We start from the raw sequence: 141,048 nt of genomic DNA, 5'->3' as shown, positions 1-141,048 counted from the left end.
ATAGATTTCAACAATTTGCCCCCACGCCCACACACAACATATAGAGTACAGTTTGGGGCGAGAATTTGTAGTCGATTCTCATACTGCAATTCAATAGGGGGGGCTGGCGCTGTGGCGCAGCAGGTTAAAGACCTGGCCTGAAGTGCCAGCATCCCATATGGGTGCCGGTTCTAGTCCTGTCTGCTCCTCTTCCAATCCAGCTCTCTGCTGTAGCCTGGGAAAGCAGTAGAAGATGGCCCAAGTCCTTGGGCCCCTGCACCCACGTGGGAGACCCGGAAGAAGCTCCTGGTTCCTGGCTTAGGATCGGCGAAGCTCTGGCCTTGTGGCCATCTGGGGAGTGACCCATCGAGCAGAAGACCTCTCTCTCTGTCTGCCTCTCCTCTCTCTGTGTAATTCTGACTTTCAAATAAATAAATAAATCTTAAAAAAAAAAAAAAAACAATTCAATAGGGACAGAGGTCCTACCTGGGGAGAGCAGGTGCACAGTGACTACTGTTGTTCCTTTAACAATTAACACTCTTTTTTATGATGTCAGTGATCATCCGAGGCTCTTGCCTTGGGGTGCCAAGTCTATGGAAGCCTTTTGTGACCATAGACTCTGTTGGTATTTGGACATGGCCATAAGCAAAGTGGTTGTTCTCTCCTCCCTTCAGAGAAGAGTGTCTCCTTCTTTGATGACCCTTTCTTTCCTCTGAGGTTTCACAGAGATCCTCCGAGCAGGATTTTTTTTTTTTTTCTCATGGAGTCTTGTCTTCTGGAAGTCTTTGTCCCTGCGCTTGGGAGGACGCACCTTGCTGATCTGAAGCCAGGAGCCAGGTGCTTCTCCTGGTCTCCCATGGGGTGCAGGGCCCAAGCACTTGGGCCATCCCCCACTGCACTCCCTGGCCACAGCAGAGAGCTGGCCTGGAAGAGGGGCAACCGGGACAGAATCCGGCGCCCTGACCGGAACTAGAACCCAGTGTGCCGGCGCCGCAGGCGGAGGATTAGCCTAGTGAGCCATGGCGCCGACCTTCTAACTCTGTCTTTCAAATAAATAAACAAAATTTTTTTAAAGATATACAACTCAGTGAACTAGACCTGAGCTCCACCTCCACATACGTGCATTTACCAAGGACAGAAACAATTCCTTTGTCACTTTTCTTAAACATTTTAAAAAATCTTTGGACTTTTTTTTAAAGATTTTATTTATTTGAGAGGCAGAGTTACAGACACAGAGAGGGAGAGCTAGAAAGAGAGGTCATCCATTCACTAGTTCACTCCCCAAATGGCCACAACAGAGCTGGGCTGATCTGAAGCCAGGAGTAAGGAGCTTTTTTCTTTTTCTTTTCTTTTTCTTTCTTTTTTTTTTTTTTTTTTTTTTTTTTTTGACAGGCAGAGTTAGTGAGAGAGAGAGACAGAGAGGAGAAAGGTCTTCCTTCTGTTGGTTCACCCCCCAGATGGCTGCTAGGGCTGGCACGCTGCACCGATCCGAAGCCAGGAGCCAGGTGCTTCCTCCTGGTCTCCCATGGGGTGCAGGGCCCAAGCACTTGGGCCATCCTCCACTGCCTTCCTGGGCCACAGCAGACAGCTGGACTGGAAGAAGAGCAACTGGGACAGAATCTGGCGCCCCAACCGGGACTAGAACCCGGTGTACTGGCGCTGCAGGCGGAGGATTAGCCTAGTAAGCCGTGGCGCTGGCCAGGAGCTTCTTCTGGGTCTCCCATGTGTGTGCAGGGGCCCAAGACCTGGGCCATGCTCTGCTGCTTTCCCAGGCCATTGGCAGAGAGATGGATCAGAAGTGGAGCAGCTGGGACTTGAACAGGTGCCCATATGGGATGCCAGGGCTTAACATACTACACCACAGTGCAGGCCCCTCACTGGACTTTTTAATTTTTCACTGATGGGAAATACCCAGGGACCAGATGCTACTTGGTTTTGCAATCCATTTCCCTGTAAGTTGTGGCATAGATGGCTGTGTGGGATTACAACAGTACTGAGATCTTTACAATAAAGCTTCAAAAGATGGCCATGGTGGATGCCACTGTATGGCAAGTGGGCTGCCTTGTTTTTGTAAAGTCCTTTAACGTATTTCTTAATACGATAGCAAACCACAATCCTCTGCCCTTCCCTACCCAAGCAGTAAGAGAACTGATGCATCTGTATGCTCCTCTGACTTTAAGTCTCATGCAAGGTGACCTAAGAATGGGTGCTGAGCACTGTCCATTTGTCTCTCCTGTTAGACTCGCCAGCCGTCTGCCCTGGTCGGGTTCCTGGGAGGTTCATCTTCATGGACTACAGCAGTGGGCTGCCTTGACCACTGCCTCCTCCTTGGGTTTGGCCAGTAGAAGGCACTGGCTGAGACCAGGAGGTAGAAAAATGAACTTGGGGTGTTTGTTCACCCTCCCCTGCTCTGCTGGGCGCTGTGGGTTAGCTCCTTCCCTCTACCAAAGCCTCAGCTCAGCCTGGCAGCCCCTACCTGTTAACCAATCCTTTTCCAGTTAGTAGTAGCACAGAGTGGCAGCTCTGGTTGTTACTCTTTGAAAATCAATGTCATTGCCGGCGCCGCGGCTCACTAGGCTAATCCTCCGCCTTGTGGCGCCGGCACACCAGGTTCTAGTACCGGTCGGGGCGCCGGATTCTGTCCTGGTTGCCCCTCTTCCAGGCCAGCTCTCTGCTGTGGCCCAGGAGTGCAGTGGAGGATGGCCCAAGTGCTTGGGCCCTGCACCCCATGGGAGACCAGGAAAAGCACCTGGCTCCTGGCTCCTGCCATCGGATCAGCGCGGTGCGCCGGCCACAGCGCGCCGGCCGCGGCGGCCATTGGAGGGTGAACCAACGGCAAAGGAAGACCTTTCTCTCTGTCTCTCTCTCTCACTGTCCACTCTGCCTGTCAAAAAATAAAAAGAAAAAAAAAAAAAGAAAATCAATGTCATTGAGAGCTGAAAACTGTCTGGATGAAAAAACCCTAGAAAATAACATTTTCAAAGCTCTGCAATTGTCTTTATTTTTAAAAGCATTACAATTAATTTATAACCCCACTGTCATCTTGGCAAACGTTAACTGCATTTACCTAAAAATATTTTCTAATTTCCCTTGTGATTTCTTCCTTGGTTTGTTGATTCTTCAGTAGTATGTAGCTAGATGTTCTCTTTTTTTTGAAATTACTCGAATTTCCTCCTGTAATGGATTTCTAATTTCATTGCATTGTGGTCAGAAAACAGACTTCTAAGGTTTCAGTCCTTTAAACGTATCAAGGTTTGTTTTATGGCCCAATCCATGGTTTTTCCTGGAGAATTTCCCATGTCCTCTTTAGAAGCACATGGAAAATGTTCATTCGTTCATATGTTTATATGAGTAACATGGAATTGGTATAAATCTTCATTAAGCATCTTGAAAGAGACAAGATCATAGCCATTCATATTTCATGTTCATCCACATGTTCTCCTCTTGGCTCCAGTGTTCACTAGAGGTGTGTTGTACTGTAGCTTTGTTTAAGTCTTCTGTTTCCTCGGCCATTTGTCTAGTTGTTTTATCCATGATTGAAAGTGTGGTTTGAAGTCCCCAGTTATTATTGTTGAATGGTCTATTTTTTCATTCATAGCTCTTTACTTTGCTTCATATATTTTGGGGCTCTATTGTTGGTGCCTATATGTTTAAAATTGTTTTTAATAGATTGCTGTAAACTTTTTAAAGAAAGATTTATTAATTTATTTACTTGACAGAGAGAGAGAGAGAGAGAGAGAGAGAGAGATCTTCCAACTGCTGTTTTACTCCCTAAATGGTCACAATGGCCAGGACTTCTTCAGGGTCTCCCACATCGGAGCAGGGGTTCAAGCACTTGAGCCATATTTCACTGTTTTCCCAGGTGCATTAGCAGGGAGCTGGATGGGAAGTGCAGCAGCTAAGACTTGAACTGGCACCCATATGGGATGCCAGCATTGCAGACAGCGGCTTTACCTACTATGCCACAGCCATGACCCCTGCTGTAAACTTTTGCCTGGTTTCTGGAGTTCTGAAAAAGTCGGCTTTTTGACGACTTCTGAGTGTGTCTTGTTGCTTTTATGGAGAAGTGGCTTTTTGGAGATCCTTATTCTTCTATTCTTGCTGATGTCTCTCTGCAGTTTTTTCAGAAGAGAAAGTTACTGAGATTTTTTTTTTCAAGGAGTGATTTAAGTTTATGTTGTGTTTTTGGAAATATTTTTCTAGACCATCACTTTTACAGAAAATCTGAAAACAATTAGCAATCAGTAGGCTAAAAATCTTAGATGTAATTAATAGCTACTAAACTGGCCATTTTATATGAACATGGGAAGTGTGTTGGAGTCTGAAGAACAAATTCAATGCGCAAGCATCATTTTAATACCAGTGGAAGAGTCCATTTGAGGCATCTCTTTTGCTGTTGGCCACCTTGGCCATCTTTGCACTTTGGGTGCTGTTCATCTTCAGTTCTTTGGACCCATCTCACAGAATGTAGATGCCAAGAGTGAGAGAAGTCGAAACGTGATTGTTTATGATCTTGTCCTTTGGAAGATATTTGAAGATTTATATCTATTTTGTATTATTCATATAAACATTCTGTTTAAGTAGAAGTTCCCTGCAGGGTTACTATGAGCACCCCACACCCCACACCAGGACCACTTATTTATGGTCAAGGGGAGTTATGTGCTTACAGAGACTAATTACACACCAAACAAACGAACCTGTTTGCACACATGGAATTCAAGGTGCTGCCAATGAAACTAAGGAAGGCTAGAAACTGTTGGTGCCTTTGCCAAAGAAATGTTCCTGTCTCCCCAAATAACCAGTAGGTGTTCAGATTTGCTTTTGAAGTGTTGGCTAAAAGGCCAAAAGCACCAGAAATTTCCTTCGTACTTTTTGTCTTTCCCAGGAGGATCTTGCCATGTTTTTGTCGTATCATACTCGCCGTTGTGTGGGGACGCGTTCTGAGAAACAAGCAGTTTTGTCCTTGTGTGGGTCTCGCAGAGGGCACTCACACCAACCTGGGTGACATTGGCCAGTCGCTCAGCGGGGCCTCTTGATACACCCAAGGGACGCGGTAACGCACACTGAGGCTGCCGCAGGACCTTATAGGATCCTGTTTCACAGTAGGAGGATTACACTCCAAGGTCACCATAAAAGATGTGGAATAGTCCACACAAAACCAGTAACATGGTCCTTCATCGTCCTTATCGCGCTCAGTGGGTTTGTTTACGCCAGCACCACTGCACACCTGCGGAGAATGCATCGCATCTCGCTATCACGACGGCTACAATGTCACAAGTGATAGAAAGTTCTCAGCTCCACTAGAACCTTACGGGACTACGCATTGTATGCATCCCCATAAATGGACCGTAATATTGTTAGGTGGCACCTGGGCTGGGTTGGCGTTGCCTGTTATTTTCTCTCTTGGGTTGTAAGTTTCACTAGTGTGGTCTGTGCCAGCCATCTGTCTTCCTCTAAGGACAGCAAGCGCAACATCTTGCACCACGTTAGAATCAAAAAATTGGTTTTTGCATTCAGGAAATGGATCACTAAAATCATAAGGGCTTATGGGTAAAACAGGGTTAGGGGCAGACCGCTCAAGACCTTTGGGACTTGACACCAGTAATGACAAACCTGAGTGAAACAGACATGTTGCATTCCTAAAAGGAAAGAAATTCTATAGAGTTCTTGATCTTTGAAAGGTGATGCTATGAACTTCCTTCTTTCCTTTTTTTGTCTTTCAAGAATTATTTATTTATTTGAAAGAGTTACAGAGAGAGAGGGAGAGACACAGAGAGAAATCTTTCATCTACTGATTCATTCCCCAAAATGGCCACAACCACTGGGGGCTGGGCCAGGCCAAAGCCAGGAGCTTCATTGGGTCTCCCATGGTGGGTGAAAGGACCCAAGCACTTGGACCACTTTCTGGTACTTTCCCAGGTATGTTAGCAGGGAGCTGGATTTGAAATGGAGCAGCCGGGACTTGAACTGGTACCCATATAAGACACTGGCATTGCAGGAGGCAGCTTTACCCACAATGCCACACCGCCAGGCCCGCTTCCTTTCTCTTCTATTCACTGTGATAAATGAAATTTTCTTTTATCCACACTGAATGTTTTTGTCTCCCCGCCCCTCTGTTTGTATATTGAGATATAATCCCCAGTGTGATGGCATTAGGAGGTGGGGTCATTGGGAGGTCATTTAGTCACTGGGGTGGAGCCCTCATGAGTGGGATTTGTGCCCTCCTTATGAAGGGTCTCTGATGAGCTCAGTTGCTGTCTCTGCTACTACGTGAGGACGCAACGTGGAAGAGAGCCCTTGCGGGAGCCCGATCCCGCCGGCACCCCATCTCACATTTCCACCCTTCAGATCTGCGAGCAATAAATTTGTGCTGTTTACAGCGTTTTGGTCTAGTGGCCAGTGCTGAGACTCCACGTTTTTGTTGAGGTTGCTTCCCTTAGCCAATCAAGCTCCACACAGGGCTTTTAGTCCCTCCCTCTTCACGTTGTCCAAGGCCTCAGCAGCCTTCTCCACCTGGAAATTGAAATCCCAGGCCCTCGGCTATTTGGACCGGCAGCCACCTCCTAGCACCTTCAGTGTTAGCACACGTGCCAGCCACTGGGGTTTCTTCTTTGTATAGTGTGAATGCAACAATAAGTTTTAAAGATTTTTTTTAAAACAACCCTGTAATTTAGCCAGCATATCAGGGAGTTTATGGAGGGAGATTTGGGATGTTTTCTCCTATCTAAAGCTGCCATTCTGCTGGGAGAGTCACCCACCCCCATGGTTGTTTTTAAATTCTTTTAAAAGATGCTTTTATTTATTTATTGGAAAGGCAGAGAAAGAGAGACAGACAGACACATAGAAATCTTTCATCTACTGCTTCATTCTCCAAATGCTCACAACAGCCAGGGCTGGGCCAGACGGAAGCCAGTAGCTGGGAACTCAATTGGTATCTCCCACGTAGGTGTCAAGGACCCAAGCAGATGAACCATCACCTGCTGCCTCCCAAAGGTGCACATTGGCAGGAAGCTGGAATCAGAAGTGGAGCCAGGACTTGAACCAGCAACTCTGATATGGGAGGCGGGTGCCCCAAGATTTTTGTTAAGAGATCATCATTATTGGAATAATATGAGGGATCTTCTAAAAGTTCCCAAAACATGCACAGTATGAAACAACTGCACATGGATTTTAAAATAATTTTACACAAAAATAAAACTTATCTTTTTTTAAAAAAAGATTGTTTATTTGAAAAGCTGAGTTACAGAGAGAAAGAGAGGGAGAGAGAGAAATTTTCCATCCACTGGTTCACTCCCCACATGGCTGCAATAGTCGGGGCTGGGCTAGGCCAAACCAGGAGCCAGGAGCGTCTTCCAGTTCTCCCACATGGGTAGCAGGGGCCCAAGCACTTGGGACATCTTCCACTGCTTTCCTAGACCAATAGCAGAGAGCTGGATCCGAAGAGGAGCAGCTGGGACGTGAACTGGCGCCCATATCTGATGCCGGTGCTGCAGGAGGAAGATTAACCTGCTACGCCATGGTGCTGGCCCTAAACTTATCTTTCAATTCCATTTTTCCAGTAATGTTTTGAAGCCATCTTGTATGAGCATTAGGTTCATGATTCTGAGCAGGTCACAGTTCCTGGAGAAGAGAAGGGGCGGGAGAGAGAGTCAGTAAGATGAGGAATTCTGTGACAATGGATGAAGAGGTAAGTGCCAGTTCTCTAGGGTCCAACAGCTTTCTGGCACCTTCTCTGACATATAGTCCGGACAGCGGGAGTTGAATGATTGTTTTAGGACTAATTAGTCAACATGGGAATTACTACATCTTTTGCCTTCATCCCCTCTTTATTTATTAGCATCTCTTCAGTTGGCTGGGGCACAGAAAAAGGTGTCACCGAGAACACTTAGCACAACGATTTAGGGACAATCGTCGACATCTCCAGCAGAACCGGGCTTGGACAGATGTGGGAACAAGGGGCTGAAGTAAGAGCTGAGTCTTTAACCCCTCTGCCCTGGCCTCTTAGCCTGTTCATGCGAACTTGACAACCACATCCGAAACCTCCTGCAGGGATCGTGCTGTGACTAGAGAGAATTTAAAAGTCTTGCCTGCTGAACTCTGGAGTTTTTCCGAGAGTCCTCAGAAAAATTCTTCGAGAAATAATAGATCTGTTTACTTATCCAAGAAATATTCACTCACTGTTGGCCAGATGTTTGGCTCTGGGTTGGGGATGGTCTTCGGGGAGATGGAGCTGCCAAGTGTCTGGCCCTCACTCCTTTAATCAGAGAAGGTCTCCTTGTGTCTGCTTCCTGGTTGATGCTCTGGGTAAGGGGAGTTCTACTTCAGTCTCTGTGGCATGGGGGAGGCCTTCGTACAAAAGAAAGTAAAGCTATTTGGGGGTCCTGACCTGTTGGTTGATGTGTAAATGAAGTCTGTATCAGCATAATGATGAGCACATATGGTTACATGTGTTATTCAGGGTAGGCTATTTTTTATTTTATTTTATTTTTTTAATTTAATAAATGTGAATTTACAAAGTGCAACTTTTGTATTGTTGTGGCTCCCCCCTCAACCTCCCTCCCTCCCTCCCTCCCGCGGCCCTCCCCTCTCCCACTCCCACTCCCATCCCGCCCTTCATCGAGTTTCATTTTCAATTACCTTCATATACAGAAGATCAACTTAGCATACACTAAGCAAGGATTTCAACAGGCTGCACTCACACAACCGCACAAGGTATAGGGCATTGTTCGACTAGTAGTGTTGTTTTTAAGTTTCATAGTAAAACACATTAAGGACAGAGATCCTACATGGGGAGCCTGTATCCAGTGACTCCCATTGTTGATTTAACAATTGGCACTCTTATTTATGACATCAGCAATCAATAGGGTAGGCTATATTAAGTTACTGTAAAAAAATGACCCCTGGATCTCAGGGACACAGAGTGTAAAAGTCACTTCTGTTGCCATTGCGACAATATAGGAGGCGGGGTTTTATAGGACATGATGAGGTTTCAGGGCTCGGCTTCATGAACAGATCAGCATTGTTACGGCGGAAGTGGTTCAGCTGCAGTGAGTGTAGTTTGTTGTTAAGGCAAGTCTGGTCCCTCTTACTCTTCTCCTTTGCAGCTCACTTGCTCTTTCACCCATCTGCTCACAGGCCCTCATCAGCTGTGGCCCCTTCAGCCACTTGCTCCTTCAATCTTGGACTTTCCAGCCTCTAGCACCATGGACCAGATGCATTTCTGGTCTTCTGAAATTACCCAGGCTGTGATATTCTGTTAGACGAAGACACGCGTGTGAAACGCCCACTGTGCCTTTTCTGTGGCTCCACTTCATGTGATGTTCCTGCTCTGGGACTCGGGATGATGGAGCAACCTCTACCTGGCACATGGCCAGGCTGTGGCAGGGGGTGAAAGAATGTGTGAACTTCACATTGGCTCCAACAGTCTCTGCCTGGAAGTCACACATGTCACCGCTGTTAACTTCTCATTGGCTAAACAAGTTCAATGCTTTCACCGGATGTCTTTGGCCCAGGGAAATGTAATCTTTCCATAGAGAAGGCAGAAAATATTTGGGGACAATAATGCAAAGTGCTGTGATACCCAATAAACGCTTGTTGATCAAACAACGTTATGCAATGATTAATCATAGACTAATGCATTTTCAGAGCCCAACCACATAAACCAGTCTCTCTCTGAGCAGAAGTTTATGATTGCATGCTTTTTGTGTTCCAGGAGAGCTGAAATGAGCTAAAGCAATCCCAGGATTTTCATTGCAACAAGTCACAACTCCCCATCAAGACACCCACCCCTCAAGACACCCACCGCTGAGGAAGAAAACCACAACTTCATTCTCCAATCCCACATCCATTCTGCCCTTTTGACATGTTTTGTAAAATGTTCCAAGGAAAAAGGTCTGGAACTTCTAAGGATTAAGGAGAAATCTACATCAGCAAAAAGCTGGGCTGCAAACCCCCCAGGAGTTGAAGAGCTCAGTTGCAGAGCCAGATTGTATAAAGCAGGGCTTAAGAAGTAATCTGTAGCCATTCTATGTTAAACAAATTGTCTGCCAACAGGAAGCCTCCGGGGTGGGGTGGGGGTGGTGGGGGTGCTGGTGGTGGTGATGCAGAGTTTGAAGGAATGAAATGGATTCCAGACTACCAGGAGGATTTTCTTGATTGAAACAAGACCAATTTATCAAATCAAGCTCCATGTGAGTGCACAGTTCCCACCTTTTCTGCAAAAACACAAAAGAAAGTGTATAGTATTTTTGAAGTAGTGGATTTCATAGAGGGAACATGCTTCTCTGTGAAAAAAAAAAAAAAAAAGGAAAAAAAAGATACACAGGGGGAAGCTTTGGGCTTTGGTTGGGCCCTGCAGAATAAGTGACAAAAACTCAACTCAAAGGAGCCTTAGAAGAGAAAGGAATAACACGGGTTCTCAAAGCTGAAAAGTCCAAAGGTAAATTTTGGCTTCAAGGATGGCTGGATCCAGGAGCTCATGTGCTATTACCTGGACTCTCTCTCTTTGTCTCTCTTGCTGCTTGTTCTTGTTTTGTGTGTCTAGAGTCTGCCTCGCACCCATCCAGCTTTTGCTCATCAAGACCTTGCCCATGGCATAGCATACCTGCCTTGGCCAAGCGTCTACCTATCTTGGGAGCTACCTGCAACAGAACGAAGTCTTTAGTCTGCTGCTGGCCTGTCAGTTCTTCCTTTGCAGCCGATAGAGTCTCTTCATGAATGCCCACCCAGGGCCAAGCGCTGCTGGTTGTCAGCCATCAGTCAGTCCCTCGTCTTTCTGCAGGGTGCCAACCTCACTTGGCATCACTCAGCTAGCACCTCTTTGCGGGCTTTGTCCCCCTCTCCCCAGCCCTTGATTTTCCTAATGTCCACATCATTTCATGTGTGATAGCATTCCCTCCCAATGGACATTTCCCCAGGTTGCCACTGGTGGACTGTTTAGCAACTGAACCATTTCTGGTGTCAGGGTGAGCTACGCCCTACCTCCCAACCCGGACACCATCCTCTTTGCCAGTCAGGCAGGAGCCGTGCAGTGTGAAGCGGTAACCAGGCAGGTCAGGCAGACTCACGGCTCCTGCCTGACTGGCCTGGTTACCACTTCACACTTTCAGATGCTCTCGTTAGCATTGCTAGAAATGGGAGTAAGCGTGTGAGGATTTCATTAAGGCTCCAGCTTGTGAGAAAATGGGGCGGGGACCATGAGACAGCGGGCAAGCTGTTGAATCCTGAGAGAAGAAGGGAGGGGAGGCTGAGGATGCTAAGCAGTTTAAAGAAGTTTGGGCAAGGGAGCCAGGTAGTCCTTGAGCCAATGGTGGCTGTCATAAGGGTCCAGTCTCCAGGGGGGTGGGGGGACCACTGCATTCATTTGCGGGGTGCAGTGTGAAATGAGCAGGCAGGGCTTGTTCTCTGAAAAGTATTAAGAATCTCGACAGTGACCGTAGAGTTTAAACCAAGCCCAGGGTCCTCCTGAACGTGGGGCACCATGTGACAGAACAGGCCTCACAGCCACGCAGCTGGGAGTGGGCTGCCTGAGGATGCGCACCGTGCTCCGTGCGGAGTGCTGCAGAGCCCAGCAGGTGGACTCTAGAACATTCCCCGTCCCTGGAGTTGGGGACTTGAAGGCACATCCTCGAAGCCCGCACGGATGAACAAATTCAGTATTTTTTTTTTTTTGCATTTTTTTGCTTTTTGTTTCTTAAGAAAGCCAAGGACAAATATATTAACATCCATTTTGAGTCAATACTTTTAAAAATGACTGGGCGTCTTAGTCCTGCTGGAATTGATTGCTTTTGTGGTGGGAAGTAGGGGTGACCTGGATGTTGCCCCTCGGTTGATAACCACGTGTCCTGTCATCTTTTACTGCTTGCCTGGGCGTCTCCCTTCCCACCTAAGTGCCGTCTGGGTCAAGTGCTAGATTCCCGTCCACACACGCGTGGCAGGAAGTGGTGGCGGCAAGACGCCAGGGCAGTGGAAGCCACGTCTCACATTCATGAAGAGTCAGAAAAGGGGTGTTTCAGACTGTTTAGTGGCCGTTAACCCCTCCAAAATACAAGATGTCTAACAGAGCTAAGCCTGAAGGTAGACGAGGACTTTCCTTACAGAGGGATGTTGGGTAAAAGGTGAGCCTCACCAGCCCACAAGGGTCTTTAGGATGCTCCTGTAGGACTCCTTGGAGAGTTTCACCCTTCTCTACCTCCCACGTTGAGTCAAGTCCAACTTTCGACACAAATGATGACGCCGTTCTCCCCCACACCCCGATGCTGAGCTGCTTGCCCAGTGCACCTGTTTCATTCACCTGTGCAGCAGTGTTCTAGGTCTTTCTGCTTCTATCCTTTTCCAATAAGTCAGAGCTGTGTTTTTTTTTTTTTTTTTTTTTGACAGGCAGAGTGGACAGTGAGAGAGAGACAGAGAGAAAGGTCTTCCTTTGCCGTTGGTTCACCCTCCAATGGCCGCCGTGGCCGGCGCGCTGCGGCTGGCGCACCACGCTGATCCGATGGCAGGAGCCAGGAGCCAGGTGCTTTTCCTGGTCTCCCATGGGGTGCAGGACTCAAGCACCTGGGCCATCCTCCACTGCACTCCCTGGCCACAGCAGAGGGCTGGCCTGGAAGAGGGGCAACCGGGACAGAATCCGGCGCCCCGACCGGCACTAGAACCCGGTGTGCCGGCGCCGCAAGGCGGAGGATTAGCCTAGTGAGCCGCGGCGCCGGCCTTAGAGCTGTGTTTTAAAGGTACAAACCAGGGGCCGGCATTGTGGCACACAATGAGTTAAGCCACTGCCTGCAGTGCTGGCATCCCATCTGAGCACTGGTTCGAGTCCCGGCTGCTTCACTTCTCAGCCAGTTCGCTGCTTATGTGTCTGGGAAAATGGCAGAAGATGCCTTGAATGCTTGGGTCTCTGTCACCCATGCTCCTGGCCTTGGCTTGGCCCAGCTCCAGCCATTGCAGCCATCTGGAAGGTAAATCAGCTGATGGGAGATCTCTCTCTCTCTCTTTCTGCCTTTCAAATAAATAAATCTTTTAAAGAATGTGCAGATGAGTAGCCATTACTCTCATTGGCCCTGGAATGAAATCCAAACTCCTGATGAGTTGTGAACAGAACTCCTGGGTACAGTTGAGCAGTTTGCGTCTTGCTCATATGCATGGCCAAGGTGGCCAAGGGGCTGATAGCCAACCTGATCCTGGCCCTGTCTCCTGCCTTGGGGTGACCTCTGCTTCCAGGAAGCGGTTGCCTTTCTCTCATTTGTTGAAAGTGATCTGATAGCAAGGTTCTAGTGGCCCAGCTTCATCTCTCTTGGATTTCAGCTCTCACTGTTCTGTCCCTGGTCCCTGGAGCTCCCACCAGGTAGGCTTCCTTCTTTGTGTGAACAGCATGTTGCCACCGCTGGGTTGCTGCAGCCATGGCCTCTTTATCTCAAGCACCCTTGCGATAGCTTCTCACATAGCTTACTCATCCTTGGCTCAGCTCAGAGAGGTCATTCTTGACCACCATAATAAAGTGACTTTCCTATTTGATTTGCACACTTCTCTAGCAACTCCATGAATAGTTACCAAATGCCTCCTGTCTACTGGGCATCCCTGCCCTTGGGGAGGTGACTTTCTCCTGGTGAGGATCAAACAATGGATAACGATGGCTAATTTTGTGGGTCAACATGGCCAGCTACGGTGCCCAGCTACTTGGTGAAATGTCAATCTAGACATTGCTAAGAGGATATTTTTTAGATGTGATTAACACTTAAGGCTTGAAGCACAGCAGATTACCTTCTGCAGTGTGGGTGGGCCTCATCCAGTCAGCCTTAAGGTTTCCTTCTCCCAAAGCAATTCAATTGCTTGATAACTTTGCTGTCACTTACCTTGTCTACAAGTGTTCCCTTCACTGTGACATGCTGTTCTGGTTATCCGGCAAGGTGACAAAGCACCTCAAACTTAGTGGCAATAAATAGCAATCACTTTATTACGTTTGCACATCTGAGGGTGAGAAATTCAGAAAGAGTTAAGGGGTTGGGTGTTCTCTACTCCGTGATGTCTTGGCCTCCCTAGCTGGACTCAAGGCTGGGGGCTAACAGAGCTGGGGCAGCAGGAACCACTGCCTAGCTCGCTGCTTCACTGACACACATGGTGCATCTCTGGGCTAGCTGAGAGGAGGCTCAGCTGGGACTAAGGGTAGAAGCATCCACACATGGTCTCCCTTGTGACTTGGGGTTCTTACTCCATGGTGACTGGGCATAGAGAGTGATCTTCCCAAGGGCAGATCTTTAGACCAGAGAGTGTGCCAAGACAGTCAGGTGGAAGTGGCTTGGCCATCTATGGCCAAATTTCAAAAGTCACTTTGTGTCACCTCTGCCATACTTAATTGGTTGAAACAGTCAGAAGTCCAGAATCAAGAGAAGGGGACACAGATCAATCACTTGGAAGAGTATCAAAAAATATTTCAGGCCATGGATTCAAACTGTTTCACTTGCTTAGCCCCTGATCCAGTCAGCACGTAGCAGGTACTCATCAAATGCTCATTGGGTATGTGAACATCCCTCAAGCCCAACAAAGTAAACTGACACTTTTTTAACATCTAGGGATAATCACTATTAAAATATTTTTCATTATTCTGTTAATGCATGGAGTATATATTCATTTATTCTTTTTAGTCTGTGATCATTCCATAAGTACTATTACCGTGATTGTATTTTCCACTTAGCATTATAACTTTCCCTTGTCGATAGACACATAAGTTCCTGAAGTAAAATGTGCTGGGTGTATACTTGGACATCTTTGCAGGTGTTACATTTTATTTATTTGATATTAGATTTTTACAGTATTTTGCTATTATAAGCAAATTCTGCCATAAACATACACCAGTCTCCCCGTATCTGTGGGGGGCTTGTTCCAAGATATTCAGTGGATACTTGAGATAGAAGATAGAGACTATGTTTTTTCCCTAGACATACATACCTACAATAAAGAATACATTTATGCATTATTGTTTTAAAGAAAATAAATCTAATTTCAGGCATCCAAAAAGAATATATTAGGCACTGTTAAGAGATTAATGAAAATAAGCTAATAAAACAGAACAATTATAACAACCTACTATAATAAAAGTTAGTGCATGTAGTCTTCCTTTCAAAGGGTCTGGTTGTGCTGTGCTCACCGTTCTTTTTGTGATGGTGTGAGATAATACAGTGCCCACGTGAGGCGATGAAGGGGACGACACAGGCATTGTGATGTGGCTTTGAGTTGCACTGATTTTTCTAGTGGTTTCTCAGAAGGAAGTTCATCTGTTGCAGGTAATCCTGGATCCCTTTCCATTGAATATTCTTGGGCTGTGGGTGATGATGGGTAACAGAAGCAACAGAAAATAAAAATGCAAATGAGAGAGATCTCCTGTATTTGTGTGCATGACTTCGCATAATTTTAAAAGAATTCCTTGAAAGATAAATTCCCAGAAGTAAATTTGCTGGGTTAAAAGATATGCACATTTTCAAGATCTTTGATATATAGTCATACAAAATGATTTTCTCATTTCTGAGGAACCAATATTGAACTTTCACTTCTTTTTGGATGCCTGAAATTAGATTTATTTTCTTTAAAACAATAATGCATAAATGTATTCTTTTGTATCTTAAATATTTCCCTTCATGGATTTTTGCTTTGTTACCATTCTGTTTCCATAATATCAGCAGTGCTTCTGAGCGGAAATATCAGGAAGCTTTCTAAAAATATCACATCATTGCAGAGATGTTCAGACTTGAAAATGAAATGTGTCCATAGTAATTGAATCCCACGGCAAACCAATTCATCTCAGTTTCAAGGAGCAAAGAAAATGGCACAGTGAGAGTCGTGACTGTAGCTCATTACCCATGACTTGCAAAGTTTCTTGAATGAAAGCCAAGAGCCAGAGGCCCACAAAGAGAAAACTCAAGTTTTGGTTTCAAGACCCTGATGCCAGGCTTCCTCCCCTAGACTGTGAGATTACTTCATGAGCTTAGTCTTGCTAGAAACCATCCTGTCTCTTCCCTTTTTTGCAAAGCTTTTCTTATATTAATGCTGGGTGTTGGATTGATATATGATTTAATTTTATAGTCTTACTGACGTTGGAGAGTGAAAAAACGTAGTATAATGTAATACTACTTCAAAAACTTTGTGGAAAATGGAATTAAAAGATAAATTTATTTTAAAGCAAAAATTTTTAAAAATCTTTGCATAGTTTCTTCATAAAACACATTTTTTGTTGAACTTTTTGAAGACTTCTTATATAGCTGCATTGGCAATTTATGATCTTTGTATAATTGTCTCCATAAATTTGTATTTTAAAATCTACATGATTAAAAGTTATAGATCCTGTTTGATTGCATGGTATCTACTATTTAGTCTAGCCAGTATCGGGATCTATAAAACACTATCTATCTACCATCGTCATCATCATCAATCATCATCTATCTTCCTTAGAGCAAATTATAGCAGTGGAATAAAACAGTATGGGCTCTGAGTTCTTAGATTGGAAATAAAATGGCTTACAGTCATTTTCTTTGGTGATGTTGTAACAGCAGTAGATTATACCCTGTAGCAGGGTTCATTGTCGGGGACATTGCCACTATCGCTCACACCAGCCTGTAATGAACACTTAGGAAATCTTTGTTCAGGAAATCTGGGTTTCCTGCTATGCCGTCCCTAGTATTTGTCCTTTTGATGTATTTTTTTCTGGGTTGATTCGGTGAGCTCTAGCATCATGAAGAATTCTCTGAAATAGTTTGAATCTCATTCCAACCACAGCTTTGCTTGCCTGCCTGCGGTGACAATGGGCTCAAACCATGCTTCACCCCCACCCGTCCCTTAGGGATTTGGCATGTTCTGTGAGCTGTTGCTTTGGGATCTGGGAAGAAGATGAAAATTTTCTCATGAAGAGATTGTACATTGAGTTTTAAAAGTTTAAATAACAGAGTGGTGATACTATGGCATTTGTAGCGCCGGCATTCCATATAGGTGTCGGTTTGAGTCCCGGCTGCTCCACTTGCAATCCAGCTCCCTGCTAATGTACCTGGGGAAGCAGTGGAGGATAGCACAAGTACTTGGGCCTCTGAATCCATGTGGGGGACCCAGAGAAAGGTCCTGGATCTTAGCTTCGGATCAGGACAGTTCTGGCTACTATGGCCATTTGGGGAGTGAGCCAGTGGATGGAATATCTCACTTTCTCTGTCTCTCTCTTTCTCTGTAACTCTGCCTTTCCAATAAGTAGATAAATCTTAAAAAAAGTTTAAATAGCCAATGATTATGATCTTTTTATTTTTTAAATAAACTATTCAGACATAAAATTCGTTTATATTCATTCATTCAGCACAGGCAACATTTTTTTTTCTTAGACCAAGAAAAATTCTATTATACCATGGTGTTTGTACTTGACATTGGCTAGGATGTTGAGGACCTAGACTATTCAGGGATTATGCATTAGGAACATAAGGATGAGGTCAATAGAGTTTGTAGGACATTCTGGGCTCTGAAGGGCGACAGTGGACACTCAGAAGTGTCTGTTTTACTTCTCATTTTTATGGGGCCCAGAGTCCCTTGGGAAAGCAGCTGAGCTGTCAATGCTGAGTTATATTCGTAACTCCTGATGCCACGAAATGCTGCATCTGTCTTTCCTCTACCACCCGGGAAGCATTCCAGATGTTTCCATAGTCCCCACACGAGGGCTCAGCTCCATATCAGAGTTGTTGGATCCTATTTAGAGTTCACAGAAGCTGTGAGAAATATTTCTGGGATATCAGAATTCTTCCTTAAAATTTCAGTAAGTCCAGCAGCTCATGAATAGCCCAAGTAAATTCAAGTAGAAATAGCCCAGGATGTCAACTCACAAATAGCTCCTCCTCTCCAGTTTCCCTTTTCCTGGGGATTAAGTTGGAGAATGAAAAGAAAGTCCAGTGGTTCCTTGTAGCCTATTTCCATGGAGCTATTGTTTTAGTCTTGGTGCCTGGGTTTTTCCTCCTTGGGGTATTTCCTCATTCTCTTGGAGTTCAGCACACCATCAGTCAGTCACCCAAGCTTTATTTTATGGCTGCTTTTTTTCTTTACTGCATCATCAAAAAGCCATCACCAAAAAGATGTCACTGATACCTTGTGCTGTATCTTTGGTCCAGGTCTGGGCTCCGAATGCTCTCTGATGTGTCTTGATTTCTGTATCAGCTTAAACACGTACACTTTGGTTGACTCTCTTTTGAGATTGGTTGATTGGTTTGTATTTTGAATATTAGGCTTTGTATCTAAACAGAGCACTGGTTTCCCATGTTCATTTTACTTTTCATGTCCACTTTGACTTAGGAGGACTCACATGGCTTCACTATTGTGAAGGGAAGCCCCTTCCTTTTTTAAAAAAAAATAATATAGATAGGTATATTTCGCTCTGTTCTTTCTTTTTAAGATTTATTTATTTATTTGTAAGTCAGAGTTATGCAGGGAGAGAGGATTTCTATCCACTGGTTCACTCCCCAATTAGCTGCAACGGCTGGAGCTGCACCGATCCAAAGCCAGGAGCCAGGAGCGTCTTCCAGGTCTCCCACACGGGTACAGGGGCCCAAGGACTTGGGCCATCTTCCGCTGCTTTCCCAGGCCACAGCAGAGAGCTGGATCAGAAGTTGAGCAGCTGGGACTTGAACCACCACCCATATGGGATGCCGGAGCAGCAGGCAGTGGCTTTACCCGCTATGCCACAAAGCCGGTCCCAGTAACCCCTCCATCTTGCTTGGAGATAACCATGGTCCCACCTTCCCTCCTGGCCAAGAGGCCAATAAGAGTTAAGGTACAGCATGACACAGCAGGTGAAGCAATGAGCTGAACAAGCGAGCAATGCAAGCAGACGCTGAAGGGGCTGCAGGACGGAGCCGGCGTGTGATGAAGAATGGCGGGGAGTGGATTCCCTCATGTTGGATGGAGGGGAGCAGAGAATGAAGTTAGATTCAGGAGAGCTTTTCCATTTGAGAGCATCCCCTGGGGTCTCGGAGTTAACTACTGGCAAGAACTCTGAGAGAGAACACGCTTCAAACCTGGACAAAGCAATGGGCCTTGTTAAGTGAAGCAGAAATGCCAGGAATGCCACAGCAGGTAGAGGAACAAGGCCACAGACAAGTGGCCACCCTGTGTGTGCATTGGGGATCCAGCTTCAACACGAGCGTGAGACAGACTACATTCAGACCATAGCACCAACTGCTTATATTCCACCTGAGGGCCCAGAGGACTTCCACGGTGCCAAGCACAAAACAATGTGAAAAAGACGCCAGCATCAGTAAGAGGCTCACGGGTGGCTCTCGGAGGGCTGCAGTTCTGGGAGCCACTGCAGAATTGGGAGTGTTGATATCAATGGCTAATGCTAGGATCCTGAAAATGCAGAGGTTAGGTGGCCACGCTCAGCCACCAGAAGCCAGGCAGGTACAGCTGTGAACAGCATCCAAGTAGAGCGGCAGCAAGACAGGGTTCCCAGTAGAGAGATATAGAGGTGGTTACAGAGTGTGATGTGGGGCTGGCGTTGCGGCAGAGGGGGTAAAGCCACTGCCTGCAGCGCTGGCATCCCATGTGGGTTCTGGTTTGGGTCTTGAGGATGTTCGGCTTCTGATCCAGCTCTCTGCTAATGCGCCTGAGAAGGCATAGGAGGATGGTCCAGGTCCTTGGGTCCCTGTAACCACATGTGAGACCAGGAGGAAGCTCCTGGCTCCTGGCATCTATCTTTCCTAGCCCTGGTTGTTGTGGACATTTAGGGAGTGAACCAGCAGATGGAAGCTTTCTCTCTCATTCTGTCTCTACCTGTCTCTGTAATTCTGCCTCTCACATAAGTAAAATAAATTTAAAAATAAAGAGTGTGGTGTTCCTGGGGTGACAGAGATGGCCCAAAAACAAAGCTATTTTTTTCATTTATGTAACTAGAAGAAATCAAGAGTGGATCTAGGGGCTCATGGCCACTCCCCAGTAAGCAAACCATGATCCTTCGCTCAATATCCACACTTGAGCCAATTTTCCAACGTGGGACCTGTTGATTCAAGTAAGGCAAGTCCTCAGGAGGGCAGACTTGACCTTATTCTGGCAAGTGTGAAGGGTGCTGATTCAGCCAATTCTCCCCCAGAGGGACCATGGCTACTCACTTGGTTACCATACACAAGAGAAGGTGGGGGGGTTGCTGGGCTCCTGGATGGGCCCAGGGATTCTCATCTCCTCGTCTTCATGCCTCAGTGTGGTCTTCCCCGCTGTTGAACAGGGCTGACCAGCATACTAAGAGGTTATTGTGGAAGTGATGGAGTGTGACTTTCAAGGCTAAGCCACAGATAAATTGTGGTTTCTTCCTTTTCATCTCCAAAAGATCTCTGCCTTTGGGGAAAGCCAACAGCCATGTCTGGATGACACCCAAGCCACCGTTTGGAAAATCCAAGCACAAGGAATTAAGGGATCAGCATGAACTTTCCACCTCATGTCGTGGGATTTGCTCTGCCAGCCCTACTCAAAGCATTCGTTGGTTGTAGTCCCAGCCCACATCTTGACTGCCAACTCGGGAGGGACCCTGAGCCAAACCCCCTGGGCAAATCATTCCCAAATTCCTGACCCTCAGAAAATCTACTGTGCCTTAGGTCATTTGTTATATGGTACTACGTCTTCAATACCAGGAAGTGCTCAAACTGACTCCAGTGGCTGTTTAAGTCTGAGTCGGTCAAGTCCTATCATAGACACCTGTTAAACTGGGACAGCAGGGACAAGATAATCAATGGAGTCTTGCTCGGGTCAAGGGCACTGCACCCCTGGACTCCTGTGGTGCTTGTTTCTACCATTTCCAGATGTGCAACTGGAAGAGGCTTGTTTGGTATCTGCCACGATAACTGAATTGATTATTTGGCCTGTTAGATAAGAGACATCCTATCGGAAGACCCTAAAACTGAAAGACATTGGGTGTTCCAAGGGGAATGCTCATGATTAGTGGTCACCTTGGAGAGTGCAGGAGGCAGGTGTGAGGGTCCCCAGCGGGTCTCCATTTAAATCTCCAGCCCAACCCCTGCAAAAACCACTGGATCTGCATGACAGTGCACTTCTGCAAACTGCAACAGAAGGAACCCAACTTGCAGGGATTTTTATTCACACAAATGGATGTGGCCTTTAGTCCTTGGGATGTGGCCATTGATCTGGCCATTCTCGTCCGACACCATCAGAAAGGAGAAAAACAAAGTTTGCATCCACTTAGATCAGACGATAATACCGTTGTCTCTCAGTGTCCTCCAGAAATTGGTTCCGAGACCCCCTTGGATCCCAAAATCCATGAATGCTCATATTCCTTATATAGCATGGCATAATATTTGCATGTAATTTATGCACATTCTTACATGGACTTTAAATCATCTCTAAATCATGTATGATACCTTACGCAATGTAAAAACTGTTATGTGGAAGTCTCTACCTGTTGAAACAAATGCATTGTTTCAATCTGCCATTGGTTGAATGTGAGGTTGCAGAACCCTTGCGTATGGGGAGGTGACTGTGTGCATTTACACTCTTCCCTTAGACTATGCTAACTCCTGCTGGCACACACCGGCTGAAGAGGGCTGGACTGGCTGGGCCTCCTGCAGAGCGTCCCCTGGCTCAATCTATCAATGCCTCCAGGCAATCAGATGGATGAGCAAGAAGATGGATAGGAGCAAATGGGGGAAGGCCTTGGTGGGTTACATGGGTCTGACGTCCTGTGGTTCAGAGGCCCACCAGGCGAGTTGTAAAAGTCTGGTGGTCCGAGGCCCGCTGGGACATGGCCTCCAAAGTAAAGGATAAACAATTGCATCTTGCATCTCCCATCATGAAGAAAGGAGCACCATGCTGCCCCGTAGCTTCTGGAGGTGAAATGTTCTATATCCGGGATGCTCTGGTAACCACAGAGTGGGGAAAAGGAAGCTGTAAGTGGCTGAGTGTTCTGGAGTGGATCCAGGATGCAATGCAAATAGCCCTGCTGTTCGGGCTGAACCACCCAGCCGAGCTTAGGTTGATGTCAGTGGCGGGAAAAGACCTCTATGGGCAGTTTACAGTTAAGTCCCACTGGGAGCATCGTCAAGCAGACAGACGCCTTAGGTTCTGGACCAGGGCCATGCCATCTGCAGTGGAAAATTTTGCAGTCTTCACAAGGGAGCTCTCGGTGTGCCGCTGCCGGGCCCTGCTGCAGACGGAGCATCTGCACATGGGACGTCAAGTCGCCCTTGGGGCAGGGCTGGGCAGTACAGTCTGGGCTCTGTCTGACCCGTCAGCTGGTGTGCGCCCAGCCTCCACTGCACTCAGGATTGAACATGAGCAGGGCCTGAGGGCCTAGGCTGGAGGAACAAGCAGCTCACCCCGACCGGCACAACCCCTCCAGCACTGCCCCGGGCTGTCTCCCTCAGCTCACGGCCGACCACACTGGAAGCAGCCACTGAAGATTCATTGATGGAGGTGGAAAAGGCAAGAGCTTGGCTCTTGAATAGTGGTGGTGGTGGTGGTGGGGGCGGGGAGTAAGCCAAAACCAGACAATGACTTCCTGTAGTTGTACTCGGGATGGGACCTCTGGACAGCAGTGAGGGGCTGGTGGCTGGCACAGTGGTTAAGGCATCACTCGGGACACTCCCATCCCATGTTGGAGTGCCTGTTTCAAGTCCTGGTACTCCACTTGTGACCCAGCTTCTTGCTAATGTGCATCCCGGGGGACAGCAGGTGATGGTTCAAGTAGTTGGGTCCTTGCCACACGTGATGGTGAGCCATGTAGGATGCATTCCAGACTTTGGCTTTGGTCTGGTACAGCCTTGGCTGTTTCAGGCATCTGGGGAGTGAATAAGCAAGTAGAAGATCTCTCTCGATCTGTCTGTTTTTCTATCTTTCTGCTTTTAAAATAAAGTGAAAATAAACAAATTAAAAAATTAGTGAGGGGACTGGTGCTGTGGCGTAGTAGGCTAAGCCTCTGCCTGTGGTGCCAACATCCCATATGGGCACAGCTTCATGTCCCGGCTGCTCCATTTCTGATCCAGCTCTCTTCTATGGCCTGGGAAAGCAGTGGAGATGGACCAAGTACTTGAGCCCCTGCACCCTCATGGGAGACGGAAGAAGTTCCTGGCTTCAGATCAGCTCGGCTCTGGCCATTGTGGCCATTTGGGGAGTGACCCAGTGGATGGAAGACCTTTCTCTCCATCTCTCCCTCTTTCTGTCTGTAACTCTGCCTCTCAAATAAATAAATAAATCTTAAAAAAAAAAAAGTGAGGGGAACTCTAAGGGGTGGAGCTGCAGTGGTATACCAGGTCACTTACCTGGTGTAGATAATGTCTCCCTCCCTCCAGTCTTTCCTCACTTCCTCTTTTCATTTTTCTTCTCCTTAGCCATCACCTATCTACTGATTAATCTATCATTTATCTATCTATTAATCTATTTTTCCTTTTTTTAAAAATATTTATTTACTTATTTTTAAAATCAGAGTTACAAAGAGAGAGGGAGAGGAAGAGAGAGAAAGAGATAGAGAGAGAGAGAGAGAGAGAGCGAGCTTCCATCTGCTGATTCACTCCCCAGGTGGCCACAATGGCCAGCACTGGGCCAGGCTGCAGTCAAGACTCAGGAGTTTCATCCAGGTCTCCCAGGTGGGTGCAGGGGCCCACGCACTTGGACCATCTCCCACTGCTTTTCTCACATCATTAGCAGGGAGCTGGATCAGCAGTGGAGCAGTTGGTACAGAAGCTGGCCACCCATAGCTTTACCTGCTACAGGTGGCTTTACCTGCTACACCACAGTGTTGGCCCCTATTCCTTTCTTTTTGTCGTTCTATCACTGTCTAGTGAGCTATCTCTTAATTACCTATTATCTGTTTATCTTTCTATTTATTATCTATTATCATCAGTCTATTTAATCCATCATTTCTCTCAACCTAGGCATCATCTATCAACCATCTGTGGCCTGCTTATGATCTATCACTTTATCAGTAATTTATTTATCTACCAGTTATCTATCTATGTGTCTATCTATCTATCCATCTGATATTTCTATGTATCCACTTTATCTCTGTCTCTATCTCTCTATGTCATTCTTTATCTGTCTATGTCTATGTCTGTGTCTGTCTCTGTCTCTCTCTATCTCTGTGTCTATGTCTTGTCTGTGTCTGTCTCTATCTTTGTCTCTATGTCTACGACTATGCCTATCTCTATGTCCATCTCTATGTCTATCTCTCCCTTTCCCTCTATCTCTATCTCTATCTATCTGTATCTTCTTTCTACACGAAGACTCACAGACAGTAACAAATGGCTTGGCCAGTTATCAAGGGTCTGGAAGGAGAAAATCTAAACGATGCGGATAAGGGGATCTGGGGCAGAGAGGTATGGACATTTACAAGTACCTCCCATGTTAATGCATCCAGCATGGAAGAAAGAGGCCCTGAACTATCGCATCGTTCAGCCATTCACTCTTGCTATTATTTCAGATTTATTGTCTTCTGATTTACGCCCTCGACACTGTCCACTTTAAGACTGCTGTGCTAAGAACAGTAACCCAGATAGTTTCTATTTTTGTAGCGTGTCTGCCTCATTTTATCCTGGCAACAGCCCTGGGACTTGGGAATGACGGGGAGAATTCTTCCCTCTTGAGATAAAGAGCTGACTTTCAGAGATGCGAAGCGTCCTGTCTGTCCCAGGTCACTGGCTGAGCCAGCTGGTGGGGGGTGGGGTGGGGTTCTGGTTTTCAGCTCCAGGTTCTCCCTGTAGTTCCTTGGGCCTCTTTGCTGGCTCTGCAGGGGCAGCAGAGCCAAATCCACCAGCAGGGGGCGCCTGCCTCTCGGCTGCATCTGTCCACTGACTGACAGGGGCAGGCTTCTTCCAACTTCAGCCCAAGGGCCCTGGCCCGACACTGATGGGTGGGTGCTCCACCCCCACTGCATCTCTACCCACTGACCACCTCAGAGAGTCACCCACGGTACTCGGATGGGATCACCCCAGACTCCTGGCTGCTGCCCAGTCCCCAGTAGGGAACCGACAGACGTGAGCACGCAGACAGGGGCTGTAAATAAACTCAGGGTGAACAATAACCTTGCCCCTTCTGCCACAGTCTACGTGGGGCTTGTCCGCGGTTGAGCTTTGTGGCGTGAATACTCATTTCCCCCAGTGCACCCTGATGGTGCCTTCCCCAGCAGGACCCTGTTTTGTGTCGTTTCTTTTTTCCTGCCTTCTCATTAATGATTGTCTCTCCCCAATGTGAATGACAGCTTCATCCAACAACCATGGATTTGCACTGAATACATCCCATGGGCCAGGCACCACACACAGCGTCCTCAACTCAAATCCCAGCCCTCACAGAGTGGGTCTTCTAAGGAGGGAGACAGATAACCAGCAACATGGATAAGGAAATGACATGATTTGTCACATGGCCGTAAGCGCCGCGAAGAAGAATAAAGCAGGGAACAGAACAGGGAGGGCACGGGGAGCAGTCTGGGGGAAGCTAGCATTGTGCAGAAAAGGTCAGAGAAAAGGCACACAGAGACGGTGACATTTGAGCAAAGACCAGAAGATGGTGAGGAGCCAGCTTTGCTGGTGTTTTGGGGGAAAGATATTGTAAGGTGCAGAAAATGTAGAGATCCCACTGAGGGAATGCTGCTCCCCTCCTGGCCCCAGTGCAGGCCAGCGGGGCTGGGGTGGAGTGAATGGGGGATGTGACCTCAGAGATCTGAAGGGATGCAGGAAGGAATGTGAGTCCTGGGGGGTAGGACTTGGATTGTGCAGGGCCCTGGGGGTGACCTTGGCATTGACATACGATGCAAAGCTATTTCCAAATGAGAAATGCCTGCAAGGGGGAAGTGGTTCAGATGAGTATGTGTAGCAGCACCTTTTTGTTTTTTAAAGATTTATTTATTTATTTGGCTGGCGCCGTGGCTCACTAGGCTAATCCTCCACCTTGCGGCGCCGGCACACCGGGTTCTAGTCCCGGTCGGGGCGCCGGATTCTGTCCCGGTTGCCCCTCTTCCAGGCCAGCTCTCTGCTGTGGCCGGGGAGTGCAGTGGAGGATGGCCCAAGTGCTTGGGCCCTGCACCCCATGGGAGACCAGGATAAGTACCTGGCTCCTGCCATCTGATCAGCGCGATGCGCCGGCCGCAGCGCGCTGGCCACGGCGGCCATTGGAGGGTGAACCAATGGCAAAGGAAGACCTTTCTCTCTGTCTCTCTCTCACTGTCCACTCTGCCTGTAAAAAAAAAATTATTTATTTATTTGAAAGTTGGAGTTATAGAGACAGAGAGGGAGAGGGAGACAGAAAGGGAGTGGGAAAGAGAGAGAGGGAGAGAGGGAGGGAGGGGGAGAGAACTTCTATCCACTGGTTCACTCCCCAAATGGCTGCAATGGCCAGAGCTAAGTTGGTCCTAAGCCAGGAGCCAGGAGCTTCTTCCAGGTCTCCTTCCTGGGGGCAGGGGCCCAAGCACTTAGGTCATCTTCTGCTGCTTTCCCAGGTATATTCGCAGGGAGCTGGATTGGAAGTGGAGCAGCCAGGACTTGAACCAGCGCCTATATGGGATGCCGGTGCTGCAGGTGGCAGCTGTACCCACTATGCCACAGTGCCAGCTCCATGTAACAGTATCTTTCTATAGAACAGTTTGCGTTTCATTCATTCCCCAATGGCCTCGATGTGGGATTTGGAGAAAGAGGCCAAACGTCAAGACGTGGACTCCTAAAGCCACAGGCCGAGCATCCATTTTCCTCCCTTCAGCTCTTGGGGAGTGATGGAGGTCCAGCTAGGGAAAAGTGCAGCTCCCCTGGGGGCAGCCAGCAGCGTCTTGTTTGGAGGTGGCACCTTTTGCTCCTTGAATATCAGCTTAGTGCTTGTTAGAAGCAATCACAGGAGATGGGCTTGGTACTGCCGTCCACACTCCACCCTGCCCAGCCTGGAAGCTCCTTTCCTGCCTACATGGCCAGCTCAGGTGGAGACAAAGCTCCATGTTGCTTTGTCTCCATGTGCCAGGCACACGCGAGTGTTGGGATACAAAGTCCCTGGGTTCAGCAACTTTGAATTCTAGAGGGAGAGAGACAGACAGTGTTTCAGGCAAACCTGGTTATGCCTAAGGTGGGGGGCACCATGAGAGGCAGGAGAGAGGCAGACAAAACCAGTGCTGCACAAGACGAGTTTTCAGGAGGGTGTCCAGACAGACGCAGAGTCTTAGGTGGCTGCAAGGCAAAGGGTTTGTGCACGCAAAAGTGGTGCATGGCTAACTGGAATGCACGCTGACTTCTGCAAGGAATGTTAAGGTTCCAGGCATCAGGTAAGAGCTGCAGTTTATCTTAACGATTTTGTTTATCCCACAGGGCTGGGGATGACTGTGGATGGCAGGACCGTGTGAAGCTGGATTCCTGCAGATGGTGAAAACAGAAACAAACTGATGTGAATTCTTCTGTTAGCTAATGATGCATGATGTGCAGAAAAGCTGGGGTGGGGCCAGACAGTGGTGATTAGGGGACCTGGGATCGTCCCCCAGCTTCTGATCAAGAAAGCAGAGCAGAGTACAGTGAGGAATTTCTGAATGTTTATGTCCACCCAATTAATATGTTACAGCCCCAACTCCCAGTGCGATGGAATCTTGCTGGAGGTGAGCACTGTGGGAGGTACTTGGGTTTGGTTGAAGTCATTAGGGAGGTTGTTGGGGTCCTTTAAAGAAGATGAAGAAAGGGGTCAGGATTGTGGCATAGTAATTTAAGCCACTGCCTGCGACGGGGGCATCACATATGGTTGCCGATTCGTGTCCAGGTTGCCCTACTTCTGATCCAGCTCCCTGTTAGTGGCCCGGGAAAGAAGTGGAATTTGGCCCAAGTGTTTGGGTCCCTGCTACCCAAGTGGGGGACCCATATGACGCTCCTGGCTGGGGCCTAGCCCAGCCCTGGCTGTTGTGGCCATTTGGGGAGTGAGCCAGCAGGTGGAAGATCTCTCTCTCTCTGTCTCTCCCTCTCTGACATTCTTTCCAAATAAATAAATAAATCTTTAAAAAAAGGAGAGCAGAGAGTGCACACACACTTTCTTCTCTTTCCCTCCGTGTTGCATGAGGACAGGGCTAGAAGCCAGAAAGAGAGTCCCTCCAGGAGCTGAATCCGTTGGCACCTTAATCTTGGACTTCTCAGCCTCCATAGCTGCCTGAGTTAACTCTTTATGGTAAATCTCAATGCATGTGTATGTGGCAGCACCTGGACCTTGGCCTCCAGAACTGTGACAAATATGTGTGCGTAGCTGAAGCTGCCCAGCTTAGGCAGCCCGAGCAGACTGAGAGGCAGAGGACACGGTAGGGACAAAGGCTGGCGGCTTGCAGGGAGAGTAGGGTGAGGGTGCGGGTGGTTGGCTGTCAGGGGTGAGGCTCCAAAGAGCGGAGTAGGGATATATTGGGGTGTCTTTTCTGTGGGGCTCTGTTGAGCAGCTTGGAGTGGGGAACAGAGAGAGCAGTGTTGTGATCTGATTCCCATTTTGAATTTGGCACAGAGGCCAGGCATAGTTACCAGGAGATGAGAGGGGCTGGCGGCTTGGAGTGGATAACAGAGGTGGAAATCGTGAGAATGGGTCAGAGGTGGGTATAGTTTGCAGGCAGAACCCAAGGGGTTTGCTGATGGATTGGATATGAGGGTCAGGAAGGAGAGGAAGAAAAGATGATGGATTTTTTTTTTTTTTTTGTGAACTTGGGTGAAGCTCTTGGAAAGGACAGGTGTGTGTGTGTGTGTGTGTGTGTGTTTGTGTGTGTGTGTGATCTGAGGTTAAGTCTGAGACACTATCAGACAGCACCGTGGAGCTGAAGTGGATTGGCCACAAGACTGGCTTTGTGCAGACAAGAGGAATCAACCCAGCGGTCACACTGGTTTTATCAGCAGCAGGGCCCGCTGTGTTTGTGGTTTTCTGGGGCATCCCTGAGTGCCCACCTCTCTCACTGTTGTGAGGACAGCAGCATTGATGGCAGGAGTAGAAGTGATAATCACCCTGGGGTTTACAATATGTCAGACTCTGAACTCAAGGTGCGTCATTTCACGTAATCCTCACAATTCCCTAATATCCTGTTTTTACAGTTGAAAGAAACTGAGGTACAGAGAGAGGAGTCATCATAGCACTTAACTGTGGGGAGCTGGGATCCGTCTTGATGACCAGGAATCCTTTCTCCGGCAGCCTCTGGGCTGTGCACACTCAACAGCTGGGTGTCACAAAGAGAGTAATGGTGGCCATGAACTCTGGAGACATGGGTTCAGGTCCAGTCTCTGTTATTTATGAGATGCTTGGGCTAGGAAGAATTAATCTGCAGAGTTCACAGGAAGTCTTCCAGGCAAAGTTCATTCATGCCTGCTATCTTCGCTTTGCAACCCGTTCCTTCTGCAGTTCCCAGTCAGCTTCTGCCAGCCTAAACCCCTTCTAGCCAACTCGCATTTCCTGGCCGTGCCAGCCCGATTACTTCTAATTGTCTTTGACTGCTTCCAGCTGGGTCTTGGAGCTGGCATTCTGCGGGAGCACACAGACAGTCTCCCAGCCATATGGAGGGAGGAGACCGGGAGGAAGGAAGCAGCTGGTACAAGTCAACTCAGGAAGCTTTCCATGGTGGGGCACGTTCTTTAAGGGGTTAACTCATGCAACTGAGAGAAGGGCCCTTCCTGGACATGACATTTATTGATCCCCAAAGGTAACCACGGATGTAACTAACCATGCTTTTAGAATGCCATCAGGAATGCCCCCCCCCCCCCCAGGATGGACGGATGGGATCTTGCTGCCAGCTGGGAGCCACTGAATGACTGCTGTCACTCATAGATTTGACAACTATTTAGGGACTGATGATCCTGACACAAGAGAAGACTGTGGGATGAACATAGGAACAGCGGAGGGCTTGTGGACCCACAGAGATGGGACAGTCAGAGCGCTGCAGGTGGGTGTGGCACAAGCAGGGAGGGAGCCCCCAGCTTGGATGAAAACAGCTGGAGTGCCCAGTGGCACCCCGCAGGAAGGTAAGAAATTAAATTCTTGAATTAGTAGAGGACCATCAATGCTAACTTACTGCCATCCAGTTGGTCATTTTTTTGCACAACTACCACGGGGCCAAGGCACCGTTATGGGCATTAGTTGCTCTTCCAGAAGGGAATTTCTGGTGTTATTCCCTATTAAACAAGGTCATAGAGAGAACAGGATCTGAGGTTTAAAAACCAGTTACTAAGCCCAGGAAGGGGTAGTATCAGGCTTCTCTTGGCATCCGTCCCAACTGAAGGAATTAACAGTGAACTTGAATCCAACCCAGGCAGCAGGCAGGCTCCCGAAAGATTTAATGGGCTTGGATCTTCTCTCTTCCTCACCCCTCTCCTGACCTCCACCCGGAGAGGAGAGTTAAAAGGAAAGAAAATCTCTATTTCATTGTGAAGGTCTTGTTATTTTTGTGGCGATTTTTTTTTAAGCCATAAAGATACTTGGATGAATGGTTTCTGAAATTTGCCTGAAGCCATAATCGATACATTTCAGAATTTTCGTCAATAGCTGAAGTTCTAGCATATTTTTTAAAAGGTCACGCTGGATCAATACCACATCGGAGGAAGCTTCCAAATCTGTCCTGATAGGAGATCGGGAGTGGTAATGACCCCTACGATGAGCCGCGCATTCCTCACCCGTGGGGACTCCTCCCTCCCCCAACGTCTACTCTGTGGGCATCGAGTTGGCCACCACCCCCGTCCCACGTGACTGTCCTCTTAAAATCTGATTCCTGAGTTGGAGACACTAAAGCGATTGGATGAGTAGCGGTGACACTGGGGCACAGCGAGAAACACAGGAGAAAGCGGACCTTGAAGATTGCAACATGCGCACGGGGAGAGCCACAGGAACACAGCTGAACTCGGTCAGAGCGAGCAGCTGGCCACTCGCGCGTGCTCAGCTGCACGCTGGAAGCGAGACAATAATTGGTCCTCGGGTAGCGCACGCCCAAGACCCTGGGTCCCTGCAGCCAGTAGCCCCCAACCCGCCGTCTCAAAGCGTTGTGGTCGATGCCACACCGTTTTCCGGGGGTTTAAACAACGAAGGAACTTGGTTGGGACGGAATCCTCCCTTTCAGCGCGTGACCAGGGCTTGAGTTGGCACGAAGCGCGCGCACCTCAACAGGTAGCATTCTGTAAAGGCGTCCCCGCACCTGCCTTCCGGCTTCCCCCCAAGCCCGGGGTGCCTCATTTTCGGCTGGGGATCCTGGAGACGGATCGGGGTCCTGCGAGCAGCCGCGATTGTTTAGCAAAAGGGAGCGCTCTTAGAACAAAAGCCACGCGGAGCCGCGAGCGCGGGTCCAGCCCATCCCGCAATCCCGGGCAACCTCTCGGTGGCAGGCAAAGGTGTCCGCGTAGGCGCGCACGCAGCTAACGCCCCGGGGCCGTACGCTGCAGCTTGGGCTGTGTCCCTCGCAGCGGCTCCTCCTCCAGCCCGGCCACCCGGCCCGCCACCTCCCCAACCCTCCTTCAGTCCACCCATTCCCGGGCCAGGGGACGCTACTGCGCGCCAGGCTCTGGTCTGGGCACCCAGCCCAACCCACAGGGCGCAGGGTTCCAAGGCGCCTCGCTACCTCCCCCAGCCCCAAGTGGGTGCGGCTGGTGGGGGGGATCACAGCACCGAAAGGTCCAGAAAGCCCCAGCCCGGAATCCGGAGGAGAGGCTAAGCCGGTCCGGGAGCGCGCGTGTGCGCGGCCCCGCAGGGTCCCCCGCGTCTGGCGCTCAGGTGGCGCCGCCGCTCGCTCGCTGCCCCCTCCCCTCCCGAGCGAGGGTCGAGCGTGGCTGTTGCGCGCGGCGAAGGAGGGGCTACGAGGATTTGAAAGTGCACAGGCTGCGGAGTGGAGCTCGCGGCTGTTCCCGCCGTCCGCGACCGGATTGAATTTCTGCGAATTCAAACTGAATGGGGCTTTCTTCCGCTGCCTCCCAGAGGCCGCCTGCAGCCCGCCCGGCGCACGGCTAGCAGCGAGCGAGCCGGACCGCGGAGCCCGTGCCTGCCGGACAGCGGCGGCGAGGGCGGAGGCTGCCGAGGCGCCGGGACCCAGGCGCCCGGCCGCGCCCCTCCCGGGCCAGCCCCTGTCATCAGCCCGCTGGACCGGACCCGGGGCGATCTTCCCAGGAAGAACTTCTTGGGGGCGGATCCCCAGCCCCCGGCCCCCTGGGCGCCTGCTATTGTCTGCGCGCCGCGCTCGGCCGCGCGGGGGGCGTGAGCGCGGCGGCTCCGGGCGCGGGGCGCGGGGCGCGGAGACCGGGGCCGGGAGGGGCCGGGCCCGCGGCGGCGGCGGCGGCGGCGGCGGGAGGAGCCGGAGGAAGAAGGAGGAGCGGCGAGCGCGGCTGGCGAGCCGGAGCCGCGCGATGCCGGCGGCGGCGGGGGACGGGCTCCTGGGAGAGCCGGCGGCGCCCGGGGGCGGCGGCGGCGGCGGCGCGGAGGACGCGGCCCGGCCGGCGGCGGCCTGCGAGGGAAGTTTCCTGCCGGCCTGGGTGAGCGGTGTGCCCCGCGAGCGGCTCCGCGACTTCCAGCACCACAAGCGCGTGGGCAACTACCTCATTGGCAGCAGGAAGCTGGGCGAGGGCTCCTTCGCCAAGGTGCGCGAGGGGCTGCACGTGCTGACCGGAGAGAAGGTGAGCAGCTGCGCGGCCCGGCTGCGGGCGCGGCCCGGGGGTCCCGGCGTGAGCCCCGGGCCGGTGCCTGTGCCTGAGCCCGCGCTCCTCTCGGGCTGGAAGGGGTGGGTGTGCGCCTCCCGCGCGCCGGGGGGCCTCGCCGCGGGGCCGTCTGGGCTCCGGGCTCCCCGGGTGGGGGTGGGGGCGGGGGCGGGGGTGGGGGGCGGCAGGGTTGCCCTCGAAGCCGGCCCACTTCGCTTTTTCTGCTCCGGGAAGGGCGCCGCCTGGCGGGCCGCGGCGCGGGGGCCGGGGACTCGGCTCTCCTGGCCGGTAGGGGCGGCAGATCCGCGGCGAGGCAGGAAGCCGCGCTCCTTAGATCGGGATTGGGTGTTGGGGTGGGGGGGTGGCATTAGCGGATCAGCCAGCCTTTAGGGGAGCTTGGATCTGAATTCTAGAGGGAGGGGAGGCGAGGAAAGGCCGAGACCCTGCAGACCCTCCCCCATGCCCCCACCTGTGGGCTGGGACAGCCAGGGAATTTCTCAGAAGGGTTTTCACCCCTGCCCCTCTCAGCACCTGTCCTGCAACTTGTCTTTCTCTCCACAGCCCCCTCCCCGGGCAACTCTGTGTCCTGCTGTCACCCACCACTCTCACTCTTGCCCCTCCCCCATTCCCTCCAGCCCGTCTGTGTGTGGGAGGGCGGAGAGGACCCTGCTTTGGCAGGTACAAAACCGGGCAAATACCTCCCAGGTTTTGGAGGTTGGGATGTGCCCCCTACCTCTTCTCAAAGAGGAGAAGGCAAAGGGTTCTTTCCCGAGGACCTGGAGGGACCCCCCATGCAGCCTGTGGCCGTGACTGCTTGCGTGCTGAGGCCCACGCCGGTGGCCTAAGGGCTCACTCAGACCTGCGAGAAGAAGCCCAAGGGATGGTGACTTTCTTCGAAGGCTGGGTCACCCCAGGCCGCGTGGCTGCCCCAGACAGAGAGTTGCCTCCCCTCTGGGGCTCAGGACTGCGGGCTGTGGCTGGCCGAGCTACCGCTCACCCTCAAGGCCATACCTAGGCTGCAGTAGCCCCTGTGTGGGGCCCATTGATGAGGGGGTGTCTGCAGGGAGGGGAGAGGAGGGAAGCAGGGGCTTCCTCCCTCTGCCCACTGGCCTGGGGGACCTGGGGCCCTCTGGCCACTGGAGAAGGGTCCCTGGCCGTGCTATTCTGTGAGGTCTCTGGTGACAAGACCAAAGTGTCCCCAGACTCATCATCACTTTAGTTTCCCATTCTCTGTGTCCCCACGTTGTCCCCAAGCCCTTTGCATTTGAGTGCAAGTTTTTGTCACTCTAGTAACTGGCGCTCTCTCCTACAGCTGTTCCAGGTGGGGTATGCCTTTCTTTTGGGGTTATGGTGAATGGTTGCAGAAGTGTGTCGGGCCTGAATTTCTGGGTTGAGGAACTAACTCATCAGGGAAGAAGAAAAATAGCAGAGCGTCTTGGTAGTGCAGAGGGGGCCGAGGACGGGAGCGAGCGGATCACACATCGCCACTCCATCCAGGGTGCGCGGACGCTGTGTTAGTTACTCTTCTGTCCCTGGGCAAACTGCTCCTGGCGCGGCTGCTGGGGGTTTATTTTCATTTGGAACATACAGGATTCTGCCTGGTCGTGCATATTTCCCCTCTAAACGTGGCAAAAAGAGGCGAGTCAGTCTGCTGACAACTCGGGCAGACATCGCCAAGTCCGTTCCTCCTCCCCTGGCTTCCCTCCCCGCTCTCTTGCTGCACTGTGGCCCTGGCTTCTCACTGATGCATTTTTCCTCCATAGCATAAAGCTCTTGGCCTTCACTGAGCTGTCTGGGGACGCATCCAGAGCTCAGCCCCTGCCCCCAGTACTTGGGTTCTGGAGCTCCATGCTGGGCCCCTTGCATACGCTGGAATGCAGGCAGTTGCTGTCCAAATGGGGTCCAGAGGAGGAGTCTGGCTGCACCCCAGCTACTTCTGTTTCTTAAGGGCTGAATCTCACTTTGTCTACCTCACCCTTATCATTTGCATTCATTGGATTTTTGGATTTCTCTGGATTAACTGGTTTGATCTAATTAATCAGCACAGTGGTTCTTTTTTTTTTTTTTTTCCTCTAAAGATTTATTTACTTATTTGAAAGGCAGAGAGAGAGAAAGAGAGAGAGAATTTTCCATTTGCTGGTTCACTCCCCAGATGGCCATAAGAGCTGGCCAGGGCTGGGCCAGGCTGAAGCCAGGAGCCAGGAGCTTCTTCTGGGTCTCCTATGTGGGTGGCAGGGGCCCGAGGATTTGGGCCTTCTTCTGCTGCTTTCCCAGGCCATTAGTAGGGAGCTGGATTGGTAGTGGAACAGCCAGGACTTGAACCTGTGTCCGTATGGGTTGCTGGTGTCGCAGGCAGCAACTTTACAACGTCGGCCCCAGCACCAGCGAAGGGAATGGGGAGGGCTGTGCATGATGATAAACTTGGTTTTCCAAGTCCGTCTCCTGGGACTACAAGCCTCAGGAGAAATCTGGATTTTAGTTCACTTAGTTTCTGGCTCTAGAGAAACCGTGGTGTCATTCACAGCATTTATCTCCCAACTCCAGCAGCTTCAATGCTTAACTAATAGGTTTGAGTTGTAGCAGATTGTACAGATTATTTACAGTTACCCCCGCACTCTGTTTTTTTTGTGCATGACTCAGCATGGGAAGGGTTGAGAGTTAGGATTCCCCATCTCCACTCTTGCTTTTCAGAGTTGCCTTCTAAGGCCAAAGCAAAGGGGACGGCAACCCCAGGCAATTCGCAGCAACCTTCAGTTGTTTTTACAAGGTGAGCTGTTGAGAGTTTTGGCCTGGGGAATGGTTTGCTCAGGTGAGCGGAACTGGCAGAGACCTTGGTGAGAAAGAGCTCGGAGGAAGGTAGCTGCAGACCAGGGAAGGCCCCTCCCCCTTGCACGGTCTCCTATCTTGGGTGAAAGTATTTCACTGTTCTCATTTCCTGTCTTTTTAAAGCACTCAGATGAGGTCCAGGGTTGGAGGGGGAAGGAAGTCATGCTCACTTTAGTGAGAATCAGCTGCAGCAGCCCACCTGAATGCAAGGGTTCCCTGTTGTTTCTCTTGGGGAATCATTCTTGAAGAAGCAGAAAGAAGGGGTGATGAGGAGCTGCCCCCGCTTTGGCCTGTTTCAGAGCTGTATTCTCGAACTGCGCATTTTGTTTTGGGTGCTGGAGACCAAAATCCAGAGTTTGGCTGGCTGAAGGTATTTAGCATGGGGGGTTATGTGCGTGTTGTGTTTCCACCTGGGGCCCATTCGCAGGAAGCTCTGGGTGCGTGGTGCATGGTTTACTGGGAATTACCGTGGGCCCTGAGACGGGATCCTGAATCATGGAGGCGCAGGCAGTGTTTGGACTGCTTTTCCTGGGAAACTGTTAGTTTGGAAGTCATTGAATCTGGATGGCCCTTTTAGGGCTTGCAAAGAGAGGAGGACTTTGGGCTGAGACCTAATTTTGTCTCTCTCTAGCTTTGAGCTCCTACAGTCTCTTGTTAATCTGGATTTAAAAATAAGTGGTTCACCCGATCATGTGAAACTCGAAATTGGCACATTCTCAGGCCGGGCCCTGTGTCTTTGACTAAACGTACGTTGATGACTGGAGCAGGGAAAATGATCCCAAACTCAGATTCTGAGAAGTATCCTTCTCTGTGGCCTTGACACAGCGCACAGTCGTTGAGCGAAAATGTCGAGTGATGACTTTGAAAGACTCAGAGGGATTATGCTTGCTGCCCTGATGCCAGGAAATGCATCGTGCCTGGTGCATGGCAAGTCAGTTTTACATGAAAAAAAATAAATAAATGGATACAAGACAGCTGGCAAAGCTTGATTGAGAAAAGTATAGGTGTGACTCGGGTCTAGAGCTGGTTTGGTTGGCAGGCAAAACTGGCAGCCAGGAGCCTCCTCCGGTGAGTAAGAGACAAATTTGGGCACATGAAATGATTGGCTAAGGTATTTAAATATCTTGTTCTCGCATTTGGGTAAGCAGGAAAAAGAAAAGCCTGTTTATCATTTTCATTGGAGCTATTTTGGGGCTAAAAAATAAGGGTTGCCTGCGTCGTAAGTTGTCAGTAATCACGCCCAGAGTATGACAGTGCTAGATACCTGGAGTGAAAGAGTTACTAAAAATACAATTTACTATGTTCTACAGGGCAGGAAATATGACTAATTTTAGAGGTGGCCTTTTTTGGCAGATCTGTTTTTAGCAAGGATTTCTAGAACAAACAGGTGCAGAACCCTGCGTTTCTTTTTAAGTGCTAGAAATTTAAGGGGCAATAGCTCCGAGGCAGAAGGAATGCTTAGAGAACTGGAAGCTCCTATTAATCCGCCGCGGGGACTTGTTGTGGCAAGGAGGAGGCGTTCGCAGAAGCACCTGCTCAGCGTGTCCCGGGTGACAAGGCCGTGCCTGTAATTTCGGAGATTGCAGGCTGCAGTGGCGGGCTCATTCTTTTGAACTTCCTGCCTGCCTCATCTTTTTGAAGTACTCTGGAATGATGGAAATTGGCACGTAGGGCTGGGCTCCTGGTGTTCATTGATACAGGTCTCGTGGACTTCAAAGGGCGCTCTGAGTCAACGCAGCAGTGCCCACGGAAGAGGGGTATAGCCCCTCATTTTCTCTGCAGGTGTTGTCACAGCGACAGGTCTGTTTCCTGGCGGCCGTGCCAATCCCACTCATTCTGCCGAGACTGTTGGGTCTCTCTGCCACTGTTCTGGGACAGTCTGGCCACTGGCCGCCCCAGGGGATGTCTTCCAAGAGGAAAAGGGAGCAGCAGCTGTGATCACTCAGAGAGCTGGGCAGGCTGGGTGCTCTCTTGGGCATCAAGTGATTTGCCTTGGGTTCTGCACCTCCTTTTGATTATGCGTGGTCGCTAGAGACCTGCTCTCTTGGGTGAAACCTGTGGGTAACCCCCAAGCCCTATTTTAGTTAACTGGTGAAGCCTCTCCTCCACTCAGCTACTTGGAGGTGCTGACTTGGACTGAAACTTACGTGGGACAGGATGCTCCTGGCTGAGAAGATGGCCGGGAAAGAGGAGGTAGAAGCAGAGAGTCTGAACAGTACCGGGAAGGTTGTTGCTACCCCTATGAACTTGGGAGAGCCGTGGCCATGCCCTTATCGAAAAGACCAGCCCTGGGGCCCGATTGCGGCATACTTGGTTAAGCCACTGCTTATGATACCAGCATCCCACATGGGCACTGGTTCGAGTCCAGCTGATCTACTTCCGATCCAGTTCCCTGCTAATGTTGCCGGGAAAGCAGTGGTAGATGGCCCATGTCCTTGGGCCCCTGCTACCCACATGGGAGACCCGGAGGAAGCTCCTGGCTTTGGCCCTGGCCCCGTTCTGGCCATTGTGGCCATTTGGGGAGTGAACCAGCAAATGAAGATCTCTCGCTCGCTCTCTCCCCCCTCTCTCTGTGGCTCTGCCTTTCAAAGCAATAGATAAATTAAAAAAAAAAAAAAAAAGACCAGCCCAAGATTCTGCATCTTAAGGTCTCTCTGAGGTCTTCCCAGCTTGTGGCAACCCCAGGCAGGCGAGTACCAGGTTGGTCTGTTATGTGGAAGGAGCCCTGAGCAGATTTTCCCTCTGGCCCTGTTTATTTGCTGTGGCAGCTCAGGAACACATTGCCACAAGCCGGGTGGCTTGGACAACAGAGGTGCATCCCCTCCCAGTTTTGGAAGCTGGAAGTTCAACGTCAGCGGGCCCATGCTCCTTCTGCAGGTTCCAGGGGGATGGTCCTTCCTTGTCCCATCCAGTCTCTGGTGGTTGCCAGCAACCCTTGCTGTTTTCGGGCTTGTGGCCGCAGCACCGCAGTCTCTGCCTCTGTGTGCATAGCCTTGCCCTTGTCCTGGAGTCTCCTCGTGGGTCTCCTTACGGGAGCATCCAGCGTTGGGTTTAGCGCCCATCCGAATACAGTACTGCCGCATCTTAACGTGGCTGCATCTATAAGACCCTGTTTGCAAATAAGATCACAGTCACAGGTACCAGGGGCTAGGACTTGACGATGTTTTTTGGGGCCACAGTTGAATGACCAGCGCCTTCTCAGGCTGTTGGTACCAGGAGGGGTGGGCTAGGTGTTTGGTACAGGGGTTAAGGTGCTGCTTGGGACACATCCCATATTGGGGTGCCTGGTTTAAGACCCAGCTCTGCTTCTGATCCAGCTTCCTGCTAGTGTGCACCCTGGGAGGCAGCAGATGATGGCTCAAGTGTTTGGGTCCCTGGCACCCATGTGGGAGACCCAGAAGGATTTCCTGGCTCCTGGCTTCAACTTGGTTCAGCCCTGATTATTGTGGGTGTTTGGGAAGTAAATTCACAAATGGGAGATCTTTTTCTCTCTCCTCTCTCTGCTTTTTTTTTTTTTTTTCTTGGACAGGCAGAGTGGACAGTGAGAGAGAGAGACAGAGAGAAAGGTCTTCCGTTGCTGTTAGTTCACCCCCCAATGGCTGCTGCAGCCGGCGCATCGCACTGATCTGAAGCCAGGAGCCAGGTGCTTCCTCCTGGTCTCCCACGTGGGTGCAGGGCCCAAGTACTTGGGCCATCCTCCACTGCACTCCCGGGCCACAGCAGAGAGCTAGCCTGGAAGAGGGGCAACCGGGACAGAATCCGGCGCCCCAACCGGAACTAGAACCTGGTGTGCCGGAGCCGCAGGCGGAGGATTAGCCTCCGCGGCGCTGGCCTCTCTGCCTTTCAACTAAATAAAAATAGCAAAGCCCTTGCCCATGCCATGGTGAGCCCCAGAGCTCAGCTGGTCTTTCAGAGTTGCCCAGGCCGGGCTGAGAGGACTGGCCTAGTAGACCTCTGCATGGACCACTCCCTGGATGGGTGCTGCTCTGGGAAGGGACCATGGCCTTGGACAGAACAGTGGCTCAGGGCAGTTTCTGGGGTGAGCGCGTAGCTGAGAGCCAGCAGCCCCGGGAGTCTGTTCTCAGCACTGAAGGTGGGGTCCTGCATCCCAGTGTCCACTGCTCATTGAGACAGGCCCAGGCTTGGGTCTTCACCTGACTCCAGGTGGGTTCCTTAAACAAAGTGGGTGGCCTCCCCATCCTGCCTTGCTAACCCCTCTGTGGTTGCTGGAGCAGGAGCGAGGGAGCAGCCCTGGCCTTCAGCGAGCGGGGGAGTGTTCTGGCCTCCCACCCTGGCTGCAGGCCCCGGAGCTCCGTTGTGTGTTTGACTCAGTACTTGTGGGGTGGCATGCTCATGTCACGTCCTCTGTGCTGTTTCTCTTGACAAATCTTTGGCAACAGAGAGCCTGGCTAATGTGTTGAGCAGCGGACCTAATTCAGACGCAGGCTGCTGTCCTGGGAAGGCACCCTGCCACCTCCTCATTGCTGAGCCATGGGGCAAGTTGTTGCAGGAGGTATGGGAACTTGGGCTTTTGACAACTAGAGCAGTGATTCCAGAATATTCTAAAGGGTGAAAAGACGACTCAGGGTGGAGCCATCTTCCTAACATCTTGTCACATCCACTGAGTGGGCTCCATCCTAGCTATGAAATTCCTACTTACTTTTTTTGGGGGGGCATTTTAAGATGCATTTGGTGAAGTTGTAGCACAGCTGACCAGTCACATGGTCTGAAATTCAAAGGTTTTGTTGTCCATCTCTCATCTGTGCTCCTCAGCTCCTGCGTCCCATCCCTAAGGGTACCCCTGCTTCTAGCTTCTTGTGGGTCCTTCCAGATAACCATGTATGCACACAAGCACACATACATGTTTGCCGAGGTGTAGGCATGGGCGGATGGGTTTTTACACTGTACATGCTGTTTGGTATCTTGCTTTTCTCAATCAGCAATGTGGCTTAAACTTCCTTCCCCATAACTACTCTAGAGAGATGGGCATTGCGGCTCAGCGGGGTAAGCTGCTGCTTGGGAGGCCTGTGTCCTGACCTGGAGAGCCAGTCTGAGTCCCAGCCACTCTGCTTCCAGGTCAACTTCTTGCCAGTGCATCCTGGGAGACTGCAGATGATGGCTTAAGTGCTTGGGCCCCTGCCACCGATGTGGTAGACCCAGATGGAGGTCTGGGCTCCTGGCTCTGACCTGGCCAAGCTCCTGCTTTTGTGAGAATTTGGGGAGTGAACTAGCAGATGGAAGATCTCTCTCTCTCTCTCGCTATGCCTTTCAAATAAATAAAAATTAAAACTAAAAAAGAAAACCTTACAGAATTATTTCAGTGCATATGAAAATGCTTTTGAAATTAATTTATTTGAGCGGGTAGGGAGAGGGAGACATGCCTGTGACAGCTGGGGCTGAGCCAGGGCTCGAGTCAGGTCTTCCACGTAGGTGGCAGGAATTCAGTCACTTGAGCCCTCGTCACCTCCTCCCAGCGTCTATGTTAGTGGGAAGCCTGGGTCAGGAGCAGGGGAGGGTAGGCAGCCAGGCCCTCTGATGTGGGATGTGGGCATCTTAACTGCTAGGCCAAACACCCGCCTCCCCTGTTCTTTTTAATTACTGCATACTGTTGCTATCAGGTTAACCTAGCCATTCCTAGCTGATGGGTATTTAGATGGTGCACGATTTTTTTTTTCCTATCCCCAAACCACAGATGCAATAAATACCCTGCCCATTCATCCTTTTGTAAGTCTTTCCAGTATCCCTGAGGGGTGAATTCCTAGTCCCAGGCCGAAAGGTGTGTCTATTGTTACTGTGGGTGTAGAATGCCTCATTGCTTTCCAGAGAGGTTTTCCCAGGTTATACTTTGTTATACTTTGTTTTGCCATGTCTTTGCCAGTACTCTCCCACTTTGATCTTTCACAGTCTGACAGGTTAAACATAGTGTCTTTATTTGTAGTTCTTTCTTCACAAGGGAGTTGAGTGTGTTTTGTACCTCTACAACCATTTATTTTTCATTGCTGTGAATTGTTCATGCCCATTCCCGTTTTTCTCTTGGGTTTCTGGGTCTTTTTCTTAGTGAGTTACGGGAGCGCTTTATATATGCAGGAAATCGGCTCTGTTTGCTATATGGTGCAGCTTCTTCTGTCTTCCCATCCATCCCCCTTCCCTGGTTGGTCTTTGCTTTAGTTTCTTGTTGTTTTCAGAGGTTGTTTCCTTGGGTTCTGCTCACTAGAGAGGGACCCTAGGTGAGTTTTGGGGGTCTCTGGACCCCTGTAAATTGCGTGTCTGTAGTCGTGTTTCTGGGCAGAGGATCCATGGGTTTCATCGGATTCCAAGTGGAGCATTGGCCTACACAGTGTTCAGAGTTGCTGTCTTGTTGCCCGTTCGGTCCGTGTGCTGCTGAGATGAGGGTCTGGGTCTCCCTTCTCGTCGGGCTGTGGCTGCAGATCATGCTCAGGTGAGACAGGCTCCTTCCAGTCATGGCCCTGCCCTGGGCCATGCTGTGTCCCGGTCACAGGGCGGGGGGAGGGTGTGGCAGGTGTAGACCTCTGCAAACCCCTGGCTCGTGCGGAATCCATGCCCCCTCATCTCTAAGTGGGAAAGGTGTAGAATGTATGGAGGCTGGTTGCTCGGGTCAGAGCACTCATGTCCTTCTCAGATTCAGAGGTTGCAACAGCCGTGTGTGATGGGATTTGGGAGGAATTTGAATGGGATGACTCTCCCGAGTAGGATTAATGCGGTTATCCACGAGGTCTGAGGCAGCTGCCTGGCCTGTCCACGTGAGGGCACGGGGTGGGGGAGAAGGCGCCACTTCCATGGAGCGGCCTTGATCTTGCCCTTCCTGGCCCCCAGGACTGTGAGAAAGGAAGTTCTTTTGATTGGTGGTGTTCTGTTGCCGCAGGCCGACAAGAAAGAGAAGGGAAGGTTGAGGGAAGCGGAAACCTCATAGGGAGCCGGAGCCACGGGGTCATTTGGTCGTCACATGCATGTGGCCAAGTGTCTGCATGGGTGTAAGACCAGGCCTAGGAACCCAGACCTCTGTCCACCTGAGAAACGCCCTGGAGAGCAGTGTTGCTGGACACGGGGCCTGGCCCTGCTGCCTGGGGACAGTGGCCATGCGGCCTTGCCGGGGACCATTCCTGAAATGGCCCCACCCCTGCCATTCTCCGCCCCATAGTGGTCCTCACTCCCCTTGTTTGCTCAGGTGACTGTCACAAAGGGCCTGGGACCAGGAGACTCATGGAGGCCAGAAGTCCAAGATCAGGGAGTCGGTGGGGTTAGTTCCTCCGCAGGCTTGGAGGGGATGGGGTAGGGTCTGTCCCAAACGTGGCTCCCTGGGGTATCGCTGGCCGCTGTCCTCTTCCTGTGTCCGTTCGCATCGTCTTCCCTCCGTGGGTGTCTTTTCCCCCCCGCTGTGTAAGGACAGCTGTCTTACGGATTGGGGCTCTCCCAGGTTAACATCATCTTCACTTAATCGTCTCCTTAAAGGCCCCCTGTCCAAATAAGCTTACCAGCTGAGTTACGGGGGGTTGTCACGAAATGAATTTTGGGGACATAACTGAACTCGCCCCACCACCTACCCCCGTGCCGCATGTTCACCTGCTGACGTCTCTGTTGAGAATTTTCCCGCCAGGCTGCCGGCCCCGGGAGGAAGGGGCCACTGCATTGTCCCCAGGGTCCAGAAAGGAGGCGGTGTCCCAGGTGGCAGGCTGTGGGTCCACACACTCCCTGTTTCTCTCTGCGTGCTGGGCGAGTGGAACGAGGTGTCTGCCTGGCCCTGGAGCAGCCGTGCCTTCGGAGGGATTTGCCAAGCCGGGCCCCTGGGTGCCGGAGTGACAGGTGAGCTGCCACGCGCACACGAATACTTTGCCATGCTGTGAGGCTGCGAATGGACCTCAGCTCTTCCCCGGAGAAAATGTGCCGACATTGCAGCAGATGGGAGAAGCAGCTATTTGCAAACATATATTTTTTTGGATGTTTCACATGGAGATATATGTAGGTTTGGAGTCTGTCTCTTTGCCTGTAATGTTTTTTATACGTTTATTAGTCTCCTAAGTCAAATTCCCACCAACACATTTTGTTACTCTGCTTTTTTTTTCATTTGTTTTGTTTTCTCTTGCCCATTTTCTGAGCTATTCGACTTATTTGCTTTCTCTCCCTGGGTTCCCTCTGCCATTTTAACCACCTGCTTGAGCCCTTGTCTTTTTTTTTCTAAGTATTTATTTATTTATTTGAAAATCAGAGTTAGAGAGAGAGAGAGAGAGAGAGCGAGATAGATTTTCTATCTGCTGGTTCACACCCCAGATAGCCACAATGGCCAGGACTGGGCCAGGCCAAAGCCAGGAGCCAGGAGCTTCTTCCAGGTCTCCCATGTGGGTGGTAAGGACCCAAACACTTGGGCTGTCTTCCCCTGCTTTCTGAGGCAATTAATTGGCAGGAGCCAGATCGGAAGCAAAGCAGCCAGGACACGAACCAGTTCCTACATGGCATGCTGGTATTGCAGGTGGTGGCTTTACCCCCTATGCCACAATGCTGGCCCCTGGAGTCCTTGTCTTATACCCTACCCCACAGCTCTTTGGTACATAGCTGGGCCATCTTTCTGTCTCTCTTCTTACTTTCTTGTCTGATGAGGCATGTTTCTTGGTGCCCACCTGCTCTTGCCAGGGCTGTGTGTACAGCACCTTGCACCTGGGCAGCAGTAAGGGGGTCCACCGAGCACAGAGCCTGGCGCTGGGAGACAGAGGAGGGGAACTTGTGGTCGCTGCCCTGCAGGAATCCTGCTGTCACTGGGATGAAGTCCAGATTCCCAGAGATTCCTGTGTCCACTGGGAGCAGAGCACGAGTCACCGGACACCCGTGGGAAAGAACTGAGTGCCTGCTGTTTGCTTCTACCCGGAGGCGGTCACCCTGATCCTGGATGATGATTAACATTTAGGGATCTCACCCCAGCTGCTTGGCAGGGGTCCTGGGTGCTTTGCTGTCTGACATTGTATTCCCCAGTGCACACTTTGTCAGAGGGGCTGTGGTCCCGGGGTGGCAGATGAGGGTGACCGGCAGCCCTGCATGCCCCGGGACTCTTTTGGAGCTGAACATGGGAAGTCTCAGGGTCTGCAAGCCACTCGCATCCCGGTGAAACCAGATTCACTCAAGACCGGGTGTCATCAGAGTAGTTGGAGTCCTCACTGAGGGTTTCCAAGTGGAAGTGTGAGTGAGCGGCTGAGCGGGCAGGGAGCTGGCGATGAGTCAGAGCCCAGAGCCCTGGCTGTGAAAACTGGGTGCTTGCTGGGGGCAGTAACCTGCACATAGGGTTCCTGGGGCTGAGGGCCCTCTTCCCACCTGTCTTCTGTGAGTTCACTATGAGAGGAAGGGCTTGTGTGCGTGCATATTCAAGCACAGATGTATAAACTCAATTGCATATGTGGTTGTGTGTCAATGGGAAAGATTTAAATTACATAGTACTACGCTAAGTGTAAACGCACATGTGACTTTGTGGTCACAGACTTGGAAGGAAGCAGGGGGACAGGGAGCTGCCTGCAGTACCTCTGGTCAGCCGCAGTTCCGTGTCACTTCAGCACCTTCCTTTTGCATGAGGAGAAAATCCCTATGACGAGGGAGGTTTTTGAATCTAGTGGTGAAGCTGCCAGCGCATGTCTTCCCAGCACAGCGAACAGTTCCTTCGCCTCTCTTGGTTAAACCGTCCTCCTACAGGAATGAGCACAGATCACTTATTAACAACAAAACAAAAATTCATTGTGCCGTTACCTGGAGCCAGGCCAGGGCTCCCAAGCCTTTGGGCCGGGAAGGGACCCGAGAGGCAAAGGGAATGAGGAAGTGCCCAGAATGAAAATAAAGTTTGGCTTGGAAGCCTGGGACAAGTTGGCTGTCAGTGTGGGATCTGACTGTTTTACCATCTCATAGGAGCCTTACTTTAGCGAAACCAAGTGGAGTTTAGTGAAACCAACCAAGTGATAAGTGTTACCGCTAATGTCAACTAGATTTTAGCTCTAATTACTGCGGCTCTGATGTGGACGTCTCCTTTCTAAGCGCCTTCTGTATTCCAGGTTAACATGTTAATTAGAGAGCGAGTCTGAGTCAGTTCTCGGTCGAACATTTACATTGAATAATATAAAGAATACTTGTTTTGGAAACACTGCTCCAGGTTTGTGCAGTGTCATTCCCATAGGATGACATTTTATTCTATTAAAAACCAACATCTGTGAGCAGTAGTCTTAGTTTCAAGGCCAATTTGATGTAATAAAGCTTGAGTTTCCCTCGGGAGGGAGTGTGCTGTGTGGCCATTGCACTCCCACCTAATTCATTACTCTGGGATGCTTTTCCTGGATCAAGAATGAGCTAGTGTTTTTTTTTTTTTCTTTTTTTCCATCATTGAGAGCCATTAAAGCAACCAAGAAGATACCTTAATATGTAGGGGTAGAAATAACGGTCCCCCCCTCCTCCCATAATCACAGTTAGAAAAATATCTTCCAGATTTCTAAGGGGCTTGTTACTCAACAGTATATTTACTTAAAAATATATATGCTTTCATATATAAATTGATGTTTTTATGATAAAATATAATTTTTTAAAGATTTATTTATTTATTTGAAAGTTAGAATTACACAGAGAGAGAAAGAGAGGCAGAGAGAGAGAAAGAGGTCTTCCATTGCTGGTTCACTTCCCAGTTGGTCGCCAACGGCTGGTGCTGTGCCAGTGTGAAACCAGAAGCCAGCAGCCAGGAGCTTCCTCTGGGTCTTGCACGCAGGTGTAGGGGCCCAAGCACTTGGGCCATCCTCTACTGCTTTCCCAGGCCATAGCAGACAGCTGGATCGGAAGTGAGCAGCCAGGACTTGAACCGGCTCCCATATGGGATGCCGGCACTGCAGGCAGTGGCTTTACCCGCTATGCCACAGTGCCAGCCCCTAAATATTCTTAAATGATGTTCTTTAAGTACTGCAGTCACGGATACACTGGAAAACATTGGAGGTTTTTCATATAGCGTAGTAAATCCTGAGCTAATAGCTGGTGATTTCCATGTAGTTTTCTTACACATACTCTTACACATACATGTCTGTCAGCTCCTCTACTGGCTAGCATAGTTTATTAATCACGTTTCATTATTTCCCCTCTGTTTCAGATATCTTAAAAAAAAATTAACTCTTTTTTCCTCCAGTCAATTAAACATGATTTCCCTCTGTGGCTCCTTGTGGCAAAGAAATAGAAACACAATTGAAGAAATAGAAATCATTTGTAGTCAACAACACGGCGAGAGTCTCTGGGGCCATTTAGGTGGGCCAGGTGGCATGTGACACATATGCTTGCATTGTTGATTTTTTTCTTTGTCTCTGCAAACACTTGGTGCAGAATTGGGATGGAGGGTTCATACTGTGTTGTCACTGTACTTTTCTTTTTCCACCTAAAATAGAAAGAACATTTTCCTCTTAAAATTCTGTTTTCGGTAGTACGTAGCATTCCCATGTGGGATACTGAAGTTGTTTCCAAGTTTCCCCTGCGGAAGCAAAGCTGCTGTTACCTTCTGAGTATGTGCCTCTCCGAGTAGTCCCTGGGCCAGGTGCTCAGACATGTGTCCCCCATTGCCGACTGGCTCTTCAGAGGGGCTGTGCCATAGGAGAGTGAGTTTTAGAGGAGGTTTGGTAATTAGGGGAGCTAATCATGATTTGTGTAGCCCTTGGTTGAGAAGCAGGTTTCTTCCTTCATTGTTCACAGTTTGTCCTCATTCTTCTCCTGTTTTCTTGGTTTGTACAAACTTTAGATATTAAGGAAATTCATTTTTTAAGAAAAATATTTGTAATGCTGTAAATATTTTTTTTTTTTTTTTTTTTTTTTTTATTTCAGTGGGGCAGAGTGAGGGCATCTTGATATTTTGTCTAGTCAGACCAGGTAGGTGTTTGTTGTGTTGTTTTTTAGTTTTCTCCCCCCCTTTTTTTTCTGCAGAAGTGAAGCACAGGCCATGCTGTTGGTTTTATCTTAAAATATCAGCGAGTCCTGCTGATGCTTCATTGTTGTCTGCAGAAAAATCTTTGCCTTGGGGAGGGACTTTTAACCTTAAATGGAATTGAAAGATCTATTTATTTTGGGGCAAAACATTTTTTAAATCCCTGCATAGTTTTTTCCTATAAAGTCATTTCCCACGGACTTTCTGAAATCTTCTCTCTTTCTCTCTATTGGTGACACAGTTAGCCTGGAAATAGACACGTTTTGTGTTACATCAGGGAGTGAATGCCGGTTTGTCACTTTCTCTACTTAGACTTCGAGGCTCTGTTGAACCCTGAACTTAGATTGGTGTTGAATTGGGCCCTTTCAGATAGCAAGGAGCAGACCCCTCCCAGGTGGTCGCGGCTGAGGGGAGTTTAAGGGTAAAGGGGAGGAGGGTGGGTGGGGGGAACACTGCAGGGGATGGGGGCATGGATGTCCCTTCCTTGATCTGCTTGATTCTGCTTCCCTCCTGGGGGCGCCTGCTCTGTGGTTCCTAGCTCCCTGTCTCTTCTGGGTAGTGCTGGGTCCTTCATGGCTGTGTGGTTAATAACACAGGGCAAGGCAGATGGGTTGCTGCACTCCTTGCTGCCTTCATCTCCCTGGAGCCTTGTTGGCACTGAATGCCACTTACCATTGGGAGGCGTGTTCACCCCCGGAAGAACAAATACCCTGACAGGTGACTCTCCGAGTTACCAGGTTGGTATTGATGTGGACCTAGGAGGGGCTTTAGTTTTGAATCCAGGACCTTGTCTCCCACAGATGTAAGAATTCCAAGTAGAGGCATAGGATACTGCACAAATGAGAATAGGATTTATTCATTTTTAAAGCCTAAACTTTTTTTTTAAAAAAGATTTATCTTATTTATTTGAAAGGCAGAGTTACAGAGAGAGAGAGAGGGAGGGAGAAGGGGACAGGGAAAGAGATCTTCCATCTACTGGTTCATCCCCCAAGGGCTGGGACAGACCAAAACCAGGAGCCAGGAGCTTCCTCTGGGTCTCCCATGGGAGTGCAAGGGCCCAAGCACCTGGGCCATCTTCTGCTGCTTTTAGCCAGGAGCTGGATGGGAATGGGGCCTGTGACCTCACAGGATGCTGGCATCAGAGGCAGTGGTCCAACCCGCTGTGCCACAGCACTGGCTCCGAGAACAGGATTCATTTACAAGTGAGAGTGAAAATCCATTCACATGTGAGTATGGGCCAGTCCACATGGAGAAAATACCCATTGTGAGTGGGCCAGAGGGTTGCCCACAAGGAGAGAGAGGGAGCCCAAGTAGTACCTCCAGCCAAGGTCAGGGGCAAGAAAGAGAGCCTCTCCCCTGTTCTCACTCTTTCTTGAGGTAGGGAGGGGATGGTGCCTTCACTGAATAATCAAACAGGTGGGATCTTAGCTTGCCGAAAGCTTTCTGGGATCTCCACCTGGAGTTTAACTTCCATGTGGTCAACATGGCGTCTCCTCCCTCCCGGCCCCAGAAGAGGCACAGGTGCATCTTGGGAATGTGGGCATATTAGATTGGCAGTTGCAGGGCTGAAGTTACAGTGCAGGACTGGCAACAATTCCAGCTCACCTAGACGTAGCTCAGTGCTTGCCTCCTTGGTCCGTGTCAGTGTGCATTTGGACAAGTTAGGCAACTTAATTCCCTGTGTTTGATTTGGAGGTCGGTCTTTCCCCAACACTTCGCAAAACATGGTCCTGTCATGGGGTTAAGATTTCTTTTTCTTTTTAAAAGATATTTACTTTATTTGAAAGGCAGTTATTGAAAGAGGATTATTGAAAGAGGAGAGAGAGAGAGAGAGAGAGAGATCGATCTTCCGTCTTCAGTTCATTCCCCAAATGGCCATAACAGCCAGAGCTGGGCCAGGCTGAAGCCAGGAGCTAGGAGCTACTTTGGGTCCCCAATCTGGGTGCAGGGGCCCAAGGGCATGGTCCATCTTCTGCTGCTTTCCCAGGCCATTAACACGGAGCTGGATTGGAAGTGGAGCCGCCGGGACTTGAACTGGCATCCGTATGCCACTTACCTGCTATGCCACAACGCCGGCCCCATGATTTCTTTTCCATTTGTGGTTTGGGGGTGCTTGGCTGTGTTGTTCGCTGACCCTTTGCCTTAAGTCTCCGTCATTTCCAGTGGGACCTAAGCTCTCTGTAGAGTCCAGGCGTGGATTGGGAAACAATTGCTGTGTTTCTTGTACCTCTAGTGTCCCACCCCCCCACCCAGACCCACTCCACCCCACTCCAGCTGCTTGGCTGCCAGGTGTCCCACGATGTGTGAGTGGGATATTGATTGTTTCCTGTTAGCTGTGGGGTGGGAACCCTTCTTGAATTCAAGCTAATTTTGGAACTTGAAGTATTAAATGTCAAAGCTGAAAGAAGGCGTGTCTAAGACCTCTTTGTTGTGGACGGGCAGGGCTCCCCAGGCCTAGGGGACGGCAAGGAGAGCAGGAGAAGGAGAAGTAGCTGACGCCTCCTCCCTCTTCCAAGGTGTTCCCTCAGCCCCCTGCAGGTGTCTCTTCATGCTTGTCAAGTCCATTTTTAGATTTAATTCTTAGCCTAAAGGCATTTGCTGGGTGTCCGGTGAGGGACATTTGCTAGGGAAAATTCCCAGTCGTAACTAGTTAAAACAAAACAAAACAAAACAAAACCAGAAACGCAAGGCTGGTGTTGTGGCACAGTGGGTTAAACTGCTGCCCACACCTCCGCATCCCGTTTCAGCGCTGGTTGGAGTCCCGGCTGCTCCACTTCTGATCCAGCTCCCTGGAAAGCAGCAGAAGGTGGCCCAAGTGCTTGGGCCCCTGGCACCCATGTGGGACACATGGATAGAGTTCCAGGTTCCTGGCTTCAGCCTGGCCCAGCGCTGGCTGTTGCTGCCATTTGTGAAGTGAATCAGCTGATGGAAGATCTCTCTCTCTCTCTGTCTTTCCCTCTCTCTAACTTGGCCTTTCAAATAAATAAATAAATCTTTCAAAACAGCAACAACAAAAGAAACGTGGGGAGGGTGTTGTGGTGCAGCAGGTTAAGCCAACTTGACAGCCTATACCCCATTTTGCAGTGTCAGATTTGAGTCCCAGCTACTTTGCGCTCCCCATCCAACTGCCCGCTAATGTGCCTAGGAAGGCTGAGTACTTGAGTTCCTGCCACCCATGTGGGAGACCTGGCTGGACTGCCTGACTCCTGGCTTGAGCCTGGCCCAACCCCAGCTGTTGGGAGTATTTGGGGAGTGAACCAAATAAATAAATAAATAAATCTCTCATAGAAATAAATAAACCTTAAAAGCAATCCAAACATTATCTTTAGGGCTACAGACATGATCATTTCTTTTTTTGTAATCAAATATTTATTGATTGCCTTTTTTTTTTTCAAATGCAGAACCTGTATGAGTTTTTGTACAAATTAGAACATCTACGCCTAGATAGACAATTAGCAAAATGTGCCCCTCTGGGCAGAGCAATTAGAAAAAAACATCCGTTCTGAGCAGGCCAATTAGAAAAAGGCATCTCTTCTGTGCAAACCAATTAGAAAAGTCAGTTCTTCAAGTGGACCAGTTAAAGAAGGCTCCCCTCTGGGCAGAGCAGTTGGAAAAAGCGGTTGGAAAAAGTGCGTTTTGGGAGGAAAACCATCCCCTGTCCACCTTGGCATAGAGGGCTGGCACGCCAGGTGGGGTTGGGATTTCTGCCCGAAGTGGCCTCCTCTAAGGGGTTGTCACCAAATGCACTGGGAACAGGTGCAAGAATTAGATGCGCTCTTGGAGGAGAAAGTGGAGCCAAGCTGTGAACCACAGACACAAAACGCATGCCATGTTTCCTACGGGAGTGACAGAGGAAGCAGTCCAGGGTTTTAGGGAATCTCAGCTCGAAATCTGCACAGGCCCTCCGTGGCAAGTGTTGCTTGCTCTGTTAGAGCTGGAGAAGCGAGATGGAGAATCTGGGCGAGAAAGGCATTCGGGGCGTGTGCATCGCTCCCTTTGTCTGGAGACACAGACCTTGTCCTGCCTTGGTAACTGTTGGGGTCTTGGGGAGAGGCCCTGCCCGGGGCCCTCAGACCGCTGACCCTGCCGTCTCCCGAGTCGTCATTCAGCCTGGTGCAGGGGCCCAGCCTGAGACTGCCTGTGCGACAAGAGCCAAGGCTGTCCACCCAAGTTCAGTAAGAAAACTTGCCCAGTGCTGATTGCTCATCAGCTCCCGCAGCACGGTTCCTTCCTTGCATGGGTGAATAGGGTGACGATTTCATAAGGGGCTGTGACAGTTACAAGCAAACGGGAAGGATGAAGAGCCATAGCCTTCAACAGGTTGGTTTTTGCTTGTTTTCTGGGAGAGGACGGTGGCGGTTGTGGGTTTCTGTGCGTGTGATGCCAGAGGCTCATCCATCTCCGTGTGACAGGAAAACTTCCGCATTAGGAGAGTAACTTCTGATTTATCGCCAACAGCTGGGCGGGCCATGCATCATTGGTACCCAGGCATAAGCGGCCTTTTAAGCAGAGTTGCCCAGCACAGCTTCTGCCTGTGACAGGGCTTGGAAGCTGGAGCTTGGTGTTTTGTGGCGTCTGTGTGCATGTGCGTGTGCGTGTGCGTGTGCATGTGTGTTGGGGGGGGCTTGCATCCTACACCAGGGGTGAGGAGCGTCCAGCCCGTGGTCCATCTAAGGCCTGTGGAATCATCTGGTCTGGCTCTACCTCACCCATGGCAGGCAGGACTCAAAATTCAGTGAATCTACAGCAGGTTAATTCTGAACTTGATCGTGTTCTATGGCCTGTGAATAATGTTATCAATGCCCAAATGGCCCTGGGCAGGGAAAAGTTTCCCTGTGCCTGGCATCCACTTGCAGGGGCTCCATGGGGGAAGTGAAGGGGTCACCCTGAACCTAGCTGGGCCTGAAATCTGCTTGCTTTGGGCTGAGTAGTGCCCTCCCCCTGGTCCTGTGTTGAAGCCGTAACCCCCAGCACCTCTGTGTGTTTGGAGGTGGGGCCCCCTCCAGAGGTAATCAAGGTGCATGTGGGCACCTGGGTGGGTCACGTGGCTGATCCAAAATGACTGGTGTCCCTAGAAGAGGAGGGTATTGGGCACAGGTGTGTGCACACCCCAGGGACGTCCGAGTGGGGACATGGGGAGAAGACGCTCCTCCCAAAGCTGAGAAGAGGGTCTCAGAAGACACTGGCCCTGTTGACCCCTGCGCCCTGCAGTTCCAGCCTCCGCAGCTGTGAGACAATAACTTCCAGTTGTGTAAGCGCCGTGCATTGTGGCTGTGTCGGGGCAGAAGTGACTGAATTCCCGGTTCACTGGGTGTTTGAAGCCCAAGGCCGTTCGCATCGCTCCGTGCACGTCTGTTTCCTGCACACAGCTCTGGTTCTGTAAGGAGGCCGTTGCAGAAGATCAGAGCCCGTCCTGATGACCTCATCGTCCCCGGATCTGCTGCAAGGACCTTGTTGCCAAATAAGGTCCCATCCCAGGTGCTGGCAGTTAAGACCTCGGCGGCCTTTTCCAGTTTTCTGAGCGAGGTACTCAGTCTGTCCCTCTGTCCCGGGATGCCGATCCCTGTTAAGGCCGCTCGGGGCTCCTGGTGCAGTGGTGGGGGTCACTTGGGGAGGGAAACCACGTGCAGCAGAGACCTGTCCTACACACATAGGTGGTCCATGAAGACCCCGAGGCTCTGGGCACAGACCTGAGCTCTGAACACCCCAGCTGGTGTGGTGTGCAAGGGAAGGCTGACAGGTGGACACCCTGGGGCCCAGGAATTCCCAGTCACCTTCTCTTTCTGAGATGTATGTGTTTATTTGAAAGTCAAGTTACAGAGATGGAGAGGGAGAGGGAGAGCCCGAGCAGTGGCCTGAGGATCTCTGGGGTCGGCCGGGCACAGGGAGATCTCTGTCCCTGAGCATGCGCTGTGGGGCTTGCTGGTGCCTCCGCCAGGCTCACCCTTCCAGTCCAGCTGAACGCCGTGTTCTGCCCAGCCTGCAGCAGGTGCCTCACTCCGTGCTCTTCCTGGCTGTGTCGCCCCTCGTTCACCATGTGGCCTCCTGGGCTTCCCCGCCAGGTGGTGGAATTATTTAGGGTAGAACGAGGTCTCAGCGATTTTAAACAGGAACTCTCCTGTGCCTTTCACGATTGTTCACACGGCGGGTCCCTGGTGAGCTCACTGGGAGGCAGGTGAGCACGTGGCGCTCTGGCTGTACTTCCAGCGCTTTGTCCTGGTTCAAAGGTTTCCTCTGCCTGAGTTAATCAGTGTCTGGAAGGAGCCTTTATCCCGTCGGCCGTGGGATTGTTGTGGTTTGTTAACTTCCCGCGGGACTGGTGGTTAGGAATTCCCAGGAGGGTTCCAGGATGGCTCAGATGCTGTGTAGCTTCCTGGGGTCTCTATGCAGAAGCCCCACAAAGTGTGTGGTTCCATTGGCTCCAGCTGCAAGATAAAGGTGTTGCCAGGGTCGTGCACCCTGCAGGCGCTGGGGAAGAATCTGCAGGCGTGGCGCCCAGCTTCTGGAACTTTCTCAGTATCCCTGCGTGCACATTTCCCCGTTTTGTGAGGACACTGCTCGGTCTGTGGAATTGGGGTCCGCCCCAGTAACCTCTTCAGAGTGAAGTATAGCTCACAGCCTGGTTTGCAGAGGAACCGAGGCTATGCCTTCCGCATGAGCTTTTAGGGAAACACGGTTCAACCCCTTGGCCAGGGGAGTGTCCGCTGTCTGACTTGGTTGGGTCAAAAGGATGCATCCTCAGGGGTGAGGGGATCAGGAGCAGTGGCCACGTGCAGCCACGCCGTCCCTGTTGGCTGCCTTGGCTGTTGACGCATTGTCAGGGGTTCGCAGGTGTGGAGGCTTCAGGTTGGTGGCCCAAAGTGGCCAGCTTGGGCTGCGGATGAAGGCGGGGGAGGCGGCTTGGCCGCCTGCCTGGAGGAAGAGTCTGAGACCTCCGTCACAGCTGTGCTTAGCTAATGTTTCAACTCCTGTTCCCCCTGCTGTTTACCCGGCACCACCCGTGCTCTCTCTTCCTGTGCAGACCCTGCTCTGACTCCTGGGCCTGATGGGACATCCTCCCCTGTGTAAGAGGCCAGTGGAGTTTGCTAGGATGTCGCTGGGCAATTATGCTTTGCAAGTGGCCCGTTTGGGTGGAAAGATTTGTTTGTTCTTGATCAACATTGAATCAGCAGCCAAGCTGTTCACAGTGATTGGTTAGCCCAGTGGGCAGTCCAGCTCGGGCCCCAACCCAGGCCCCTCTCGGTGGCAAGAAGCGGCTTAGCTGTGGGTTGGTGCCCTAGGCCCAGCCAAGTCCCAGTTGGGCATATTCTTCATCTGGGTAAACCCAGCGTTTCCCTCTGGCAAGAGGGGGAAATGGGACCGGCGCTGTGGCGTGGTAGGCTAGGCCTCTGCCTTTGGTGCCAGCATCCCATACGCGTGCCAGTTTGTGTCCTGGCTGCTTCTTTTCTGATCTAGCTCTCTGCTATGACCTGGAGGGTAGTGGAAGATGGCCCAGGTGCTTGGGCCTCTGCATCTGCTGGAAGAAGCTCCTGGCTCCTGGCTTTGGATCAGCCCAGCTCCTGCTGTTGTAGCCGTCTGGGGAGTGAACCAGCGGATGGAAGACCTTTTTCTCTTGTCTTTCCCTTTCTTTGTCTGTACCTCTGCCTCTCAAATAAAAATATTTTTCCAAAAAAAGAGGGGGAAATGAGAGTGCCTTCTCCATGGGATTGTGTAGGTTATGGGAGGCCCGTGAAGCATCCTATGGGTCTTGCTTGTCAAGTGCTTAATAAATGAGACTCACCCCAAGGTGAGATTTATGTGGCTTGCTGACTCTGATCCATAGATGGGCCTTTTCATTTTGAGTTCACACCATGTAGTTGACAAAGAAATGACAGTTGTCCCTATAGCTCATCAATGACAGCTAAGCTAGACAGTGTAGACCACTACGTGGATCTCCCAGTGAATACAGCCATCCCTGGATATCTGTTGGGGATGGAGAAGGGTTGGTTTCAGGATCTCCTTAGATACCAAAGTCCTTGGATGCTCCAGTCTCCTCTATAAAACGGTGTAGTGTTTGCGTGTAACCTATGCGTGTATACCTGGCACCGTGCAAATGCTGTGTAAACAGTTGCTATACTGTGTTATCTAGGGAATGATGACAAGGAAAGAAAGGCTGTCATGTTCAGTACAGGTGCAGGCGCTGTAGCACACAAGCCCTACAGAAGCCGAGCGAGGTGGGAGGCCGGCAGCGCTCGCACAAGTGTGGGAAGGAGGCCGAGGGCTGTGGCAGCACAGAGACTTCTGCAGGGTGTGCCTGCACCGAGTTCAAATTTTACTTTTTGGAACTTTCTAGGTTTTTAATAAAGAGTTTCGACCTGAGGATGCAGGGCTGACTGTTTCTAAAGCGTATGCTAATCAGACAGCTGCCTACATTGATTGATTGATTGATACGGACCGTAGAGACCAACAGAGCTTGTGGTTGAATTACTGTCCCTCACATGGTTAGTCAAGATAGAAATGTGTGAGGTTCACACAGCTTTACAAATAAAATAATCAGAGTGTCTGTCTCTCTCTCTCTCCTTTTGATTTTTGGTGAAGGGGAAGGATAGGGTTTGTAGCTAGTCACTCTTGCTTCCCGTGAGAGCCACTGTTAGCATCTTCCCAACCTGATTTTGACAAAACAAAGCTGCATTAATTTTGATGAAAGCAATGGATAACTGGTGCTTGACCCAAATTCACAGAAGGGGACCCAGTAGGATAGGAAATCACTGAGAATAATAACTCCAATCACAGCTTTCATTCCACCAAACATGAAAAAAGATAGCTCAGAACTGGAGATTATTTTCGTAGTTAGTGATCACCTTCTTTTAAATGGGAAACATCCCTTTGAAGTCTATGAAAATGTGCTCTCTTGAAGTGGTTATTTTATTGGACTTGACTATATAAATATTCATGTTTCTGTGTGCGTCTATTTCATATTGTTTCATTAGTTACTTTTCTGCCGTTGGAGTGGTTTTTAAATAAGTTTACTAAACACTGAAAGTACTGTTGAGTTGAATATAGTTTTAATTCTTGGTCACATGGGTTAACTTAGTTTTGCCCTTATGTTACCCTTCTGGATAAGCAAATGACCGGATGACAAATTAGAAGTCTGTATTTTAGAAGAGTTCTGAACATTGATATCTTAGATGGAATTGGAATATTTGGGGTTCTGTTCGTGCTTGGGTGATGTTAGACAAAATTTCCAATAAATAAAATGCATCCTTCCCCATTAACGGGAACACACCCCCCCCCCCCCCCCCCCCCCCGCCGGTGCTATAAGTGGTCAGGTTTTCTAAGAGACTCTGCCACTTCTGTACATTCAGAAGATGAGCCTCAAAAGCTTTTGGAGAAAACTAAGAGGGATGTTTCAAGGCAGTCTTCTAAGACATGTTCTGATTCTTGCTGAACGGAGGAACAAGATTGGGGAAAAATGGATGGTTTCCTCTTCATTGTTTTTTATGTGAGAGAGAGAGAGAGAGCTGCAACTGCAGGACTGGGCAGGTGGCCACAGTCGGGGGGCAGGAGCCCAATCCAAGTCTCCCGTGTGGGTGGCAGGAACCCAAGCACTTGAACCATCACTGCTGCTTGCAAGGCCTGCATTAGCAGGAAGCTGGAGTCCGGGGCAGAACCAGGACTCGAACCTAAGCACTCCAGTGTTGGATGTGGGTGTCTTAATTGCTAGACTAAATGCCCCCTTTTTTTTTTGATAGCTGATTTGGACGATGTCATTTGTAAGTCGGGATACAGTTTTTCATTTTTAAATTATTTATTTAAAAGAGCTACAGAGAGAGAGAAAGAGAGAAAGAGGGAAAGAGAGAGAGAGAGAGAGAAATCTTCCATCTACTAGTTCATTCCCCAAGTGGCTGAGACAGCCAGAGCTGGACCAGGCTAAAACCAGGAGCCAGGAGCTTCTCCTGGGTCTCCCATGTGGGTGCAGGGACCCAAACACTTAGGCCATCTTCTGCTGCTTTCCCAGGCCATAGCAGAAAGCTGGATTGGATGTTGAGCAGCTGGGACTCAAACCTGCACACTTATGGGATGCAGGCACTGCAGGCGGCGGCTTTACCCATGCTGCAGTGCTGGGCGCCTGATGATACCATTTAAGGAAACTGAACAAAGTCGACTGAGAAGATGATAACCTCTTTCAGGGTGGCTGTGAATTTTCAGCCTGTGGTTGCAGCTGCTGCTGGAGTTTGAAGGGCCTCGGAGGGAGTGCGGTGCCTGCAAACCGTTCTGTTGCTCCGTAGAATCTGTTTGAGTTCCCCCTTTCCCGTAAGCGAGGCAGGCAGTCCCAGCCCTCCGTCCAGCGGGCACATCGCAGCTCTTCTCCACTGAGCACTGCTTCCTCTGTTCACACGGCAGCATCTTGGAAGATTTCTCTGCGTAGATTTCCTTCAGCACATCTTTTGTCCCCTTTTGTCCCTTTTCTGTCTCTGTTTGCCTTTCCCTCAGTGTCCAGTGGTTGAACATATGGTGTTTCCTAAGCTTTGAGCATCACTATAAGCAACTGAAGAGAGGAAAACCCAAATGCAAATAAAAAGACGGCAGCCTTTTTTTTCCCGAGAGGAGCAGCAGGTGCTCTCCCAGGTGTCCAGGGCTTGCCGGCAGGCAGACTTCCTGCCAGCATATTGAAATCCATAAGCTGGAATGGGAGACAGAGTGAAAAGAAACTCCGCGCGTCTGCTCGGAGACATCCTGGGACTGTCAGAGTTGAGCTTCTGGGGTGGTGGTGTCTCGGCCTGTCTCCCTCAGATCCACTGCTCCCTTTCTTACTGCAAATGTGCGTGCTGAGTTCTGCTGGCTGAGTTGCGGGTTCCCCTCTCCGGGTCCTCTGCCCCAAGTTCTAACCCCCAAGACCACAGGTTGTGACTGTGTCTGGAGAGAGTCCTTAAAGAGGTAATTCAGTTTAAAGGAGGCCAGGAGGGTCAGCCCTAATCCAGTTTGGTATCTTTATAAAAAGAGAAGTATGGACCGACCTAGACACACACACACAGGCACAGGGAGAAGGGCACAGGGAGAGGGTGGCCACCTACAAGCCAGAGAGAGGCATTGGAGGGCGCCCACCCTGCTGGCACTCGGGTCTCCGACTTCCAGTCTCCAGATCTGTGAGACCTGGTCCAGTTCTGTTGGTGAGGCTGCCCGCTCTGTGGGGCTTTGTGATGGCTGTACCAGGAGATATGTACGAAAAATGACTGAGAGAACACCTGGTATTAAAAAAGGACAAGCAAAGAATGGGAGACCTGCCCGTCTCAGCCAGGTGTTTTCTATAGGCAGCCCCCAGCCCCGTGCACATGTTTGGGCAGACGCAGGCCGCTCCCCGCGCTGGGAATCCCTTGTCTTTCCTGAGAGCCATTATCTGCTGTCAAGGGTGGCAGAGGAGCGCACACTTGCTTGCTCGCAGCTGGAGCAGCGGGAGGCCGGGAGGATTTATGGAGTCATTGCAAGAACACAAATTCTGCTTTGTACAAACTGACACCGTAAATGCACGCGAATAAATCAGAGTGAGTTGAGGGGGAAAAGCCCCCGTGGTCCCTTTTTGATGAACACAGGCACTGGGGTCGCCCCGATGTCCAGCGTGTGATTTAGGGGGAGAGGAAGGAAGCCTTGTATTGCCTGGGCTCGGGGAGGCCACCTGCAGATGTTTGTGCAAGACGTCATGTGGATGGGTCCCTGGTGGCCCTGGGGGACGGCAGACGCGAGTGATGGTTGGGATTCCAAAAGTGTGCACAGCCATGACTCCCACCATCCTTTCCTGGAGCTCCCGCGTCTCCTACGACCTCAGCGTGGCGGCTGGTGTTCCCTTTCCCATCGGCCTCAGGTGCCTCTGTTGGTTACATCCCAGTCGCGCTGCGTTGTCACTGCTGCTTGCTTGGTTTCACTTGCAGTCGGTCACTCGGGATGATTTTCCTAGGCCACCGTTAGGAACCCTCGGTGGTGTGCTGAGGTTACTACTGGAATTGCTCAGTACTGGGCCTCTGACCCTGATGCCTTCTGCCAGGCGTGGTTTACGTCGCGCTGCGAAAGTGTGGGACTGCCAATGGCAGGTGCACCTTGCAGGCGAGAAGAGGGAGCGCTTCTTCATTCCTTCATTAGGGCGTCAGACCGCGGGGCTGAGTGCTGGGCCTTAGGCGGATGGTGCGCTCGGTCTGGGTAAATGTGGTGCCCAGAGCCTTGCAGCCAGAACCTCTCTGTCTGCCCCCTCACCTCTCACTGCCCTGAAAGGTGCCTGCTCTGCAGGGGGTGAGCTGTACTGGAAAGCACACGTGAGCTCTCACAGACGCGGGATGAGAAAGAGAATATAACGTAGCTCAGTAAGAATGTAGAGCGATTGAAGATGATTTTGGCTTACAGAAAATGTGTTATGGGACTGGCGTTGTGGTGCAGCCAGTTAAGCCTCTCTTCATGTGACACCCACAGGGCTTCTTGTGATCCCAGCATCCTATATCCGAGTGTTGGTTCGAGGTCTGGCTACTACTCCATTTCCAATTTAGATCCCTGCTGACATGCCTGGGAAAGCAGCAGAAGATGGCCCAGGTACTTGGTCCCCCTGAAACCCATGTGGGAGACCCATCTGGAGTTCTGGGTTCCAGAATTTGGCTTGGCCCAGCCCTGGCTGTTGCAGCCATTTGGGGAGTAAACCAGCAGGTGGAAGATTGAAGATTGATCTCTCTCCCTTCTCCACTCCCCCCACTTCTCTCTATGTCACTCTGCTTTTCAAATACACACATCTTTAAAAAACCAGTTGAGGGAAATCGCAACAATGTGAGTACAGTAGTGCCCTGGTATATGCAGGGACTTAGTACCAAGACCCCCACTGATCCCAGATCCACAGATGCCCAAGTCCCTTATGTAATAGTGTTTGCCTGTAACCCAGGCACACCCTCCTATCTCTAAATTACTGATAGTACCTAATAACTAGTTGTTGTATTGTTTAGGGAATAATAGCAAGAAAAAGAATCTGTACATGTTCAGTACAAATATCTTAAAGATTTATTCATTTATTTACGTGAAAGGTAGAGTGTCACAGAGACAGAGAGAGAAAGACAGATCTTCCATCTGTAGGTTCCCTCCCAGATGGCTGCAACAGCCAGGTCTGGGCCAGGCTGAAAGCGGGAGCCAAGAGCTCCACCTGGGTCTCCCATGTCGGTGACAGGGACTTGAGCAGTTGGGTCATCTTCCGCTGCCTTCCCAGGGGCATTAGTGGGAAGCTGGCTTGGGAGCAGAGTACCTGGGACTCACACGGGTGCTCCAGTCTCGAATGCCAGTGTCGTCAGCAGTGCTGTTAACTTGCTGCACCACAACACGGCCCCAACAAAATTCTTTAAAAGCACATTTTGAACCTGTTGGTTGAATTGGTGGCTGCAGAGGGCTGACTGTATACCTACTGCTACAGCACTACAAACTTAAAAATGCTGGAGATAATAAGTTTTACATGTTTTTCTGCCACAATGAAAATAAACTCAAAAAAAGAACAAACAACAACAAAAAAGGAGTATGTGTCTCACTGTAACAGTTACGCAAAAGCATTAGCGGAATGGAAACTTTACTTGACCACAAGCAATTGATAGAATAGAAGCCAGTCAAGATAAAACTTGTTTGGAGGAAAAAAGAGGGGGAGGTGGGAGAGGTAGGGTTGCTGGCAGTGCATCATGAAGGATTTTTAGTTTCTTATCAAGGAATCTAGACCATTTATTTTTTTAAAGATTATTTATTTGTGAAGCAGAGTTACAGACAAAGACAGGGAGAGAGAGAGAGAGTTACAGACAAAGAAGGTGGGGGGAGAGAGAGAGAGAGAGAGAGGCCTTCACTGATTCACTCCCCAAGTGGCTGCAACAGGTAGAGCTGGGCTGGTCTGAAGCCAGGAACCAGGAGCTTCTTCCAGGTCTCCTGCATGGGTGCAGGGGCCCAAGGACTTGGGTCATTTTCCGCTGCTCTCCTAGGCCATTAGCTGGGAGCTGGATCAGAAGAGAAACATCTGGGACTTGAACCAGATGTTCAAGATGTCGGCACTGCAGGCAGAGGCTTAACCTACTATGCCACAGGGCTGCCCAATCTAGTTTATTTTAAAGATGAGCACAGATGATGACCCTCACATATTTAGGACACCCTGGGCCTCTGTGGGAGAAAGGGCTGAAGGTTGGGGAGGGGGGGCTGGGAGTGCAGAAGCTGTGTGGGAGGCCGCTCAGCCACAGTGGAAGAGACATGGTGACTGATTGGGGCATGGGAAAGAAGGGGCTTCAACCACTCGGGCGCAGGGCGGGGCTAGGAAGGCCTGTGGGTCAGGAGTGCTGGTTCACTCCCCAGATGGCTGCAACGGCCATGGCTGTGCCTGCAGCCCAGAGCTTCCTGTGAGTCTCCCACGGGGGTGGTGGGGGCCCAAGCATTTGGTCCCTCTTTCTCTGCTTTTCCTAGGCCATTAGCAGGGAGTGGGATCAGAAGTGGAGCAGCCAGGACATGAACTAGTGCCCGTATGGGATGCCAGTGTCGCAGGTGGCCGCTTTACCCAGTATACCCAGTATACCCCATTGGCTTTTGCTTTTAGATGATGTGACTTGAAGCTTCCTGTCCATTGTCACTGAGTTCTACACTCTGGGTAATATTAAGCAGAGGACAAGCTGGCAGAGGATAGAGGAGAGGGCTCTGTGTGTGTGTGTGTGTGTGCGTGTGTGTGTGAGGGGTGTAGGGTGAAGTTAGTGAGGACTTGAGACCATTGTGCCCAGTTTGGTAACCAGTATATTTATAACTTGGACTTCTGAGGTGGGCAGGTAGCAAGATGAGTTACATGTGATGTCTGAATTCTCGCAGCCCGTTGCAAATGGGGCCTTTTGCTTGCTTCCAAAACCGAAGAGAAGCAATGTAAGCGTTGCCTGTTGTAATGAGTACCTCCGTCCCCGTAAGATTCCTGTTTGGCGACCTCTGGCTGGACGGGAACTTGGGTTTGCTCAGGGTGATTTCATCCTCGTGGATAATGAGCAGACCTCGTGGAGGAGGAGGCAGGAGGCGTGCATCTTTTCCCTAACTAGGCAGGCTCTCGCGAAGGGTTCAGCCAGTTCTCAACCCCTGACCTTGTGCAGTCAGCCGCTCCGTCCCGCCTCGCTAGCCCCGAATGCCTCGTGTTTGTGTGTTTTCTTCTCCTGCAGGAACCAGTGTCTGGTTCCCACGAGCAGATGGTGCTTCTAGGATGATTTGCTGGCTGCATCAGAGCCAGGGTGTCCCTTAGGGACAGTGGCATTGAACTCCACAAGGTGGGTGTGGAGGGCCCCCAGCCTTGCCTTGGGAGCTGCGTTTCTCTGTGTTTTTTTTTTTTTTTTTAAGATTTTATTTATTTATTGGAGAGGTAGTATTACAGACAGAGAGAGGGAGAGACAGAGAAGAAGGTCTTCCTTCCTTCCTTCCTTCCCAAATGGCCGCAACGGCCGAGCTACACAGATCTGAAGCCAGGAGCCAGGAGCTTCTTCCTGGTCTCCCATGTGGGTGCAGGGGCCCAAGGACTTGGGCCATCTACTGCTTTCCCAGGCCACAGCAGAGAGCTGGATTGGAAGAGGAGCAGCCGGGACTAGAACCAGGACCCATATGGGATGCGGGCACCGCAGGCAGAGGATTAACCTAGTGCGCCACAGCACTGGCCCCTCTGTTTTTACCTTTATCCTGCACCGGCCTGTGTTTGTGTGGCCAAGACCGGTGCTAATGAGCTTGGCTGTTCCCCCAGGGAGGTGGGGGGGGGCATTGACAAAACCAGAGAAGGACACTTCACAACCCCCTCCCCTCACCCCCCATTTACAGGAGGATGTATTTTAGCTCACAGCAGCAGGAGGGCGGCCAGGGGTCAGACCCGGTTGGGCTCTTGCACAGAAATAGCAGCAATGAACAGGCCTCCAGAAAGGACCGTGATGCACTCTCGCCGTCTGCGAATGGGAGCGGCGCGGAAATCAATTATGCAGCCGGCAAAGGCTATTTTCTGCTTTCTGTGAACTCGGTAGCATCCACGTAGAAGCCGGTTCCACTGGCTGCGTTTCCCTACGTCGCTTCTCAGGAAGAAGGCGTGAAACCGATTTATTTTCAAAACTGCCCGCTGGGTCCTGCTAATCCTCACGTTTTCAGGCCTTCTGCACGGGACGCAGGCTCGGGCTGGTGCCCTGGGGGCTGTCTTCCTGCGCCCACCTTGTTTGATTCAGCCCATCCAGCGTTCCCGCCCCCAGCTCCAGCTGTGGATAATGAGGGATGCCTAGCGTGCCTTTCTGCACTTCAGCTTCCATCGGCCCTGGCCTCCGTACACAGTGGCTCTCACATTTATCTGCTCCCTGTTCTGATGGCAGAAGCTCAAGGTCAGTCCGTGGGCAGGCGTGTTCTCTCCTGAGGCTCTGGCCTTGTCTTGCACGTGGCTGGTCTATGTGCTGTGGCCTCTCCAGTGAGAGCAAGACGGGTGTCTCTTCTCATAGACACCGACCTGTGTGACCACCACACCACCCTCATAACTTCGCTTAATCTTGTGCCTCTTTCAAGGCCTTATCTGCATCTTCGGTCACACTGGGAACTAGGGCCACAGCATCCGAACGTAGCAGTTCAGTCTGTAACAGGTGCCACTTAATGGAGTCGTCTTCTTTGAAGAGCGCTGTGGTTCATTCATTCGTTCAAGACGTACTCATTGAGGAGCTGGCCTCGTGGTGTGCTGGGTGAAGCTGTGCCAGTTGCCATGCTGGCATCTCTTATGAGTCCCAGCTGCTCCACTTCTGATCCAGCTCTCTGCCAATGCACCTGGCAAAGCAGTAGAGGATGACCCAAGTGCCTGGGCCCCTGCCACCGACTTGGGAGACCAGGATGGATTCCAGTCTCCTGACTTTGGCCCGGCCCAGCCCCAGGGGGGGTGGTTGCCGATTGGTTGGCGGTCAGGGCATGTCGCTCCCCCTCTTCGTGGAGGAACGACACAGGACCCTGCACTGTTCTTTCGTCTGCTTGGCCCTCCCCGGGTTTGCTGCTGGTTCTTCCCGGGTTGGCTACTATCCCTTCCACCTCCGTGGAAGGGCAGTTCCCCCTGGCCACTTTCCCCACTTCTGCAGGGGAGCGGCACACCGCCGGCCGGCTCTCTGGGGGCTGCACAGGTGTTCCCCTTAGATGTTCCCCTTAGATGTTCCTGGTGCATGCCGTCTCTCTCCTCCTTTATAGTCCTCCTCCGCCAATCCCAACTCGGCTGCCCACATGCCGAGTACGCTGCTCTCCTCCAATCAGGAGCAAGTCCTACAGTTTATTGGCTGAACTGGAGGCAGCTGTGCGGAAGCTGTTTACTTCTCTCCCAGCGCCATATTGTGGGAGAGCAGATGCATAGAATAAGTCTTAATTCCAGTAACTCAGTCCAGTCCGGGCTGCTCCCCACAAGGGCACTCGCTGAGAGTTGACATTTCTGCACCCTCTTGGAGGGGAGGGGGCGAGTGTGTGGCCATGCCTTCCCACCCAGGACCAGTGAGAAGGCCGGCCAGATGGGCCTCGCAGAGCGGGTGGCTATGGGGTGGAGGCGGTGCAGGTGCCCCCAGGACTGTGAGAAATGGGGAGTCTGGGTGTGTTTTCACAGTCCTCCCTTTCGGGGAGCGTCTCTCTTCCCCTGCATTAGCCTCTTTGCAGAAGGGGCCAGATGGCTTAGGCGGGTGTGCAAGGGAGGGAGGGTCCCTGGCAGGGCACATGGAGGTTGGAGGGGATCTTGGGGCCCAGGGAGTCAGCGGTGAAGATTTTTAGCAAGGGAGTGAATGCCAGGGTCCCCGGATGACCTGTATTCTCTCTGGCATTGCGGCTTCTCCCTGCTCTCTTTCTTTCTTTTTTTTTGACAGGCAGAGTGGACAGTGAGAGAGAGAGACAGAGAGAAAGGTCTTCCTTTGCCGTTGGTTCACCCTCCAATGGCCGCCACAGCCGGCGCGCTGCGGCCAGCGTATTGCGCTGATCCGAAGGCAGGAGCCAGGTGCTTCTCCTGGTCTCCCATGGGGTGCAGGGCCCAAGCACTTGGGCCATCCTCCACTGCACTCCCTGGCCACAGCAGAGAGCTGGCCTGGAAGAGGGGCAACCGGGACAGAATCCGGCGCCCCGACCGGGACTAGAACCCGGTGTGCCGGCGCCGCAAGGCGGAGGATTAGCCTAGTGAGCTGCGGCGCCGGCCACCCTGCTCTGTTTCTCTCCCTGGTCCTGTTACCCCCGCACCCCCCGACTCCTCGCCATGCTCTTAGGAAGCCAGACCAGAGCACTTCCTGCAGCAGGAGGGCTGGACCCTGCCAGCCCACACCACAGTCCACTGCTGCTCCCTTGGCCATGATCCTGATCGTGTCTCTCAGCTCTGACCCCCCAGAGCCATTCAGCTTCCTCCTGCCCACTCTCTGGTGCCAGCACGGCTATTGTCAGGCGGGACGGAGCCTGGGCAGCAGGGGAGGGCTGGAGGCACCCGTTTCTCCTTGGCTCAGCTCACCCTGCATTGGCACTGCCCCGTGCATGCTTGTTGAGCTCAGTCTCTGTCCCTGATAGTACTGGGCACCGGGCATGTGAGGTTGAGCCACCTTTTGACACGTCCAAGGGGTTTGGTGTCAGAAAGAAGGTTCCGGCTGGCGCCGCGGCTCACTAGGCTAATCCTCCGCCTTGCGGCGCCGGCACACCGGGTTCTAGTCCCAGTCGGGGCGCTGGATTCTGTCCCGGTTGCCCCTCTTCCAGGCCAGCTCTCTGCTGTGGCCAGGGAAGTGCAGTGGAGGATGGCCCAAGTGCTTGGGCCCTGCACCTGCATGGAAGACCAGGATAAGTACCTGGCTCCTGCCATCGGATCAGCGCGGTGTGCCGGCCGCAGTGCGCTGGCCGCGGCGGCCATTGGAGGGTGAACCAACGGCAAAAGGAAGACCTTTCTCTCTGTCTCTCTCTCTCACTGTCCACTCTGCCTGTCAATAAATAAATAAATAAATAAAAAAAGAAAAAAAAAGAAAGATGGTTCCAGAAAGGTGGTCCCACAGAGCCTCGAGAAGGAGTGAGAAGGACTCCCTGGGCTGACCCCAGAGTTTGCAGGCAGGGGAATGGTGCTGCAGCCCAGTGGGTCCTGGCAGGAGGATAGGGCAGGGCCAGGCGACCCAGGGTGCTGCCGGGGGTGGGGGGAGGCATAGTTGGGCTGCCCAGAGAAGCCTTCCGGGAAGATGACGTTTCTCATGGGGGGCCTGTGGGCTCTGCAGCGCAGTTATGCACAAAACCACGTTTATCATTTCAGTGGTGGGAGGAGAGGCTTTGTTTTACTGCTCTGTTGTAGTTGAGGAAGTTGAGGGCGCAAGTGGTTAGACCTCACCAAGGCAGTGGTAGAGACCACCAAGGACTTACACAACCACCTCAGTACTGGACTGGTGGGACCTTCCGCCCTCCCCTCCCCCACCCCCTTCCTTTTTCCCTCCCTCTCCCTGCACCAGCCTCGGTGCTAGGTGCTAGGAGGCAGATTCCTGCCTTTCTGGGGAGTGAAGCAGAGTGTTGCAAACCACTAAGTGTGTGTGTGATGGATGTGACAGCTGGGGAGGTGCAGGGTGACCGGAGCCAGCCCGGTGGGGGAGCAGTGTAATCTGAGGCCAGAGAGAGGAGTGGGAGTATGGAGTTTGTGTGGGAAGGAATTCGAGGCCTGAGTGGGTGGGGGTGGGGGACGAGCAGGGAGGCCTGACCCAGGCCTGTGGCTGCAGCAGTGGGGGAGGAGAGAGGTGAGGAGGACACACAGTTGGGCCCCCCTGCGGGTGGAGGTGCTGTAGGCTGAGCTGGGGAGCCCCTGAGAGGAGCAAGGGGAGGTGGTGATGGGTTCGAGGGGCACAGGGTGCCTCCAAGTAGAGAGAGCCATGGACAGGGCTGGATCAGGAGAGAGGGGGCAGCAGGGTGCTGGCGCTCACAGCTTAGGGATGGCCCACGGAGTCACGGAGAGGGAAGAGGTGGCATGTATGTCCCTGGTGGGAGGCCCGGGGCAGGTGGTTAGGGAGAAGAGCAGGAGGTAGGGCACCTGGGTGGGCAAGAAGTGGGAGTTAGAAGGGGGTGTAGGCTCCTGGGCTGGGTGTCAGGAGGGCCCTGGAGAGGCAGTTAAGGGGACAGGTGTCAGGGGCTTCCTGGCTGCCGAGTCTGCCCACTCTTCATGTACAAAACATGCTGGTCCTAATGCCTGCCTCTTACTGGGGGCTCCAGGAGGTGTTCCCTGTGCCTTTAAATGCGCATCCTGGCCCCCCCCGCCCCCCGCAGTTGTTTTCTCCAGCATCCCTGCGAGGTGGCCCCTGGGATCCCTGCTCTGTGTTTTAAACAAGGGAGGACACTGAGGCATGGAGAGGCCCCAGCTACCACATTGTGGACGCAGGGTTTGAAGTCGGGGCTCCTGGCTTCAGATCCCATGTGCCCAGCTGCTGTGCTGGGCTGCCCCAAGCTGCAGGGGTGTGGGCAGCAGGCGGAGGTCGGAAGAGGAACCATGAATCTGGCCCAAGCCCTTGGTGAATGAAGGCTTTCATTGTTTTCTCAAGATTTATTTATTTATTTTCATTTTATTTGAAAGGCAGAGGGAGAGAGAGAGAAGGGACAGAGACTTCTTTGATCCACGGGTTTGCTTTCTAAATGCCTGGCAACAGCCGGGGCTGGGCTAGGCTGAAGTCAGGAGCCAGGAACTCCATCCAGGTCTCCCACGTAGGGGGCAGGGAGCCGCCTCCCACGGTGCACATGAACAGGAAGCAGGAAGCAGGAAGCAGGTGCTGAGTCAGGATTCGAACCCAGGCACTCTGGTACGGAATGCCTATGCCTTAAGCCACGTCTTAGCCACAGCACCAAACTCCCGGCCCTGGCCCCCTTGTTCTTGCTCAGACGCTCACTGTTCTGCAGGGAATCCTGCACAGTGGCAGCATGTTCAGATACCTGCTGGTCTGTTCCAGCTGCCATACCCATTGCCACAGGCTAGGCGGCTTAAGCAGCAGACATTCATTTTTTTTTAGACTTCTGGATGCTAGAAGTTCAAGGTGTTGGCAGGCTTGGTTTCTCCTGAGGCCTCTCTCTCTGGCTGGCAGGTGGCTGCCTTCATGCTGTGTCCTGACATGGCCTTTGTTGGGCATTCTGAGAGATGGGGGAGAAAATGTGCATTTGTGGTATCACATAGGGCTGGTTCTATTAGACCAGGAGTCTTCACCTAACATTTTTTTTTTTTTTGGACAGGCAGAGTTAGACAGTGAGAGAGAGAGAGAGAGAGGCAGAAAGAAAGGTCTTCCTTTTTCCGTTGGTTCACACCCCACCCCCCAAGTGGTCACTACGGCCGGCGCATTGCGCCTATCTGAAACCAGGAGCCAGGTGCTTCCTCCTGGTCTCCCATGCGGGTGCAGGGCCCAAGGGCCTGGGCCATCTGCCACAGCAGAGAGTTGGACTGGAAGAGGAGCAACCGGGACAGAATCTGGTGCCCCGACCAGGACTAGAACCTGAGGTGCTGGCGCCGCAAGGCAGAGGATTGGCCTAGTGAGCCACGGCGCCAGCCTTCACCTAACCTTAATAACCTCTTTGAAAGGCCTACCTCCAAATACAGTTACATAGCAAGTTAGGGATTCTACATGTGAATTTTGAGGGCACGCCATTCAGTTCATGACACCTGGGAATCTTGAACCACAACTGGCAATCTGAACTATCCCTCACCAATGGGCTGGGGCTCTCCCCTATCCCATAGCATGCACTTGTCACCTAGAGCAGCAACAGGTGTTTCTGGGCATGATAACTGTGTGTTGATGGAGGAAAGGTTCGTGTGAGTTTAGCACAGAGTATTCGTTAAGAAACCCAAGTTGGGGCTGATGTGGTGGCGTAGTAGGCTAAGCCACCTCCTGCAGTGCCGATATCCCATATGGGTGCGAGTTCGTGTCCCCGCTGTACCTCTTCCGTCCCAGCTCTCCTCTGGCCTGGGATAGCAGTAGAAGATGGCCCAACTCCTTGAACCTCTGCACCCAGCTGGGAGACCTGGAAGAAGCTCCCTGGCTCTTGGCTTCAGATTGGCTCAGCTCCAGCTGTTGTAGCCATTTGGGGAGTGAACCAGCAAATGGAAGACCTCTCTGTCTCTCTTTGTAACTCTGCCTCTCAAATAAATAAATCTAAAAAAAAAAAAAAAAGAGAGAGAAAAAGGAGAACGGAAGAAAGAAAGAAGCCCAAGTGTTCTGGGAAGGAAGTTCTCTCTCTTTTTTTTCTGCTTATTTCCATGTAAAGAGAAACTTCAGTGGATCAGGGCCTCCTTGTCTCTGTGTGTTTTGATTCTTTAAGACATGATGGAGGAAAACTGCTTTAAACTGCTTTGATGGAGGGAAGGCTATGAACTTTCTGAAATACAGCCGGCCTTGTATGGTGTGTAAAACGCATGTGTGTTTTTGTGCTAATGTGTAAAACACGCACGTATGCTTTTGTCATGGTAAAGAGGAATCTCTTGGATCAACATTTTTTCCTTCCTCTCAGTCGTCTGGAAGATCCATTTTGCATCTGATTTTTTTGCTTCGGAGGTTAGATACATCGACAATTCTAGAAGTGTTTCAGAGTAATGAATTTTAAAGGCAGTGGTGGGCGATCTCGGATGCAGGGATGAATTGAAAATCCTGTTAGCTCTGATCCTCTGTAGACAGTCTCAACTAAGTCAATATTTAAAGAGGATGAGAGACTGGGCTGATAGGAACCCACTGCGTTGGGACTGAAAAGCAACTCCATGGCGGAGTTTGCAACCGCAGGTCAGGGCAGTGCAGGCTGTTTTCCTTGGCTGAATTGCAGCCGCTCCAGGCTGACTGATTGGATGTAAAGCGGTGTGCTAGAAGCAGCGTGAGTTTAAGGAACGCTCGCTGTGCGCCTGGTGTTGGCATTATCTCAGGGACCAGTTGGGTTCTGGAAGTGTGCACCATTGCTGGGCCCCAAGGGGTCCCTGCAGCCCTCATTCTGGGTGAAATTCAGCACGGACTCCAGCGTGAATCTCTTTATGCAGCTGCTTTGGTCCCGATGGGTTGGGATCCACACGGATCCTTTTCTTCTCCTATATTGTGTCCTCTCTTGTGTCTGCCTTGGACGCAAGAACGTTCCCACTCCATGCTGGGCAAGCCCTCTGCTTCTTTCTTTCGTCCCTGGGGTTTTGTGATCTGTCCTTTATCCTTTATTTCTCTACCCCTACAGCTGCTGCCTTGTGAATTTATTTCCTTTTAAAGAATATTCACTCCATTTATTTGAAAGGCAGAGAGAGAGAGAGAGAGAGAGGAGAGAGAATATGAAGCAGTCTTCTGTCTACTTGCTCACCCTCCAGATGCCCACAACAGCCAGGGCTGGGCTACGCAGAAAAGCCAGGAGCTGGGAACTCCACTCAGGTGGGTGGTAGGTACTCACGCACTTGAGCCGTCTCTGCTGCCTCACAGGCACATGGGCAGGAAGCTGGATTGGAAGCGGAGCAGCCAGGACTCCAGCCAGCACTCCAGGTGTGGGATGTAGACTTCCTAAGCGGCAGCTTAATCCACCGCTACCACACCCCCTGCCACTGCTGCTGCCTGGTGAATTTGGATCTGCTCCCTTCTTTGACCTGCAGGATTTGCAGTTCTTTCTCATGAACTTAGCTGTTTATTAGAAAGTTGCTTTGCTAATTTTATGCATCCCTGGTAGGCTTTGTTAGTTTTGGACACAGAAGAGGGGCGAGAGCAGTGTTGGTATTTTGTGAGACAGGCCATTACTTCATGAGTGCTGAGTAATCCCTTGCAGCTGCCACACTGCCAGGCCTTGCTGTGAGTCTTGTTGGAAATCTCTGGAAATGGGTTCCTTTGTAAAATGTTGGGGGTCTTTGCAGCTTGGATGTGCTGACGAGCTGGAGTCTTGTTTTTTACCCCCAGAATATACACACATGCACACACATGCACACACACACACACACACACACACCCCAGAGTGGGCTGGGAAGGCCTCAGTAGAATCAGTGAGGCCCAGTGGCAGCCACTGGGGTTTCCCTTCTGTTGTCTGGAGCACCCCCAGCTTGCTGATTTCACTGCCATTTGATGGTGTATTCTCTTTTACTCTTCGTCTTTTTAAGATGTATGTATTTGCTTATTTATTTGAAAGGTAGAGTGACCGAGGGAGAGACAGAGTTAGAGAGGGAGAAGGAAAGAAGAGAGATGGATCTTCCACCCACGAGTTCATTTCTCTGGCTGCAACTCCTCATTAGGGCTGGGTGAGGCCAAACAGGAACTCAGGACTCCATCTGGGTTTCCCATGTGGGTGCAGGGGCCCAAGCATTTGGGCCGAGTATGGGTGGGAGGGTGGGCACGGTGGGAAGATTTCACTATGTTCTTAAAGTTGTAGCTATGAAGTGTATGAAGTTTATAACTGTAAAGCTGTATAGTTCTGCATACATTTTTATGGACTTGCTTCTAAGGGTATAGTTTAAAACTTGTCATGGGACCCCAAATCCCCATAAGCTGGGTGGTAAAAATACCATCTTAGGTGTTAAAGTGATCATATGAATAGGATTAAGTGTTAAAGTGATCATATGAATAGGATTAAGTGTCTGGCAATAGTAATAGAATTATAAAGGAGTGAATGCTCCAACATGGAAGCAGTCCACACAGCAGACTCATAGAATGACAATTGCTTTAAATAGCACTCTGACCTCAGAATCAGCCCTTAAAGCATTCTGATTTGGCTGAGCTCCCTCTGGGGGTCCAGCCATCCTTGCTTGCTTCCCTGTGGCTTTTGCTGGCTTCTGGCATCCCTTGGCTTGTGGCCCCTGCGCTCGGGCCTCTGCTTCCTCCTTCCCATGGCCTTCTCCTCTGTGTTGTGTGGAATCTCCCTCTGCCCCTATTTTGTAAGGGACACTGGGGAGCACATTTAGGGTGGGCACAGATAGTCCAGGTTAATCTCATCTCACAATCCACTATGTCGCCTTTTCCCAAATAAAGTCATATTGACACAATCCTGGGACAAGGGTTTGCTATCTTTGGCCGACCATTAGGCAGTCCAGTAGAGGCAGTTAAGGAGCTAAATACATGATCCTGACAATGATTGTGTGCTCTGTTAAAAAACAAGCTGATTGCCTGACTGCCAGGCTTTTTGACTGTTGTTTACTTATTGTACTTTTGAGAGCTGGTTGCCCAAGGGTGTAATTTTTAGAGTTGCAACACCGGGTTAAGCAGAGACAAGACTTAATTGTGCTTTTCAACACCCTGTTTCCCTGTACTCTCAAGAAGAGGGATATGCAGAGGGGGCGTCACAGAAAGTTCATGGAAAATTGAACGAAGAGATGTTTATTTTGGTGCAAAAATTTTGAATCGCATGCCTAGTTTTTATATCCTAATATGCATTTCCATGAACTCTTTGGCGACGTGTGTATGTGTGTGTGTGTGTGTGGTGTGATTTTGGAGGGCTGTCAAGAACAAATGCAGTTTATAAAGCTGTTAGTCTAGCATATGATGAGCTCACTGGGGCCAAAGCAGCGGCAGAGTGTGACTTTAAGTTCTGTGGCTGAGGGTATCGGCCCTAGTTGACCAGTGATACATCCCAGCTGCGTGGCACACACGGCCCCTGAATGATTGTCCCTGGCCATTGAGTGGTGTTTGCATCTTTGGACTGGGGGCCAGCAATTCCCTCTTACAAGACTCTTTTGAGAAGAGATGACAGATAAGCTGTTGACAGCTAGTTTTGCTTTGATGGTTCCATCTGTCTGTCACCTATGGGTCACTTACTGTTTATAAAATACTGTGTGTGGCACAGGGCAGGGGGTCCCTACATTAAGCAGTGAGTGCCTTAAGTCTTAACGCAGGTGCTGTGTCGTCTGCTCGTGCGTGGGGAGGGGCGGAGGCACCTGTGGGAGGGAGGTGGCACTTGGTGCAGCCACTGCAGGACTGGGGGACCTGGGTGGGGGAGGGAGGTGGCAGGAGAACCCGGAGAGGAGCTGGGAGTCTGGGCTGGACCGTGGTGTGTGTTTTGGGGGAGGCACTGGTGGAGAAGCCGCAGGAGGGCTCCTGGGGGCAGCAGTGAATCCGCAGGGAGAAGAGTTGGAGGGCATTGGTGCGATGGCCGAGGCTGGAGGTGGCCAGGCCGTCTTTCTTTCCCTCTCTCCCTTCCTTCCCTTCCTCCTTCTTTCTTCCTCTCTTTCTCTTTTCCTTCTTTGAAAATTTGCCTTCGCTTTATACTTTTTGTCCTTTATTTCCTTCAAAGTACTTATTTCAGCTTTATTGATTTTTACTTGACAGAGAAATTTACATGGTGTTTTGATATGTATATCTGTGTTGGGGGTGGTTCCCAGAAGCAAGCTGATTGACATCTGTCACCTCACACAGCTGTGATTTTGAGTGTGTGGTGAGAATATTTAAGATCTACTCTCTAGCAATTTTCAAGTATGCGGTATGTTATTGTTAGCGTTAGTTACTACGCTGCACATTTAAAGAATTGTGAACAGTGTCCAAAAAATAACAGTTGAGCCTCTCCTTGCAAATATGCATCTTATCTATATCAATTGTTATTTTATTTATCTGTGTGTCAGTGCCTCTGTACTAATATGTAGACTGCACTGAGAAGCAGTTACAAAACCCAATTACAAAAAGGGAAATACACAGAAGCGTCTTTTTCCTGCACCAGTGACTTGGTAGATCGTTTATAAGGTGTCCCTGGGATGCTCTTGTCTCCTTGCAGACCTCGGGGCTGCGTGCAGGACTGCCCCAGAATGCTTGTATGGGAACAAGGGAAGGAAATGCGGGGGGAGGGGCTGACCGCTGGCCTTGGCTGCTCACCTTAGCGAGGGAGCGAAGCAATAAGAAAGAACAGGTGAAACCAGTGGAATGTCTTAGAGCCCCTACAGGTGAGGGGTGCAGATATGGGTAGATAAGACCCTCTTGCCTTCCCTTGCTCCCTCCTGCTTCCTTTCTCTGCCCTGCCCCCACCTCCTGCTCCCCGCCTTCTAGGACAAGTCGATTTGGCTTTGGGGAGAGGACCCAGGAGGAGCTGCCTGTGGGCAGCTGAGATGCCACCCAGCAGCAGTGCAGGGTCTGGGTCCTGACAGCAGCAGGGCCCAGCGGTTGCCCAGAGGAGGAGGTCAACTCCAGACCGGGCCCCAGGGCCTGTGCCGGGCAGAGAAAGGGCAATGGCAAAGCTAGGGGAGTGTCTTTGGGTAGTGCCCTTCCCACTCCCTAGCCGTGACCTGAAGGTGGGGGATGGTTTGGGGGAGTGGAGGGGTCCAGACCTGGCGCTGGGCCCTGAGAGTGAGCAGGGAGAGTCCTTTGCTGGAGGAGACCAGCACCTCACCCCTGCCCGCTGCCCTGTAGGAGTTGAGATTGGCCTGGCCTCAGCCCTCCAGGCCTCCCAGGCTTAACCACCAATGCGAGTTGCTGAAGTCCATCCCATCCTCTCCTTTAATAATTGAGTCTTTTGACTTTCCCTGGCATTCCAGTTTCCTTCCTCCCTCCCTCCCTCCCTCCCCCTTCCCTCCCCCTCCCTCCCTCCCCCCTTCCCTCCCCCTCCCCCTCCCTCCCTCTCTCCTTCCTTCCTTCCCTCCCTTTCTCCCCCTCATTCCCCTCCCTCCCTCCTTTCCTCTACCCTCCCGCCCCCTCCCTCCCTCCTTCCCTCCCCCTCCCCCTTCCCGCCCCCCTCCCTCCTTCCCTCCCCCCTTCCTTCCTTCCCTCCCCTCCCCTTCTTCCTTCCCTCCCTCTCTCCCTCCCTCCCTCCCTCCCTCCCTTCCTTTTTCTCTCCTTGATGCTGTTTTCCATTTTGCTGTTCTCCTGGCTCAGAGAAGCAGCTTGGAATTTTCCCAGGGTCCCTGCGAGGACTCGGGGAGTAACCTTTGCCTGTACCAGCTGATAACGGCCACGGCTCTGCTTTCTCCGTAGGTGGCCATAAAGGTCATCGACAAGAAGAGAGCCAAAAAGGACACCTACGTCACCAAGAACCTGCGGCGCGAGGGCCAGATCCAGCAGATGATCCGCCACCCCAACATCACGCAGCTGCTGGATATCTTAGAGACGGAGAACAGCTACTACCTGGTCATGGAGCTGTGTCCTGGCGGCAACCTGATGCACAAGATTTACGAGAAGAAGCGGCTGGAGGAGTCCGAGGCACGCAGATACATCCGGCAGCTCATCTCTGCCGTGGAGCACCTGCACCGGGCTGGGGTGGTGCACAGGTGAGGGGCTGCCACGTGGTCACAGGTGGCCGAGCCTGTGCTGAGTGCATGGTTCCAGCAAGACTGGGTCGTTGCAGCCTGTGATACAATCCTTGCACACTGTTGCAGGGAATTGTTTTGTGGTGGGGCAGTGCCGGTGTGGCGGTTCATGGGGAGGGCCTGAAGCCAGGGTTCCTGGGCTGGAGTCCTGAGTGTGCCCTTTAACAGCTGTGTGACCTTGGTGACTTCTGTGATCCCCAGTCTATTGATCTGTAAAATGGGACTAATAACCCTTCTGCAGGTGTTCCTAAGAGTCCAAGAGCTTGGAACAGCGTTTGTGTAATAAGTTCCGTGCAACTATTAAGTGCTATTTTTCCTTCTTGCTGTTTTGTGAGACCTGTTGGTTGGGTGCCTAAGAGAAGTGTTGAGTGTTCAGGTGACGTGAGGCTGTTTTTCTGCTGGTGCTAGGGGTGGGGCTTTCATTCTCTCTGCTTGCCATACGGTAGCAGCTCAGTGGCTGTTTGCTCCAGTTGAACGGAATCACCATTGGAATTGTGATCTTGCCCTCAAAGCGGAGGCGTGTTCCCCAGAAGTCAAAGCAACTCTGAAAATAATTATGAAAGCCAACTTGTTTATAGCAGCCTGTTGTTCCCTCAGAGGGCGAATGGAGGGCTGGTGTTGTGGCGCAGTGGGCAGTGTCACAGACAGCCCTGTTTCAAGCCCCGGCTGCTCCACTTCCAATCCAGCCTCCTGCTAATGGCCTGGGGAAGCAGCAGAAGGTGGCCCAAGTGCTCGGGCCCCTGCACCCACAAGGGAGACCTGGATAGAGTTCCTGGTTCCTGGACCAGCCTGGCCTTTGCAGACACTGGGAGAGTGAACCAGTGGGTGCAAGTACTCCCTCTTGCTCTCTCCCTCTCTGTTACTCTGCCTTTCAAATAAGTAAGTAAATAAATATTTTTTTAAAAAGTGAGTGGAAATAACATTCTGAGTCATGTAGCCATGGGTCACAGGCTCCTACTTTTAGCGCTGTATGGAAGTAAACTTTTCTCCCACAAAAATTGGGCTTCAGCCATGAATGTATGGTTTTTCCTTCATGGAACTATAGTCAGTGATTACCCTGGGTTGAAAAAGTTAAAATTCATTTTTAATAGGTTCTCTTGTTAAAAAAAAAGATTGATTTACTTATTTGAAAGAGTTAAGAGAGAGAGAGGTAGAGACATCTTCCATCTGCTGGTTCCCTCCCCAAATGGCCTCATGGCCAGAGCTGGGCCAGTCCAAAGCCAGGAGCCGGGAGCTTCTTCCTGGTCTCCTATGTGGGTGCAGGGACCCAAGCACTTGGGCCATCTTCCTCTGCTTTTCTAGGCACATTTCCAGGGAGCTGGATGGGAAGTGGAGCAGCAGGGACTCAAACCGGCAACCTAATGGGTGCTGGCGCTGCAGGCGGTGGCTTTACCTGCTACGCCACAGTGCCGGCTCCATGTGTTCTCATTTAGAAAGGCAAGACCAAGGCAGAAACACATGGTATGTGTACATGCTGTCTATGTACAGGTATGTATACACACATGAAAGTTGAAATGTCCTGAGATACAGTTCACCTACTATGAAAGTCACCATTTAAAAGCGTACGATCCAGGGGTGACTTTTGTGTATTCACAGAGTTGTACAACCATCTGCACCCTGTGACTTGGCAGATTTTTACTGCCCAGTGGAGAAAGGCCCTGTCGGCACTAGCAATCACTCTCCCTCTCCCCCTCCCGCCTGCCTCCGGTGACTGCTTCCTGTCTTCCCTCTCTGTGGGTTTGCTCACTGTGGATGTTGTGTACTTGTGGAATCCTACCAGAAGTGCCGGGTCCTTGGCCGTGGGCTTCTTCCCCTCAGCACGGTGTTCTTCTGGTTCGTCCGTACTGTAGCATATGTCAGTGCCGACGGCCCGCCCCGGCTGATCTCCACTGACAGACCTTGGGGTTGATTGCATCCCTTGGCTCTCGTGTGTAAGTCTGCTATGTGCAAGCTTTTGTGTGAACGTGTGTTTTTACTTCTCTTGGGGACTTTCCACTCTCAGGAGTGGCATGTGACCTGCAGGGGAAACAGATTCCAAAGATTCGAGGCCCAGGGGTGCCTTTTTTTTGACTGAAAGCCGCTCACATTCTGATTGGTGGAGAAAGCGGCTCCAGCCCCTTCTTTGATGCAACGCTGCCTCCCCGCTATGGGGCTGGCACCGTGGACTGCTCCACCTGTCCTACAGGGTGGACCTGGGCTCAGGGCTTCCCTGGCGCCAGCCCCAGCCGGGCTCCACTGAGACCCTGCTTCACGTGTTGCCATGAGATAGCGCCTCGCTGGTACAAAGGGTTTAGATCAACAGGGAAGGGTCCGTTCAGAGATTCTAGGTGAGTTGCCCTGTTTGTGGCTCTGTCCCAGCCGTACCCTTGCGTAGCCTGCGCTGTCACAGCTCTGCCAGTATTAAGAAGATGCCGGCTATCAGGGGTGCCTGGCTCCATCTTTGTTAATTATGAAGCCAAGACAAGGCCGGCGCCGCGGCTCACTAGGCTAATCCTCCGCCTTGCGGCGCCGGCACACCGGGTTCTAGTCCCGGTCGGGGCACCGGATTCTGTCCCGGTTGCCCCTCTTCCAGGCCAGCTCTCTGCTGTGGCCAGGGAGTGCAGTGGAGGATGGCCCAAGTGCTTGGGCCCTGCACCCCATGGGAGACCAGGAGAAGTACCTGGCTCCTGCCATCGGATCAGCGCGGTGTGCTGGCCGCAGCGCGCTGGCCACGGCAGCCATTGGAAGGTGAACCAACGGCAAAAAGGAAGACCTCTCTCTCTGTCTCTCTCTCTCTCTCTCACTGTCCACTCTGCCTGTCAAAAAAAAAAAAAAAAAAAAAAAGCCAAGACAAAGGCAGAGACCTCAGGGGTGAATTGGCTGGGAGTTCCAGCTCCCACAGTGGGCTCCAGAACAGGGGAACTGCAGGGGGCCAGAGCTTTCCGTGGGACTTGTGTGTTCGCATCAGGGTTTTGTGCCGTCAGCCACTCAGCATCCCGAGGACAACAGAGGGAAACCGAGGGAGAGCTGCGGGTGGCATGCTGGTCTCTCCCTCAGGAAATTTTCAACAACCCTTTTAAAGCAATCTTCACAAAATCCAATCGCTCTCCATGCAATTACTGTCAGAATGTCAAAGGAATGAATTTAATAATGTTTTTATAGCAGAGACAGATGCTTTTTCTCTCGGATCCCCAGCTTTCTACGTTTTGCTCTCTTTCCTTAGAAATAGATTCATAATCCAGTCGTGGCGAGGGCTTGCATCCTTCATAGAGAAGATTGGAAATGCAGATAACTAGATTCAGGAGCATTTCTGTGCTTTTCTCTCTGAAAATCACCTGCACGCACCTGCTGCTGCACGCACATGGACATCGGAGGCTGAGAGGTTGAGCCGGTGACCTGTTGTTTGCTGAGCCATCCTCCACTGCTTTCCCAGGCGCATTAGCAGGGAGCTGGATTGGAAGCGGAGCAGCCCGGACTCCATCCAGCGCCCATAGGGGATGCAGGCATCATAGGCAGCTGCTGCTTGGCCCGCTGTGCCACAACGTTGATGCCAGGGCTGTACATCTTTGCAAGGGCAGAACGTGGTCAGCTTTTTCTGTGCTCCCTTTTGGGATTGCCTGAGAAATTCAACAGTTAGAATCCCAGGAGTTAGGGTCCCGTCCCTGCTCGTCCAGCAGGATTTCAGGCGTCTGCCTGGGATGCAGGGACTGTGGACTGCTCACAGGAATCCCGTGGGTTGAGATTCATTTAGAGTACCATACTGTGCAGATGAAACACAGCAGGGGGAGTACACCTAGGAAACCCCCCCACCCTGTGGGGGGGAGGGGGCTTTGGGACAGGAGAATGAGATCAAAGGAAGCAGCAACCACTGCCCCTGGAGGCCTGGGAGTCCCCGCTCAGGAGGAATTCGGTGGAGGGGAGGGACCCTTCTTTGTTCTCTGGCTCCTGACAAGAAGCAGGCACCACCTGCGGGCCTGTGGGAGTCAGAAGTTCTTCCTGGAGAGGCAGAAGGGGAGAGAGGTATGGCTTCTGCTCACTGCTTGGCGCTATTTTGGGGTCCCATGGCCTCTGACGGCCAGCGCAGAACTAGAAGAGGTGCTGGCTGTGTCGTAGGCTTTGTGTTTAATTGGGTTTTTTAAAAGAAGTGTGTGATTGGGAATGTAGCCCAGTGGCTCCGTGGGTTGGAGGCACGGAGGTCAGCGGCGGTGACCCCAAAGGCACACACCTGTGGCTACACGTCGGCTCTTCCTCCAGCTTTCCTTCCTGCCTTTCCATGTCCACACCGTAGGAAGCAGGGATTACCCACTTCCCCTGGTTGTTGCGAGGGTTAGGTAAATCAATCCATGAAACGTGCTCAGACCCCAGATGCTGGGTAAGCATCAAGTTCATGTTCACCTGGTAATGACCGAGTCTGTGGGAGGATTGGAGTCCGGCTCGTTCATTTACTTCTGTGTCTAATGGACACGCCATCACTGTAGACACTCGTGCATTTCATCCAGGGGAAGTGGAAGTTCAGGGCCACGCGGGTGTCCCTGCCTGTGCTGCGCTTGCTCTCTTTGCCAGGCTCAATCCTTAGTCTCCAGATCTTAGCTCCAAGCTTGCCTTCTCCAGGGAGCCCTCTAGGCTGGGCCTTGTGGGGGTCCAAGACTCCCAGAGCACTCTCTATTTTGTTTTTTTTTTTGTTTGTTTGTTTTTATTTTTTTAATTTTTGACAGGCAGAGTGGACAGTGAGAGAGAGAGACAGAGAGAAAGGTCTTCCTTTGCACTGTGGCCGGCGCACCACGCTGATCCGATGGCAGGAGCCAGGTGCTTCTCCTGGTCTCCCATGTGGGTGCAGAGCCCAAGCACTTGGGCCATCCTCCACTGTATTCCCGGGCCACAGCAGAGAGCTGGCCTGGAAGAGGGGCAACCGGGACAGAATCCGGCGCCCCGACCGGGACTAGAACCTGGTGTGCCGGCGCCGCAAGACGGAGGATTAGCCTAGTGAGCCCTTCTCACAGGATCACTTACTTGCATTCTGCACAGGCCACAGCTCAGCCCAGTGCCTGGCCCAGGGGGCTGCCCGGTAGGACTTGGCTGAATGAATGAATTCAGCTATGTCAGAGTTTGCACCGGGATGGAAGCTTTCTAGTAGCCAGTCCCAAGGTACCTCTTGGACCACTTCAGGGGCGCTTCTTTGTGGACTTGGTGCCAGTTGGTTCATTTTTCAGGTCACAGTGCATCAAGCGCATCTTTTTATTGAGTACCCCTTTCATTTTTATAAGTTGAATTTGTTTCTGGGACATGATGAGAACTCAGTAAAGATCGCATTTCAATAAGGCACTCAGACGCGTGGTTAAGGATTTTTTTTTTCTTGCATCTTACCAACCTGCCCGTACTCTAACTAAATCAAAGAAGAGCGGAGCGTTTGGTCTTGCACGGTGCTTTTGATGATGAGACCTAACCAAGAGAACGCCTCCTCGCCACCGAGTGCCCACGGCCACGGGCGTTGGGTGCTTCACTCTTGCCTTGTTGCTACAGCCCAGCCTGTGGCCACCAGGGAAGCTTTCTCCCCCAGACTTGTTCCTGAATTCCGCCTTCCCTCCCTGGGCCCTTCTCTCTTCTCCTGCCCTGGAGGGCTGCCTCTCCCGGGATGATTGCTTATCTCCCGATTCCTCACCCAGTCCTGCAGTTTTCCCCTTCCTCTCAGGGGTGCACCCGTTCACTCAAGCGTGCACTCAGACACACGGCAGATGGGTGGGTGCATGGGCACATACTCAGTGCACACAGATCTCCCCCACGTACATGCACACACTCACGTGAGTGGGGTTCACAGTGCAGTGTGTACACACAAGCCCACGGGAGTCACACATCTCGGTGCACACACACATACACACACACATCCCCACTCCAGCACAGCTCTGGGCTCCCATCTGCTCCTCCAGCCCTACCTGGGTTGTCCTGTTACAGCAGCAGGCTCCTCCCTCACGCCTTCCATCGGGGAGGGTCAGTGCCTGGATGTCACTGTCACCATGTCACCGTCACCGTCACCGTCACCGTCACCATGGCCGGGCTCCCAGCCTCCCAGATGAAAGGCCAGGGGAGCTTTATTGTCAGCAGAGGCCTGTTTGCGCTTGTTCTCCTGAAAGAACCTGGAACAAAGGGCTTGTGCTCTGGTGATGCCTGTGGGGAGCAGTCTTCCCTGGAGTGGGCCCGTCTCCCTGTGGGCGTTGCTCCCTGCAGCCCCTGTTAGCAGAGCCGGCTCTGGAAGGCCTCCGTGCCTGTGCACCCCTCTTCTTGGCATGCTGTGCTACGGAGCCTCAACAGCGGCTTCCCCTCCTTGGTGCCTTGGAGTTTCCCTTTGCTCCCAGACACCCCATTCCCTTCCCCAGCCCCCTCCTCGAAAATCCCCCATCTCGGGCCACCTGTCACCTTGCTGGTTTTCCCCATCCACCCAGGGCCCACTTGCCTCCCCTTTCCTTTTGTTCTCGAGTTAGCACAGATCGCCCAGTGCACCTGCTACAGAGACCGCAAGACCAGGGAGCTCCTTCTACTTCCTCTCTGCCCTGTGGGCGTGGCCAGTAGTGTGCCCCTCCCCCCACCGTCAGGTGCGCATTTGGGACGAGCTGGAGTCCACACCCACTTTTCAGGTGGACCACAGGAGCTTTTCTCGATGGAGCCAGTTTTCTGGATGACAGAACACGGAGATGGAAACCTTCTGCATAAACTCACTTTTCCTTTATTATCCAAGAGGCTGCCTCTCCATTTTGTGGCCTCTTTGGTCATGGATGAGTAGCAGAGCGGAGGGTCTGGACAGTCCACTGTGCTTGGTGGACTCAGGTCTTGGATTTCAGGTAGCTGAGGATGCTGGGAGCAGAGTGGACCACTTGGTTGTAGCTGTAACCTTGCAAGCATTGATGTCCTTAGGAATGGGACAAGATACTCGAGACAAGATACATTGATACTTTGTTAGCAGCTTCAAATTTACAGAAAGATTGCACAAAAACTACAGTTCCCACGTACCTTCGCCACCCCACACACTGTTTGTTCCATTGTTTATTTCAAAAATATTTTCTGACACCGCCACTTCCCCAGCTGGAACCCCTATTAACACTACCTTGTATGAGTGTGGTACATCTGTGACCCTGGATGAACCAATATGGATGCCTCATTATTATTGTTTTTTAAAGATTTATTTATTTACTTGAAAGGCAGAAAGAGAGTTAGAGAGTGAACAAGTGAGCGAGAGAGATCTTCCATCCGCTGCTTCACTCCCCAGATGGTTGCAATGGCCAGGGCTGGGCCAAGCCGAAGCTGGGAGCCTGGAATTCCAGCCGGGTCTCCCACATTTATGCAGGGACCCAAGCACTTGGGCCATCTTCTGCTGCTTTCCCAGGGCACATTAGCAGGGAGCTGGATTGGAAGTGGAACAGCCAGGACTCAAAGCGGTGCTCCTAAGAGATGCTGGCATTGCAGTTAGTATATTAACCTACTGCACCACAACACCAGCTCCAAATGGATGCCTTATTATTCTTTGTTGTTGTTTTTTTTTTTAAAGACTTATTCATCCATTTCAAAGTTGGAATTACAGAAAAAAAGGGAGAAAGAGAGAGAGAGTGAGAGTGAGAGCGAGTAAGCTTCTATCTGCTGGTCCACTCCCCAAATGGCCGCAATGGCCAGGGCTGAGCCAGGCCAAATCCAGAAGCCAGAGCCTCATCTGGGTCTCCTATGTGGGTGCAGGGGTCCAAGCACTTGGGTCATCCTCCACTGCTTTCCCAAGCACATTAGCAGGGAGCTGGATCAGAAGTGGGGCAATTGGGACTCAAACCAGTGCCCATGTGGGATGCCAGCATTGCAGATGGCAGCCTGACCTGCTGTGCCACAGCACTGGTCCCATAGAAGTCTTATTAGTCACCAAGATTTGTTGTTCATGTTAGGGTTCACTCTTGTTATAGATTTTGACAAATGCAGGATGTCATATATCTACCAGTACAATGTCATAAAGAATACTTTTAGCATCCTATAAAACCTCTCTGCTGCACCTCTTCAACCTTCCTCCCTGCACCCCTGCCTCTGGCAACCACTCCTCTTTTTTACTGTCAGCATAGTCTCTCCTTTTCCTGAGCATCCTCTGGTAGGAACTAGACAGTGTGTAGCCTTCTCAGATTAGCTTCTTCCAGTTTGAAGTTTGCATTGAGGTTCCTGCATGTCTTTTTATCACTCGATAGCTCATTTCTCCTCTTTGAATATTCCAGATCCGGAGGTGCACAGTTTGTTTATCCGTGCACCTGCTGAAAGACATCTTGGGCGCTTCCAGTTTGGGGAAAGTATGAATAAAGCTGCTGAAGGCATTCGTGTCCATAAATGTTCTGCTCATTTGGGTAAACAGCTAGGTAAAAGCTGTTTTTAAAAATAGGATTTTCGGGACAAGCATTAAGTGCAGTAGTTAAGACACTGCTTGGAGTGCCTACAAAACTCATCAGGGTGCCTGGATTCAAGTCTGTCTCCATTTTTTCCGGGGTCTGCACCTACTCATGCAAACCCTGGGAAGCTGCTCAAAGAGTTGGGTGTCTGCCACCCAGATGGAAGACCTGGATTAAGTTCCTGGCTCCTGGCTTTAGCCTAGCCCAACCTGGGCAGTTAGAGGCATTTGGGGAGGAACCAGCAGATGAGAGATCTCTCTTCATCTGTCTCTCTGCCTTTTGAGTCCAAAGGAAAAAAATAAACGGAAAGAAAATGATGAAAGCTTTTGATTAAAAAGCCCTGAGATTTTGGTGTCTTCTTTTCTTGCAAGAGTCCAGAGGAAAGTGTGCCCCCTCCCCCAGCGTGCTTCTTTTGGGCTCAGTTTCAAATTTCAAAAGGCACAGCAGGGGGCTGGCACTCTGGCTTAGCGGGTAGCTCTCCACCCACAACTCGGGCATCCCTTGTGGGTGCCAGTTTGAGTTTTGGCTGCTCCATTTCCAATCCAGCTCCCTGCTCATGGCCTGGGAAAAGCAGCAGAAGATGGTGAACCAGGTGTTTGGGCCCCTGCACCCACATGGGAGACCCAGATGGCGCTCTGGCTCCTGGCTTCAGCCTTGCCCAGCCCTGGCTGTTGCAGCCATCTGGGGAGTGAACCAGCAGATGAGCGATCTCTCTCTGTCTCTCTGCCTCTCTGCCTCTCTCTCTGTAATTCTGTCTTTCCGATGAATAAATCTTGTTCTAAAAAAGACACAGCGGGAATGTGGAAGTAAAGAAAAGCCGGGAGACACTGATGTCCTCCTCCCCGGGCTGGCTGAGCCCTAGGCTGTCCTGGATAGGACCTAGCAGTTCCGCTTCCCTTGAACTCCCTGTTAGTCGGGGAGCCTCCCACTGTGAGAGGAGTTTTCCTGAGATCTCTCAGAAACCTGGACGGAAGGAAAGCAAAGGGGTGAATGAGTCCCTTGTTTTCATTCTACTAGGGGGACACGGTGGGAAGCTGGTGACTTTGAACTGATTTTTTCTAATTTTGCCTAATCCTCCTGTCTGGCCATCTCCTCCTCTGGTTCTGCTGTTTGTTGTAATGGTCCTTCTGGTTGACCAGATGGCCATTCAAGGCGCCTGTGGCCCCATAGCCAGCTAGGTGGAGTACTCTGGGCAGTGCTTTCTGTGCCTTGCCCTGCTAGGCTGACCTCCTCATCAGAGGCATTTGTCCTGTAGCACCTTTTGTCTTCAAACCCCGTCCCCACCCCCACCTCTGCAAAGAGGCTTAATTTTGTTTGAAACAAATGGTGGCCTTCCTTTAGATTGGAATATTGCTGCTGTCTTTCTAATCGCTTTCCTCACAACCGTGGTTTGGGGTGTGGCTGGCTCACTATTTTGTGTGCGCCTGTGTTTTGGAATTACGGTATTTGCTTGAGTAAGTGATGCGTTTGCTGCTTTCGAAAGAGAGGAAGTGCCTTTGGGAGTCCTTGGAAATCTCCCAGTTATAGGGGCACCGTTTTATTTATTCAGCCTTGAACAAGAGAGCCCTCGTTGGAGAAGATACGTTAGCCTTGACTTGACCCATGGATGTCTTTGGGTGTCCCGCAGGTCACCCAGGGTCTGGGAAGGAGGGAGTAAAGACATTTGGTGGCGGGTCTCTCATGCGTCACAGTTGAGAGACCCTTCGGGAAACAGTTTGCTGAGTGGCTAATTTGTAGAGATTTTAAAGGGGGTGCCTGTGGTTTGACATGAGATTCCCAGGAAGGTCATACACAGATTCAGAATGTGCTGTGTCTCCAGCGTCCAGTGAGCTGAGAAGACCACAGCCTACTGCACATGTCGCCTGGTGGCTCAGCCTCCTGGTACTGTAGAGAAACGTGAGGGTTGCAACAAGGTACCTATAATTAATTATATACAGTGTACCTACAGTTATAGGTAACATTTTAATGTGGGGTCTTCAGTACCACGGGGGCTTAAATACGCAGTTTCACAGGTAGTCTCCGAGTGTCACTGAATAATTGCAATGCATTCCTGAAAAGTAAGTCATTGTGTTTTCTGAGGGGCAAGGTCTTCCCGGTTGAAAAATGGGAGATCACCTTATATCAGGGGTCATCCTGTGTTTGGACATTTGAGGGGTCTTCAAATGGCTCGCAGAGGTTCTGCCGTTGTGGCACGGTGGGTTAAACCCTCGTCGCCTGCGATGCCAGCATCCCGTATAAGCCCTGGTTCCAGTCCCGGTTGCTCCATTTCCCAGCCAGCTTCCTGTTAATGCGCCTGGGAAAGCAGTGGAAGATGGCCCAAGTGCATGGGCCCCTGCCAACCACTTGGGAGACCATGATGGAGTTCCTGGCTCCTGGTGCCAGTATTTGGGGAGTGAACCAGAGGATGGAAGATCTCTCTCTTTCTCTAGCTCTGTCAAATAAATAAATAAATGTTAAGAAAAGACTTGTAGTCTTAAAAATTTCACAGAAAATGCACATTATGCAAAATGCATTTACTTGCACTTGGCTCTCCTCTTCCTTGAACGTTGAAAGGCAGATGCGGGTGTGCGGTGCCCCGAGACCGTGAGTGCGCAGTCCTCCCTGGTCGCGGCTGTATCTGGACTGTGGGAGTATCTGTGGGCAAGCCTGCAAGTCTGCTGCAGCTCTTCCTTCTCCTCCACCTGTCCAGCCCTGAGTGTCCCCCGCCCCCTGCCCCCAGCCTCCCTCTTCTGAGTCCTTTGGCTTTTCTTTCCGCATCTGACTCCTCGATTCGTCTTCCTGTCTTGAACGCCTGCCCTTGGCCGTTTGTGCGCAGCAGCCTGGCCGCCTTCCCTGCTGTCTCTGAATGTTGCTTCCCAGTCTGCTATGAGTGCTGGCAGCGTCTCCGCCAGCCTGTCGTCCTCCATCCCGCCTCCCTGCCACACTGTCCCCTGTCCCCAGGCACTCTCGGGACCTTGCAGGGTTTCCACTTCTGAGGCTGAAGCCTGGTGGTCCCCAGGCCATGCCTTGCCCACAGGGGCACCCCTTGTCGTGCGGTTCCCACTTTTCGATGTAGGTTTGTGGCCAGCATGACTGAGATCGAAGCTGGATTTCCGATGCTCTTGTGAGGTGGGAGGAGCTGGCAGTACTGGGACCGACTGTGAGTGGCTCTCCCTGCTGCCTTCCCCACCAGATGGGCGCTAGCTACTGTCCCCTTTTGTTTCTGGGCATTGATGAAGTGAGTCTGTCACCATCTTTGTTCCATCACGATGACACTATTCAGTTCCTTGCAGTAGAGATAATAAGAAGAAGATGAAGAGACCAGAAATGTTGTTTCCAAACAATGGGAGAGAACATGTTTTTGTGTATGTGGAAGGGAAGCGAGAGATCTTCCATCCACTGGTTCACTTCCCAAATGGCTATAACAGCTGGGGCTGGGCCAGGTCAAAGCCAGGAGCTTCATTGGGGTCTCCTGTGTGGGTGGAGGGTCCCAAGCACTTGGGCCATCCTCTGCTGCTTTCCCAGATGCATTACCATGGCGCTGGATCAGAAGTGGAGCAGCCGGAACTTGGACTGGCACCCATAGAGGATGCCGGTGTCACAGGTAGCAGCCTCACTCACTGCACCACAACGCCAGCCCAGTTGGTAGTTAATAGTCAAGGTGTGTCCGAGCTGACAGCCTGCCACTTAAAATGCCAGAGCTTATTCTTAGAATCATCGGCCTACATGGCTTTCATGGCCACACTTGATGCTTTTCCCCTCATGTAGACTTTTCCCAAATACATGCTTTTGCTTCTGATATCCAAAACGATCTCTTTGGTGACATAGATTCATTGGTATTTACTGAGTACCTGGAATGTGTGTGCAAAGGTCCTGGGGTGCAGGGGTAGGGAAACCAGTCCTGTTCTCTGCCCTTAAGGAGCTTGGCTACCCCAGGCACCTCACACCCAGCATGACCCCAGTGCATTTCTCCCGCCCACTGCTTCCTGTCACTTCAAGCAGCAGATGGCTTCACTCCTTATCTGTCAATCTTCCTTCCCCCTGGAACTTAATTTCCTTTGGCCTCGTGTTCTCAGGTGTCACCCTAGGAACTAGGATGCTGGCCCCTCTGGAGTCCTTTATTTGGCCCACGATAATATCTGCTTGCTAAATAGATCAATGTATTATCACCTGAAGATTTGCTGTGACAGCTTGTAGTCAGCTTCCCATTGTTGCCTTCTTTTTAAAAACTGCTTCCCCAAGTGTATTCCTTCCTCTGGCTGCAGCTCTCCACTGTGTCACCAACCAGGGCCCCACCGGTGTTTCCCTGGGTGTGTAGGCAGCCCCTCTGTTGATTGGCCTGTTCCTCTCCCCGCTGACCCTGGGTCCTGTGGAGGCTCCGGTTTAGGTCCCACTTCTAGAAACTTTTCAGGATCCTGTCTGTGCTCTGTGCTCTCTGCCCTCTCTGACGTCGTTAGCATCTGTAGCCTACAGCAAAGAATCGGATCCTGGCTTGTAAATAGTGTTGAGTGAGTCTCCGTGCAAAGTGATTCTAAAAGAGTTCATTGCCCTTTCAGATGCAGGAGGTCTTTCCGCCGTTGCACATGCCTGTCTGAAATCTTGTATGATTTTGTTTTTTTCAGAGACTTGAAGATAGAAAATTTGCTACTAGATGAAGACAATAATATCAAGCTGATTGGTATGACTTTTTTTTTAAGCAAAAGTATAAATGTTTTGTGTTGTCAACTCTCAACTGTGAAAATTATCCGTGGTGTGTTTGTAATCCCCAGATACCAATTCCAGGTCACATGCTTTTATTTCCAACGGTGAATCATTGTTTGGAAAATGACAATTAATTTTACTAGTAGTAGTAATTTAATTTAAATACATTAAACGTAATTAAGAAGATAATGATATTGTAATGTGACCATGAAATGAATTTCACAGCCCTAAATAAACATGTTTCTTTGGATTGCTTACATCACAGCTACTCTGTACATTCAGAGGGAGTTGAACTCTTTATTTGGATTAAGCAAAAAACATTTTTTTGGACAGGTAGAGTCATAGACAGAGAGACAGAGAGAAGCAAAAATCTTATTAAAACTAGGTGGAAAATAGTTTGGGTTGGAAATGCTGTCTGCAGCTTCACCATAGCTTAGTCTGCTTCTCTTTGAATACAGGGACATTAGGGGGAATAGGGGGATTAAGCTTACCTTCTTTTTAAAACATACAGTCATCCCTCAGTATCGATGGGAATTGGGTCCAGGATTTCCCTTGGAGACCAAAATCAGTGGATGCCCAGGTCCCTGATTAAATGGGGTAGTATGCAGGTAACATACGCGCATCTTCCTGTGCACTTTAAGTCATCTCTCGATGGCTTCCAACACCTTGTGCTGGGTAAATGCTGGGTAAATAGTTTTTGTGCTGTGTTGTTAAAGGATAATGACTGGGAAGAGAAGCTCTGTGTATGTTCAGGGCAGGCAATTTTTTTGGGGGGAGTGTTGGGGGGAAGAGGATATTTTGATCCTTGGTTGAACCCACAGATGCACAACCCAAGGATAAGGAGAGCCGGCTATGACCATGATCCAAACCCACAGAAGAACAGCTAGATGTCTGCTCCACGGGGAAGGAACTGTTCAGGGACTGTCACTGTTCAGGGTCCAGGAGCCACTGCTCTCTGTGGCTCATTGTCTGAAAACATTCGAGTTCTTTTCTTTTTGCCTGTGTGGCCGGTCTTGGCACCAGCTCGGGGCATTGTGTTTACCCTAGATATTAGCACCATCTTTTCTTCCTCTCTTTTTTCCCACCTCAAATGCAAGTAATGTCGTCTACCTCTGTGGCGTGAAAGAACTTCCTAGCAGAGGAAGAGAGAAGGTTCCTTCGTGAACTCAACTTCTGTGCCCAAGGAGGAACTTTTGTTTGGCAAGCCATGAATTCATCTCCAGATTCCACAGTAGGTCACCGCAGTGACTTGTTGGAGAGCCTGGAGTGGCAGTTGCCTCCTGGCCCAGTACTAGGCAGGAGCCTGCTGGGACTCCAGCCCTCATGGCTGCTTGATTGAGGACCACCGAGAGGTGTGGATGGATCATCCATTATTGGAAAAGTAACAAGAGGAAAGCCAAAAACAAAGTAGCAAGAGGAAAGCCGGAGCTAGGCTGGTCCAAAGCCAGGAGCCAGGAGCTTCTTTTGGGTCCCCCATGCGGGTGCAGGGGCCCAAGGACTTGGGCCATCTTCTGCTGCTCTCCCAGGCCATTAGCAGAGAGCTTGATTGGAAGAGGAGCAGCCAGGACATGAACCAGGGCCCATGTAGGATGCCGGCGCTGTAGGCAGACGCTTAGCTCACTACACCACAGCACCGGTCCCCAGACTTTCTTTCTGTTAAATTATTTTATGCTTAGCTTTTACTTGTCCTGGGGGCCAAGTACGGAAGCAGTAGAGCAAGACAGTGTCGAAATGCCTGCAGCTCCTTATGGGAACTGTGGCCTTAAACAGAGGTGTGTCCTGGGGGTCAGGAAGGGCGGGCCAGCTCCTTGCGATTTGTCTTTGGAAAATGTGGAGGTGACAGTGATGGAGTTGTCCTTACAGCAGCAGAGGTGGAGATTCTCAGGGGACAGCCTTTGAAGGTCAGATTTACATTCTAGTAAAAAGTAAAATAATTCTCTTCCATGTGGCATCGTGCGGAGGGAGGAGGCAGGTGCATGGAGCACAGGCAGTGTGCACATCCCCAGGGACCATCGCCCAGAAGTTTGCTTTAGCATTGCCGGCCTCACTTTCTTTGGCCTCTGTGCTTGCACTGTCTTCCCTTCAAGTGAAGCCACCAGATGACCATTTATAAAGCTATCCCGTGGAATCAGGGTGTCGAAAAGCAAATACTTTTATATTTTATTTATTTGAAAGGCAGTTACATGTTGAGAGGAGGTGGGTTGGAGGGGGGAGATAGAGAGAGAGAGAATCTTCCATCCTCCACTGGTTCACTCCCTAAGTGGCTGCAATGGCAGGGGCTAGGTCAGGCTGAAGCCCTGAGCCTGGAACTCCATCCAGGTCTCCCACATGGGTACAGGGGCCCAAAGACTTGGGTCAACCTCTCCTGCTTTCCCAGGTACATTAGCAGGGAGCTGGATTGCAAGTGGAACAGCCGGGACTTGAACCAGTGGCCCTATGGGATGCTGGCTTTGCAGGTGGCTTAACCTGCTGTGCACCACAAATAACCTTTTTATGAAGGAAAAACTTCCTCAGAAGATTCTGGAGGAACCAGTTCTCGTGAACACTGGCTGCACTTATAGAAAGTAGCTCACAGCTGGGTTAATGGAAGCCCCTTAGAGGAGACCTGTGTAAGCTGAAGAAGTCGCCTCCCTCAGCACCCACGGTGCCCCCTCGGCGAGTGTGATGGCTGCTTTTCGGATGTCAGCAATCATTTTGTTCCTCAGCTCTTAAAGCAGGCACTGCAGGTCCCTGGGATGAAGCCAGCATTTCAGGGAGGCGTCTGACGCAGCTGTTGACATCCCATATCGGAATGCCTGGGAGAGAGTCGTGGCTCTGCTCCTGGTGCCGGCTTCCGGCTACTGTGCACCCTGGGAGGCAGCAAGCGATGGCTCGAGTGGTTGCGTCCCTGCCGTAGGAGACGAGTTTTGTTCCCGACTCCCAGCTTTGGAATGGTCCAGCTCCAGCTGTTGCTGGGAGTGAACCAGTGCATGGGGGACTCTCTAAGTAAACAAAAATTGAAAAAATAACGACAAGAGAGAAACCAGGAGTCCAAACATTGCTGGCAAGGAGACACTGGTGTTTGTTAAGCGCTTTCAGCAGCCCTTGCTCATGACCTGAAATTGCACGAGACGTTGTACCGCCCAGGAGCCGCTGGTTAGCCCAGCCTGCATATCCTCATGTTTTGAGGGAGAAACAGCCGGTGCCTTGTGGGTTTTCTTGCCTTGGGCTTGGGCGATTTTGGATCAAAGGTCTCTGCTGCCTTCCTGTTCTAACTTAAAGGCCCTTTGAACCTCCTTTTCTTCAAAGGCGCCACCCAGTCATTTTTCAGAGGTGATTATAGCTATTATCATTTCCCCTTAATAGTTTCTCTTTCTTTGAAAGATTTTTGGTTAAATAAGTCCACTTAAGCCACGTTTCAAATGAACTGCAATTACCAGGAGTAAGATTTGATTCAATCAGGAGCTCTCCCCTCCCCCTTCAGAAACGGCCGTGTGTTGCTTGGTCAGAGTGCCTGAAGCTAACGCGAAGGACCCGCAACCCGGAACAGCTTTGCGCAAGTTCCAAAGCCGCGCTTCCTGGGACTTTTTATTTTATTTTTATTCTTTGAGATTCCTCTTCTCAGAAAACTGGCTGAAGCATTCACGAGATCTAACTGAGGCAGAGCTGTGTGGCATTACCAGGAGGTGGGCTTCTCTCTCGTTTCACAATCCTAATTGCAGGCATATGTGTAAACTTTTAGTAATTACAACTTTGAATATGAACTATGCATGCTGTGGTTACTGCTCTGTATCTGAAATGAAACCCTCTTGGCTAGATCAACATAAGTCGGTTAAAATGCAGATCCTATCTCTCCCACTCCCCACATCTTCTGCTAATTTATCATCTTGAAACTGTGCTTAAGATAAGGCCAGACCCAAATTCTCCAACTCGCCTGGGACAGTGGAGGGGGGTCTGGTCTGCGCTCTGCCTCTCTCTGCCCTCTGCTCTGCCAAGCCCTCTGGATGACCCAGGAAGTGAGCTCAAGGGATGCCCCTGTGCTGTTAAGGGGTCCTGGCTGAGATTAGGAATAGTGTCTTTTGCTTTAATCTCCGAAATTTAGAGTTACATTTTTCTGGGACAAGATTGAGTCTCCAACATGCCTATTCATGAAGCTTTCCATATTTATTTATTTATTAAAGATTTATTTATTTTTTTGAGAGAGAGAGAGAGAGAGAGAGAGCCATCTGCTGGTTCACTTCCCCAAATGGCTGCCATGGCCAGGGCTGGGCCAGGCCAAAGCCAAGAACCAATGAGCCAGGAGCCAGGAGCTTCTTCTGAGTCTCCCATGTGGGTAGCAGGGGCCCAGGCACATGGGCCATCTTCTGCTGCTTTTCCCAGGCCATTAGCAGGGAGCTGGATCAGAAGTGGAGCAGCCGGCACTCGAACCCACTGCAGGCATTGGCTTTACCCATTATGCCACAATAGTGGCTCTGTGAAGTTTCTAAAATAGTGCCCCCAACAGACAATCATCTTTATTGTATGGTACTGTCTTTCCATTTTTCCCTAGATAAATAGGTGCACTTACGCATTTGTTGGCTCATTAAAATTCCTTTAGGTTTTTTCAAACCACAAGCGGTGGAACAAGCCTCCAAGGTGAACCATGATGCAATTTTTCTCCCAACAGCATCTCTTCCCTCTTTTCCAGTTTCAGTGATACTCAGGGTGGGCTCTGAGCAGGGGCCCTGGGGTTCTCCATCTCCATCAGTGGGATCCAATGGGCTTTCTTGAGCAGGATGCGAGGTGTCTGCTGGTGTTGACTGGGCCATGGGCGGGGACGGGGTGGGCAGAGGAAGGGAGCCACGTAGGGGACAGGACGGGGGTGAAATGAGAGAAGGAAGTCACCGAAACCCAGGGGAGCGTGCGGCATTCTGCTTGGCTCTTTGGCCGGCCATGAGGTGGGTTTGGATTCTTCACCATGGGGGAATTTGCGAGAACCTCAGAGGCTTGGCTTCTCGGATGGGCTTCTCTCTAGAACAGCTGTTCATTCCTTAGCTTAGGGAACTCCGTGGCTGTGCCGTCCTGAAGCATAGTGTTGCCAGTCCCCGGGAGGACTCCCAGCCTGGGTTTCTGCCTCCCGAGCTTTCTTAGTGCAGGTGGAGACACGTTAGAGCCAAGGAGAAAAGCAGTCATGAAACTGTACGTCATCCTGCTGCGGGAGCAAGGGCGAGGGCTGGCTCAGGACCTGGAGCCGGTCTCTCCCGAGCCCTGTGTTCTGTCCTGGTGGGGACGGGGGGGGGGGGGGGTGTGGAGGGGTGGAGGAAGGGGGGAGGGGGGAGTTGGGTGTTTACACCCCGGTTCAAAGGAGAGCTTGGTTGTGATGAGATCAGCTCTGATGGAAGACAGACATCAGATGGGGGCACAGCACCAGCCGCTCTCTCTAATTACCTGTCAGCTACAGTATCTTTAGGATCAAAAGTAAACAGGCACAAAAGGCCCTGGGCTTGCTTTCCTCTCCCCAGGAACAAAGCAATGCCCTGGAGGGCCCTGGAGGAACTTTTTGAAGACTTCCATGGAGTGAACACATTCCCCCTGCAAATGGCGGGGGGCACATGACAATCCGGAGAAAACCAGTCTCCTCCAGCTTTTCCCCACTTGGAGGCCAGCACCCTGCACCCCCAGGCCCTCTTGTTGTTCTCTTTTCCCTGTGTCTGTCCTTTTTCTGCGATGGCATTGATTTGATGGGGATGCATTGCTGTGCGCTCTAGCTGGTCCCCACCCCCACCCCAGCTATGCAATGCTGCAGCCCCCACCCACCTGACACCCTGGAGCCTTGAGCCTCACAGCCAGGGGTCACAGCCAGGGGTCACGGTTAGCCTCAGAAAATGCTTTCTCTCCTTGCTGCCTCTTTGTGTTTTTGTTTCTTGGTTTTGGTTTCTCTCCTTCCTCATCATTGTACAGATTGCTAATTCCGGGCCGCCTTTGTTTTCCCCTCTTTGCAGACTTTGGTTTGAGCAACTGTGCGGGGATCCTGGGTTACTCCGACCCGTTCAGCACGCAGTGTGGCAGCCCCGCCTACGCCGCGCCCGAGCTCCTCGCCAGGAAGAAGTACGGCCCCAAAATCGACGTCTGGTCCATGTGAGTTACTGGGCCCACAGACGGGAGCGTGGCCTCCTGCCCTGCCCGCTGCGCCTCCCTCCCAAAGAGCCTGCCAGTGTTTGCTGAGATGTGTGAGAGGGCGGGCGCAGGGCTTCCCAGGAGCTGGCCGCCCCTCGCTGTCCTGCCCAGACTGGTGGGCCCTCACCCAAATGCACTGAGGTGTGGGAGCAAGAAGGCAATGGTCTGTCCTCCTAGAGCTCCCATTCTGGGCTCTTGGGTGCCCCCTGTGCCCGCCCCAGTCTTGAGGACCTTTCTCTCGCCAGCCACCTGCCCCATAAAACTGCTTCTGGGGGCTTAGCCGTGCTGCTTGTGGGACTTGGTTCTCCTGGTCTTCTGCCTTCTGCACACGGCCTTGGCTTCTGCACACGGCCCTGCCACCCACCCACTGCCCTGCCTTCTGCACACGGCCCTGCCACCCACCCACTGCCTTCTGCCCATGCCCTGCCTTTTGCCTTCTGCCTGCCTCTGGCCCGTGAGTCCTCACCCACAGTGGCCTCCCTTCCTCCGTCTTTCCCACCTCTGTGCGTGGCGCTGGCTGCTCCCCTGGCCTGGAATGCTGGTTCCCAGCTCTGCAAATGCTGCCCTCGCCCACATTCCTATTTTCATCCAGGGAGCCACTGCAGAGACCCCTCCCTGCCGGGGGTCCCCTGCCCTCCTCACCCCTTTAACTTCCCCTTTGGCACCTGCCACCGCCTGTCATTCCCCTGTTTGTAAATGGACTCCTTGTCTGTTCCCTCAGTGGGGAAGGACACTTCTGGAACAGCTAGGGAGCTCGTGTATGCTATGTGGAACACTGTGAAAGGGAGAATTTGTGCAGGGGACGAAGAAAGGAGGCGTGGGAGGCTGAGCACCCGGGAGATCCTGCCAGGGTGTCCTGTGACCGTGGCGGCATGGGAGACAGGTGACACAGCCCCCCAGGGGAAGTGCTGTCAGTAGGTTGGAGAGCAGCGGCCGTCCATCCCCGAGTCCTGCTCTTGAGGGGACTAGATAGTACTGGGTTGTCCCCAGTTGTCGTAGCTCAGCCTGGGGAGGGGGGCCCTTTCCAGACCTCAAAGTCCAGAGTGACACGTGAGTCGTCAGAGCTGTAGAGGGTGCCCAGGTGGAGGCCCGGGACGAGTGTGACCCCATTCCTTGTCATCAGCACGGTGCTGAGGCCTCTCTGGCTGGCTGGCTACACCACGGGGAGCGGATCACCTCTCCTGTCTGGAGAGACGTGGGGGTACGTGGCGGGGGGGCAGCTGCAGAGCCATCATTTTGCAGCCTGGGCCTTTGTTCTTGCCCCTTCTGCCAGGTCTCTTGACTCGGGAAAAGAATTCACTAAAAGTTAGTGAGCACCAAGGCTCCCTTGCTCAGTTCTGGGCCCCAGGATTCAAACAGAGGGGCCTGCTCCCCACAGAAGGGTCTCCCTAACCCCCTTGGCCTGTTGTCCCCTACTCTGTCCCTACCCATTAGCCAGAACTGTGACTCCACCCTAATGGTGGTGACAGGTGGCATTGGAAGGGACATGGAGGGATGGAGGTGGCCCCAGGCCAGGATGCCCCTGGCTCCAGGGGCAGCTGGGCCTTTCTCTGCTAACCTCCACTTGGTTGAATTTTTCCCCAAGAAGGTTGTGTATGGCTGAAGGCACTCTGAAGAGCGCTAATGGGGCCCCACTCTTAGTCCTGGTGAATTAAAGTCACCTCCATGGAAGACCTCGGTCTTTCTCTTCCCTGCAGCCCAGCTCTGGTGCTACTGGGAAGGAGGAACGAAGGAAAAACACAAAATATTCATTCCCGTGGTGGTGGGAGAGAGGGCAAGCCTTAGTGTACCCGGCTGTTCTAGGTTCCCGGGAGTCATGTTTGATGAGGGCTCAGTGGGCCGAGCCAGTTGTGTGGCCACACTCTGAGTGCAGAGGGCAGAGAGAGAGAGAGAGAGAGAGACCTCATCTCTTGATGGGGTGAGTGACTAGGAATTTGTGTCCTTGTGTTTTTAAATAATCCAATGCACTTGTCTACTGTTAGGGAGCGAAATGTGTCTCCCACGCCCCTTGAATATATCAAAACCCTAGCCCCAGTGATACTTGGAGATGGGGCCCTTGGGAGGGAATTATAGCTGCTGCTTGGTTTCCAGTGGGGTTGAAAGCATTGCAAGTTGAGAATGCATTTGATACTCCTGTCCCACTGAGCGTCACAGCCCCGCAGCACCGCGCACGGCAGGGTGTTGGTTCTGTGCCCTCCCCATTGTGGGGCTGACATGGGGCATGGCCGCCACCACTGCCCAGCCTCGTGGGAGGAGCTTATAGCATATCAGCTTATGGATTGCTCCCAAGCCATCATAAAGTTGAAAATAGGAAGTCACAGCCACTTAAATTGAGTGGCTAATCTGTGGTTCCAGGTGAGACTCTGAGGGTGGGCCTAATGAGAATTAAATGTCCGTAGGGATGTCACAGAGCTTGTGTGTGTGTGTGTGTGTGTGTGTGTGTGTGTCTTCTCTGTGCCATGTGAGGGCACAGCAAGAAGGTGTAGCCGTCTGTAAGCCAGGAGGAGAGTTCTCAGCAGAACCCAGCCATGACCCTGAACTTGGGCTGTCTTCCAGAGCTACAAGGGCATAAATGTCTGTGGTTTGAGCCCAGTCTGTGGTATCTGGTTATGGCAGCCTGAACAGACCGATACACCTCTGTGCCTCCGGGTCTCACCTGCAAACAAATAGAGTGGCAGGTGAAGCCGAGGAGCAAACCAGGAAGGCGTCGGGGGAGCTGGACCTGCTGCCTGGGGCGGGCCAGCGCGGGACTCGGGGAAGAGCACACTCAAAGGCCCGGGTCCTGCTGGCTGTTCGTTTTGGAGAAAACATAACACTTCACAGCCTTGTATAGGGGATATTAATTTCCCACTGCTTTGGGATAGTGTGTGTGTGATAGAGGTCGGGTTTCTGTTTGGTGCCCAGGATTCTGTTGCCAGAATTAGAAATGGAAAAACCCAAAGAGAATTTCCTTTAACAAGCCTGCATAGAGTGCAAACGGAGCCGGTTCTCTCACTGGGGTAGATCCTGGTATTACAAACTCTCCTTTCTGTTACTATGAAACAACAGAATGAAGAGTTTACAAAAGCCAACTCCCAGGCCCTGGGTGGGTGGGGCAGGGACTTTTTTTTCTCCAAGAGGTCTGAGGCTGACTTAGGAAGAAAACCCACTGGTCATTCCAGGAGACCCTGGGAAAGAAAGCCCTTCCCCTACAAACTGAGCCTCCAAGCTCTCCCCCAGGAAAGCAGGAATGGGCAACATGAGTGAGAAAGGTGCCCTCTTCAGTGGAGGATGGCCCAAGCACTTGGGCCCTGCACCCGCATGGGAGACCAGGAGAAGTACCTGTCTCCTGGTTTCGGATCGGCACAGCACCGGCCATAGCGGCCATTTAGGGAGTGAACCAACGGAAGGAAGACCTTTCTCTCTGTCTCTCTCTCTCACTGTCTATAACTCTACCTGTCAAGAAAAAAAAAAAAAAAGAAAAAAAGAAAGATACCCTCTTTCTGGGAGAGTTTCCCATTATTTTTAATGGTCATTTTCTGCGGGACTGCAAAAACAGCCTTAAAGTGATTCACTCCTTCCTTTACTCCGGACAGCTGAGAGCTAGGTATTTGCCCGTGAGTTTTGCGATTTCAGACACAAAACCCAAAGAATCCATCCTGCTGTGTCAGGTCTTTGTTGCTGCCAGTTAACTTCTCCTCTGGGTGACAGGTATGCTCGTTAGCGACACTGTCCTGGAAATTACTACTGAAGTCGAAAAGAAGAAAAATGAACTTAACTTGCAGCGTCATCAGATGCTCACCCGAGAACTTCTGTGAGTTCCCGAAAGCAGAAATGGAGATAGCTGGCTCCAAAAGATGGAGACTCCGGCACTGTTTTCGGTGTTCTCGTGGGGCCCCTGGGGTGGGCAAGGCCCTCGTGTGAGGACCTGGTGCCTTGTGGAGAGTCACACACCACACACCCAGGCCACCTTCCCCGCTCAAGGAATCCGTGTTCACTTGGGGCTGGGCGTGGACTTTGCATCCCCGGTGCCTTTTGGGTCGGTGAGCTGGCTGAGAGGCACGGTCAGCCCTGCCGTCTCCACGGAGTGAGACAATGCGTTGTCAGTACCCCCAGATCTCAGCAGCTTCCCACAAGGAGCAAGTGAACCAGGAGGGTGTTTTCTCTGCATCCCGCACACCCTCCAAACGAGGGGTGGCAGGAGAGGGAGGTGGGGACAGGAAACTCATGCTCCTTTTGAGGAATTGAGGGGGTTTCAGTTATTTTTTCAATTTTATTTTATTTATTTATTTGAGAGGTAGAGCTATGGACAGAGAGGGAGAGAGAGAGGTCTTCCATCCGCTGGTTCACTCCTCAAATGGCTGCAAAGACCAGAGCTGAGCCAATCAGGAGCCGGGAGCTTCTTCTGGGTCTCCCACGTGGGTGCAGGGGCCCAAGCACTTGGGCCGTCTGCCTCTGCTTTCCCAGGCCACAGCAGAGAGCTGGATTGGAAGTGGAGCAGCTGGGACGTGATGAGATGCCAGCGCCGCAGGCCGAGGCTTAGCCTGCTGTGCCATAGCACCGGCTCCGGGGGTTTCACTTCTAAGAAAGAAGCTTCCTTTAGCTTCTGAGTTTTCTCGTTGATAAAATCCAAGACTTGTTTCTCTGTAGCTAGCACGTCCAGTGAGAGTAGACGACGATAAGGAGAAAGGAAAAGGAAGCAAAGTCTTGCCACGCACAAGGAACAACTTCTTGGTGACACGGACCGTCGAGCGGAGCAGCGTCGAAGTCCAGAGCTCCCCAGATGTGCGGATCTGTACCTGCTCTTTCAGGCCCTCACGTGGGACCTTGCACTGCGGAGAGCTGATGCTGACAGATGGCTTGGGACCACTGTCAGGTGGAGAGTTACTGTGAAGGAATCACCCAGAGGCACCATGTGGCCCCTGCGTGTTGCTGAAGTCACCAGGGATTTCGCAGGGAGCCATGACGCTGTCTTCCCCCTCCACCACGGGGGGCAGCACCCCGGTTCCCTCCAGTGAATCAGATTAGGTGTCGGGACCACCCCTTGGCCGCAGACTCAATTCCAAAGATGCCACATCTCTGCTTCTCAGGGCCTCTTGCTCTGCTTCCAGCTGCCCTTCCGTGCCGCTGTTTACATTGTGACATCAGATTCTTCCGTTCCACCCCGCCTCCTCCGCACGCTCCTCCACTCAGCAGAGATCCCACTTACTCCTCTCTGCTCCGAAACATTCTAGCCGTGTTGGCTTGTTGTCCCCTGCCCCTTCCCAGTCCCCGGTCACTCTCTCCTCCTCTCCCTTTACATCTGTGTTTGACTCCTGGGGGTCGGCCACAGAGAGCCGAGAGCCTGGGGCTGTATTTCAAAACGTCCACCAGGACATTCTGAGCGTGTTTGCAAACGCCCCGTGATTCTATGGGATTACCGGGGTTTTAGACTGCATTCCACGTCTTCCCCGTGGCATGGTCGCATACTTCTGAAGTGTCAGAGGGAGTAGATTCCTCTTTATCCAGACATTAAACATGCATGAAATCTCTAGGCGACGGGGTTTAAGAAGCTGCATCCGGTTTCCCTTTTACGATCTCCTAGGACGTATGACTATTCACGGAGGTTTCCGTTATTATTTGACACCAAGGAGCAAATGTAATTGTAGTTTTTTTTCCTGTTGTTCTTTTTTTAAAAAACTTTCTTGGTGCAACACGAGATCACAGTTGTCCAACACTTAATTTATGCCAGGTGCACCTTTGAGCTCTTTCTATGGCTCAGTTCTCTTGTGCCTCTTGCAACCTGAGATGCGGGAACTCTTAATTGTCCACAGTGTTACAGGGGAGGGACCCTGGGATGAGACAGAGTGAGGTCCTCTTTAAGCAGCTGTGACTGTCTTTTGTTGATGATAAACTTCCTCTAGAACAGTGGAATTCTGGACTCAGCTGGGTCGTCAGAATGTCTGCAGAAGCCACTGGCTGGATCCCAGCTGGACCACAGAGCTCCCTGGTGCCATCTTTAAGACAGGCACCTGTTCCCTAACCTGCGGTGCTACCCACGTACCAAAGGGACGCAAAGACTAACGTAATATGCAGTGGTGTGGGGAGAGTTTTGACGTCTTTCGAAGCCAGTGGGTGATGGGGAGGCAGGCAGTTGAGTGTCTGTGTCTCCAAGAAGAAGGAAACCTTCACCAAAGGTTAGAGTTGAGCCCCTTGCCCCATGCATTCGCCAGACTTCTTCAACTGGGTTTCCCTGCCGGCGCCATCACGTGCCCCTCCTCCGCATTCTGCACTGGTTGACGTACCCCACCTGTGATAGGAAACCCACATGTCCGCTAGAGGTAAAAAGAAATATAAAGGTCACAGAGCAGAAGTCTTCAAACGTGAGTGTTGTATACCAGGCTTTTAAAGCATGGGGCGGGGAACGGGTTTTCCTCAAGGCCATTTGTGCATTTACATGACATCATTCGTGGGCCATACAAGATGACCAACTCAAAACTCAGCCTGCTGTGGGTTTTTTGAATTTCGAGTCCCACCTGTGGTGGCCTTGGCAGGGCCAGGCCAAATGATTTTGCATACGTTCCCCACCCCACCCCTGTAAAGGGAAGAGTATTCTTGGTTACCCCACATGTGAACATCTTATTTTTATTGAAATGTGACTGTCATGTGCACAAACCCAGGATTAACCTTTTATGTTCAGCCTCGTATCACTGAAAAAGCCAGAACCGATTTACAAGGTAAATATGACTGAGGCCTAAAAGCACCCGAAAATGTTCAAGTCAGCGACGTTCGTCAGATGGCAATGGCTCATGTGCTGGGGAACAGAATCGCTGTACCCGGATGAGTATCATTCTCTCTGCTGGGCACAGGATCTTGGGGCAGCCAAGGTCTGTGTTGTGATGACCCAGCGCTCTGGCAGGCTTTGTTTCTGATTCAGTCTGGAGGGGGGCCTGGGAATGTGCATTTCTGACAGCTACCCAGTGTTAACGCTCGTAAACCAAGGACAGCATTTTGGAAACCACTGCCACATTCCAGTCATCAGGAAATTTTTTTTTTTTAAGATTGACTCATTGATTTGAAAGGCAGAGTTCTAGAGAGAGAGAGAAGGAGAGTCAGAGAGAGGTCTCCCATCTGCTGGTTCACTCAAATGGCTGCAAAGGCCGGAGCTGTACCTCTCTGAAGCCAGGAGCCAGAAGCTTCTTCCAGGGCTCCTACATGGGCACAGGGGCCCAACTACTCGGGCCATCCCTCTGCTGTTGTCCCAGGCGTACCAGCAGGGAGATGGATTGGAAGTGGAGCAGCCAACACCTATATGGGATGCCAGCCTCCATCAGGAAACTTTGTTCTCTACACATTCACAAGGAAACTTCAAAAAGTTAATGGAAAATGCAAAAAAAAAAAAAAAAAAAAAAGAAGAAGAAGAAGAAAGCTAAAATCCATATATATGAGAGTTCTTAAAAATTAATAGAAAATGAGTCTGAGGAAAAAGCTCTGCATGGATTTTGATTGGCTTTTGCGTGAGAATAACTTATCTTTTGATTCCAGTTTCCCACAAACTTTCTGAAGAGCTTTGTAAGCACAGAAGCATCATTAGCAGGTTGAGTCTGCCTCTGGTCCTTTCTCGTCATTCTGTGACAATAAAAGCGATGACTTTTGCTACAAGGTATGTGTTGATCAACTCAAATGCAAAAGCAGGCACTGAAGTTGAGTGTGCGCCCCGGTTACTGTCTGTCCACGGCTTTGTGTGTTACGAAGAAGAAAGTCAGAACTGACTTCCCGGGCAGGTGTCCATGTACCACCGCCTGAGAAACACAGCGTGGGTTGAGCATCACTCGGCAATGATGTGCAGGAAAAAAATAACGGTAAAAAGGACCGAGCTCTTTGTCTGTCAGCATGACAAAGGCACACAGAGGGAGCTGGAATCAAATCCTGTATCATGTTTTATTTTCCCTTTTAGCTCAAATCCCTCCATTCTGTTGAGATATTGGGTCTTTGTTATACAGCATGAACACTTTAAGTCTCATTGATTACATGTACCAGTTGGTGTGTGTTTGGGGCAGAGACCCAGCGGGGACTCTAGACCATGTCACGATGATGTACAGAGGTCCTGGGGTGGGGAGGTTCCGGTTCCAGTTCCGGTTTTCACATAGGTAAAATGCTGGCTCCCGGAGAGCACCTGGCCTCGTTCTGCAGCCAGTGGGCGTAAGATGTGGGCATTGGCCTGGTGTTGGGAAGCCCTTCCTAGTTGCCCAGGGTGGAACGGGCAGCTTTGGAAGGTTGGGGGCCATCCAGTGGTCTCCAGTGTCTTCATGACAGGGGCTTCCAGCCATTAAAGCCATGTGTCCAGGGCCTATTTGTGTGCAGAACGTCTACGATGTAGGGGGCTGGGGGGTTCTGAGCTTCCCCTCTTACCAGTCTCCAACAGTCACCCAAAGCAAGGATGTTGAATTGGAGCTGAAACCCATCTGAAGTGCATCCCAGCACAGTAGGTTCTCAGAGGCATCACCACCCCCATTTTTCCTCCCTCCCACCCCCCGCAGTCTCGCCCAGCTCCCTCAATCCCGTTACTCTGCCTGCCACTGGTCCAGCTCTCCAGATCTGCCACTTGGCATGTCCCCTCCAAATAGATGTCTAAATGCCTGCTTGCTCTTCTTCCATTGCTGGCCATGGCTTCCTTCCTGACCTTTCGTAGCAGGTGTACTGGCTTTACTGTCACCGTCTCCCGCTCCTGCTTCTGGGCCCCTCTCATTGACTTATGTGAGATGCCCACTCCCCGAGTCTGGCCGTCAGACTGTCAGTCACCTCCCGTGCATCTGTTCCCTGAGGACTGTGTTCTGCAAGTGCTCTAAACGGCTCTGTATTTGCCTTGTTCATTCCTGTCTTCATTTCTTGGTTTATGCATTTTCTCCCTCCATCCCTACATACAGCCAGCCGAAGGTAGAGCAGTTCACACACACACACACACACACACACACACACACACTGGTCTCCATTGCAGGTTCCTTGTCTCTTAATTAAACCTCTCCTGTGATCAAAAGCAGCCCAGCCCCACCTCTGCCCCCTCCTCCCCACTGGTAGGGATTGTGTTTATTTTAGGTGTGCCTGTTTCTCCCTATACTGAATCCAAAATGGCAGCCGCCGCTGGTTCCCCCATCACCAGCGTCTGTAGCCTTGCCCGAGACAGAGCAGCATCCAGCGACTGTTTGTGGAATAGACGTCTACGTGTCCGTCTCCCTGCCTCCATCCTCTGTAGGCTCTGAGCCAGGACCAGGTCTCAGCATGGGCCTGAAATGTGAGAATGAGCTCCGGCACCTGTCGGGGTCTGGAACGCTGACATTCGTGGGATCAGGCCTCGGGGTCTGAGTTGCTTCTCATTGGATTTGTTTTGACTGGGAATCCTGCTGCCTGTGTTTAAAACACAAACCCCCAGTGCTTTTCAACATTTGCAACCTCTGGGTAGGTGGGCGTTGCATCCCGATCGGGAACTCTCTTCAAAATGGTGTTCAGTTTGCACATCAGCAAAGTCAAAACCCTGCAGGAAGATGCTGCTGTTCTCTACGTTGGCTCTGGGCAGCAGCGGTGAAGCCCACCAGCGGAGAGGTGGGGCCAGGGCCCGCGGCAGAGTCGCACAGTCAACAATAGCATGAAAACTGAGGCTAAGAGACCACCGCAAGCAATCTCTCTGGTTATGGGCAAAGCGCCAGAGAGCTTCGCTTCACGGGGCTGAGGGGTCAGCGGGCACCTCGCCAGGCTGGGACTGGTGCCCCTTGTAGGGCAGGCCCTGTGTCTGTCGGCCTAGCCTCTCCCAGAACCCAGCTCGTGTACTGGGCGTGGAAAACCCCATGATGGCGAGACTCCTGTTACTCACGTCGCCCGGCCCTTCTTCCTGTCCTTTGGTCTGAATTTCTTCTTCAATATTCTTAGTGTGCCTGTGTTTTGATTAAAGCCCGTCTTGTGGGCTGGGGTGGAATTTTGCACTGATAATGTCAGACTGGTGCTCCAAAAGTTCTAGATCTGTGGTCTGCGGATTGGGGGTGCTCAGCTTGTGTAGCATTGAGTGCGAAGGGGGGGCCCCGGTTTACCAGGCGGTTGCTCAGGGCGCTCGCTCCTCGGTTTCTCCTTTCCCCATAGTTCATTGTCTGGGTCTCCACAGTTGATGTTCTTACCCCCGCTGAGGGTTCTGGGAAGAGGGTGAGGGCCTGCTGAGGTCAGCATGAAGGTGACAGTGCAGCCATGCTGCTCAGTCCCCGTGCTCCTCGCCCGTCCTCCCCACCGTGGAGCCCTGGTCTCACGCGTTGGTCTCTCCTTTCAGAGGTGTGAACATGTACGCCATGTTGACTGGGACCCTGCCCTTCACCGTGGAGCCTTTCAGCCTGAGAGCTTTGTACCAGAAGATGGTGGACAAGGAGATGAACCCCCTCCCCACCCAGCTCTCCACAGGTAACGCACCTGCTGCTCTCTCTGCACCCGGGGTCTCAGGGCGTCTGTCCTGCCTGGTGCAGGGGTACAGCAGTCCCCTCGCATGCACGGTAGGACACACAGCCCAAGGTCGTCCACTGATGCCTGCAACCCCACAGCGTGAGGGGCCCTGTACACACCTGTACTGTGCTCTCTCCTAAACATACGTTACTCTGATAAAGCATAAATAAGGAGAGATCTGTAGCAACAACCTAATGAAGCAGAACTGTGTACCTGGTAAGTTACTTATACCTATGAATTACTTATTTCTGGAATTCTCTATTTAACGTCTTTGGACTCTGGCTGACCGCTGCTGTGGATGGGGGTAGTAGCTACTGCGCTGGCTCTGTGGCCATGGAGTCCTGCCTCTCCCAGGACTTCAAGTGTCTTTCTGGCTTTGAAACCAGGTCTCAAGAGGTGGTTGGGTCCCGCCTCTCACAGCAGCCGCTGCCTTCATCCCTCCCCCCGCCCCCACTCCACCCTGCATCCATCCCTGTTGCATTGTCATCTCGAACCCCAGCCTCCTCCTGTTCTCCACCTGAAAGATCCTGGTAGGCGTGGCTGTTTGGAGACTCGCCCTACTGTAGCGTTGACTCGGAAAGGGGCTGTGCCTTTTGGAGTCCCCTCGCTGGAAAGAAATGCTGGTTGCTTTCAAGTCAGGCCTGTGATTGGTTTTGTCGCTTGAGTTTTTGAGCAGTTCAAAAGGTTCTAAATAGGACAGCGGTTCCGCGGCTTCCTTAGACTGAAGCGTCAGCTGTGTTTGGAGAAGTCCTCTGGCACTTCCCAGTTTGATCGCAGGTTTGGTTTTACAGCCAGTCAATTAGTACAATTTGATCTTTGGTTTGGTTTGCAACCCACTTCAGGCTCCTGGCCTCAGCTTGGTTTAGCCGGTCGTTCAATGGGCTCTTTAGAATAAACTCCGCCTCACCAAGATAAAGCTTGTGGGGGAAAAATTCCTGAACTTCAGTTTCCGATACTGGCCTGGAATAGAACGTTTTCTTTTACGACTGTCACACACTTTACTCTCCAGTTTCTGAGGCATCCGTGCACAGATCCGGGATTGTTGCGTTTGCCAAGTGAGATCCCAGAAATGCACGCTTGTGTTGGAAACGCTGGATTCAGCGCACCCTCGCGCCTCTGTCAGGCAGAGCGTGCCGTCTGTCCTCGGGCAGACAGGCGCAGGATTTCTGCTCCGAGGGCCGTAGCTCGCGCAGCTAGGAAATGCTCAATGGATTGCTAGGCTGGGGCCATGGAGCTTTCGTCGCGGTCCTAGGGTTGCACAGCGCCTGGAGACCTGTGCATGCGTCCGTTCGCTCCCTGCGCGCCTCATTTGCATTCACTTTCTCTACGACTGCGTGTCATGCACCCGTAATGTGTGAGGATGTTCTGGGTGCCCGGAAGACAAAGCACACACCAGACTGTCTTGATCCTTGTCAAGTCTACCTATCAATGGGCAAGCAATGAGGAGATAAATGAGTGTCTTGATGTTCAGTGGTGTGAGTGCTCTAGAGAAAATAAATCAGGATAAAGAGATAAAGTCGTTTTTTAAACAAGATTTAAAATAATGTTTTTATTGTGTTATAATTGTAGATTCATACACAGTTGTAATAAGTAATACAGATGGGGCTGGCGCTGTGGCATAGTAGGTTAAGCTTCCGCCTGTAGCGCCGGCATCCCATAGGGTCGCTGGTTCAAGTCCCAGCTGCTCCACTTCCAGTCCAGCTCCCTGCTGACGGCCTGGGAAAGCAGCAGAAGATGGCCCAAGTGCTTGGGCCCTGCTCTCACGTGGGAGACCTGGAAGAAGCTCCTAGCTCTGGCCGTTGCAGCCATTTAGGAAGTGAACCAGTGGATGGAAGACCCCTGTCTCTGCCTCTCTCTCTTTGCAACTCTGCCTCTCAAGCAAATAAATAAATCTTTAAAAAAAAAAAAAAAAGTAATACAGAGAACTCCACCCAGTTCCTCCACAACAGTTGTTTCTTGTTTAGCTAGTGAAATATCACCATTAGAAGATCAACATGGATGAGGTCTGTCGGCCTTATTCAGATGTTGCAAGGCTTATGTGTGCCCATGTGTGTTGGTGTTGATTTAGTTCTGTGCACTTTGATTCCACTTAGATCTCTGTGATGTCCCCACGGTCAAGCTGGGGTCCAGCTCCATCACGAGCTTCCCTGGTGCTGGCCCTGGAGCCACAGCTGCCTCCCTCCCTCCCACCCTCACCCCTGCCAGCAGCTCCTGTGTTCCACAACTCTGTAATTGTGGCATTTCAAGAATGCTGTGGCGGCACTTCAAAAAGTTCCTAGAAAATGGATTAGAAGACAAGCTGGCTTTGGTGTGTGCAAATCCACGCCCGTGAGGAGTCTTCGCAGAGGTCATGGGAAATGCATATTATGAAAAGACTATGCATGGGCTTCAATTTTTTTGCTACCAAATATAAACTTGTCGCTTATTCCATTTTCTATGAACTTAACAAAAAAAGATTTATTTATTTGAGAGGCAGAGTGAATGAAAGAGAGAGAATTATCCATCTGTTAGTTCACTCCCCAAATGTCTACAACAGCTAGGGCTGAAGTCAGGAGCCAGGAACCCCATCTGGGTCTCCCATGTAGGTGGCAGGAACCCAAATATTTGGACCATCATCCAGGTGCATTAGCAGGGAGCCGGATTGGAGCTGTGGAGAAGCCGGGACTCGAGTCAGGCGCTCAGATATGGAATGTGGGTATCCCAAGTAGGGACTTAACTCACTGCACCCACCGCTCTGAACTCTTTGAAGTACCCCCTATAACCCGTCCTTTGCAGGCTGTACTCAGTGACTTTTGATCGTGAAAATTAAATTTACCCTTAAAGAAGTAAAATTGCACCCTTAAAGATGCTAGAAAGATTCCAAAGGCAACGCCAAGGGAGAAATACTAGACGTGCTCTAGGTGGTGCCGGCGTCCCGGGGCCAGTGGCTCCGAGCAGACGCCTGCTCCTTCGGCCTTTGGCTCTGCACGTACTTGTCAGGGTGGATATTTGCATTCCTGCAACACAGGTGCCGTCGGGACTTGCCAAGCGTGAATTGCATTTCGAGACCTGATTTCCCAGGCAAGGAATCTAGTTCCCGCTTCACCTTTTTCATCAGGAAGGAGCGATATAAATCTCTCTCCTCAACCACAGCTTTAACCCTTTGTGCCAGGCCTCACGGGTGATACTGGTGCAGGGGAGGGTCTCTGGGGATGGGGGGCGGGGGTGGGTCTGGGCTGCCGACCTGGGTGATAAAGCTCAGGGCTGGGAACTGACCCAGCGAGGGAGGCCAGCTCTGTGCACCAGCTGCCAAGGTGGCCTAAGGGCATCTTTTTTGTTTGTTTGTTTACAGACTGAGTGACTTCCGCTTTGGGGCTCAGCTGCTGCCCCTCTGACAATGCCTTGGTTTTCAAACCCTCTGCACCCCGTACCTCCACCCCTGTCCAACCCCACCTGGCTCCTGTTACAGTCCCCCATCACACCATCCATGTACATCTAGAAATGCTAGTGCTCCAGAAACAGGAGTCGCTGTCGTTAGATGGCCATGTCACACAGCCTGCAAGGTGGCCACTCCTTACCAACCTCCCCTGGGAGGAACCTGTGTCTCAGAGCCGGCCTGGCTGCAACCCTGATTCACCCACGTCCCCGGCACTCCTGATCCTCTGCTTGCTTTATTGAGCGTAAAAGGTGACCTCCCCTTCAAAGACTGGAGGCTATTATCAGTTGTATGTACGCCTTTGAGTTCTGAGTGACGTCAGTATAACTGAAAATAGACCAGTTTTAATGTGTTTCATTAACACACGTCTTTATTCACATGATCCTGTCACTCCTGTTTGTAATAATCACATCTGTTCTGTCTTAATATTCTTTTTCGATGAAGTCTAAAGAACTTGTTTTTAACTAGATTTGAATTTTAAAAAAATGCGGCTTTATTACCCTGGTGAGTCTACGGAGCAGACTTCCAAAGAATCAGCCCACTTTGCTCTGATGTCCCTCGACAGTGTGGGCTTGGGGGCCGGGGGCTTCCAGTCTTTCTTCTAGACAGCTTCCCCTCGCATATCACAGAGGGGAGCGTGCCTTGGTGGCCGTGGAATGCCGCAGACAGCGACCCCTTCTGCACCCAGGCGGTGGCATGGCTGGTGCTAGGCAGACAGCAGCCACTGCATTCAGATAAGTAGGGTCGGGCGCCCTGAATTCCCCCCCTGGTGACGCAGAAGGAGAAGTGAGGGCCTCGTGAGGGCTGAGCCAGCGCTGGTGCGGATTTCTGGGAAAGCTCCCCCATCAGCCTCTAGCCCGGGAAGCAGCTTCCGGTGAGGAAAGATGATTAGAAGTGCAATGGCCCGGTGCCTTGGGACCCAGCCACACAGTCAGAGGTTGAGATGGACAGGGCTTTGCACTGCAGGCCCGAGTCCCACGGGCAGGGCGCCCTGGGTTCACACCCAACGGGCCTCCCCTTTTGGCCTCAGGGATTAGGGGTGTTCTGGAGCCTTCCACACACTTCTCAGAGCTCTTGAGGATGTCCTTAAAGTCCCTTTGGCTCTAGTGATGCATGTTTGTGACGTCCGACGACGAGCGGTTCTCCAGGAGAGAGATGAGCTAAAATGGCTTGTGCGTCAGCAGTTTGTGAGGATACAGAGCGCCTGGTTATGAAAACAGAGCAGCTGTGAGTGTGCATTTGGTTGTCTCTGGCTCCTCTGGTTAATCGCCCTGTGTTAGGCCCGGGTGTCCCCTGGGGGGCCGTGCAGGTGCTCTGCGGGTGGGTGACGGAGGTGTCTCGGGAAGCACTGTTAACCCAGCGGCCGTCCTGGTTTGGTTCCTTAAGTGCTCCTGGTTTTTCCCCTTTGGCCGATAAATGCCCCCAGTTAAGATCCGAGGACTCTTGCAAAGCACAGGTGTTGAGGGAAGGAAGACAGATTCCAGCAAGAGGAGCCTCTTTTTCTGGAGAGCTGCTGGGTGTTGAGAGCGTTGGAGAGCATTTTAGGAAAGTTTTATTTGGAGACCCAGCTTTAGAACTTACAGTACTCGGTGAACCTCATGACTGTGACGCCATCTACACATGTATTTTTATCCACTCCATTCTTTGTCTTTTTTAAATTGTTAAAACGATTTTTATCTTTGTTTGAAAGGCAGAGGGAGAGAGATAGGGCAGAGATCTTACACCTGCTGGTTTATTCCTCAGATGGCCAGGGCTGGGCCAGGTCACAGCTGGGGGCTCAGAACTCAATCCAGGACCCCACGTGGGTGGCAGAGACCCAAGTACTTGAGCTCACCTGCTGCCTCCCAGGGTGTGCATTAGCAGGAAGCTGGAATTGAGAGCGAACCTAGGACTTGAACCCAGATACTCAGATTTGGGATGTTAGTGCCCCAAGTCTTATCTGCTGCACCAAGCACCTGACCGTGTCCTCTACATCCTTAATGGGAAGTGACCTGCTGTTGGCCTCATGAGCTGCATGGAACCCACCCTGGGTGAGTTCCCTGGTGGCAACACCTAGCAAAGATAGTTTCTCTTGAGTTGATTCTGGTCACAAAACTGGCCTCTTTTTTGATGGCCTTGCTTCTACCCTGCAGAGAATGGGCTGACATAAGGCCCATCAGTCTTTAAAGAACAGGATCACAATGACACCTTGAAGCCTACAAGAAAGTGAGACTTTTTATGTGTTTGCTCGCGCTGCCAGATTATCTTAGAAAATCGAGGGATAGAAACATTTGGGGACCATGCAAAATAAGATGCTCTTTTCAGGATGTATTACTTAGTATGTCTTTTTTTTTTTTGACAGGCAGAGTGGACAGTAAGAGAGAGACAGAGAGAAAGGTCTTCCTTTGCCGTTGGTTCACCCTCCAATGGCCGCCGTGGCTGGCGTGCTGTGGCCGGTGCACCGCGTTGTTCCAAAGGCAGGAGCCAGGTGCTTCTCCTGGTCTCCCATGGGGTGCAGGGCCCAAGCACTTGGGCCATCCTCCACTGCACTCCCTGGCCACAGCAGAGAGCTGGCCTGGAAGAGGGGCAACTGGGACAGAATCCGGCGCCCCGACTGGTACTAGAACCCGGTGTGCCGGCGCCACAAGGCGGAGGATTAGCCTATTGAGCCACGACGCCAGCTGTATTACTTAGTATGTTGTAAAGTGGATGTCATGCACAAAGCTACATAAGATTTTTTATATGGAAGATACGTTCCATTAATATGCCATAAAATGCCGGCACTGCGGCTCACTAGGCTAATCCTCCGTCTGAGGCACCGGCACACCAGGTTCTAGTCCCGGTCGGGGCACCAGATTCTGTCCCGCTTGCTCTTCTTCCAGTCCAGCTCTCTGCTGTGGCCCGGGAGTGCAGTGGAGGATGGCCCAAGTGCTTGGGCCCTGCACCCGCATGGGAGACCAGGAGAAGCACCTGGCTTCTTCCATTGGATCAACGCGGTGCGCCAGCCGCAGCGGCCATTGTGGGGTGAACCAACGGAAGGAAGACCTTTCTCTCTGTCTCCCTCTCTCACTGTCTTCTCTGCCTGTCAAAAAAAAAAAATGCCATAAAATAAGAAATCATAGAATAAGAAAGCACACGGTGCCAGGCCCCAAGCAGACAGGATCTCTTCATTTCGAAGGACTCCCTGGCGTCTGTGTGTGCGTGAGGGCGTGCTCTGTGGGCTCAGCCTGAGCAGCCTGGCAGCCTGTGACCTTCCTGCACATTGTAAACATATTTGAACGCGACGTGCAGTTGTCTCTATTGTTGCAATCAGAAAGGATGCCAATGCCCTGCTTGGAGATGAACTGTCTTCTGTCTCTGGTGGCTTGAGCTGACAGCAGGTGCACTGTAAAAGCTTGCTCCATGAAAGGAGACCCAAGGCATTTTCAAAAACGGCTTGTGTCCAAAATAGAAGGAAAGAGGTCGCAAGGATGTGATGGTTTTGCCAACAGTGCCTCGTATCCTTTCCTTACGCACCAACTCCAGCCTGATGTGACCTCAGCAAACTGCAAAATAAAGACAGACGTTCTTGGCGCACACACACTCTGCCCAAGCAGCGCCTTGTGCACAATCTAGGATTGTAAAATGCGAGTCACCATCAGAGTTTGTTTAACCCCAGCAAGGGCATGTCACTCACAGGGGTCGCATGGGCCCGCTGGGCTTGACCAGGTGGGCACCTGGGTGCACCTTCAGTTGCCAGGGCGTGGGGAGGAAGTGGGTGGCTGTGGAGAGTGACTGGAGAAGTAGGACCTGAAAGCAGGACGCCCCTGGCCCCCTGAGGCTATGAGGGTCCCACGATGAGAGCTGGTCAGAGGGTGCGCTTTAGTCGCCTGTCCCCCTCTGAGCTTCCCTGTGGGCCCAGCAGCCTTCGTAGCGAACAAGCATCCGATGCTGCCTTTCTGTCATCCCTCCAAGCCCGTGACCAGAGCATCTCTGTGGCTCACCCGCGAGCAGTGAGGAAAACCCTGCGGGTTGTATGGGGAACTGCAGGGCTTGGGCCAGCCTGAACTAGGTCTTGCTTTATCACCTTGGCAGTTGCATTGCTTAGACTGGAATCCCCTCTGTGGTGACCAGAGGGTTATGGGTTTTTAAAGGCAGGTGGAGCTCACCCCGGGCTCCATCGGCAGAGAGCAGATCAGAAGGGGCGCCTCCGCGTGCGGCCCACTCACTGGATGTGTTCTTGGCTCCCTGTCTTCCAGGAGCCATCAACTTCCTGCGCTCTCTCCTGGAACCAGACCCTGTGAAGAGGCCCAATATCCAGCAAGCACTGGCGAATCGCTGGCTCAATGAGAATTACACAGGCAAAGTGCCCTGCAATGTCACCTACCCCAACAGGTGAGTGGGACGCCCTCTCGGGCCAGGTGGCACGCACCCTGTGAGCATGCGTGGTTCTAGACAGGAAGCTGGGCACCACTCCAGGACAAGCCGCACCATCTCCCGGCTGCCCTTCCCCCACGCTGCACCCCAACGTCCACACGTGGGCCCATCACAGCCCACAGGCCCATCACGGCGCAGGAGGGCAAGGATGGGTGGGGCCATCCCGTGTGGCCGTGTGGGGGACACCTGGCAGAGAGGAGTGGAGGCCAAAGTCCAGGCCACATGCCCCTGGCCACGCCTTGCTCAGAGGGGCACCTCTGTTTAGTTCATGGGAAAGGGACCATTTACACAGGTGTGTGTGGGATGTCTGTCAGTGTGTATGTGCCTATGTATGTCTCTGTGTGTGGATCTGCCTGTGTTTACATACATGTACATGTGTCTGTATATATATAAGTATTATGTGTTTGTGTTGATGAGTATATCTGTATGTAATTGTGTGTTTGAGTTTATGAGTATATGTGCATAAGTGTATGTTTTTCTATGAAGCGTATGTGAGTGTGTGTGAGTTTTTCTGGTTGTGACTACATTTACATATGAGTACATTGTGTGTGTGTGAGTATGTGTGTCTGGGTGTGCCTGCATTTAGTGTATGTATAAGTGTGTGTGTACACGTGAGTACGTGTGTCTAGTCTACCTGTGTTTACATAGGTATGTTTACGAATATGCGTGTATCTGTAAATGTGTGGCTGTATTTACGCGTGTGTATGTATGTGTGTGTGTGCTGTGTGTGTGGTACAACCATGATCTCAGCTGCCGATGACGTCATACAGAGTCCCGTGACGCTGCCAGACCACTCCTTCTGCTGCTCTGGGTCCCCTGCCTTGACGTGTTGGGGCCCAGGGAAGGGAGACGGGTGCTGTGGGCTTCAGGCTGCACCTCCCTGGGCCGCGCCGTGAGGGTCTCTGCTGGCTTCCATAAGGACGTCTCTTCCAGACAGGACCCCCGGGCCAGGGGCGCTGTGGCCCAGCTTCTCCCCGTGGCAGTGGGCCTACGGAAAGCACGCCCTGTCCCTCCGTGGTCCTCACCTGGTGCGCGGCCTCCTGTGCTGCCCAACCATGGGGCCTCTAGAACTCGTATGGCGAACACCTGGCTGCAGAACCTCTGGGCTTGGAACCCCTTTTCCTCTTCCTTCAGACTGAGGGGGCCCTGCACAACCGACCAGGCCCAGAGTGGGGATGAGAAAAGCCCCGATCAAGGGACGCACAGACGAGAGAGGGCGGGGGAGGAGGTGTCCTCCGGGGCCGTATTTTCAGGATGCCTGAGAAGGTGCAGAAACATTCCCCGAGGCTTACCCACAGGGCTGAGTTCTGGGGGGAGCAGTGAGAGCCGTCCAGGGTAGGGGTTCTCGCAGAACCCAAGGGGCTGCGGGCTCTGTATCCACACCCGTGGCCCTGGAGGTGTTGGCTTCTCTCCGTTGCCTTCTAGAATTCTAGCTTCTGGCTCATGGGGGTAATGGGAGCAAACCTGGGGGGACTTAGGTTACCCAAGGAACCTGGAAATAGAAGAGCTTTTCCACCAGCAACTCAGTTTTCTGAAACACACACCGGCTGAGACAGAAAGCAGAGCTGGGGGCCGTGCCTCCTGCCCAGGGCACCTGCCCAGGAACACAGCACACAGGTGCTCTGCTAAAGGAAGAGGCCCCGGGGGGATGTCTCCAGCTAACCGGCTGTGTCTTCACCCACAGACAGTCGTGACGTAACAGCTCGTTCTGTAGCATCCGCACACTGTTGTAGCCACGCTTTGGAGATTAAAACCTAAATTCAGATTCCTGTGCTGGTTTTGCCGGATTGGCCATTTCTGCATTTGGATTTGGTCAGAAGGGTGTGGGCTGCTTACGCAGCTGCGGGGGCTGTGAAAATGGTGACGCTCTTCTATCTTAAAGGAAGCATCAGTTCTGGGTCTTCTCTCTGTGGAAGACCCAGTGCATTCCCATTACACGAGAGGCAAATCCGTGGTCAGTTGTAGATCATGAAGCCAGATTTCTAAACTGCTGTGGGAGGCCCGTGTGGGTCACAATCCTTATTTTGAGAAAATACTTATTTTTATGGCGAGAAATAGATTTTTGACCATTTTCCTGTTTTGATAAAATGAAAAAGAATGTGCAACCAGAGAAGGGAATCTTTTTTTTCGTCTTAGAGTTTCGCAACAAAGCGAGCGCCAGATTTAAGTGCTTTTGGGTGTCGCTGATGTTTTCCTTTTGGGAAAAGAAAAAGTAGAAGTAAAAGCCATGGCTTTACACTACCCTCCTGGGGCATCAGCTGGGCCTCTGAGTCGATCCCCAACAGGCTGAGTGGCAAATAGCTTTCGAGGCCCATGTTTTGCAGTAAATGCCCGTGCTGGTCAGTCGGCAGGGGTTCGCTGGGTGCCTGGCTCTGCACCCCAGTCTAGGTGCGGATGTCTCTGCAGAGCCTAACTCCTGACTCCAGTGCCTCTTCCTGTCTCCCCACAGGGGTCCCAGGCAGCTCCCACCTCTCCAATCAGCACAGGTGCATGGGTAACACAGAACAGAATTAGACCAGAGGGGTTGAAAATGGATTTAATGTGATTTTACTTAGTTCCCATTATATGCAGTGTCCTGGAACATTTTACCATCCTCTGTGTTATTCCAGACACGCAGAGATGACACAGATTCACAATGATGGTGCAAAGCACCAAGTATGGCCAGCGTTGTAGGGTAGAGTTTCAGACACACATAACTGTCGGTCAGGAGTCAGCTGACCACCTGTGCTTTGGGAGGGCACCCCTGTATCAGATAACATCAGGCAGAAGTGGTGTTTCTGTTGCTCACCTCCCAGCCCTAGCCCTGCCCAGCGACTCACACCCTCTGGGGCACCTGCTCTTGGCAGAGGGTGTGGCCATTGTGTATCATTGTAGGCTGCTCTGGGGTTGGATCATGGGCGTGACCTGAGTGGTCAAGGGCTGGGTTATAGGCGTGACCTGATTGGCCAGGGGTTAGATCATGGGTGTGGTCTGATTGGACCAGGGGCAGGGCCGTACCCACACCAGAATTACTAGGTATTTTCCAACAGCCTGCACCTTCTGTGTTAAGTGTTTTCTCGAAAAAAAAATTTTTTTTTTGAGAGGCAGAGTTAGAGAGAAAAAGACCTTCCATCCACTGGTTCACTCCCCAGATGGGCACAGTGGTCAGGGCGGGGCCAGGCCAAAGGCAGGAGCCAGGAGCTTCATCTGAGTCTGCCAAGTGGACGCAGGGGCCCAAGCACTTGGGCCGCCTTCTGCTTTCCCAGGCAAATGGGCAGGGGGCTGAATCGGAAGTGAAGCAGCCGGGGCTCAAACCGACCCAGACATGGGATGCCGGGGCTGCAGGCAATGGCTTTTACCCGCTACACCGCAGCGCCGGCCCCCATTTCTCTTTTTTAAATAAACATGCTATTAACATTGTTTACACTCGTTTCAATCCCCTTCCCACTCATTATCTAGAGTTTGTAATTTGGTAGCAAACGAGAGAGAGGAAGGCTGGTTTCATTGTTTGCTGGCTGGGTCTGTTGTTTATGTTTTTGGACAGCACGTAGTCCAGTCTATGGGAGGGAGAGCCAACGCCCACGGATGGCGGACAGTGGTTGGTGGTTAGCTTTGTTCCTGGCACCCCTAGCCACTGGCCCTGTGACGGGGCAAGTGCGTCTCCTCGTCTTTGTAGCGATGGCGTCACAGCCAGGGCTTCTCTGGGCGTTGTGGTCCTCAGCCTCTCTGCAAAGGGCCCCCTCGGGGTCTCTCCTGAGGCACTTGGAGGGTTCTGATGACACCGCCCCCCAAGGCCACTGTGCTCTCTCCCTCAGCAACCTCGGCTGACGGCCAGTTCCCTGTCACCGCTCGGCGTGGCTCTAAGAGGCGGTGAGAGGGGAGGTGTGCACCCAGACCCAGCGCCAGGCTGCCCAGGTTTTAACTCTGGGACTGCCACTTTTTAAAGATTTTATTTGAGGGTCAGAGTTACAGACAGAGAGAGGGAAAGAGAAAAAGTCCTTCCATCCGCTGGTTTATTCCCCAAATGGCTGCAACGACTGGATCTGGGCCGATTTGAAGCCAGGAGCCAGGAACTTGTTTGGGTTCCCCCATGCAGGTGTAGGGGCCCAAGGACGTGGGCCATCTTACACTGCTGTCCCAAGCCATAGCAGAGAGCTGGATTGCAGAAGGAGCAGCTGGGACTCGAACCGCTGCCCATATGGGATGCCGGCACTGCAGGCGGCGGCTTAGCCCACCACGCCACAGCGCTGGCTCCTGAATGGTATTTCTCTGATGTTTTGTCCCAAGAAGCTTCCTTTCCCACCCAAGAGGGCAGGTTAAGTGTGGGCTCCGCCCACGGCAATGCACACGTTTTAAGGAAATAATGTCTAATTGTAAAGAAATCGGGGGACCTTGGGGAGCTGGAGTATGATCTGAGCGCTAGGGGATACTAGGGAGTTCATCGGTACAGCAGGGACAGGTGAAGGCCAGTCACACAGTTCCCACCACGCCTCTGTAATCGTGCAGGGGGCGGGGAGCGGGCCATGCCGCGGGGTCTCTGCCGCCGTGCCTCCGAGCCTCTCTGAAGCTGGAGAGGTGACGCGGTGTCTCCCCACCTGGCAGGATTTCTCTGGAAGACCTGAGCCCCAGCGTGGTGCTGCACATGACGGAGAAGCTGGGCTACAAGAACAGCGACGTGGTCAACACGGTGCTCTCCAACCGCGCCTGCCACATCCTCGCCGTCTACTTCCTCCTCAACAAGAAGCTGGAGCGCTACCTGTCGGGGGTAAGCCGGCCCCTGGAGGGAGCCTCTGCCCTCAGACCGCCCCTGGGCGACACTTGAGCCCAGCTGCTGCTTTCCTAACGGGAGCCTGAGTTTCCAGAATGCGGATAGAGTAGCAGCCGAACCCGCTGCTCGGGTGGTGCTTTTTGTCTTTGGTGTTTTTTTGAAATATTCTCCCACGGAGCGAAGCCCCAGCTAGCGTGGGAGGATGGGGGGGTGGGGTGGGGGCTTCAAGCCTCTTTTTCCTTCCGCTTCTCTGTTGTATTTTTATTTATTTATTTTTAAGATTTCTTTATTTATTTGAAAGAGTTAGACAAAGAAGGGACAGAGAGGTCTTCCTTATCACTGGTTCATTCCCCAGGTGGCCACAATCATTGGTGCTGGGCCTGGCCGGAGCCAGGAGCTTCTTCCAGGTCTCCCATGCGGGTGCAGGGGCCCTAGCACTTGGGCCATCCTCCACTGCTTTCCCAGGGCATGAGCAGAGAGCTGGACTGGAAGTGGAGCAGCCAGGACTTGAACCGGTGCCCATATGGGATGCTGGCACTGCAGGCAGAGGCCTAACCTACTACACCGTGACCCCATTGTCTTTTCAGTGTGCTGCCACCTCTTAGCTCTGTGGGGCATTGGGGATTTCATATTCATCTCTACAGGATGGCACACGAGGTGGGTGTTCGGCACAGTGGCTAAGACACGGCCCTTGTCAGGATGCCACGGTTTGACTCCTACTGCTACTCCTGATTCCAGTTTCTAGCAGATGTGCATCCTGGGAGGCAGCAAGAGATTTTTTTTCTCTTGGGTACCGCTTGGGAACCTGCTGTTCGTGTGGGGGACCTGTATGAATTCTAGGCTCCTGGATCTGCCCTGGCCCAACCCCAAATGTTGTAGGTATTTGGGGAGTGAACCAATGGATAGAAACTCTGTCTCTCTGCCTTTTTTTTTTTTTTTTAAGATTTATTTATTTATTTGAGGGCAGAGTTACAGAGAGGCAGAGAGAGAGAAAGAGAGAGATTGATCTTCCATCCTCTGGCTCATTCCCCACATTGCTGCAGTGGGCGGAGCTGTGCAGATCCGAAGCCAGGAGTCAGGAGCTTCTTCCAGGTCTCCCACATGACTGCAGGGGCCCAAGGACCTGGACCATCTTCTACTGCTTTCCCAGGCCATAGCAGAGAGCTGGATCGGAAGTGGAGCAGCCAGGACTCAAACTAGAGCCCATATGGGATGCTGGCACTGCAGGTGGCGGCTTTACCCATTATGCCACAGCGCCGGCCCCTCTCTTTGCCTTTTAATAAATTAAAAAGCGAAACAAAAGCATATGGTGCATGAGAAAGCCACTGCTTGAATTTACGCCCCCAGATTATAATAACAGGTTACCCCTCACTAGCTGGATCACGGCACCTTCCCTCCGACTGCGTGGGGAAGTTCCTGTCCTGTGTCCTGTGTGAGACACAGTGGGGGAGCCCCACCACATGGGGTGGATAGTGAAACCCTGATAACCCCGTCCCCATCCTCATCCCTGTGGACCTGGGTAAGGGGATCAGCACGCTTCCATATCTAGTTTTGACTTAATCATCTCTCTCCAAATGGACAACGGCTTAAAATAAATCCTGCAAAGAAACCTGGTGTCTCTTTTCTGTTGCTGTAACCAAATCGCACAGAAGGGATACTCTATATAGAAAAGGGGTTTGTTTGACTCACAGTTCTGGAAGTTCAGGAGCTTGGTGCTGGCACCTGTTCAGCTTCTGGTGAGGGCCTCCTGGCTGCGTCGGAACACGACAGAAGGCAGGAGAGAGCTCAGGAAGCCAAATGGATCATTTAAGAAAAGTTTTTAAAAAAATTCTTATTTATTTGAAGCACAGTGAGACAGAGACACAGACAGGGATCTCATTCGCCAGGTGCCTGCAGTAGCTAGGACTGGATCATGCTGAAGCCAGGAGCCTGGAGCTCAGTCCGGGTCTCCAGTGGGGGTGGCACGGACCCAAGCATGTGAGGCGTCACCTGCTGCCTCCCAGAATGGACATTAGCAGGAAGCTGGAAATGGGAGTAAAGCAGAGACTCAGACCCAGGCACTCTGGTAAGGGATGTAGCCCTCCCGAGTGGCACCTTAACTGCCAGGCCGTATGCCTGCCTTGTGAACTTCCACTCCCACGAGAACTAACTCCTTCTGGAATGATGCTAATCTGTTCATTGAGGGTAGAGTCCTCATGACCTAATGACCTCTCGTTAGACTTTGCCACTAGGCACTGGCAAATTAAGAATGAAGTTTCCAACACAAGACCTTTTGGGGGTGCTTGCAAACCATAGCAACTGCGTATAGAGCCGTGCGTTATTCTACATGCAGCTACTCCTGCTTCCGCTCTGAATGGGGGTGCTGATCAGATAGAACAGGAAGTCAGCCAGCGAAATACAGAATTGGCAGGAAGCCCATCTGAAACCCGATTATGTATCCACTTACGTGACCTTGGCCATGACCTTGATGCACCTTGAGATTGATCGTGTGTAATTGTCGCTGCTAGGAAGACATTTAGAATCTGCAACTTGAGGACAGACGTCTGGAGTTTTTTCAGGGCTATTCAAAGTCACGTGACAACACAACGTGTCACGAAATTTCACCAAATAACAGGTTTAGAAACCTTTTCTGGAGTATGGCATTGTGGCATACTGGGTTAAGCCACCACCTGAGACGCTGGCATCCCCTATGGGTACCAGTTCATGTCCCGGCTGCTCCACTTCTGATCCATCTCCCTGCTAATGTGCCTGGGAAAGCAGTGCAGGATGGCCCCAGTCCTTGGGCCCCTGTACCCAAGTGCGAGACCCAGAAGAAGCTCCTGGCTCCTGACCTCGGCCTGGCCCACCCCCTGCCATTGCAGCCATTTAGAGAATGAACAAACAGACAATCTCTATTTTCTGCCCCTCTTCCTCTTTAATTCTTTCTAATAAATAAACAAATTTCTTTGGGGTGGGGGACTCTTCTGAGATTTCCACATTAGGGTAAGAGGTGAAAATCCACCTGCAGGTGGGGTAATGATGTTCTCCCTTCCGTGGCAGAAATGCCCAAAATAACACCCAGAAGACAAGATGGTCAGGGTGTGTCTCCTGTTAGCAAATAGGTTTGGGAGATGTATAGAAAACATTGATGAGTATTTGAAAAAGCTTGATAGGAGGTTTGTTAAACTGTCGGGCGGAAGTACAGATGTTTCCAAGCTGACTCAGCGTTGGCTGTGTGCTCGATTTTGCTTCAGCAAGAAATTATCCCCAGAATTCTGTTTTTCTTGGTGAGCCACCAAAGGAAAGCTGCACGTGAGAAATGTTCTCAGCCGGAAAAGATTTTGAAAATAAGAACAGTGTCCTGGGAAAATGTGCTTTGTGTAAGCTGTGATGGGGCAGACATGTAGCTGGGAGGCTGGGTTTCAGAGGTGCTGTCCCTGTCACCGTGTCAGTCTTTGGAAAGCTACTGTCAAACCCAGGAAGACCGCACTGGGGGTACGTGTATGCGTCGGTCTGTTTTCTGTTGCTATGACAAAGCACTGAGTGTGGGTCACTGCATCAGGAAGAGAGGTTTGTTTAGCTCAGTCATAGAGACTGGAAGTCCAACACTGGGTGGCCCCGTCTGTTGGATCTCAGGACGGAGTCCCTACGGCTGCATTACCACGTGCAGAGAAGCCGAAGGGAAACTGGGCGTGTGCAGAAGGGCTCACGTGTAGGGTGGCCGCACAGCTCACTCTCGTGAGAACTGACTTGCTCCTGGCGACCAGCGTTCATCCCGTCGTGAGGCTGGAGCCTTGTGGCCTAATTGCCTTCTCTTAGAGCCCTCCTTTGGAGATTCCACGTGGGGGACCCAGCTTCCAGCACCAGACCCTTTGGAGAAGCACTCCAGCCACATCCAGACCCCGGCGTCATGATTTGTGTTGTTTTATTAGGTGCCAAGGAGAGGGTGAGAAAGTCTTCCACCACTCAGCAAAATTCTCTTTGCTAACCATGAGCAGCTTAAAAGACAATATGTTGGACTTAAAGCTGTTTCTCATTTCTCTCTCCTTTTTATTTTTTTAAAGATTTATTTATTTATTTGAAAGGTAGAGTTACAGAGAGGCAGAGAGACAGAGAGAGGTCTTTCATCTGCTGGTTCACTCCCCAAATGGCCGCAATGGCTGGAGCAGGGCTGATCCGAAGCCAAGAGCTTCTTCCATGTCTCCAGGGGCCCAAGGAGTTGGGCCATCTTCTGTTGCTTTCCTAAGCACATGAGTGGGGAGCTGGATTGGAAGTGGAGCAGCTGGGACTCGAACCAGTGCCCATATGGGATGCCGGCACTGCAGGTGGTGGCTTTAACCACTACGCCACAGCACCGGCCCCTCTCATTCCTCCTTTATAAAATGATCATACATCCTGAGTTTGTTTCTCACCCTTTTAAATTTGTACATAAACATACGTACTATTTAGGTGCCTGTTCACAACTTTACAGGGGCTCAAGGCCAGGCCATTTGGAGACAGTGCTGCTAGAAAGTTAATGAGCGTTTACATTGTTCTCAAGCAAGAGAAAGACAAGAGGGTTAACACCCCGAATTCCTGTTTCAAATGAAATGTGTTTTGGTGAAGCATCAGGTTCATGATGTCATGCATTTAATGAGAGACATTGCTACTGTCCTAAGTTAGAAATCAGACATTCGTCTCCTGGCAAACCAGTGCTTTGGGTGCTGACCAAGGAAGCTGGAGGGATCCTAGTTTTTAAAGCAGTTTCCCACGGCTGCTTCCATGTTTACAGTACACATTCTGCTCGTTCAGGATGTTTTTACGCGATGGCGCAGCTCCTCTCCAGCCAGAGAGACCTTCTGTCTGAAGCCCCCGGCTGTGTCGTGGCTTGTCTGGGTGTCTTGCCATCTGCTCTATTTCTGCTCCTCCGCTTTGCCTAACGCCAGGTTTCAAGGGTGGCGAAGCTGCACACGGCTTTGTTGAGAACGTTCGCTGGACACTCAGGGACGCAGCGCTAACTGGAGACGGTTTTTACGGGGCTGCGTGTGTCTTGCGTTCAGCTCTTCAGTCGCAGGGCGGACCTGGTCTGAGACCGTACCCCAGCTGATGACTGTTTTCAACCGCAGAGTGTGTATCTCTGCAGGCAGCCACAGCTGGTCTGCTCAGTGGTTCACACACCGGTTAATTTAGTCGCCCTGTATGTGCTGTCCCAGTTATGAATCTTCCCAAGTAATTACTAACAACCCGTGGGTAATGTTGAACTCCAACCTAATGAACCAGAGCATGAGTGATGATGCATTTGTTCCTTGTCATTTCACCCCTTCTCCCTTGGTTCCCTCTTTTTAAAAACTGGGAAATAGATGCAAATACTTTGAGAGCCTGTACGGGTATCCCTTAACTATTGGCTGTTGAGAAATTTAATGAATCAGTCATTTCATTTCATCTGGGTGGTGAGTGTGTTGTGTGTGTGCACACACATGCACACTTGCTATTTTAAATTAAGCAAACAAGTAAATCTGTATCCTATCTAGTGGCTCAATAATGTAAGTCCTTCCCTGCTCTTCCATTTGGTTTCTTCTTTCACACTTTTTTTTTTTTTAATTTTATTTATTTGAAAGGTAGAGTTACTGGGGAGCAGGGAGAGGTGGGAGAGGACAGACATAAAGAGAGGTCTTTCATCCACTAGTGCACTCCCCAAATGGCTGCAACCGTCAGGGCTGGGCCAGGCTGAAGCCAAGTTCTTCTGGATCTCCCCCATGGGTGCAGGGGCCCAAGCACTTGGGCCATCTTCTGCTGCCTCTCCCAGGCACATGAGCAGGGAGCTGGATCGGAAGTGGAGCAACTGGGATACACACTGGCACCCATATGGGATGCTGGCGCGGTAACTTCATCTGCTATGCCACAACGCCGACCCCTGCTTTCACAAAATTCATTGCATGGATGAGAGAACTGAGGCCCGGCAGGGAGCAGTGACCCGCCCGTGGTCAGCAGGCCCTTTGCTGACAGAGCCTGTACCAGGAGGGCTCGCCCCACGCTGTAGGCCATGCCGGGATGAGCCTGCCCGGCGATTCACTGGCTTGCCAACTTTTTGCCGCACTTTGTCAGCCAGGCTCAGGTTTAAAAATTAATGACTACTTAATGGACGGCTCTACTTCCTGAGAGTTAAGCCATGCTTTTTCCTCCCTTCTCTGGCAGAAATCCGACATCCAGGACAGCGTGTGCTACAAGACCCAGCTCTACCAGATAGAGAAGTGCGGGGCCACCAAGGAGCCCTATGAGGTGAGTGACCCTGAAGCAGAGCCTAGGGTCCATGGGAGTGGATCTGTGTCGGGGCCATGGTGGAAAGGAAACCCGGCTACTGAGGGGCGTGGAAGCGGTGAGAGAGCTGGTGTGCAGCCGAGCCGCCATTGCTGTCTGCAATCCATAGCTCCCCCTGTGGCCACATGCGGGTCGCCAGGAGTGTTTCGACCCCTGGAAGCCGAGGCCACAGCTCAGAGCAATTGCATCCACTCTCAGGAGGTGGCCCTGGGGTGTCAGACTTTGTTAAAGTTCTCGGATGGGTCCAAGGAGGAGAAGCAAAGGGTAGACCCGGCCGCTCGGAAGTGCTGCTGGGTGGGCGTGGGGAGGAGAGGCAGGTGAGGAACGGGCCAGGTTCTAGTGAAAGCGAGCCTTGCTAGTGGGTGCTCCCGGGCTCTTAGCCAGGGCACTGCTCAGGGAACATTTAGTATCGACGCGTGTCCCGTGGCAGATTGTCACAGCTTTGGAGCCCCAATACCTGATCATAAGGAGATGGTGTCTGTAGATTCCAGATGGAGGGCTGGGGGGCTGGGGGTCCTGGGCTCTTCTATCACCTTGACCCAGGTGAGCTCTTTGTCCCCAGGAGGCCTGCTCGTGTGCCCTGGGTCCTCCTTCCACAGTAGTATTTCCCAGGACAGCCAGGAATGTCTTCGTTTGACGAGACTGCAAAGGGACCCCCCTCCCTGCCAGCACTGTTCCCACCCTGACTCCCTTGCCACGCCCACCACTGCAGGAGGTTCTTCTGTGGGGTCCATGCCGGCCTGCCATGCAGTGTATGTGGTACCTGGCACTGTCCTGGGCTCCATCAGTACCAGGCTGGCAGGTGCCACGCATCAGTGTGATAGGAGCATGGGAGAGGGGCAGGTCCAGGGGCAGATGGAGGCAGCAGCTCAAAAGGCAGCGAGGGGGGCCAGGGAGAGGATGGGGGTGTGGGGTGGGGTGGAGGGCATGGGAACTGAAACCATCAGCAGAGTGGGCTGAGCAGTGGCTGGCTGGAAGCTGTGAGGGAGAAGAGCTTCGTAGTAGCGGAAAGGGCCGGAGAGAGGGGGCATGGATTGGAGGGTCCAGACACAGAGGACACCAAGAGAGGGAATGCTGTCCCCTGTCAGTGACTCTGGCCATCAAAGAAGAGCACAGCGTGCAGAGAAGGATGCGCTGGGGTGGAGAAGGTTAAGGTGGGGAATGAGATGGCGAATGCCAAGGTCCTGACCTTGACCTCAGGCCAGACGCCTCCCTGCTGTGAGACCTGCTGCAGGGGGCGGGGTGGGGACATCCCCAGGGACAGCCCCTCACTGAGATCAGCTGATTTGGCCCCTAAGCCCCTCAGCACCCACTGCACCTCCATCCACATCCCGAGCCACCCTGCCCCTTCGCTTGGACCCCTGCTGGGGCCACCTCGTTGGTCCCCCTCCTCCCTGTGGCCGCTCCGAGCCATCTGCTCCACACGGCAGCTGGAGCCAGTGGTGTCTCCAGGGTGAGGCTGCTCTGGGCGGTCCACTCAGCTCCTTCTCCTGCCTGTGTCCCGGCCCCACGCCCACGGCACACTCAACCCTGCCACCTTGCTGTGGCACCTGCACATGCTGTTTCCTCTTCTGGAATGTTCCCCCCACGCCTCCCTCCTGAATCAGTAACTGTGTCCCTTTTGAATCTCGAGATGCGGTCAGCCCATCAGGGTCCCCGCTATCTCCTGGCCTCTACCCGGGGCTCCTGTCCCCGTGTCACACTTCATTTTGCATTCTGGGGCTTGTCCCATTCATGGTTTTCATTTCTTTGGACATTATTTGACCACCGTCTCTCTCACTGGGACTGTGTTCCTCTGGCCTCTCCCGGCACCCCTAGGGGCTCTTGATGCCTGGTGGGCACCAGGTGATCAATAAATATTTGCTAACAAAGCAAATGGAAGAATCTGGTGTACTTTGCCCTGTGTCTCAGAGAATACGTAGAACCGGGACAAGCAACTGGAGAAGGTGGAACAGTCCAGCTGGGACCCCTGGCTTGATTAAACAAGGGGGCCACCTGCAGCACTGTGCACAGGTGGCACGGTCATCCCCCCCTCCCCCCCAATGGCTGCGCCTTGAGGCAGGCAGGTCCCCTTTGGGCATGCGCACTAAGGGTAGCCACCCAGCCTGGCGTCCAGAACCCGCCGTTTGTCTTCTTTGCCTCCTGGTTTGTGTTTGACCTTTTAGGGTCTCAAATAATAGCACAGACGTAGCCACTGAGTGCCCTCTCTCTGTGCCGTAAGTGGCCTGTCAGTCCCCTTGCTTGTGCCTGTGAGCGTGCAGCCCTCACACCGAGCCTCAGAGCCGTGGTGTCTGGTGGGAGAGGAGCCCCCTCTTCATCCAGACACTTCCCAGAGGATGGCTTCGCTTGGCCTGAAAACCCCTGGTGTGCGCGTGAAGCATTTGTTGAGCTATGGAACAGTTAGGATTTAAATAGGAACGCTAATGGCCAAACGGTGCTTCGGTTTCTAGGATCCATTTGTTTTCTCCAAACTGCAGTGATGCTTCTGCTAATTAAATTACAGCTATTACCAGATTAGCCAATTTGTCTCTGTTGAAACCTAGAAAGTGGAGCAGGGCTCGTTAGAAAGCGCAGTCAGGCAGTCTGAGGGGTCCCGATTCACAGTGGCGGCCGCTCAGAGCCCCTGGCCCGGCCCGGGAGGCGCCCGTGCGTCCAAGTGCGGGCAGAGGGGCAGAAGGAGGGCGGGCAGGAGTTTCTGGCGTGTGCAGGCTCACGGGGGTGTAGCTCAGGGTCTGAGTCCTCCCTGGGGCCGTCAAGCTGTGTCCCAGGCACCGAGTACAAGCAATGGCCTCTTTGTTCCTGCCCACGCAGTTCTCTTTATCCTGGGGGACAAAGGAGCTGAATTAAGTTGCGGAAAATGCCCCTCTGCGGATTGCGGCGCGGGGAGTTTGTGACTTCACCGTTTCCTTTGTCTCGTCTTCTGTCAAAGGCAGAGAATGTGTCTGTCAAAGTGGGGCGTGAATCCCATCCGAGAGCGCCTTCCCTGCACCCAAGGGACCCTTCCTAAGAACGACTCTGTGGGGGCTGTGGGTGGCGGGGGTCTGGGCGGGGCTGTCACCACTTGTAAACTGGCACGTATGTATTCATTTGTAGAAAAAGGCGCCCTAGAAGCAGGGAGTCATCTCTGCACTGGCAGAGTAGCCGTGGCGTTTGGGATGAAACTTGGCACAGAGCACGCGTAGCCGGGGGCTGCGTTCGTCTGCGGGGGTTGCGTTCGTCTTCTAGAGCTGCAGCTGCTGTCACAGCCCGGATGTAGCAGACCAGGAGTATCTGGGAGAAATCTCAGTCCAGGACTCCGTCTGTTACCAGACCCAGACCCAGCTCCACCTGATAGAAAAGTGCTGGCAGCCAAGGCGCTCAGTCCCCAGTGCCTCTCGGGGCCGTGAGCGAGGGTCTGTCCCTGGCGCTCCCGTGTCTGGAGGTTGTGGGTGACCCCTGCTGTTCCTTGGCTTGCTGACACATCACCCCATGTCTGCCTTTAGGAGGTTCTCCCGTGTGCAAGCCTACACCCCATTTCCCCTTCTTGTAAAGACAACGGCGATTGGAGAAGGGCCCTCATTTGAACCTGAGTAGCCCTGTAAAGACTCTCTCCACAGCAGGGCCACTTCCGAGGTCCCAGAGGTTAGGACTATGGGTTTTGGGAGAAGACAACTCCATCCATGGCAGTACCAGGGTAAATACACCGGTGTTTGGTTCTTTACTTAGGAGTCTGTACAGCTTTTTTTTTTTTTTTTTTTGCACATTATAGAGGTAAACTTATTTTTGTGCACATCTGCAAGTGGGAATCTACACAGCTTTTACAGACAAAGTTCAGGAGCAGGTCAGACGACACTGTTAGAAATCAGAATGGCAGCTACATATGTTCCCACAGTGGCTGGGAGAGGCCCTTGGTGTGGGGGCGGGACCTTCCAGGTGCCAGCTGGGGCCCGTCTCTTGCTCTGGGAGCTGTTTTTGCTGTTGGCGGAAGTGTATGGGGGAATGGGGGCTGCTCACATATATTTAGAGCAGACCTCTGTTCTGTGTCTTAGATTTTAAAATCTATTCAGCATGCGAGGTAGGACAGACACCTACTACAACTTCTACTACAGTTTACAGTTTAGGAGTCTGTGGTTTGTCTTTTTTTTTTTTTTTTTTTTTTTTGGTCTGTAAACATTGAAATAAATAATTCTCAACCAGAGCCGCTAGGGAAACAGCAGGGGATAGAGTCTAGGGAATTAAATAACAGGTGCAGCCTCTCAAATTACTGAACAGTGCTGCTTTTCACAGGCCTCCCTGGACACCTGGACAAGAGACCTTGAGTTCCACACTGTGCAGGTAAGAGCACGGGGGCTGTGGGGTGAGCACCGGGATCGCCGGGGAGGCAGACACACACGCACACGCACATGCATACGCTCACCCTCACTCGCACAAAGGGACAGAAAGAGTGCACGCGTGCGAGAGAGCAAGAGAGTGTGAGAGAGAATGCACTCAGCCCACTTGCACATGTGGACAGAGAGGAGGAGAGAGAGAGAGAGAGTACACTCACCCCCGCACGCAGAGATGGACAGAGAGGGGGACACAGATTTATTTAAAGCAATTGGCTCGTGCTACCTGGGGCCTGCAAGTCTGGAATCTGTGGGACAGACCTGTAGGCTGCAGACCAGAAGAGCTGGTGTGGCACCGGCAAGTTCAGAGGCCCTAAAATTTTTATTCATTTGAAAGGCAGGGAGAGATAGAGAGAGAGAGAGAGAGAGAGAGAGAGAGAGAGAGAGATGAGGATGAGAGAGAGAGATCTTCCATCCACTGGTTCACTCCCCAAATAGCCACAATGGCCAAGGCTGGGCCAGGCCAAAGTTAGGAACCAGGAGTGTCTTCCAGGTCTCCCACATGGGTGCAGGGGCCCAAGCACTTGGCCCATCTTCCACTGCTTTCCCAGGCTCATTAGCAGGGAGCTGAATCCAAAGTGGAGCAACCAGGCCTCGAATCAGTCTCTAAAGGATGCTGGTGTCGCAGGCGGCAGCCTTACCCGCTAGGCCACACTGCGGGCTCTGAGACCGAGTTTCTTTTTCCAAAAGTCCTCCTTGCTTTTTGTTCCTTAAGGCCTCTGACTGTTTCAAGGATCGCCTACTTCAAGTCTCCGGATTTCAATACTCATCACGTTAATAAAAACACTTTGACAGCAGCATCCAGACTGGCGTGTGACCACACAGCCGGGCACCCTGGCCCCTGAGTTGGCACATGAAATGAACCATCTCATCTGATCCTAGGGGTTGGTCAGTCTCTGCCCAGGGCCACCAGGTTCTGCACAGCTGTGTCCTTACTCTGAATGAAAATCTACAGAGTCCTGGTGTGGGTGGGCTTGGCAGAATCTCCTGAGGTCAGATCGGTGCTTTCTGTGTTGCGTTGACTCGTGTTTATGGTCTTGCTGTAACCACACGCCGGGCCATGCATTTCCGTTTCTACCAGTATGCAAAATGGTGTTAGAACAGTCTAGAGCTTCCTGGCTTAGTGGCCTAGCTCGCTCTTTCTTTCTTTCTTTCTTTCTTTCTTTCTTTCTTTCTTTCTTTCTTTCTTTCTTTCTTTCTTTCTTTCTCTTTCTTTCTTTCTCTCTCTCTCTCTCTCTCTCTCTTTCTTTCCTTTTTTTTTTTTTTTTTTTTATCAACTCATTTTTTTTCTCCTGAGACAAACATCAAAGAAACTCCCTTATGTGAATTTGATTCCCAGCCAGGAACCAAGACCGACCTACCAACAACACCTGGCCCCTGGGCCAGCCCAGGTGGTAGCAAGTTGGCACCTGGTTCTGCCACTCCAAACAGCTGGGTGAAGCTTACCAGTCATCAGGGCACATCAAGCCCCAGATAGGTCCACGAGGAGCTGGACTTCTTGGAGGTCCTCAGCGGGACAGCAGCTGCCCGCTCAGCCCAGGGCTCCTTTGCTGCCGGAGGCAACCCTGAATCCATGCCTCTGAGTGCGAGGGAAAAGGCTCATCTCCCAGGCAGCAGGCCTGCCCAGAGCCTGGCTGGCAGGCAGCCTGCATCCTGTTAACCTGACGCCTTTGTGGTTCAGACAATGGAGCGGGGGCCAGGTGGGGTCAGGCTCCCACGGTTTGGGTTGCTGCTGGGGGAACACCCCCCTTCTCAAGTGACTCACCCAAGCTCACCCAGCAATTTCAAACAGAGCCAGGAATGATCCCACACTTCCACGGCTGCTCCCGTGGCTGGGGTCCTGGGGACTTTGGGAACTTAGAGCCCCTCTTAGGGGAGTCAGGGTATCCCCTTGGCACAGCTGTCAGGGAAGAGAGCTTTGGGGACCAGCCCCGGGAGCTCAGACCCGGGAGGCACAGGTGTCTGCACAGGGCTCCGTCTGGAAGCCCAGTGGATTATCACTCCCGGCCTCTCCCGTCCTCCAGCAGCGCCATTCAACGTTGAAAGCCTTTTGGGCAGATAAGCTTGGAGGGGCCAGGTCTGCAAGGTGAATGGCTTCATAAATGTCCCTGCATGCCTGCGGCTGATGGTTACAGGGTTGGAAGCTGCTGGCTGTGTGGTTTGCATCCGGGCCCTCATCTGGTCCCCTCTCGGGCTGCAGCACTGTGAGGGTGCAGAGGGGACAGACAGCTTGAATCCCATCAGCCCTTGGCCCCAACACACACACACACACACACACAGACCCACATGAGCCATGCTGGGGAGGCCTGGCCTGGAGAATCAGGGGAGGCCAGGAGTCAGCAGGAAGCAGCGTGGCTGGGTGGGGTGTGTGTGCCCGTGGAAGGGGGGTGTAATTAGTCCCTCGGAAGATCTTGTTCTGTTGCATAAGACAGTTGAGCGTGGTGCTCCCTGGTCGTGCACGTGGGGAGCTCCGACGGGGTCGCAGGTTGCACTTGGCAGCACGTGCTCAGAGGGTGTGAGGTTGGCCGGCTGCAGACACGCACGGTCCTCCGGGCTGGGGACCCCTCTGCACGGAGCAATCGCACGCGAATTCTTGGCGGCTCCCTAGAAACCGGTTACTAGGAAGGCGCTCGGCTCCTCCAGGCTGGTGTAGGGTATTCTCGGCTTGTTCTGTTTTGTTTTCAGGGAGGCGATGCCAGTGTGCGGGATGCTGGGACTGATTCCCACGAGGGTGGCTTTTGCAGGATGTTCGGAGATGGTTGGCGGAGTTATGCATCATTTTCCCCTTCTGCTCGTTGCCGAAGAGCCCTCTGTCGGGTGCAGGAGAAGGTCAGCCTAAGACCGGCCTTGGTCTCCTTCCGTGCCTCGTAGCCCTCTGGGCGCGGATGAACTCTTATCTGGGTGGTGATCCTGGCCCTCTACCCCCCAAATTCCGCATCTTGATCCTTCAGCTTTTGAGAACCAAAGGCGGGTTGTGAAACGAACCCCTGAAGTTTCTGGCAGCTCTGTAAGCACGGGGCTTCCAGCGAAGCCCGCGGGAGGGTTTGCCGATCATTCAGAAACAGTTCTAAAGGGGGTGAATGGCAGTGGTGTCTTTTCTTGAAATCATGTTTAAGAATGGTTCTCCAAAGTACGTTTGGTTTTTGTGCTGTGTAAGGTGTTAACAGGTGGAGTCGGTGCACTGAGCGGAAGGAGATTTTGTGAGACGTCAGGCCAGTCCTGGCCCTGTTGAGGCTGTGTGTGTGTGTGTGTGTGTGTGTGTGTGAAGGCTCATTCTCTGCATTAGAGAAGACGGGCTGTTGTTTCATGGGAAGAAGCAGTAGGATCATCCTCTGCTGGGCTCGACCGTGGGCTCCTGGAACCCATGGGGCCCCCTTCTTAGGCTCCTGCAGGTCTTTATCCATTTGCGGCTGCTGTACACCTGACCTGGTCATTTACAAAGAGCAGGGATTTATTCCTCGCAGTTCAGGAGGCTTGGACGTCCACGAGCATGGCTCTGGTACCTGGCCCAGGACCCTCTGGCTGCATGACAACATAGCAGAGGGCGTCCCAGAGTGAGGGAGTGTGCAGAGAGAGAGAGAGGAATAGCGGGCCAGACTCCTCTCCTGTGCCAGGAGCCCACCCCTGCCATGTCTGACCCAGCTCCTTCATCCAGGCAGGAGAGTAGAGCGCCTATCACCTGATGGGCACCCCTCAATACCGTCACCACGACAGTTGCTTTGTCAGCTGAGTTTTGGAGGGGACGTTCGAGCCATCCCACGATGACAGCCTGGGCACAGGGTCTCTGTAGCACCCAGATGACATCATGCGGTGTGTTGGACCGTGGTGTGCTCCCTGACACTCCTGCAGTGTCTGTCCTCACCCCCACCACCACGAGTCTCACCTCCTAGGACCTGTCAAGGGTTCACAATGCCAAGTTCAAGGCTGTGAATCTCAGTCTGAGCTCTGCTCTTGGGTGACTTATTCCACGGCTGCAGGCGGTTTCCTTATTTGCAAAGGGATAACAACAGTTTGTTTCTTGCCGACTGGAACATCTGCCGCCTTGTGCACCCTCCGTGTAGACTGGTGGCTTTGGGGTGCTGGGGCAGGAGTTTGCAGAAGTCTGTCTTCTCTTCCCAGCTCCCCCTGCCACTTCAACAAAGAGTTAGGCCCCCAGGGAGCCCCCGGCCCTTGATGTGGTGCTCAGGGCTCGGCTCAGCCCCCGCACTTCCCCGTCTCGTTCCCACTCAGACACTGGACATAATTAACCCCAGCTTGGGCGGCTTTGAACATCCTTGTTAGAAAGGGCTGTAAAAAGTGCAAAGAGATGTTTCTTTGAGAGGCTTTGCAACAACATCAATGAAAAATAGATGAGCTCTGTTGAACTGCAAATGTTCTGACGTTGAAGGCAAAAACATAAAAATTGGTCCTTTTTTTTTTTTTTTCCCCTCACCCAGGATGAGGTCAGGGCTGCAGTGGCCTCTGTCTAGCGGTCAACACCAAGCTCAGTGAGCCGGGCTGGGGAAGGAGCCATTCCTCGTGGCTCCACCCTCCCCAGAAGCTTGCCCGCAATTCGGCTCAATCTCATTTTTTTTTCTTTTATACATTTCAATAACTATTTATTATGCTTTCTTGAAGTGCCTGGCTGTCCGCCAAAGGCTGTGAGGTTGAATATACAGAAAATAGTCAAATGCACTCTCACCAGAAGGATTATGATGTCGCTGAATAAAGCAAGACTTAACAGCAAAAATGGCTGTGTTTGTGTGCTGGTTTTAAGTCCGCCAATAATCGCCTCCATGACTCTCGGGTAGAAAGGACCAGAAATCCAGCCAGGACTGCTCAGGGCTCCGTGGGTCTGTTGTTCCGCGTTGTGTTGGTCACCTCCGTGGCTTGACTGAGCCCACAGAATGTGACGTGAAGGTGGAAGCAGTGTCGGTTCAGGTTGCACGGTGCACGGGATCTTAGGGCGTGAACCTTTCTGCACAGAGCAGGGCTCCAGAAGTCCTGATTTGCTTCCTCTGCCTCCTGCAGAATAACTGGCCGTGGGGGACTGGCCTCGCCCTTGCAGGAACACCTGGAAACAGTGCAAGGGGCTCAAGGCAATCCCAGCCCACCTGCTGTCCCCGCAGAGGGAGACTTGCCAGGGCTTGGTTCGTTTCTCATTCAAAAGCTGGATCTCTGTGGTCTGCTTGGACGACTAAAGAGGGATTCCATTGTGTATTCACCCGTGCCTCTGAATATGTGTGTCCGCTTCTGATTCAAAGGATAAAAAGCCCAAAGAACAAGAAAAACGAGGGGACTTTCTTCACCGGCCGTTTTCCAAGAAGTTGGACAAGAACCTGCCGGCGCACAAGCCGCCGCCAGCCTCACTCATGGCGCAGGTGCACGGCAGCAAGGGGCTGCCCAGGGACCGGAAGGCCTCCAGGTCTGGCTTCCCCGACAAAGGTGCGTAGGCTCTGGGGCCTCCCCCCGAGGCCACTCATGTGGAGCTGTGTCTGCTCTGCCCGTATCCCAGATGGCTGTGTTGTCCCCGGGACATGGCTGGCTGCTCAGGACGCTCGCCTGACATGAGAACACACCGCTGCCAGAGCTGGTAGCCTTAGCCACCTGGCTGTGCAGGGATGGCTTGAGCACACAGAAGTGGCTGTGTGGTATTATGGAAACAGATTGGGGTACGCAGTGCTGCAGGAGCAGGGGTTGGGGTGTGCCATTGAGGGAGCAGAGCTGGGGGTACAGGGCTAGAGAGGGGTACAGGAAAAGAGATCAGGGTACGGGAGCAGAGTCTGGGGTGCATGGTAACATCAGAGCTGAGATTGGGGTGCACAGCATTGGGGAACCAGGGATGAGGGTGTGGTATTGTTAGATTTGGGGTGCGACATAGAGAGCAGGGCTGTGGTGTCATGGGGGGCTTCCCCAGAAGAGTGGACCCTCGGAGGCACTGAAGTGTGATTGGGTCTGGACTCTGGGGTGCGGGTAGGGTGCTGCAGTCTAGGTACTGCTGCTGGCTCTAGGCCCACATTCCTTACCCTCTGATGGTCTTCATTGGTTCCTCTACTTGTAACAGTTCCTGCCTGTTGGAGCCCTCGGGTGGGTGAAATGAAACCTCCATGTAGGCTGCCTGCATGTGGGCTTGTCCGCACATCACAGATAACTGATGACTATGAGTCGCCCTGCTCTGGGCTGAGCATGGAGGGAGGAAGGGAGGAGGGCTCCCCAGCACGAGGGTGCCGCACTGCAGGGAGGTTAAGAGAGAGGGGACGTGGGTCCGCTTTCTGTTACTATAATGAAATGCCTGAAGCAGGCTTGGGAGTGAAGAAAAAGAGTTTTTTTTTTTCTTTTTTCTTTTTTTTTTTTTTTTTTTTGACAGAGTGGACAGTGAGAGAGACAGAGAGAAAGGTCTTCCTTTTGCCGTTGGTTCACCCTCCAATGGCCGCTGCGGCTGGCGCACTGCACTGATCCGATGGCAGAAGCCAGGTGCTTCTCCTGGTCTCCCATGGGGTGCAGGGCCCAAGCACTTGGGCCATCCTCTACTGCACTCCCGGGCCACAGCAGAGAGCTGGCCTGGAAGAGGGGCAACCGGGACAGAATCCGGCGCCCCGACCGGGACTAGAACCCGGTGTGCTGGCGCCACAAGGTGGAGGATTAGCCTAGTGAGCCGTGGCGCTGGCCCGAAAAAGAGGTTTCTTGAGCTCACATTCTGGAGGCTGGAAGTCCAGTCCTGGTGCAGGCTGAGTCCAGAGCATCCTGGGTGGTGGGAGAGAGTGGAATTGGTGAGCAGACTGGGCAGGGCCAACCCCAGTATAGGACCACTCCCCCTCTCCCGGGAGAGTCACCTTCGTCCCTGCTGAGGGCAGCCCCTGTTGACCCCAGGACCTCCCACTAAGACCGTGCCTCTGCCTCCCGACCTCACCAACCCTGCCCAGGACCCAGCCTCCAGCCAGGGACCTGGAGGGGACAAACCAGACTGAAACCACTGTGCCAGGGGTGTCCTGGGGCTGGAGGGCAGAGGCGCCTGTCACCGCAGGAATAGAGGGGAGAGATTGTGGGGCAAAGCTGCTCCCGGATGGTGGCCGCTGAGCACACAGCAGCTCCTGGGGGCTCCCAGCTGATGGGGACATTGGAGGCCTTCGCTGCTGGCGACATTGTCCCCTGCCCGCGGGGTGGATCTTGGGCCTCTGTACCAGCACGGGAAACTGATGTGGGTGTTTGTATGTTTATGTACAAAAGGGGGGCGGCTGCACAGTGTCCCCGGCTGCTCCCAGCGTGGCTCTCACCAAGCGACAGTTCGCTCCTGCAGCTGGGCCGTGACGGGACCTATAAAATGTTACGAAGGAAAAAGAAGCTCGTTCTGCATGAACTTGGCCTGGGTCCCCGCAGCTCCAAGTCTGGAGGGGGTTTTCCCTTCCTTTTCTGGCACGGTTCGCAAGCCTGGTCTGTGCCAGCTGGGGTGGAAACCCTGGGGACTGGCTGGCCGCCTTCACTCACCGCATGGGGAAGGGAACTGGGCCCCGGGTTGGAGCTGGAGGAGGCTCTGGGGAGACCAAAAGCCGTGAGGATCCTTCCAAGGGCAGGGAGCTCTGACCCACACACGCAGGGACGAGCCTAGAGTGCAATCAGCCGGGCACATGGGGACAGACGCCGTTGGAGTCCATTGTGTGGGACTCCTGGAGTGTTTGGGTTCCCAGAGTGGTGGCTACCAGGGGTGATGGGGGTGGGACTGGGGAGCCAGTGTTGAGGGGTACGGAGCATTAGATTTTAAGATGCAGAGAGACCTGGCGCTGGGTTCACTTAACGCTGCCGAGCTGTGCACTGGGAGGTACTCGGGACTGCATTTCCTGTTGCATGCTTTTTCTCTCAAGGGACAGGTGAGGCAGTGGGTCAGCAGGGAAGTGGGCCTTCCCGTGTGGCCACCTGATGACCAGGCCTGCAGGGGGCTCAGGACAGGGGCTCGGCGCTTCCAGGAGCTTGTGGAGACCTGGCACGTGTGTGCACTTCTCTCTTCTGAGGCCCTTTGGCAGGGCCCAGAACTTTAAGCAGCCAGAAGGGGAGCAGGTGTTAAGCCGGGACCAGGAGCCGTCTGTCTACTACGCCCTAGAAAAGCTGGCGGGAGGCCTGTGGCCGGGGAGTGTTGCAGGGTGCTGCTGCTCCCTCCTGTCTTAAGCAGCCACAGCCGTGAAATTCTTGGTTTCTGCTGCCCTCCATGCGGTCCCTGTGCTGTCCAGCTGGCCACCAGCATAGGCAGGAGAAAGGCAAGGGTGCGGTTTCTATGGCTGGGTGGGCGTGGCTTCCGTGGCTGGGTAGAGTTTCCATGGCAGGCTGTGTAGTTTTCTGTGACTAGGCGTGGTTTTCTGTGTGTGGTTGGGCGTGGCTTCTGAGGCTGGCTGGGAGTGGTTTCTGTGACTGGGCGTGGCTTTCTGTGTTTGGTTGGGCGTGGCTTCATGACTGGGCGTGGTTTCCGTGGCTGCCCTCCTGACTTTGTTTTCTTGGTGTGCAGATTCCTTTGGCTGCCGCAACATCTTCCGCAAGACGTCCGATTCCAACTGTGTGACTTCTTCTTCCATGGAGTTCATCCCGGTGCCACCTCCCAGGACCCCCAGGATCGTAAAGAAACTGGAGCCGCAGCAGCAGGGGTCCGGCAGTGCCAGCGTTCCCCCTAAGGAGGACCCCCTGGTGCTGGACATGGTGCGCTCCTTCGAGTCCGTGGACCGCGACGACCCCGCGGAACTGCTGTCCCCGGCCCATCACCACAGAGTCCTGCACTCACCCGTGAGCCTGGGCCGCAGGAATTCCAGCGAGCGGACGCTGTCCCCGGGGCCGCCTCCCGGCAGCGCCTCACCCCTGCACACCTCTTTGCACCCCACACTGGTCTCCTTTGCCCACGAAGATAAGAGCAGCCCCCCCAAGGAGGAGGGCATGTGTGCCCCGCCTCCTGGTCCCAGTGGCGGCCCCCCGCAACCACTGGGGAGCCCCAACTGTGTCAAGAGCCGGGGCAGGTTCCCCATGATGGGCATCGGGCAGATGCTACGGAAGCGCCACCAGAGCCTGCAGCCCTCAGCCGAGAGGGCCCTGGAGGCCAGCCTGCCCCCGCTGCAGCCCCCAGCCCCCGGGAGCCTGCCCTTTGACCTGGCCGACGGCATCAAGGGCCAGTGTTAGCTCAGGCCTGCAGGGTCTGGGGCTCCCCAGGGAGAGCTGTGGGTGCAGGGGCATGAACAGGCAGGGACCTCACAGGTACATCCTTTGTCCACACCAGCCTGGAGACATCCCAAAGGCACAGCCCCCCAACCTGCAGCACCCAGCCTCGCTTGGGGATCCCTGGAGACGCTGGACATGGCTAAGAAGGCTGGCCACAAGGACAGCCAGGTTCAATTATCCCATCCTCTTCCTGGGCCCCTCACCAAGCGCCCGCCCACCTCCCCTGCGAGGACAGCCTGTTACCCCAGCCTCCTGTCTGTGTGCCTCACTCACACGGGGACCAACAGTGTCACAATTTCTCCAGACCACAGCCCCGCTATGGGGGGTGAGCAGATGGTCCTTCTGTAGCCACGAAACCCCCCATGGGCCTCGGACCCAGAGGAAGACATAGGGAGAAGCCTTGGTCAAAGATGGAACCGTTATGAACTCCAACGAAAGAAAAAAAAACTGAAGCTCTCATTGCCCAAGCCAGGTTTTGGCAGGTGCATTTCTGCAGTTCGGCTGAATCTTGCTAACGGTCGAATGATCTGCCCCCGAAGGGATTTTCCTCTGTGTGATGTCGTTAAGTGGAAATGGCGTCATTTTCAGAAAACCAGGCTGGAGTGAGGAAAGCCATTCCGCCAAGTGCTTGTTTCATAGCGGGATCCAGCTCATTGGGCAGAGGCTGGGGTGAGGGTGTGGTGGCGGCAGGACGGTGGCCCTGGAGGGGCCCAGGACCCCACGTTCATCCCTCTGTGTCCGCACAGGCCCTGGTTCTGATTGGTTCTTTAGGAAGAGAGACGAGGATGGTCGTGGCAGCGTTCTGTGCCGTTCCATCCTCCAGCGGCCCAGAGGAAGGTGCAGTGAGGGGCTTGGCTCGGCTTCCGGGAGCTGCCTGGTAGAGAGCGTGTTCGTGTGCCGGATGGCTTCTTCCACGGGAAAAGCAGCGTTCCTCCAACAGGATCTCCGTCCACACTGGCGTCTTCACACCTTTGCCAAGGATCGAACCAAAGATGTGTCTCTGGTGTTGTGTCTGTGCCGTCCCTGAGTGTGCGTTGTGTGGACCCCGGTGTTGTCTGACTGTGTCCAGCTGGAGCCCGGCGGGGGCTGCGTCCATGCAGTACCTGGGGCGGGGAGAAGGATGGCCACAGGTGCATAGGGTTAGTGCAGGAGATGGGTAACAGGTGGCCCAGACTGTGGCCACCCCAGGGCGGCTTCTCCGTCCCTGCCCTTGCCGACTGCCAAGCCAGCCATCGCTTCCTGCAGGCCAGAGTGTGTGCAAGTGAATCTTCACTTTCTCATTGGCCTGTGACATCCCGTTGGCCCAGCACAGCCCCCGCTAAGCCAGCAGACAACACAGCTCTCCGACTGACCGCGTGACCGTGTTTGCGGGTGACCGTGGCTGGAGTCCTCGCCAGGGATGGGCAGAGGTTGCTCCAACTCTAGGGCAAGACTCCTGAGTGCCGGTGTTACTCTTTGGTATGGAGCAGGGTGCAGCATCTCACGTGGAAAAGAGCTTTTTCAGCAGAGAGAAGACAGGAATCCTCTGTGAGACCCCCTGTCTGGGGCTCGTGGGATGCTTTGATTGTGGGCTGGTGGGGAGACCTCTTTCGTGGGGGATGGTTTCCAGCCGCAGCTGTTGCGTTCTGCAAGGCGTGGGGTGTGTGCCTGTGTGTTGTGGACTTTCTGGCGCCCCTGCTGCCCGTTTTTTTTTCCTTGTATTTTACTTTCCTCCAGGAACCTGAACGTGTCCATGATTCCCGTCCTTGCGTGCCTCAGGGGCAGCTGCGGTGCCCTGGCTCTCGCTGGCACCACTGTCGCCATTGGTACCTTGACCTTTGAACTCAGGTTAATTCCAGACCCAGTGATCGCTGTGGGGGAGTGAGAAAGGGGAGAAAACTGCAAGCATTGTGTGAGTGTGTGTGAGCACCTGACAAGTCTGTGAGACCAAGTCCAGGAAGAAGTGATAAATTCTTTATTATTTTATTATATTTATATGGGAGACTTTGTGTGTCCCCTGGGTAAGCGCCAGGTGTGTTGTCCGTCTGACCCACGCGTGTCTCCCGTCAGCCTGTGAGCTCCGGCAGCTGCTGATGGAAATGACCGAGCTGTCATGAGAAACCTGGAAGGAAAAGTCCATTTGAATTGTACGATTCGGTCGCAAATAAGGACTGTACTTATGTCACCATTACGAGATATATGTACTTTTGTAACGACTGTGAAATACATTTTTCCCTCACGATGACTGCTTCTTTATTGGTTGATCAAGCTTGGAATGTTGAGTGCGTTACAGATGAGAGCCATCTTTTACCCGAAGGTCTTGGTCCAGCAGCCGGTTCCACGCCACCTGCATCATCACACCTCACAGGCCACCTGCCTGACTGCCAATGGCAGTGCAAGGTCAACCAGCATTCCCAAGGTCAAGGGCCCCAGGTGCAGGGAAAGTGATGCCTCTGAACGTGTCTTCTGGATATTGTCCTCGTTTACAAAGGCCCTGGTCAGGGACAGGGGAAGCGGGATGGCAGGGGTGGGGGTGGGTGTGGGAGGTTCAGATTAGGTACTGGGACTATCCAGTTGTCTGTCGCTTTGTAACCGTTCACACCTGCATTTCCCATCTGCCACCCTCCACCCCCTGTTCCCCTTCTGTATAGCAACGGAGCAAAGGGTCGGAGGTTGGCAAGGCCAGAGGGGTCCTCGCTGTCTCCCCGACACGGCACTCTCTGTGAATCTGGATTAGGAGAAAAGAACAGGTGCTAGTTCTGATGATTTTTCCTTGTAGGAACCACAACATTTTACAACATTTTAGGAGATGCTCTGATTCAATACCGTAACTGCCTTTTGGTTTTTTTAAAACTATAGTAGCATATAATTTTTTAAAGATTTTATTTGTATTTATTTGAAAGGTAGAGTTACAAAGAGAGGGAGGGAGAGAGAGAGAGAGAGAGAGAGAGAGAGATCTTCCATCCACTGGTTCATTCCCCAAATGGCTGCAACAGCTGGGGCTGGGCCAGGCCAAAGCCAGGAGTCAGGAGCTTCTTCCAGGTCTCCCACAAGGGTGAGAGGGGCCCAAGCACTTGGGCCATCTTCTGCTGCCTTCCCAGGCCATTAGCAGGGGGCTGGATGGGAAGCAGAACAGCTGGAACACAAATTGCCTCTCCTATGGGATGCCAGCATCACGGGCAGCGGCTTTACCCACTATGGATCTACACCAGCCCCAGCAGTATATTATCCTCAACGATTTGTTCAACAAAGATTTAAAGCAAAGGTTGAGAAAAACACTATATTTGCAAAAACTGATGCAGGCGTTTCTTTGTTCTTGATTTTTTTTTAATGTCAGCTTCCACATGGAAAGGAGAACATGCAGTATTTGTCTCTGTGTCTGGCTTAATTCACTCAACATGATCCAGTTGTATCCATTTTGCTGCAGATAATAGAGTTTCATTCTTTTTATAGCTGAAGAATATTCCAGTGTGTGTGTGTGTAATCTCACATTTTCTCTATCTACTCCTCTGCTAAGTGGATGGTTCCAAATTTTGGCTATTGAGAACAGTGCTGCTTTAAAC

The 141,048-nt window shown here is 52.0% G+C and overlaps 1 protein-coding gene across 2 annotated transcripts; it reads left to right on the top strand.

Moving 5' to 3' along the window:
* Nucleotides 1-31,406: 31,406 nt before the first annotated feature.
* HUNK (hormonally up-regulated Neu-associated kinase) lies at nucleotides 31,407-139,727 on the top strand. Of its 2 annotated transcripts, XM_051859488.3 has the most exons (12): nucleotides 31,407-32,549; nucleotides 75,174-75,466; nucleotides 88,488-88,543; nucleotides 94,527-94,662; nucleotides 104,972-105,099; nucleotides 112,771-112,906; nucleotides 117,530-117,692; nucleotides 123,849-123,932; nucleotides 128,238-128,285; nucleotides 131,021-131,164; nucleotides 133,579-133,759; nucleotides 136,809-139,727. In XM_051859488.3, exons 1-12 carry the CDS (start codon nucleotides 32,283-32,285, stop codon nucleotides 137,465-137,467), a joined length of 2,295 nt encoding a protein of 764 aa, XP_051715448.3. In that variant the 5' UTR covers nucleotides 31,407-32,282; the 3' UTR covers nucleotides 137,468-139,727. The 2 variants fall into 2 exon arrangements, with proteins under 2 accessions (XP_051715448.3, XP_051715449.1); XM_051859489.3 differs by lacking the exon at nucleotides 131,021-131,164 and having other exon boundaries at nucleotides 31,409-32,549.
* The last annotated feature ends 1,321 nt before the right edge of the window (nucleotides 139,728-141,048 follow it).

The sequence above is a fragment of the Oryctolagus cuniculus genome, chromosome 4, assembly GCF_051225735.1.
Source record: "Oryctolagus cuniculus isolate XC-2025 breed Fujian yellow rabbit chromosome 4, ASM5122573v1, whole genome shotgun sequence".
Classification (NCBI taxonomy): Eukaryota; Metazoa; Chordata; class Mammalia; order Lagomorpha; family Leporidae; genus Oryctolagus; species Oryctolagus cuniculus.
This window is presented reverse-complemented; position numbering and strand designations above follow the sequence as displayed.

Coding starts and splice junctions, on each gene's coding strand:
- HUNK (XM_051859488.3), top strand. CDS start 32,283: ATGCCGGCGGCGGCGGGGGACGGGCTCCTGGGAGAGCCGGCGGCGCCC. Junction 75,467..88,487: donor CGGGCTGGGGTGGTGCACAG/GTGAGGGGCTGC, acceptor TGTTTTTTTCAG/AGACTTGAAGATAGAAAATT. Junction 117,693..123,848: donor TGGAGCGCTACCTGTCGGGG/GTAAGCCGGCCC, acceptor CTTCTCTGGCAG/AAATCCGACATCCAGGACAG.